Raw genomic sequence first — 144,179 nt, 5'->3', positions numbered from 1 at the left:
TAATCAAGCCTTAAAATCACCAACGAACATTAACGATTTGCAATTCCGCTTCACACAGATCGAGCCAAGAGAACGACGCAAAGAATGCTGCGCCTCTTCCAGAGGGCGCAGCTCTGCTGCGCCTGTTCCTGGTTGACTTCTGTCTCTGAACTCCCATCTTGCTTTGACGTTGTTTTAGCTTACGTATTAATTAACTACTAATCGTATTATCACCCTAATTCCTGTTCGTTATTTGTTTATTTATTTCTTTTCTCAAATTATCTGTTTTAGAAGTATTTCGACATAAATCAATTAACCCAATGTAATTATTGTAATTTTCTTTATTGTATTTATTATTGTAATTTTCTTTATTATATTTCTTTGTATGCCTTCACATGTAATTGAACTTAAATCCCGACTTTGACATTTATTGTATGATAAATTAGTTGTTCACCGACTTAGTATTAATTCTCACATGTTAGGATTAATCTATGGATGTTGCATTGCATGCATATAATCGACAATATATCAAGTATAGACAATTTCCTTAATCATTAGTAGAGGCCGCTATCGAGGCGGGCGGGATTAGGTGTTCGATCAAAAGAGCTTCCTAATACGTACCCTCACCCCTTACTCCAGATCTCTGTGAACATCTGTGTTCATTGGCATCCACGAGAGTCATTCTAGACATAGAATGCTAAGGGTAACGAGTTCTTGGTGTTCATGTCACTACTTTGTGTCTTGACATGGCACGAGGTATTCGAACGGTTTCCAATTTTCCACAATAAATTGGTGGCGACTCCACAAATGCAAACGTTTGTTCTCCCCCAAGCGCCCCCGTGGGCCCGCGTCCACAGGTTGAGATAAATGACCCGTTTATGTAATTGGGTCGGGTTATAGTTGAGATAATAGTGACCCTTTCAAGTTGACACGGACACGAACATGACACGACCTGTTTGCCAGGTTATGATTCAACTACCTACTTTATATGTGTAATTTCTATTTTATATGATTCTACTACCTATTTTGTTTTATTTCCTTTTAATTATTTAAATAACTTTGATTTTGACATACACACCAAAGTAAGACAAGAAAACCATTTTTAGTTTTTATTTTTCGATGATAAGAGGACAATGATTAATATTGTTGATCAAAGTACTTATAACAAAGCTTCCCACTAAAAAAACCAAACAAACAAATGAAACACCCTAAAGTAAAATAGGTAAACAAGTGATCCGGATAAAGAATTATTTACTTATTTTTTTTTTAAGTTATTTTAATTAAAAGTAAACATAATAACTTTTGATCAAATAAACTTCTGATCAAATAAGCTATCCAAAATACTTTATCAAACATAGCCTAAGACTAAGAAATTATTTGCATTCATTGAAAAATGAGCAATTTTAACACATGATTTTAGGGTAGATGGAAGAGTTTAGGGTAAAGGATTTAAGCATATGATCCTTTTGTAAGATGTGAACGCGCACATGTCTCATTTTTTAGTTTGTCCTATATCAGTTATATTAGTTTGTACATAATGAGAAACGGGCCAAAATTCTCATTTGCACGGGTCACAATTTTCATTTTGTTCTATTTCACTAATTTTAATTTATACATAATGAGAAACGGGTTAAAATTCTCATTTTAAACGTGCACTGATACCGTCGTTTCAATACCAAAAATAAATACCTAAGTACAACTAACAGAAGTCAGTGGAAAGTAGGGTCGATCTCCACAGGGAGGCGGTCACTATCTACTTGTCAACTCGGTCTGTCTAAGGTCACAATCGGGGGTTTTTGAGTTGAATAAAACTAATGTAAACAAGATTAAAGGTAAGAGAAATAAGGCTAAGAGAAATTAGCAATAGAGAAGGAAAACTAGGATGTCGGGTCATCAATGAGCGTCAGTTAATCACGGCTAAGGTCACAGATCAGTCGATGTGTCGGTCTAAGGGGCAATGAATATCTCCTTTCGGTCTCAATTCGCCCTAAAATACTATTAGCTTAGCTTCCGCCCTCACTAAAGCATTCTATTGTTCACTGCGGGTCTCACCCCTTCCAACCTTCCGGTCTAGGTCAAGGCTTACCAAGGTTAAAAAGGCTAATTGCATCGATTCAATCAGCAAGATACAATTATAAGCAGTGATTAACAACATAGACATAACAACAACGACAATCTATAAACTAATTAACAATTAACATTCATTCATCGAATCCCCTAATCCTAGCAGAGAGAAATTAGCTAGACATAATAAAGGGAAGAACGGAAATAAAGAGAGAAATAAATATAAACATAAATAAAGGAGAAAAGGGAAAGAGAGAAAGTTACAGTGTAAAATCCGGAAAAATGAGAAGAACAAAGTAGCAGCAGTAACAGGGAAAAAGTATTGTAAAGTAGTATATGAGATGATACAAGTCACGTATGATCCTTCCTATTTATAAGAAATAGGATTTTTACTTGACCTAATAGCGAAATAAAACTAAAAAGCCCGAGCCCAATAGCAAACCACTCGATCGAGTGATTTTAAACCACTCGATCGAGCAAAATTAAGCTCAAACCACTCGATCGAGTGAAATAAATACTCGATCGAGTAAACCATAAAATGCAACTACTCGATCGAGTAGAAAAAGGGGTCGATCGAACACAATTGTACTCGATCGAGTACTTTCCAGCGCACAATTACTGCTTCGCGCACTGAACTTCAAACGGCTGCCATTTTTTCGTTACTTGGGCAAACAGGGCGATTCCGGTGGCGTTGGAAAGCTAAGAGGACAAACTTTCATCTCCAATTAGAATCACCTGAAAATATGTTGTAGAACTCTAGATATGACTCTTCAAAGTAGGCACTAGCAATTTGAAGTTCTTCCATTACTCGCCTAGCTATCTTACTTCTTTGCGCATCTCAAGACAGCTACATTCCCGCTCCAAATTCACTCTTCCTCCAAATGCATGCTAAACGGACGGTAAAAGGCTCGATTTCACTATTTTCTGGTCCATTCCTGCAAATAGAACAAAACAAACCAAAGTAGCATATTCGGGGCATTTCGTAGCATAAAACTACGATAATAGCATAGAAATACGTGCATAAAAAGGCCAAAAAGGACTATATAAAATGCACGTATCAAATCTCCCCAAACCAAACCTTTACTCGTCCTCGAGTAAACTAAATGCAAACTAAGGGAACGGAAAAGATAACTCAGAGCTAGCTACAAATGCCCACTTAAACCAATTTAATGCAAGCAGACTAACATTTATAGCAAAGCAGTCAAATGCAAACGAGTTATAGGATGTTTATAAAAAAGCTGAACCGTCGACCTTGCAAGACCTTTAAAATTGGACTCTCATGGGTCACTCTTCTCTCATGAAGCAAAGGGTGAACATATATATGTAAGAGAGAAAGAAAAATAGTCGCTCACCTAGACTACGACCCACATAAACAAGCATGCAACCAATATGATAGACAATTCTAGCTACCGTACACACATTCCAACCAACAAGGTCCTGTCACAGCCGAGGGCTTACAAAAATATGGTAAAGTGAGGCAATGGGTAAGAAAAGGCAAAACATTTATGGGAATGTGGAGGTATAGGCGGCCAAGCTAGTACCTAAACAGAACCATATGACAACATCCATTTCCAACTCAATTATGAATTAAGCACATATGCCCTTCATTTGGTACAAAACTCACCAAACCGAACTGAAAATACTCCTCAATAAATGTAAATAAAGCATGGGAGCAGAAACCGTCTCATCAAACAACATCTTTTTCTTTCTTTTTTTCATCACGGTTTCTTTTTTTTCTTTTTTTTTTCGATTTCTCTTTTTTTTTTTCTTTTTCACGTTTTTTTTTCTTTTTTTTTTTTCATCCTCCTTTTCTTCATTAAATTACCAACTCCGAATCAATATAAAACAAGCTAAACTTGGCACGATAAATTATATACCGCAAAAACATACACTAAACTAGCTTGGTAAGGCAGGCTAAATTTGGAATGTAGCTAAGGGTCAACAGGCAAATTTGGCTAATGTGGAGTTAAATGGGTAAAAATGAAAGAAAGGGAAATTGTAAGCACCTCCCTGCATGTGACACCAACCACTAACCCGAATGTATGACGGCAAAAAGCAATTGAATTTCATATACGTGCAAATTAATGAACATGTTATGCAAGGAGTAACTACTCACAATCCTACATGAAACCGGTCATAAATGACACCAGTTTATACGGCTCTAAATCTTAGAAACTATAAGTAGCTTGCCAAAATTTCAGGTCAAGTCTATTCGTTCAGCTAAATTTCAACATAAACTCGTAGATATGCAAAAGACAAAGCTAAAAGAATATATAGTTCAATGCAAGGCTTAAGCAAAAAGACAAATGCAGTGCAATTTCATCATTGAAATCTACCGTTCCGACTCAACCTATATGCTAAAATAAACGTGAAAATTTTTAATTTTTCGAGAATTTTTAATTTTTATGAGATTTTTAAATTGTATAAAAATAAACAACAATGCATACAGAAATTAAACGTGACAACATAAATGCAGTAAAAACAACAATGCAGACACAGATATGGATGCATAACCTCCCCAAACCAAACCGTACAATGCCCTCATTGTACCAAAACATGGAAAGGAAATGCAAACTAAAAGAGAAAGAGAGTAAATGCGGAAAACTCACAAGAGTACGCAAATAAGGGACCTCCCCAAACCAGCCAGCAACGTGGGAGGTCGCTAATAGCTTCATCAGTATCACAGGAAGCGAATCCAAGCAAAGGGCATCCAAAGGCACTCGATCAAGAGAGAATGATACTCGATCGAATGAGCTGGGCATACTAAACTGCTCGATCGAAGAAGAATAGTGGTCGATCGAGTTGTTTCTCCTTGGCAGGTACTCTATCGAGTAGCATAAATGCTCGATCGAGTAGATTCAGCAGCAAAAGGGTTCGATCGAGTACAAAAAGTACTCGATCGAGCCATCCTTAATAAATTACTGCAAAGACGCAATAAAAACAGCCCGCAAAACTAACAGAACAGCTTAGCCGAATAGTCTATGGTTTGAAAACCAATTATTACATACAACTGAAAAGAAATGTTTGAAAAATCAACTAAAAATTAAAAATAAACTCCACGTTGCCTCCCGGGTAGTGCTAGTTTCAGACAAGTCCCAGCTCGACCTTCTTTTTCATCCAGCTGCTCCAATCAGTCACAATCAAAACAACTCAAAGCTCTTAGCATGAGATCATATATCTGCACATGTGCTACACAAGAACATAAGTAGCACCATAATATAAAAATAAAATAGGAAATTGAAATGTGCGACCGTTTAAGCCTAACAAATTTCCTATGACAGCTCCTAAATTTGTCAATAAAATAAAGGAGCGTAGGAGCAATTAATAATAATCTAGGGCATTGTTTTAGTTTAACAAATTTAAGATGACAAAAACGGTGAAAAACTGTTAAATTAACTGACCGACTGGGAGGGGGTATAGCATAAAAAGAAAAAACACGAGTCATACGAGGTAGCGTACTATTAATATTAACAATAATAAAATTATCACTAACTACCTCAGGTGGGTTGCTCTCAATGTCGGAATCATTGACAAAAGAATATAATACCTCATCCGTGCTAGGAGCAATTACCGAATCAACTGTCTTCTCGTCGCCCTCCTCAGTGGATTCCGTCCCGTAAATCGCAGCCTCTAGCGCATCCAGCTCGGCTTTGAATAGGGGAGATTCACCGTATCCAATATCTTCATAAAAATCGTCGCCCAAAACGAACCCATGTGATAAATCCTTGCTCTCTCTGGCCAAACTAGTCGATCGAGCAAAAATAGAACTCGATCGAAGGCTAACTTCCTGATTTTCACTCGATCGAGCACATTGAACTGCTCGATCGAACGTTTTCTCTGGAAATTCACTCGATCGAGCACTATTACTAGCTCGATCGAGTGATTTTTGCAGTGCATCGCAGAAATCTTCATAACTCGCTTCATTTTCGGATAGATATTCGTAATCCGAGTCATCCAAATCATTAGTAGCGCTAGGCAACTCGGGTCCTTCATGGGAAAGACCACTCTCGATAAAGTATACCTTCTCTAGTTGCCTACTATTCGACTTAGCAGCTAGCTGAGCTATTTGAGACTCCAGCTCAATTAGTTGAGCTTCTTTACGTCTATCATCTTCTTGCACTCGGAATACAAGTGCCTTCATCAAAGATTTCAGCTCCGCAATCTCTTCTTTCCGCTTATCAGGAGGAGGAGCTTCTTGTCGCGGTGGCCAGATAAATGGAGGCTTTTGATAGCCTTGCTGATAGGGTGGATGTGGCGGCACAACTACAGGAGGTTGACTAGCTCGTCTATGCTGCTTGAACGCGTAGACCTCGTCGTTCTCTGCCATGCAAATAGCTGCATTATGCCTAGCAGCACCACATCTCCCACAGTAAACCACCTGTTGCGCCATAGGATGGAACATAGGTGGAGGTCAAAGGTACTCAAGCCTTCCCTTTGACGATCTTTTACCTAGAACTGTCTAGGTAGGATCTGCAGGACCTATCAAAACAGCACTAAAGAAAACGATTAGAACGGCCTCAAGGGATAAACCCCTTGAGGCTAAAAACAGAAAAAATAAAACAGGTAAATAAAGTAGTTGCCTCCCCGGCAACGGCGCCAAAATTTGATACCGTCGTTTCAGTACCAAAAATAAATACCTAAGTACAACTAACAGAAGTCAGCGGTAAGTAGGGTCGATCTCCACAGGGAGGCGATCACTATCTACTTGTCAACTCGGTCTGTCTAAGGTCATAATCGGGGGTTTTTGAGTTGAATAAAACTAATCTAAACAAGATTAAAGGTAAGAGAAATAAGGCTAAGAGAAATTAGCAATAGAGAAGGAAAACTAGGATGTCGGGTCATCAATGAACGTCAGTTAATCACGGCTAAGGTCACAGATCAGTCGATGTGTCGGTCTAAGGGGCAATGAATATCTCCTTCCGGTCTCAATTCGCCCTAAAATACTATTAGCTTAGCTTCCGCCCTCACTAAAGCATTCTATTGTTCACTGCGGGTCTCACCCCTTCCAACCTTCCGGTCTAGGTCAAGGCTTACCAAGGTTAAAAAGGCTAATTGCATCGATTCAATAAGCAAGATACAATTATAAGCAGTGATTAACAACATAGACATAACAACAACGACAATCTATAAACTAATTAACAATTAACATTCATTCATCGAATCCCCTAATCCTAACAGAGAGAAATTAGCTAGACATAATAAAGGGAAGAACGGAAATAAAGAGAGAAATAAATATAAACATAAATAAAGGAGAAAAGGGAAAGAGAGAAAGTTACTGTGTAAAATCCGGAAAAATGAGAAGAACAAAGTAGCAGCAGTAACAGGGAAAAAGTATTGTAAAGTAGTATATGAGATGATACAAGTCACGTCTGATCATTCCTATTTATAAGAAATAGGATTTTTATTTGACCTAATAGCGAAATAAGACTAAAAAGCCCGAGCCCAATAGCAAACCACTCGATCGAGTGATTTTAAACCACTCGATCGAGCAAAATTAAGCTCAAACCACTCGATCGAGTGAAATAAATACTTGATCGAGTAAACCATAAAATGCAACTACTCGATCGAGTAGAAAAAGGGGTCGATCGAACACAATTGTACTCGATCGAGTACTTTCCAGCGCACAATTCCTGCTTCGCGCACTGAACTTCAAACGGCTTCCATTTCTTCGTTTGTTGGGCAAACAGGGCGATTCCAGTGGCGTTGGAAAGCTAAGAGGACAAAATTTCATTTCCAATTGGAATCACATAAAAATATGTTGTAGAACTCGAGATATGACTCTTGAAAGTAGGCACTAGCAATTTGAAGTTCTTCCTTTACTCGCCTAGCTATCTTAATTTTTTGCGCATCTCAAGACAGCTACATTCCCGCTCCAAATTCACTCTTCCTCCAAATGCATACTAAACGGACGGTAAAAGGCTCGATTTCACTATTTTCTGGTCCATTCCTGCAAATAGAACAAAACAAACCAAAGTAGCATATTCGGGGCATTTCGTAGCATAAAACTACGATAATAGCATAGAAATACGTGCATAAAAAGGCCAAAAAGGACTATATAAAATGCACTTATCATGCACTGGTAAAAAAAATTTAGTTTGTCCCGTGCACGAGTTTTGGCTAAAAGAAAAACATGTACGGGTCTACAAACACAGTAGGTCTCATGAGAGACCGTCTCCCATAATAGAGAAAAAAGAAATTCAGTGGGTCCCTCACCCCATCATGTGAGAAGTCTCTCAATAATGTTATTGAGAAACCGTCTCTCCAGAGTTTTTGTGCTACACATATTTAGACCCATGCATTTTTACTAACTAGGTGTTATTTTTTATCTGAATTATTTTGTTCCACACACAATATATTATTCGGCTTCTATAAAGTCGCTTGGGGAATAAGATAAAGTAGAAACTCAAATTTAGCTAATATGAGAACAAATCGTTCTACTACAACAACTCGACCAATTGACCTTAATGCATCACTAAGCAAATTGTAAACGAAATTTATAATTCAAGTCTAGAAACTTAAACAAGACTTCATAACTCAACTCTTACATTTATAATTTATAATTGTTAGAAGGAGAAGAGATATTTTATTACTTTTTTTCAAAAAGCTAAAGAGAATTTACATTAAAGGAGCTAATAGTTAACTTACAAAGGTGTTGGACCTTTAGTCCTAATTAGTTGTTTTGATAATGACAGTAATGATTTGTATGTGGACTTAATATTATAACAATTGGTCTCCCTTGTGACGGGTCACCATTTGTGGCGGATATTTTGTGAGTTAAAATGGTAACAAAATGGGTTAGTGGAGAAAGGGGGCCACATGAATAGTGTTGCAGAGAGAGAAAAAGTGGGTGCTTTGTAAGGTAAAATGGTATCCGTCACTCCAGAGTGACGGATATGTGCCGTCACAAATGAGATTTTGTGATATTATAAACATATGCGTGTAATTATGTGCTTAAGTCTTAATATAGAAAGGAACAATTATAATGACGCAAGCTTGAAGTTTGGACCAAGGAGGTACAACTTCGAAGACACTTGATCATTGTATTCAAGCAAGATCAAGATCAAAAATCAAACACGAGACTCAAGATGAGAGACTTGTGAAGAGACGATTCGTTTACTGAAGATCTACTGAAGATTAGATAGTATAGGTCGTCATCCGGTAATGGTTTTACTTTGTTTAATTTAAAGGTTAGTAAAGTTATGACCTCATAGCCATAACTTCACTGCTAGACAAAAATGATGCGTTAATTTTTGGAAAATATATTTTTAATGTTTTATAAGAATAAGAGAGTATTTATATAATTGGAATTATTTAATGAGAATTTAAGTTGAATAAATTATTGGTTTGTAACACGATATTTATGTCGTCATGCAACCTAGGGTTTCAACTAAATTCTATCTCGATTTGTGGTGGGCTATGGAGGCCGAATGGACCAAAACCCTAGAGGCTGAAATCTCCAACCCTAGCCTCCTACTTGTTCGTCAAGTCATTTAGGGTTTCACACCTTCCAGAATATTCTAAAATCCTAATTCCCTACAACTATAAATACCTCTCTTCATTCAACATTTATTAGCGACACACATCTACACTTTCAAGAGAAAAATATTTAAGCAAAAGTTATTTGAGCTTTAATTCTTATTTTACAAATTGCTTATACAAAAGTTGCGCATCATATTTGTCAATCACTCAAAGAGAAATCTTTATAGGATACTAAGTACACAAAGATATTATACTCACTCGCATAACGTGAGATTAGTATTTATCGTTGTACTTTTCTTATTGACGTAAGAGCAATCTAGAGTATTTAGCGATACTCAATCTGAGTTATAATCATATAGGTGATTATACGAGTGGATTGATAATTTTTTTAATCCGTAGAAAGGTACTAAAAATTATTAATCGATAATAGTGGACGTAGGTTTCGACTTGTGAAACTGAACCACTTCAAAAACCCTGTGTGTCTCTCTTTCTTTATTTTCGTTATTTTATTTTTGCGCTTATTAGTGAATTAATTAGTTGATTTTAATCAATAAAATCAAATAATTAATTTTACATCATATATTTCGAAAAATTGGGCATCAATTTTAATACTCAATTCACCCCCCCCCCCCTCTTTCGTATTCGATCAATAGACTCCTCAATTGGTATCAGAGCCTCGTGCTCTTGATTGCCTAACAGCTAGAGTCTGATTTTTTTTGAGTCTATTTATCGTTTTTCCGCTGCATTTATTTTTTATCAAATGGATTCCAAACACCTTAAGTGTCCTATATTCAATGGGAAGAACTATGGTTTATGGAAGAATATGATGACCCATTTCATTAAAGGTAACGATTGGGAGTGCTGGTTGATTATCAAGAATGGTCCGAATAAGATCTTACTTGCAACCACTAATGGCACTACCGTCGAAAAGAATGAAGAGGATTATATTGAGGCGGATTATAAAAAGGCTGAGAAGAATTCAAAAGCAATAAGCTTATTGCAAAACGGTATGATTGCAACTGAATTCGATCGTTTCTCAACCAGTTCATCTGCCAAGGAAATATGGGATGGTCTAGAATTAGCCTATGAGGGAACCGTTGTTGTCAAAAAGCAACGTATGGCATTACTAATGCGAAAATACGAGCTGTTTGCCATGGAGCAAAACGAGTCGAGTTTGACAAACATGTCCTCTCGCTTTTCTAGTATCATCAATGAGCTAAAGAATTTAGGAAGAACATTTGACTCCGAGGAAATTTCTAGAAAAATTCTTAGAAGTATGTCTCGCAGATGGAGACATAAAGTGTCTGTCATAGAGGAATGTAAGGACCTAACTTCGTTATCCTATCAGGAGCTACTCGGAACCTTAATGGCTCACGAGATTACTCTGAATCAGGATGAGGAGGAAGCTGGCACAAGCAAAAAGATGGCCTTACAAGCTGAGTCTAGCAAGATTAATGATTCTTCAGATATTGAAGTTGAAACCGTATTGTTTGTTTAACGATTTAAGAAAAAGTCCTTCAATCAAAATTAAAATAAAACAAATAACAAATCAAAGCAAAGCAAACTCCCAGGAAAACTTCTGAGTCAAAATGGTCTTTCTCTAACCGTGGATGCTTCAAGTGTGGTGATAATGATCACATGATCAAAGATTGCCCTACATGGAAGAAAATTAAAGACAAAAATCAACGTGACAAAACAAAGAAGGAATTCAAGCAAGTTATGATGGCATATTGTTGGGGAGACTTGGACTCTGAAGATGGCGAATCCGAAGATGAAGAAGAAACTGCCAATCTTTGCCTAAGCAGCGTCAGTTTTGACCTATTCTCCGACAGCGACAATGAAAGTAATGCTTCAAATGCTGAGATGTGTCTTGTTGGAAATTCAGATTCAGAGGATGAAAAGGTAAGTTTTCTTGAACTCAAAAAGCAAGTTAAGAAACTTTCTAAGAATGATTTAATTAAGTATTTTGAACAATCCCTTGATCATTGTCATGATCAAAGTCTAGAGTTAAAAGATCTTAAGGAACAAATTCTAGACATTGCTGAGGAAAACCAACTTCTAAAAGCCAAAGCCAAAAAGCTCAAATCTAAAGTTATGGCTACCCCAGCTATAACTTCAGACATGACAAATGCTGAGAAAAACGCTCTTGAATCAAAAGTTAAGGCTAGTGATGCCATCACTTCAGAGCTCAAACTCAACATTAAGCATCTTCAAGCCAAAGTTACAGCTAGTGATGTTATAACTTCTGAGTTGAAGAAAGTCAATGAGATTTTACAAGATGAACTTAATGGCAAAGATAGTGTGGTTTCCGAACATAAGAGAGAAATTACATTTCTCTCTAAGCAATTGAAAGAAGCTAGTGATAGTATGTCTGAACTTAAGGAACAACATGAAAATGAGAAACGTGTCTTGAATGAACGTTTTGATAAATTTCGTGAAGATTTTGAGAAAGGTAACTCTTCCAAGGATTCAAGTGTAGATCATTCGAAATGTGAAAAAGAAATTAAGTCCTTGAAAGAATTACTCTTACATGCACAAAAAGTTCATGATAAATGGGAAGGAAGCACAAAAGTTTTAAACTTCCTTACTGAACAATCTGATAATAACATGAAGATGGGACTTGGTCATGAATGCTATAGCCGTAGAGACCATGATAAATGCAAATCTAATCCTTCTGATCATGATTTCAGAAAAAGAAAATATGTTAATCTTCCAGAATACTTGATTTGCAATTACTGTGGCTCTACTGGACATATTCAAGTCAATTGTGTCAAACTTGCTTCGGATAAGAAAAAGAATGTCGAATCTGTTAAGACTTGTGAATTCATAGTGGAAGATGATGTCTCAACTATAGATGAATCTAACGACAACGAAGAACGTAATAATGAGTTTAGATGGACTTATGATATGGCTTTTGATTACTCATATGTTCCTTCAAAATCAAACAAAATAAATGAGAATCGAAAGCATACATTCAAGCCTAAAGTTCATAACACTAAACCTAGAGCGTCTCATGAAGGTACTAGGCCTAGAGCTACTTTTGTTAGAACAAAACCTAGAGTACCTTATGTTCCGATTGTTAGACAAAGACCAAGACAACCCAATGTTAAAGCCAAAAGAATAATAAGACAAGTATGGGTTAGAAAGGATCAAATTTACAGAGTCACTAACCGTAAAGGACCCAACTTAGCTTGGGTACCTAAAGTTGTATTTGATTCATTTGAAGGTAGTAGTGAAAGAAAATAATCTATGGTATCTCGACAGTGGATGCTCGAGACACATGACAGGAGACAGAAATCTTTTTCTTTCACTAGAGCCCTTCTTTGGTGGCAAGGTTACTTTTGGAGATAACAAGAAGGGTAGGATTATTGGAGTAGGAAAAATTGGAATTTCAACCTCTCATTCAATCGATAACGTATATCTGGTAAGTGGTCTTAAACATAACTTACTTAGTATTTCTCAATTATGTGACAAAGGTAACAAAGTTGTTTTTCATGCCAATGTTTGTCGTATCATAATTGAAGGTACTAGTAATGTTTTACTTGAGGGTCACCGTATGAGGAATGTGTATATGATTGACTTAAATGTTGTCAATACAAATTCCTTCTCGTGTATGAAAGCAACCTCAGATGATTCTAGCTTGTGGCACAAGAGGTTTGCACACATAAGTCCAACTATTTTAAAGAAACTTAAGTCCATGGATTTAGTTGAAGGCTTGCCCTCCCTCAATTAAATTTGAGCAAGAGACAATGTGTGACTCATGTGCCCGCTGCAAACATGTTAGATCCTCATTTAAACCTAAAAGAGTAGTTAGCACTAAACGACCACTTGAGTTGGTACACATGGATTTATGTGGACCTATGAAAGTTAGAAGCCGTGGTGGATCAAAGTATATATTTGTTCTAGTCGACGATTACTCAAGGTATGTCTGGCCAATCTTTCTTTCCTCTAAAGATGAAACTTTCGATGAATTTGTGGCATTAATGAAGCTTGCCCAAAATAAATATGATAAAAAGCTTATTTCGATTCGGACGGATCACGGCACGGAATTTGATAATCAATTGTTTATAGAATTTTGTAGGGAAAATGGTGTGGGACATAACTTCTCCGCACCACGAACCCCACAAAAAAATGGTGTCGTGGAACGTATGAATCGAACCCTAGAGAATATGGCCCGTACTATGTTGTTATGTAGTGGCCTCCCTAGAAGTTTTTGGGCAGAAGCTGTTAGTACCGCATGCTATGTGCATAATAGAGCTATGATCCGACCTATTTTGAAAAAGACTCCCTATGAACTTTTAAGAGGGAGAAAACCCAATATATCACATCTCCGTTGCTTCGGGAGCAAATGCTTTGTTCACAATAATGGAAAAGACAATTTAGAAAAATTTGACCCCCGAAGTGACGAAGCCGTTTTTCTGGGATATTCGGATCATAGTAAAGCTTACAAAGTTTTCAATAAAAGAACCTTGTGCATAGAAAAAAGTATTCATGTTCGCTTTGACGAAGATAATGTGTTTGATAAAGTTGAACAGGAAGAAGAGGATCCAGATGAGCCCGATTTCTTCTTAGCAAGAAATGAGCCCTTAAATGAAGATGAAGATATTCAAGGTATCAATGATGAACTAGATAATTCTGCAAACGATCCTAAGAGAAGTGATGAGTCCGTAGTTAATGATACTATTGACCCTTCCTTAGATAAGGAAAAAGATTTTGAAGTTATACCTAATGATGTTGTAACTTCCGATCCAAATCATGATATTTCTAATGAAGTTAGTGATACTTCTGAAGAAAATCCCGAGTCCAACTCAGGGGGAACAAGTCATGATTCTTCGTCTGCAGATGATGCTAGTCCATCAAATGATAATGAGCCTAGAGTTCTTAAAAAGTGGAAACATCAAAGCTCCCACCCTTTAGACAAAATCCTAGGGGATCTAGAACAAGGCATTAAAACTAGAAGGTCCTTGAATAATTTCTGCTCGTTCTTTTCTTTTCTATCAACCATTGAACCTACCAATATCAAAGAAGCTCTTACTGAACCTGATTGGATAACTGCTATGCAAGATGAGCTTCAACAATTCGAACGCAATAAGGTATGGCACTTAGTGCCACGACCTAGTGATCGAACTGTTATTGGTACAAGATGGGTATTCAGAAATAAACTGGACAATGCAGGACTTATTACAAGAAACAAGGCACGACTAGTTGTCCAAGGCTACAATCAACAAGAAGGGATCGATTATGACGAGACCTTTGCACCCGTAGCAAGACTTGAGGCTATTCGTCTCATTATTGCCTTTGCTGCTCATAAAGGAATGAAATTATTCCAAATGGACGTTAAGACTGCATTTCTTAATGGCTATTTGGAAGAAGAAGTTTATGTAGAACAACCTCCTGGATTTTTAGATAGCAAGTTTCAAAACCACGTTTATAAATTAGACAAAGCTTTATATGGTTTGAAACAAGCTCCAAGGGCATGGTATGACAGATTATCCAAGTTTTTATTACAAAATAATTTTATAAGAGGATCTGTCGATAAAACCTTGTTCCTAAAATCTGAGGGTTCTAATTTACTTGTTGTGAAAATTTATGTAGACGATATAATATTCGGTTCTACTAATGAAAAATTGTGCAAGTATTTTTCAGATCTAATGACTTCTGAGTTTGAAATGAACATGATGGGAGAATTGAAGTACTTTCTAGGTTTACAAATTCAACAAACAAAGGATGGTATAAAGATTCACCAACAGAAATATATCAAGGAACTGATTCGAAAATTCGGTATGGAAAATGCAAAATTTTACGATACACCTATGGTACCTGAAAAGAAGATAACTATAGATGAACATGGTAAGTGTGTCGATGAGACTACATATCGAGGTATGATTGGTTCACTTTTATATTTAATTGCAAGTCGTCCTGATATAATGTATAGTGTATGTGTCTGTGCGCGATATCAATCGTGTCCTAAAGAGTCACATATGATTGCAGTTAAACGTATCTTGAGATATTTAATTGGTACATCAAATTTGTACTTATGGTATCCACTTGAGTGTAATTTCGATCTAGTAGGGTATTCAGATGCAAATTATGCAGGATGCTCTTTAGATAGGAAAAGCACTTCTGGGTATGCAACGTTTGTTGGACCTTGTATTACCACATGGGGATCAAAGAAACAAAATTCAGTGGCAATGTCTCTCTTTGAAGCCGAGTATGTATCTCTTTGGATGGTATGTTCTCAATTACTTTGGTTAAAGCAACAACTATGTGATTATGGTATAAATGTAGGTCGTATGCCTATTATGTGTGACAATACGAGTGCTATAGTAATTTCTAAGAACCCTCGCAAAGACTCAAGGACCAAACATATAGATATTCGACACCATTTTCTACGAGATCATGTAGAGAAAGGCAACATTTCACTTGAATTTTGTAGTACCGAAAGGCAATGGGCTGATATCTTGACTAAGCTGTTAGCTAGAAAACGCTTTGAGTTATTGAGACTAGAGATTGGTTTAATTAGCGATAATTAAATCCGTCATAATTATGTCTGGGAACCTGAATGACTGGCTAGGAAGATGAGATTGTACGATTGTGTCCGTATATTTTTGTTGCAAGTTTAATTATGTTAAATAATGTTTATTTTACGTGTTATATCTTGCTTATGTGTATGGTAATATTTAATATTCTGTATAATCACACATTCTTACAAAAATTCGACAAAATCTACAATAAAATGCCTAAATATAATAAAGATATTTCTATCTTATTATATTCCTTCACAATCCTACCTAAACACAAACTAGAGGATTCTTTTCTTATTCTTATCATATAAGAAATAGGAGATAATACCAAAATAATAAAAAAAAGGAAAGTGCCGAGAAAAAAAAAGGAAAGCACGAAAAAAAAAGAAGGAAAGTGTGCCGAAAAAAAAAAGCACGAAAAAAAAAAGGGAAGGCACCGAAAAAATAATAAGAAAATTGGTATTATTTTCTTTCCTTAAGAATTCTATTGTTACCAAAACACAAACTCCTTATGCTATTTAAACCCTTTTAATCTCTCCATAATTCTCATCAATTTAATCATCTTCTTCCCTAATACTTTTGCAAAAACCTTCAAGATTAATAATGGCAAATCAACCTACAACCCGTTTTCAATCCAAGAAACATGTTGTTGTTAGAAAAAAGGTAACCCAATCACCCCCGAGAACCACCCGCTCCGTCACGCCGCCCGAGACCCCTCGGTCCGCCGACCTGCCCGACAACAACAAGAAGAGACGAAAATTGGTTAAGGGTAAGGGAAAATTGGTTTCTTGAGGTAAGTTCGAAAACTGAGAGCTATATACTTCAAGATGGTTCTTCACGTGTTCTTTACGCACAGCATATGGATGATTACACTAACAATGGACTGAATAATCTTCGATTAACTCAAGTAGAACGAAGGAATATCAATCAAGTTGCTCAATACCGTATTCACGCAGGACGAGTATATTCGGTTGATTGGTTAAAACAATATAAAGCACTTGGGTTTTTCAGAAATTTTCTCAAAGATCAAGGTTGGGACAATATTATTGCTGTAAGTGGTCCAGTCTTTCCTATTGAGGTATATCAATTTTATGCTACTGTTCAATTTAAGGAAGGAAATTTACTTGTTGTGGTTAATGAGACATCTATACGTGTCTCCACTGGTGATTTCTGCGACTTGGCTCGAGTTCCTAGAGGAGGAATCGAAATTAATCCAAGCGTAGAATGGGGAAGTATGTCGCCTGATGAGAAGTTAGTAGTGAAACGGTATTTCAAACAAGATGCGACATCGTCTGAAACTATTTTAACAACTAAGTTGTCGCCATCTTTGAGGTTCTTTTTGAACTTTCTTTGGACTACTATTGTTCCTCTCAAAGAAGGTAGAGATAAATTTGGGGTTCATGAGATGATTATTATGAAGGCTTGGCTTGAAGGAGAAAAAGATAGTCTACCTATGCTTGTGTTTCATAAAATTATACAAGCTAGTGTAACGGCTAAGATGGATGATTTAGCTTCTACTTTAAGTTTGCCTTATGGAAATTGGATCTCTCGAATTTTAGAGAAGAAAGGAGTTATTGGGATGCATAGTTATGGAGTTATAACAAATGACGAGATGAGCGATCTTTACTTATCTTATATGAAGCTCGTTATTAATGGCCCGGAATTGTATTTTGAAACAAAAGGAGAAAAAGGAGGAAAAAGCAATATGAGTCTTGAGATGTTGGATTCTAAGATAGAATCTAATTTTACTTCTATTCTTGGAAGGATTAATGAGCAAGACAAGAAATTATGTGAGTTGTTTGATCTTCTTAAAGAGGAAAAGAGAGTTGATACTAGTGGACCGAGTAGTATTAGCTCGGCGCGTCTAAACACCGTGTTGTCACAATTTGACACGAAAATCGACAATGCTCTTAAGGCCGCCGTGCGAACACACTCCGAATCTACTCATATGAAGGAAGGTATGGATAGTTTGGTTATGTTTGGTGATGAGCTTTTACAATCTGGAAAGGAGATGAGGTCTGAGATGCATACGATATATGAAGCAGTTAAAGCTATGACTTTGAGGATTGGTAATTTTGACACTCGATTGACTGCTCAAGCTGCACTCCTAGACCATTGTCACGCACGACTCGAGGACTTGAAATTTCGGACCCGTCCTAGGTCACGACCACCGAGCCCCCACTACCCGTGATCATCTCGCCCTAACCCATCCAAATTTCCAATCTAGCCTTATCTTTTTAATTGCTTTGCTCACAATAAAAGTCCATTCTTATGGATGTTCGCCTTTTCAATTCCGCATTTTATTCCTTGTGTGATTGCAGGTTTATAATATTATTATGCTAATTAAGAATTAGATTGCGTTTAATATAATATGTTTTTCATGATTAATTCTGTAACACTACGGATTTTCCTTGGTGACTACTCGACCGAGTAGCGCCTACTCGGCCGAGTAGTGCTGAGGTTGTGTGTTGTTTTGGTTCTGCCGAGGAACACTCGGCCGAGTATAGTTAACACTCGACCGATTATGGGACACTCGGCCGAGTACACACTTACTCGACCGAGTGTCCGGTTTGGCGGAGTGTTATTTCGACGGTTTGATTAGGGAATGTTTAGGGTATTTTATATTTCCGCGTCAGTTTCTAATATCATTTGAAAGCTTTATCATTCTACGATCTCTCCCTAATCACTCCCTAATCATCCTCATATCTCGTTGTGTGTGCAAATCGTCGTGATCTTTGCGTGTAGTCTCTTATTCTACTGTTGGTAAGTTTCATTCCCTTGTCATTTGTATTCTTTTGGGGTTACTGTATATATGGAATTGGGGAAAATGGGATTGTGCAATGTGTAATTGTAGTATGTGATTATTGTTGTAGGTGACGACGTGATATTTGTTATGCATTTGTATGATTGATTGCAGCGTAGCGGATTGCGAAAAGGTAGGGTTTCTCCTACTCAAGATCTTTGTTAATTGATTGAGATTGCATATGTTTTATAATTGTTGTTATCGCGATCATCGGAGGTTGGGTGTTGTGGTGACGGTATTGGTGTGGCGTGTCTTTGTGACGATTGTGGTGTTGTGCAATTTGTGATGCCGTGTGTGTGATTGTGGTGGAGTCACTTGCGGGAGTGGCTTCACACCCTAGTTCGCCCTCCGTGGAACCCGTCACGGGAGGGGATGTGCACATTAAGGGACAGGGATTGTTAGTCGCTCGTTGATGAGTTGGACTAGGTGGGGATGGGCTGCGGTCACCCACTGGCGGCGAGGATTACCTGTTGCGATGGGTAATCTGGCAGGGCTACACACTTCGGTGTGTAGTCGGTTCATCGTGTGAGATCGATGATCATTTGGTTGTATTGTTGTTGTCTTATATTGATTGAGTAATCGACCCCGTGTTGTTGTTTTGTAAAAACTGCGGTGATCCATTCGGGAATGGTGAGCAGCGGTGTGACAGTGATACATTTATTGAGCTTGGGGCGATCATGGGAGAGTCACCACGCTGGATTAGATGACACCATCACGAGCTTTAGTTGTTGTTTTGGTAGTTGTTGCCATTTGGATAATTCGTCTATTAGATCTTGGAGACTATGTAACCTTTATAATTACCGTACATTAATATATGTGTTTGGACTGTTGCTTTTGATATATACTAACCTCGGGCAACCGAGATGGTAACAACCTTTCATGTGGGGTAGTCCCGGTAAGGTACCTTGGTATGAGGGGGTGTTACAAAGTGGTATCGAAGCCGACGATTCCGGCACCTAAAACAAATGAACCCAATGAACTTAGGGAGTCTAAATAAAATGAACCCGGGGAGAGTTGTTTGGAGCTACCGCAAAGACTTGGGAGACGTCCCGGAGTCTCACTAAGGCCCTTACAATCTCAAGCCGGTCACATGGGGGAAAATTTTGTATGTTGAGTCGTGTGTGTGTAATACTTGTAACTTGAGCCTTGTATTGTTGTTGGATGAAATGAAAGGATCTGACCATGGTGGTATATGATAAAGGAAGTGCGTAGTTGCGTGTGATGTAACCGGAGCATGTTATGTGGTTACTTGCTTGGCTTTTAAAACGGGGTGTGGAGTGTCATATATAGATGGAAAATCTTGTTTAATTGTGTAAACGAAAGGTGAAATAATTGGAGTATATGTAATGTGAGGTAGGATGTATTTATATGATCATGATGATGTTAATGTTTGGTTGTTAGTAGTAGCATGTGATTAAGCTCATGTGTCTATGCATATGAATGTCGTGTTTAATCTTCATGTGAGAATGATAAAAGTTCATCCATGTACTGGTATTTAGAAGTATTAAGTTGTTTTTGTTACCTTATGCATGTTCAAGTTGTTTTGGCATTAGAAAGCTTGATTTATCTGAATACCGATTACGGAAGGGTTGTCTTAAAACTGTTATAAGTCAAGTTCGAGAAATGATATTGCTGTGATTCCAAGTTGAGGTGATAGCTTGTCCTCTTACGACTCTAACGATAGGTCACACGCCCAGAATGACCAAGTAACGAGTGAAATATGACTGTTTTTTTAAAAACTGGACAGTCTTGAGAATCGCACCTATACTCGACCGAGTAGTCCCTACTCGGCCGAGTGTCTTTTATACTCGACCTAGTATTCCATATTCGGCCGAGTAATCTCTCCGTGATAATCTACTGTTTAGCGTGCGGAGTCGTGAACTCGACCGAGTAGTCTCATACTCGACCGAGTAAGGTCTACTCGGCCGAGTATTCCCAATACTCGACCGAGTAATCCTTCTGCGACAATTGAGTTTGCTTCTGGAGTCGAAAACTCGACCGAGTAATATAGTTACTCGACCGAGTACCTTGTACTCGACCTAGTATGTTATGTACCCGACTGAGTACCTCATTGGGCGGTCACTTTGAGTCGGTGGCTATGTTTTTGCATTGTTTTGAGTCGTAGGGTAAATACACATGTATGTTTTGAGTCTTAACGCATTCTTTTATATGTGAGACGGTCTTGATACGTAAGTTACCGGAAGTTATGACATGGAGAATGACGGCTTATGAGGGACATGTGTTGGGTAAGGAAGACATGTGTTAATGTGGTTGTGAAGGATAGTGGAAAAAGAAAAGGGAAGAATGATGAGCTAATCGAGGTAAAGAGCATGTTTTGTGAGATATGATGAGTGAAATAGTCGTGTATTGAGTAGTATAAAAGTAAGTGTATATGGGCAAGGGTGATGTAAGTGTAAAGAAGCATGAGAATGAAAGATTGAGATGAGAGATACGAATAGTGACATTTCGGGATGTGTAAGGACTTATAGAGGGAGACGGTTAGCATTGTGTTGCTTAAGGATATATGTAATGAAAGGTTGCTTTAGATGGATGGAGAAGAGGGGTATATAGTGAACTTAGATAGAGATATGTCGCGACGTGGAATTGAAGATGGTGACCAAGTTTGGGAATTTGGAATTTTCACGATGTGAGCCTAGTGAGTAATTCTTTGGGCAGCTAACGGTATGAGATGAATTTTGGTTTCCTAGTGATGTAAAAAGGGAGATGCAATTGTTTTGAACTTTAAACGTTGATTCTATGGATAGACTAGTGATAATTGGGAGTTATAGTATAATGAGAGAAGACCCATGGTAAGAAAGAGTGAGATGATATCGACATAAAATAATGGGAATTGAGTTTGGAGCAATGTGAAGGTAACCGGAGCACTAGAGAGTTAGATAGAAATAATGAAGAGTTGGATCATTAAGGGAGTTGTCGAGGGTAAAAGAAAAGAATAAGGGGAGTAAAACTAGGAACATGTTCACTGAGGATATGTGATATAAGAGTAAGGAATCGTAGAGATGTATGATACTATCATGAGGATTTGAGTTTCTGATTATGTAGAAGTTCCAGGACAACATGATAATCATGAGTTTCGAGGAATTAAAGAAAGCAAAAGTTGGGTAAAGAATTTGCACGATATGAGATTTGGTGGTGAGTCGGGTGACGATACAATTACGGATGAAATTGGAAATAGTGTTGAGGTGATTTTTGTTGATATATTTGATGTTTGTTGTTTAGGATGAGAACCAAAGGGAGGAAAAGGATTGTTATATTAAGAAGTGATAGTAAGAGAGTAGTCACATGAAAAATGTTGGTGTCATAGTATTGTCACTAGTGGTTGAGGATGATGTTATTTTGGGGAAGTTAGTTGTTCTAATGAGGTTGATTTTGTGAAGGTGATTAATGTTTGGTTATGAGGGATTTTAAGGTATGGATATATGAGGTATTCGTTGGTAGTTAGGTACAGATGATATGGCTACGTTCGCCGGGTGGTGATAATTGTGTGTAAAAGAAGATATGTTATGAAGGGCACCTGAGTTAAGTCTGGATAAGAGATATTCATTGTCAAGTGGTAACTTACGTGATCAAGATTGACTAGTTGGATGTGATTACGGGTCTATGATATGTGTAAATGTTTGTGTGAGGTTCTAACCTCACAAGAAGTGGTATGGTGTGATAATTATAAAGTTGTTATATGAATGTTTTGTAATTTATGTTGGGTACGGTATACTAATGGAATGAGGTTCAAAAGGTAATAATTTGATTGATCTGGCATGGATAGTTAAAAGTGTATGTGTATTGATGATACATGTTTATTCCGTGAAATGGTAAGGATGATGTTCATGAGATTTTGTCAGTTCATTCCGTATAATATGTTGTGTTATAATCTAGTAAAACGGTTTTGAATGAGTTTCTTGTTCGAAATGTCATAATCGAGTCGGTGTTTATGGGAATTATATGTGATTGGGATGGTTATCGATGTGGTTGTGGTGCCTCGGGTGGTGATCCGGGCACGGTACTTAGTGTTGTGATGCGGGTATTTTCATGATCATGCGGTACGGTTGTGGTGGCGGTATTGCGATGCCGTCACCGGTTGTGGGGGAGTAGGTGAGATGTTTACGTTACGAGTTTTCGAAAGTGCTTACCAGTTAAACATATATTGTTGTTTGTTTTTCTTTTGTTCTGGTGAGTTTTGGTTGAACATGCAGATCGTTGTTTTGTTTGTTGATGTTTCTTACCGGTTTCGGTTTGAGAATGAGGGTAGAGTATGATATGAAAGAGAGTTGTATATGTTTTTGTTGTTGTCATGGTATAGTGATATTTTGTTGATAGGATACGATTGTGAGAAGTTGTTACGTAATTTTGACCTTGTTTCAAGATGAGATATCGGTAGTCATAGTCATGACAAGTGATTCGTGGAATATGTGTTATAATGATCTCGAAAACGGCAAGGCGGTTCATAATCTTTTGTTGAGATAGTGAGTGCAGGATATTGGGAATTGGTGTCATGTTAAGTTATGTATGAGTTTTGCGGTAATGAAAGAAAAGAACTTGAGGATCTAGTATGAGTGTACGTAACAAGTGTGGAATGTGAGTTATGCTTTTGGTGATATGAGTTTTATATAGTTTATATAGAGAGGTGTGTCATGTTGCGGTAATGTGGAAGATTTGAAGTTTTGGGTTAAGTTAAAGATTTTGAAATTGAAGGATGAGAGTTGTTTAAGTAAGAGAGCCTAAGATATATGCATGGCGACGGTTCAGATTATAAGTGGTTATCTTTGACACGCGGTGGTGATGGGGATAATGAGAAAATACAGCTAGGATTTAGTATTAGCGAGTTACGAGGACGTAACATTTATCTTAAGAGGAGTAGGATGCGATAAAGGATAAAAGAGATTTTGATGATTGTACATATGGTAGTATAATTGGAAGTAGAGTGTTGGTGTAGCATAAAGGTCGGATATTTGTTTTGATTAAAGGTCATGACCGTGCTTGTAGTAGTTCGATGTTTAGCAATGAGAGAATATTTCAACAGTGTTGATAGTTGAATGACAATGATTATGAGTCCAATAGTTTTGACAGTTGGAAGATGACGTTTATGTGTTTGAGTAAACTTCGAGGACGAAGTTCGTTTTAAGGATGATAGAATGTAACATTCCGTTTTGATGATTGATCTTCTTTTGTGGTTGAGTGCTATTGAGTGTTATGGAAGTGATACAAGGTTGGCAACATTATATTGTGGTTATTGGGTAATGTTATGGAGTCAGTATTGAGAGCCTATGCTATAGTTGAGACGATATCGTGAGCCATGTTGTGGAAGGAAGAGTAGTTTGTGGAGTTGGTGTTAAGTGTCCATGTTTTATAGGTTGGATTGGAACTTCGCGGTCGTGTTTTGTTTTGTTTGTGGTTTTGCTTTGAGTCGGGGTAATGATTTTGTGGTGACTTGTGTAGTTCCTTGGTGTTGTTATATGTGGTTGGTATAGTCTTGTGGCGTAGTGTTGTGCTTTGTTTTATAGTACAGTGTGAACTTCGGGACGAAGTTCTTTTTAAGGGGGGAAGGTTGTAACACTACGGATTTTCCTTGGTGACTACTCGACCGAGTAGCGCCTACTCGGCCGAGTAGTCTTTGAGGTTGTGTGTTGTTTTGGTTCGCCGAGGAACACTCGGCCGAGTATAGTTAACACTCGACCGATTATGGGACACTCGGCCGAGTACACACTTACTCGACCGAGTGTCCGGTTTGGCGGAGTGTTATTTCGACGGTTTGATTAGGGAATGTTTAGGGTATTTTATATTTCCGCGTCAGTTTCTAATATCATTTGAAAGCTTTATCATTCTACGATCTCTCCCTAATCACTCCCTAATCATCCTCATATCTCGTTGTGTGTGCAAATCGTCGTGATCTTTGCGTGTAGTCTCTTATTCTACTGTTGGTAAGTTTCATTCCCTTGTCATTTGTATTCTTTTGGGGTTACTGTATATATGGAATTGGGGAAAATGGGATTGTGCAATGTGTAATTGTAGTATGTGATTATTGTTGTAGGTGACGACGTGATATTTGTTATGCATTTGTATGATTGATTGCAGCGTAGCGGATTGCGAAAAGGTAGGGTTTCTCCTACTCAGTACTGTTAATTGATTGAGATTGCATATGTTTTATAATTGTTGTTATCTGCTGATCATCGGAGGTTGGGTGTTGTGGTGACGGTATTGGTGTGGCTGTGCTGTGACGATTGTGGTGTTGTGACAGCTGTGATGCCGTGTGTGTGATTGTGGTGGAGTCACTTGCGGGAGTGGCTTCACACCCTAGTTCGCACTCCGTGGAACCCGTCACGGGAGGGGATGTGCACATTAAGGGACAGGGATTGTTAGTCGCTCGTTGATGAGCTGGACTAGGTGGGGACGGGGCTGCGGTCACCCATCGGCGCGAGGATTACTGTTGCGATGGGTAATGGCGTGGCTACACACTTCGGTGTGTAGTCGATTCATCGTGTGAGATCGATGATCAGCTGGTTGTATTGTTGTTGTCTTATATTGATTGAGTAGTACTGACCCCGTGTTGTTGTTTTGTAAAACCTGCGGTGATCCATTCGGGGATGGTGAGCAGATTGTGACAGGTGATACATTTATTGAGCTTGGGGGCAGTCATGGGAGAGTCACCACGCTGGATTAGATGACACCATCACGAGCTTTAGTTGTTGTTTTGGTAGTTGTTGCCATTTGGATAATTCGTCTATTAGATCTTGGAGACTATGTAACCTTTATAATTACCGTACATTAATATATGTGTTTGGACTGTTGCTTTTGATATATACTAACCTCGGGCAACCGAGATGGTAACAACCTTTCATGCTGGGGTAGTCCTGGTAAGGTACCTTGGTATGAGGGGGTGTGACAAATTCTTGTCTCATAATATATTATTCTAGTTGTTTTATGTTTGTTCTCATCTTTTCAATGATGCCAAGAGGGGGAATTGTTTTTATGATTTGCGACTGTCTCAAGTTAATTCTCTCAAGGCGTTCTATAGTTATAACTTTGAAAAGATTATTAGTTCCTGCGCTCAACTGTTGTATAATTTGGGAAGTATTATGCAAGTGAGTATAATATCTTTGCGTACTTAGTATCCTATAACGATTTCTCTTTGAGTGATTGACAAATATGATGCGCAACTTTTGTATAAGCAATTTGTAAAATAAGAATTAAAGCTCAAATAATTTTTGCTTAAATATTTTGCTCTTGAAAGTGTAGATGTGTGTCGCTAATAAATGTTGAATGAAGAGAGGTATTTATAGTTGTAGGGAATTAGGGTTTTAGAATATTCTGGAAGGTGTGAAACCCTAAATGACTTGACGAACAAGTAGGAGGCTAGGGTTGGAGATTTCAGCCTCTAGGGTTTCGGCCTCTAGGGTTTCGGTCCATTCGGCCTCCATAGCCCACAACAAATCGAGATAGAATTTAGTTGAAACCCTAGGTTGCATGACGACATAAATATCGTGTTACAAACCAATAGTTTATTCAACTTAAATTCTCATTAAATAATTCCAATTATATAAATACTCTCTTATTCTTATAAAACATTAAAAATATATTTTCCAAAAATTAACGCATCATTTTTGTCTAGCAGTGAAGTTATGGCTATGAGGTCATAACTTTACTAACCTTTAAATCAAACAAAGTAAAACCATTACCGGATGACGACCTATACTATCTAATCTTTAGTAGATCTTCAGTAAACGAATCGTCTCTTCACAAGTCTCTCATCTTGAGTCTCGTGGTTGATTTCTGATCTTGATCTTGCTTGAATACAACGATCAAGTGTCTTCGAAGTTGTACCTCCTTGGTCCAAACTTCAAACTTGCGTCATTGTAATTGTTCCTTTCTATATTAAGACTTAAGCACACAATTACACGCATATGTTTATAATATTAAGTCCACATACAAATCATTACTGTCATTATCAAAACAACTAATTAGGACTAAAGGTCCAACAAATTCCCCCTTTTTGATGATGACAAGTCTCCTATGATTTGTGTCTAGGTCTAGTTCCCCCTCAACATAATACTTCCCAAATTATAGAACAGTTGAGCGTAGAAACTAATAATCTTTTCAAAGTTATAACTATAGAACGCCTTGAGAGAATTAACTTGAGACGGTCGCAAATCATAAAAACAAAAGGGTTGTTTGGCTGCCCTCTTAAATCATGGGAAGTAGAACTTCCCATGAATTATTTAAATGTGATGTTGTTTGGTTGCCCATTTCATGGGGATTAGAACTTCCCAAAGAACTTCAATTCCTCAATAATGTAGGAAGTTGCTTACCTAGACCCCCCCCCCCCCCCCTGATAAGTGCAATGAAGAGTTAAGAACGATTAACACCTAAGAGGGAGAGGGGGTGAATTAGGTGTACCTTTTAAAATTTTTATCCTTAACTTGGTTAATTAATTAACTTAAGTAAGGAATATTGAAGTACAAGACTTGAGAAACTTAATTGAATGTAAGTTCACAAGAAGGTACATCAGTTCTATGTCACAGTATAGGTGACTGTAACACAGAACTTGATTAGGTACATGCGAGAAATAGCAAAGTGGAAGAACGTAAAAGTAAATGAACAAACAAACGACATTTTAAAAATTGGTTCAGCCTCTACTCCGAGGCCTACGTCCAACCGTTATTTTATTGCTTGTTTAGAAATTTACTCAAACTTACTAAACCCCTTACAATGAAAATAACTCGCCAACCTACTCCGGTTGCACTCAAACTTAAAGCTACTCCGCTTCAAGAGTTTATGGGTTTTATCTCAAGGTGTTACAGAATCTTGAATCTCAAGAGTTCACTAAATGAACATGGAGATCACAATGAAGATCTAACACGAGAATCATGTAACAAACTCATTATGTCACAGTACAGCGAACTGATACTTGGAGGTTTTACAGCTTTTTCCGAAAACAATTTTGAAGACTTTAAAATCAGAAAAAAGTTTTGCAAACACTTGAAGAACAAAGCTTTAAATGCACAAATGATTTGCAAGGTTTTTACAATAAATGCTTTGGAAGTCTTGAGAAATAAATGTGACCAAGACACTCTATTTATAGTGGATTTAGTCTTAGGTAAGTACAACTTAGAAAAATTAAATCCAATATTAAAATGGTAGCCTTAAATGATGGTAAGTGTTAGACTATAGGCTTGGGGCTTAAGAAATCAGAAAACTTAAGCTATTACACTCAACATGTGATCTTTAACCAAAATGGCAAAAAACTTTTCTTACTTTAGAAGTTTGACAAGTCTTCTTTGCCATTTAAGTAAAAGTTGTTTGCACAAAACTAGAGGCTTAGTCAAGTGGTTTTGTGACTCCAAAATTTCAGATTGTTTTTCAAGCTTTTGAAAATTCAAATGTTTAAGGTTTGAAATTTGCAAAGTTTTAACACTTAAAACATTTTGGTCGAAAATCTTCCTCCGTACGGTTAGTACCAGAAACCACAGTACAGCGTACTGTTGCATGGTTTTGCCATTACTTGACTTAAATGAGAATGTTGCACTTACTCTTACATTTTTCGACTAAGGCTTAGAAAATATCATTGTCTTGACTTTCTTGATTAGCTTGATCATCTTGCATCATTGTTGAAAGTCCATTTGATTGCTTCAATCACTAATCATTTCAACTAAGAACAAACAATCAAATAACAAAGGGACTTGGCATCATCAACACAATGTGTTCTAACATGCAACTTCCCACATGAATTCACTTCCCACATGACAACCAAACAACATTTTTACAATTCACATGAATTACAAATTCACATGAACTTAATTTCCTAGGAATTTCATCTTCCCATGGTGAACCAAACAACCCCTGAAATTTCTCTTTATAACAAATTTTTTAAAGCAATTTGCATGGGTTTAAGACTAGTCATTGTTAATATTAGCTTGCCCTTATTTTTGGGGCTTTTAAAGGCTTCCTCTTGGACTTTTTTGTGTTGTTTACTTGTCCTGAGAGCTGCATACGGTTTCTGGCAGTACTGAGAGAGGGCGAGGTTGGTTGCGGCAGCGCAACTGACGGTGGCGGTGTTGAAGGTGACTCGCGTCAGAGAGACGGATGCGAGATGTACTAGGTGATGAGGGTGGTGTCAACAAGTCATTAGTTTCAACTCTTGAATCCTAGACAAATCCAGTTAAGGTACTTAATCCCCAACTCCAGTTCATTAGTATCATTTTCATGTGTGTTTTTGGTGTTCACTTGATAAAATCAAGATGAAAAGATTTCGTTTCGATAATCACTAAGTGAGCGAGCTGATAGGTGTTAAACCTGTTTTGCCCTAGAAATCGGTACCACCAATGTTTGTCTTGTATAATCATGTTGAGTTTGGTGAATGATTGATTAAGTGGACGTGCGTACGGGGTTGGGAGTAGCGGTTCAGAATAAAAGAATATTTTTTGCGACTTGTCTTAGAAAATTATAGGGGTCAGCCAATTGTTTTGTGGGAGTAGACACGAAGAGGAGAGCCAAAGGGTGCGATTTTTGTGGGTTTCTATATTTAGGAGTTAGAATTGTCACCTCATAGTTAGTATTACAGATTTGTAGTTAGATCAAGTAAACCATGTCTTTTATATCGGGTTCCAATAATGTTATCATGAAAAATTATTTATGTCCATTTGCGTAATTGATTTCAGTTTAAATCCTTCATTTTGGGTTGTTTAAGTCCATTTACCACACTGATTATTGACATTATCACCTAGCCCCGAACTCATGAAGATCAAAACTGATCTTGTAGCTGTCTTTATACCCACAAAAGAAAGGCTTAAACTCTAATAACAAGTTTATCGAGAGGCCCTAATTTCTTATTTAAAGACTTGGACGCTAAGATAAGCCCTTTTTTTATTCATGTGCAGGCGGCCATCCATAATCGGGAGAGTCTGTTCTATATTATAGAAGTTGTTTTTTGATACTCTTGGTTTCGGAACATGACTATGATTAATATCTGCCGAACAAGTATGTGTGGTAACATAATTGGGCTTTAAACCACGCTTATTATGATAGTAGCTCAACTACCTGCAACATGATAGATAAGAAGCTAACAACACGATTAGATTCTCAGAACACAAAATAGAATTTCCCATCAATAGTAGCAGTAGAATACAACAGTATAGTTTCATCACATTTGCTTTTAATATTAGTGCAAATGTAACTTAGCAAATACTTTACACAATGTCTCCAGCGTACTCTCTTGGCGTATAACAGTCATACAGCAGAAGGACTCAACAGTCTATTGTACATAGTTCAGGCAAACAACTCATATTGTGTGCTGTCTAGAAACAATTAATTAACTTATACTCCCTCTGTCCCGGTTATTTGTTGTCCTTTTTCATTTTGGGGTGTCTCAGTCATTTGTTGTCCTTTCTATTTTAAGAATGAATTTGATGAGTAATTTGATCATTCGCCCTCAATTTGTTCCACTTGTCATTTAGTAATTGGCTCTCTCCACTTTCCTTGGTCTTTGTGCCAAAAAGACAACAAATAATCGGGACGGAAGGAGTAAATGTTTTCAAATAATTTGGGGTATTGTAAGAGGTATTACACAAGTCAGATCACGTATATACAATCCGTAAACAATTGGCACAACGTATATGGCGAGCTACAGTATTTTTTTAGCTAATCACTGAAGGCAGCAGTTGTAAGGGCTATTAGTATTCGCTCCAAAACCCAACTTATAGGACTCCTTTGCATACGAAAGAACTACGTTGTTCACTGCCATCTGTGTTCCGTGTACACGGATATGTCTAATTGATCAGATGCGCATGTTTTTACTATAATACTCATGACGTATTTTACTATTTTACTAATCTGCCTTAGTGCCTTGTGTTGTGTACCCTCTACGATGCTATTAATTCCAATCTTTACATTATGTTCAATGTAGTGTATTTTGCTTACCATCTAATACATAAATTGTACGGACCGTCAATTGTAAAAAGACTGATACGTGCTAATAAGGTTGTTTATACGATTGGTCAAATTGGGGCACCGCGCCCGATAGGACGCGGAGCAACAACTAGTATATAAAAAAGAATGGAAAAAAGTAGTATAACACAGGTAGTACATGGAAAAAGTAATTCTTCAAAAATCCCTATGTATCATCTATATTGCTCAGATTCCGTTTTCTATTTTTACGACTACGACGAGCACCTCATGTAATCAAGTTTAAGTTTTTACAATAGTAAAAAAAAGGTAGGCCTGTAAGCACACAATTACACTGTGATGACTGATGATGGATACTACATTTTGCTTTAATTATATATATTGTACCTTGTGAATTACATTTTGCTTTAGTAATTGCATCAAAATCTTTTTAATACGAGTAATGATTCACCATATAAACACGAAAAAACACCCGCAAATTGCATAAAAATGATACTACTATTTTCAAGGCTCGTGGCCTTTCTACATCATCTTACCAGCTTGTCACTTGGCGTCTCTTTTGTCATGAGACGGTTTTAGTTTTATTAGATTTATGGTTTGTTTTTATCTTAGCTACTGTTCAATGTATTATTAGGATCGCTCATGCTATAGCTATGTCTATAGCCTAAGAAAGCGATCTTTTTCATTCTGACAAAAAAAAAAAATGACGGTGCATTCCAAGTCTCTATAACAAGTTTAAAATCAAATAAAGCCATAAAGGGTTTAATTAGTTATATAGCTTAGCCTCTATTATTCACCATCAAGTTAGTGTCTCAAAAACTATGGAGATCATATATATTTAACTCAGACACGAGCGTAATATTATACAGAGAGTTACACGGTGGAGAGACATGGCATAACAACAATTTCATCATATTCACACAAAGCTCTACATAACTTAGGCTATGGACTGTTGATTGCATGAAGCAAAATCTGGTTCTCGAGAAAGTACGTGGAAAGAATTCTGTAATGTCGGAGAAGTTTGAGTTCCGTATGTTGGGATCACTTGAGTAAATCGAGGAAGTGTATTGGCAACTAACTGCACCCTAAATGAAATTACAACTTTAACATTGTTATTAAAGTTTTAAAGAAACTAACTAGCAAAAACAAGAAAAAATGATACAATCTCTACAGCCGGTGGTGTATGAGAAGGCCGAGAAGGCCATACTCTTAATGTAAGTGTCGCCTTTACGATTCCCAGTTAGGTATGTTGGCTGTTGCTTCATTCACCATTTTAACCAGAGTCACCTGATAGGCACCAATTGATGATAAATGGGCTATATAATCAAGATTATACAAGTATCAGAACATATAATTAACCAAGAACAATAAGGCATATTATACTATAAATGGTCTTTTCCTCGCTATGTTTGACGGTGTTCTCTAAGCTTTTGTTTTCATGGCGAGAGGGAGGCGGCCGACACCATCAAAAACTTGGCAACAGAACCCATATAACCTTTGTGCTTCGATTGATACCATTCCTGAGGAGGGTGCCTCAGAAACTGCTGTTCTCCTAGAAAATCAGGTAATTCCTAATCCTAGATCTCCAGTGTTCCTTACTACTCTGATTGAAGCTAATAATTACAGAATTTTAAATCAGGTAATTCCTAATCCTAAGCCTATTAATTCTTACCATCTAATCACAAATGGGAATGAACCTCTTCTTTAGTAAGGATAGTGCGGGTTTGGAAGACACTCGAATAGGTCAGGAAGATACTGAGGATGAGTTGAGATTATGGGAATATACTTTAGTGGGTAAGGACATTGGATTAAGGCCACAGTTGCAGCAACTGGTTAATTTTGCAGCAAAAAAATTGGAATCATGTTCAACAGCCTATTATCCAATATAATATGAAGGGATGGTTTGTCTTTCGATTTGCGTCTTTGGATGCCATGAATGCAGTTCTTCAGAATGGACCTTGGCTAGTGGGAGGTCATGCTTAAATCTTGAAACAACGGTCCCCTACCCTTGGTCGGGAATTGGAGAGTGTCTCAATTATGGGCCTTATTGCCTGAACTCGAGCCCTATTTCTGGTCTCCTTCTGGTCTTAGCAAAATTGCCAGTGACATTGGCACCCCACCACCGGTTTGTTTGGATGAGGTGGGCTTTAAAAAGATGGGAGGTAGAGGTCACTCAAAATATTCCTACAGTAAGGCATCAGTTAAGTGACTATCAGTATCAGCTATTCATCCAGCCTCTGGATCAAACCCTCATTATCTTGACGCTGTCCTGCATCAGAATTATGTGCATCTCAGGACAGCTGAAATTAGTGCTGTTTCTCAGAGGGGCAAAATTATTCATCTTCAGAAGATGACTGTGGTACGCAATACTTTCACCATAAAATTGCTGAGAGGAGACATCAAAGCTACAATGGTAAAATTCTGGATTATCGTGGAGTAGAGCACATTACTACTGACTCAATTTATAAAGCCTTCCTTGACTATGAGGGCTTATTGGGTTCTGAAGTTCAGGGGTTGCGTTGGGATACTGGGCTTGTGGAGGCTGGGAATTGCTTGGATAATACTAGTACTGCTCCTCTGACCCTCCCTATTACTGAAGAGGAAATTAAGAAATCCCTTTTTAGTATTGACCCTAATAAACATCCCGGGGTTGACGGTTTCTCTTAAGGGTTTTTAAAATCTGCTTGGTCAATTGTTGGTATTGATTTTTGTAAGGCAATTACGGATTTCTTCCACAAAAAGAAGATTCTTAAGCAGGAGAATTCTACCCTTCTCGTTCTCATACCTAAGAAAACTTTGGCTTCTTCTGTTCTTGATTACGACGTATTGCTTGCTGCACTACCATTTACATTTTACAAGATTATTACCAAAATCCTTGCGAATAGGCTTAAATCTGTTTTGCCTTTTGCTTATTGGCCCTGGACAATCTGCTTTTGTACAATCTAGGAGTATCTTTGATAATCTGATGATTTCTCAAACTTTGATCAAGGGGTATGCAACTATGTGTAACAACAATCAGGGATTAATTCCGGAATTGTTGTACACAATTGAAACAATTGCAGGAATCCTTGGGAATAAGAAAAGAATTCGGACAATTGATTATTATTTTGGAATCAAGTTTACAGAGGGAAGTATAGAGGAAAATGTATGTAAAAAATGAGAATGATTATTGTAACTAACTTCTAAGCTATTTATAGCCAACTAACAGCCTAGGATACTCTAACAACTTGCTAACCCAACCTTCTTCTCTCTAAAAAAACCCTCTCTAAAAACCTAGCCTCCATTATTATTCGGGGGCTTCCATCGATCATCCATCGATGGTAAGCCCCACAAAAGCTTTCTTAAACAACTAATATTATGCAGATCTATCTTATTTTCAATAATAGTCTCCCTTTTGGTGAGATCTGTTGTTCCGTCCCTTCTTTCGGGGTTTTTCCATTTTTTCGTGGGATTGTTATCAATATAATAAGTTTTAATCGACGGGGAGATTATCAGATTTGTTTCGTGGATGAATACATCAAGACGGCTACACTGTTTCCCTCCATCAAGAAGGATGCAAAGACATCGATTATTCATAGATTCAAGAAATTTATGATTTTGGAGCGCGACACCATTACCGTATTTAGATAGTTATTTTGAATGTATTTTTACGTTAGCAATCTTGATTTTCCTTTGTCTATTTGTTATCTTCATTGTAACCTACGCTTAGTTGATTATTAATGAGATGACAATTTCAAAAAAAAAAAAAAAAAAAAAAAAAAACAACTTGTGTCCTAACTAACTACTAATGACACCACAAATTCTGATTTTTCAATTCATTACAATTCTTCCTCCTTGAAAACAAGCTTGTCCTCAAGCTTAGTTGATTGGGAACTCAGGAAACTGTTTTATGAAATCTTCAGACCATTCCCACGTTGCATCATCTCTTGTACCATTAGACCAATGTACTAGGAAGTACACTGCTGGATTATTGCCCTTCTTAACCGACTTCCTTTCCAAAGATAGCCACCTTTGGTTCTCGCTCGAGTTAGATTATCATCCAATTGGAATGCGACTTGTGATGGGAGGAGGACCTTGGTGTTTTCGAGTGAGAAACATGGAAAACAGGATGAATTTTTGATTGACTAGCATTTGAAGTTTGTAGGCCACCATTCCAATCCTTGCCAACACCGTGAAAGGACCAAAGTATTTGGGTGCTAATTTTCGACAGACTCCGTACACAACCGAGTCTTTTTACATAGGGTTGGAGTTTGACATACACCGGATCTCCGCTTCAAACTCCACATCGTCCCGTGCCTATCACTCGTGACTTCATCCTATCTCCGTGCTCTTTTGAGATGGAATTTCAAAGCATCGTATGCATTCCTCCCCTGGTCGCCAAACTCCTATCAACCTCGCCCACAAAGACTATCCCCCATAATATAGGGTGTATGTATGTGAGGATCCTGCCCATAGACAATGGCATAAGGTGTTGTGCCAATAGCCGAGTGAAAATTTGTATTGTACCACCATTCAGCTAGTGGTATCCATTTAGCCCAATCTTTTGGTTTCTCCCCGACATGCATCCGAGGTATGTTTCCAAGCATTTATTAACCACTTCGGTTTGGCCATCTGTTTGAGGATGGTAGGCGGTGGACATTAGCAAATCCACTTCTTTGAAGTTTGAAAAGTTCTTGCCAAAACTTGCTCGGGAATACTTTATCTCTATCACTCACAATAGATTTGGGGTTGCCGTACGCAATTTGAATATATTGTCAAAGTACACCTTAGCAACATCTCAAAGATTGAAGGGGTGTGCTAACAAAGAAGAAATGTGCATACTTGCTTAGCCTATCCACCACTACCAAAATGGTATCCTTCCTCAAGTCCATAGAAATATTGACCCATATCGCATCCGGTATGGCGGTGGTTGTAGTAATCTGCGGGGCTCCCGAGTAAGGACTTGTTTTGTTGACAAACAAGACATTGCTTTCACCCAAAGTCTCATGTCCCTCTTCATATTCTTCCAGTAGAAGAGAGCTGACATTCTCTTGTAACTAACATGAGCACCAGAATGCCCACCCATGGGTGAATTATGCATTAAAGCACATATTTCATCCCTTAAATTCTCATCAGAACCTATCACCAGTTTCCCTTTCCTTAATAATTGATCTTTGTGCCAAATTTGAACTTAGTAGTGGTAAGAGAACCATTTTGCGATTCTTTGAATGATTTTTCGCAAATCATGATCATCCCAACTCTTAATTATCCTTTGTAGAAGGTCCGACCCGATTTGGGAAACCAAAAGAGACATTAGCTCGGCCTCATCCACTCTTGACAGAGCATCCGCCACGACATTCTCCTTCCCCGCCCGTAAATCACCTCATAATCCAATCCAAAGAGTTTGGGTAGGCATTTCCCTTGGAAAGCACTAGTGATTTTTCGACCCAACAGTATTTGAGATCGAAATGATCGGTCTTGATGGTAAAATGTCTTCCGATCGGATATGGTCTCCATTTATCCACACCCAATACTACGACCAATAATTCTTTTCATAGGTTGAAAGAGCTTTATGTTTTTCAGAGAGAGCTTTACTAATGAAAGCTATGGGATGCCCTTTTCGAGCCAACACAAAGACCAATGCCCTTGTCGAGGCATCTGTTTCCACCTCAAACCGGGAATTAAAATCGGGTAGTGCAAGTATTGGAGCCTTACACATAGCTTTGTTTGAGTATATCAAAGGCTTCATCGACTTCCGAGCACCATACAAAGGCATTTTTCTTCAACAGATTAGTCAAAGGCTTGCTGATAATACCATAGCTTTTGATGAATTTTCTGTAGTAACCAGTTAACCCTAAAAATCCTCTCAATTGTTTGACATCCTTGGGTTTTGGCCATTCTATCATAGCTTTAATCTTTTGAGGATCGATTCGAACTCCATCAAGCAGAGACTATGTGACCTAAATAGTCCATCTGCTACAAAGAAATGAGCATTTACTCATTTTAGCAAATAATTTGTAATCCCTCAAAACTTGTAGTGTTTGACCCAAGTGCTTAGCATGTGCATCCATGTCAGGACTATACACTAAAATGTCATCAAAGAACACCAAAATAAACTTCCTCAAAAATTGCTTGAAAATGTTATTCATCAAGCTTTGGAAGGTTGAGGGAGCATTAGTGAGTCCAAAGGGCATGACCACGAATTCATAATGACCCTCATGAGTTCTAAAAGTGTCTTATGTATATCTTCGTGGTTCATTTCGATCCGCCAATAGCGACCGAGATCAATCTTGGAGAACACACAAGATCCATGGAGTTCATCTAACAACTCATCTATCACAGGTATAGGAAACTTGTCCTTGATCGTATGTTTATTTAGCTCCCTATAATCCACACAAAACCTCCAACTGCCATCCTTCTTTTTCACCATGACAATAGGTGATGAGAAAGGACTTTGACTAGGTCTTACAACCCCTGACTCCAACATTTCCTTAGTAATCGCTTCAATAGCATTCTTCGAACAATGGGTATCTCGTGTGGCCTCACATTAATGGGAGGAACACCGGATTAAGGTAGATTTTATGGTCGTGGCTCTGTGTGGGGGTAAGCCCTTGGGCTCAATAAAAAGATCATTGTACTCCAGCAGATCGGTGATTTCTCGCCGGGCACAGGAGTCACCTTTGGTGTTTGCTCCTCCTCGTTTCTCCCTCCTTCATTTCAGACAAAGATATAGCCGCCAACTCCTCGCCCATAATAGGTATACGAGAGCCTTCCCCGACATCCATTGTAAGCCTCCCTTTGTGATCCCTCTAAGAACCACCTTCTTTCCCTTATGCATGAACTCCATCCTTAATTTCTCAAAATCCCATATGACTGGTCCTAAAGAAGACAATGAAAGTGTACTCCTAAGACCATTTCACAACCACCCAAAGGAACTATCATCACATCAGTTTGAAATTCTTCACCATGCAATCGCCATTTAAATCCCTTACAGACCTTTCAGAAGTGGTCACTTGTCCCCATTAGCAAAGTAAACCTCTAATGGGTAAGTTTTTGTAATTTCGCATCCCAATTTCCTAGCAAGTATCTTCATCACAAAAGTTATGGGTACTACCAGAATCAATGAGTATGTGCACAACATTCCTTCCCACCTTCCCTTGCACCCTCATGGTTTGGTAAGAATTATGACCAGCTATGGCATTCAAAGAAATTAGAGGTTGTGCCTCACTCATATTCTCCACACATTCTGGCTCATCATTCTCAAATTGAATATCTTCCAATTCTGACCCATCTTCCTCAAGGTCTTGAGGAATTAACACCATAGTATATAACCTTCCTGGACATTTATGACCCACAGTATAGGGTTCATCACACTGAAAACATAGGTTTTTCTTTCTTTTCTCCTCAACTTCAGCAGGTGTTAACCTCTTGTATGCTGGTCTCTGAATGTTATTGGTCTTTTGAAATGGTTGGGCAAACTTGGTATTGCTATTGTTTTGGTAATTTGAGGTTGAAAACCTGTTATTACCAGCATTCTGACCACTGAATCTGACTGGTGGCCTCTCCAGCAGGGGTTTGTTCATGGTTTTGGATGCATTAAGACTCTCCTCTTGACATCTAGCCAATTCTACAGCCCCAGCAATTGTTGTGGGCTTTAAAGCCCTGACAAAGGGTTTAGTTGTAGGTCTCAGACCACCCACAAAACTGTCCAGAAAGTATGAGTCAGGTAATAATTCATTTCTTTGCAGCATTAATCCCCTTAAATGCTCAAATGCATCAAGATAATCTTCCAAAGACCCTGTTTGTTGCAGTTTATTGAACTCCTCTACAATATTACTACCAAGATTTTCTTTAAATCTAGCACACAAATCCAACACAAAATCATCCCAATCCACATTTACCCTCATATTCATATAGCTGTGAACCCAGGATTCAGCTTTCCCAACCATATACAATGAGGCCAAATTGAGTTTCTGATTATCAGCAATTTTACACAATTCAAAGTATTTCTTGCATTTTTTAACCCAAATTCGCGGATTATTCCCATCAAACACAGGAAACTCTACTTTGGGCGAAAAAGTAAGACCTCTAGGAGGTGGTGGATTACCTGAAGTAAGCACATTTTCTCCCATACGATTACCCGGCATTCTACTAAGAAGTTCCTTCATCTGCTCAGCTTGTAAAACCAGCTGCTGCTGTAACTGTTGCTGGAAATCCCTTTGCTGCTGCATTTGTTGTTCCACTGATCCCAACCTCTCCTCCATTTGTGCGGATAATTGAGCAACAGTAACCTTAGCCAGTTTAGGTTGTAGTTTCTTTCCTTCAAGAAGAAGCAGTTCGTACTTGGAACTCGAAGCTTTGCTTTAATGGCGGAAATGAGGTGGTGAAGAACAAGATATTCAGGACCCAAGAAATGGAGTCTCTGATACCAATTGTAACAACAATCAGGGATTAATTCCGGAATTGTTGTACACAATTGAAACAATTGCAAGAATCCTTGGGAATAAGAAAAGAATTCGGACAATTGATTATTATTTTGGAATCAAGTTTATAGAGAGATTTACAGAGGGAAGTATAGAGGAAAATGTATGTAAAAAATGAGAATGATTATTGTAACTAACTTCTAAGCTATTTATAGCCAACTAACAGCCTAGGATACTCTAACAACTTGCTGAGCTGTCCTAACTAACTACTAACAGCCTGTCAAATTCTGTTACAGTTTTTCAATTCTGTTACACTATGCAAGAAAATATGTTTCTCCTAGGTACTTGATTAAAGTCGACATTCGTAAGGCTTTTGACTCTCTGAGTTTGAATTTTATCCAGAAAATGTTACTACCTATAATTTCCTCCGACTTTATTGATTGGAATATGATTTGCTTGACCACTCCTTGGTATTTCCTCAAAATTAATGGGCATTCTAAAAGATTCTTTAAAGGAGCTCGAGCGATTCCGCAAGGGGGTGCTCTTTCTCCTTACATCTTTGTATTGGGAATGGAGGTTATTTCTACGCATCTGAGAGCCACTGTTCATTACCCTCTTTTCTCTTACCGTCCAAAGTGCTCAAAAATTCAGCTTAATCATTTGGTCTTTGCAGATGACCTTATGGTCTTAACTAGAGGTGAAATTCAGCTATTCAAACTTGTCTTCATGATTTTGCTTGTGTTTCTGGTTTGCATGCCAACCCTGCAAAGACTAACATTTATTTTTGGTGGAGTTGCTAACCCTATAAAGACAGCCATCCTTTCTGACACTGATTTTACTGAAAAGACTTTCCCTTTAAAATACTTACGGCTTCCATTAAACACGTCAAAGCTAAAAAAATGAAACGTATCTTCAGCTTCTTCAGAAGATTAAAATATGTGTAGGACTCTGGGGTAGTCAAACCCTTTCAGATGCGGGGAAAATTCAGCTCATAAATTTGGAATTGAAAACTTTTGGTTTACCATAATGCTCCTCCCTAAAGGAGTTTTGAACGCAAAGATTTTCTATGGCAGATTTCGGAGAGGCAAAAGAGGATGATTTTTAAGAGTTGGTCTAGCTCGTCTTCCCGAAATGGAGGGTGGTTTTGGCATAAAAGAACTTTCTTGGAATAAACCGTTGATTGCTAAGGTCCTTTGGCAACTCGAAAGTGATCATTTTTCAATTTGGACTTCTTGGGTGAAAGCTTAAGCTGAGCAATGGGGATCTATGGTCCATTAAGACTACAATTAATGACACTGAATGTTGGAAGAGTGTGCTTAATGTTGGAAGAGTGTGCTTACTATACGAGATTGTTTTTGTGTAAATTTTACTCCAAGAGCTGTTTATGGAGTCCTTTGGCACCCTATCTGTATAGTGTATCCCTAAGCATAGTTTAGTGCTGCTTTGGATGTGCAGGGCAAAATCGCTACTATTGACATTTGACAACATCCAGGCTCAAGGGACTAGCTTGGCCAATCGATGTGTCCTCTGTTCTGCTGCAGTTGAGGACTGTGCCCACCCACCCCTTTTTCTCTTTTCCTTATTCAACTAAGCTCATGACAGGCTTATTCAACTGGATTGGAATTACTCAAAGACCCCGAAGTCTTCTCCATGAGATCAGAAAGATAGCTCGCTGTAGGAAAGCACGGACTTGGAGGATGAAATGGCATATTTGTAAGTATCATCACCGCCATTTCTATGATTTGAGAGGAGAGGAACGTATCTTTGCTGCTAAAGCTACTCCGGTCCAAAGTTTAGAGCTTAGAGTCAAATTCTATGTTAGTGTTTGTCTACTTCGTGGTCATTACTTTGTAAGGTTTGTACTTTTTTTACCCTTCATGGATGAATAAAGTATGCTAATTCTTAAAAAAATAAAAAAAAATAAAGACATATCAATATATCATATAGAATACTGAGCTTACCCCGCTTCAATAACTGAAAATAATTACTGCCTATTTTTTTCACTTTCCTAACTAGACTTTACACACCCTCATCGTCTGTAAACTGGTATTAGTAGTAGTAAGTGTGGTGGTGTGGTGGTGGTGATGATGGTGGTGGTGGTGGAGACTAGTGGTCCTGCTATGTTATTCACTCCGACTGGAGTGCAAGTGTCAAACATGGCAGTGTCGCTGTGTCTGAAAAGGATTAGTTATTTTGTGAAAAAAATATGATTTTTTTTTGCCTAGAATGAAGTGGAAGTGTCGCGTTGGAATGTTCGTATCGGGAAATTCGCCATGCCGACAAATGAGGTGAAGTAACATTTGTCCTCATAAAGACTATCCGTCACAAAGCAATAATAACCTCCAAATGTATCGAGATTCGAACGAAGAGATGCTAATATAATTAGTTCCCTTCAACTTTCATGGTGCATCAAAACTCGTACATTTTTCACATGCCATTTTTTTTCCCCATTCCTTGTATTCTTAAATTCTTTTCAGAATTTTAGGTTGTGACCTGCGACACCTAGTTCTCTAGAAGATATAGTTGCTCTTGTTTGACATTATAGTCAAAATGGGTGTCTATTAAGTATTACCTTAGTTCTGAAGAGATTCAGTTCTAAATCCCTTCAAAATTTAAACGGCCAAATTCTTACTACATTCTATGTACCAAAAAAAAGCATATAATAAAATCCTCTTAATATTACATGGCCGATAACATATATATAAATACTGCAGACGTGAAATGCGATAGTTTAGCAACCAATTATATGCAAGTAGTAAACTTGCATCATAAGTCATAACCAGGCTATTGCAATCAACCAATGTAAGTTGAGAGAACCATACCACACTTTGAGAAACACCGGGTGGTGGCATTGTCAAGTTTCTTGGAGGAGCAACCTTGTCGTAGGACCTCTTGTCAAATCTCCATTCTCCAATCTTTCCATATGTAAGCTCACCCTACATATAAGAATCTCGGAAGTTTAGAGGCACTTCCAGGCGCATAGATAAGCTAAATCAAGCTAATTAAAAAGTGTACAATAGACTAGTCCTTAGCCTCGTGAAGGGTTTCTGACCTTCATATTATAATCGCATCCGTATGTGTAATGAATGATATACTTCTCGCCAACTTCTTTGTCCCATGGGGGCTGATAAAACCGAACGAAGGAGAAAAAGAAAGACAATGTATTAGTAGAAGTCAACAGGAAATTGAATTATCTTTAAGATGATTTCAAGTTTTCATAACTTCATAAAAAGCAATCTAGCCAAGCTAAATGGTACTCACGAGTTGGGTTCAAAATCCTTTGATCAAAACTGCTCTTGTGGCTCCTTTTATACTCAAAAGAAAGGGGAAAACAATTTTTCGTAAAGAGACTGATAATTTGGCAAGTCCTGATGCAGTTGGAATATTTTCAATTGCTTCATGAGGTGCCTTTTTTCCATATTTCCAATGGAGCCAAAGACTCATTGCTCTTTGGTTATGGATTATAATGGAATAAATCAAAATGGCTCACTAAAGGGGCTGCGCTTCTTTCTTTTGTGAAGTAGCGGTCCTTCGATGCAGTTCTCGACGCAATTTCCATCTTGGGTCATTCGGAAACAGCCTCTTTGTATTGCTAACACAAGGGTAAGGCTGCGTACATCCAACCCCCCCTTACCTCGCAATTTGCGGGAGCCATTGAGGCACGGGGGTAATGTTGTTGTTGTTGTTGCTTCATGAGGTGCCTATCCCTGTTCGCTATTGGCTGAATGCCCTTATAAGGTCGTCCAGACTAACACATTTTAGGCGAAGTTGAAATTGTTGATTCATGATAGGCATAAGATACTGTGTTCCTAATCTACCTTTATACCTACATACTTCTTCCATATTTTTCATTTGGGCCCAAATTTCAAAATTTTCCCTCACTAATAATGAGAAATGGAGCTAAATGGAAAAGGTGGAGGGAGTCCATATGTTCCAACAATCTACACTTTTATAAATTTAGAGTGTGATACCGATGAGTACTTAAAACCAGGGTTAATGGATTCGTCCGGATATCCAACGAATCGGGAATCTGTAAGAGTGAATTCTATATTGTCGCTTACTGAAAATACACATAAAAACATACATTCTATAAAAGCTTCGCGAATCGATAAGGACTTATTCATAGTGAATCTGGTAACCGTGCTTAAAACAACTATTAGGAGCCTATGAGGTTCATATAACTTGACCAGATGCGGCAGTATTGCACTTATGATCCTACCTAGTTCATCCAAATTAAACAGATGGGGCAGATCAAACATATTTGGGTGTGTTGCTGCCATCAAATGTCTCCTACCAATATTGGGATGCATACATGCTACAGGCATTATTTAACAGAACTGAACAGCCCAGTTTATTTAACAAGTACAGCTGTACAGTTTAATAGGAATTGTAACCTGGTCTGAAATCAATTAGCTCTACAGACAGTAAAAACGTGATGAAAATGAAAATTTTGATAACTAATTTATCCTCTCATAACAGTTCCCTCTTGAAGCTGACGGAAAATTCTTAAAACTGACCTGAATCATAAAATCCTTGTACAGTATATTCTTTACACCATGCAGAGCAGATGCAACAGCGTAGGCATACCTGAAGATTATAGCAGTAAAATAAGCACAGAGCATAGAAGTCATCCCTTCAAAAGAATAAAATAAACAAATGGAAAGCTTACATCTCAAGAACCCAGCCAAAGGCCTTATCAGTTTCTGGATCCTGTTTCATGGCGACAGACACATTCTTCCACGTGGGGGCTATCTTCTTGAGAGAGTCCTATCTCAAGCAATGACCAGCAAAATTTAAGAATTTCCCAAAAACACATAAGAGTAAACGTAAACAACATGGAGAAATCAAAATTCTTACCTTTGCAACAATTACAGGAGAATTCCCAATAGGATCTACTTGAGTTATTGAACCCTTGTCCTCTGGAAAGAACTTCCGAAGCACAGACTCATACTTCTTAGGTTCAATGTAAAAGAATGGAAACGCGGCTCCAAACCCATTACGAGATAAATTAGGTATAGGCTTCACAATTATGTGATCTGGCTCTGCCATCAGTATGTAACTGTATCACATAAAAAATCCTATTTAGGAAAAAGAATGTCAAGTTTTAAACTTTCTCTTTTCTACGTATGCATGGTTAAAAAATTTGTCAAGCCATTAAGAAGTGACAGATTTCATACTCTTCTTTAATGTCTGCTTGTTCAAGCCACTGTACAAACGCCCAAGGTCTGTTTAAAACAATGTAGCCCTACACGTTCAAAAACTGATATAAGCAACACGAAAAGACAGACTATGTAATCATGTTTACATCGGTTGCATTCCATGTCAGACAAGATTATGTAACTTGGTTAAGGGGTTTCTGATTAGCATCTTAACAGAAGGACTCCTTCAGTCATACATCGTACAGAACAGTACGTTTCACTTGTCCTTACTCAAACTTGGTTGGTTACAAATTTTTGATGATCTTGCTTTCACTGGTAGCATCATGACTGAAACAAATTTAACTTTATCTCCCATTTGAGATTCAAGCAGAGGCTCATCGTCTGGTTAACATAGTTTTCATTCTCGCTCTAAAGAGCAGTTGTGTAGCAATTTTACAGTAAAATCCTCATCAACAAATCAATTCAGCGACCAGTGGAATCACATCAAAAATAAAAAAGATGCCTACTTGCAGACATTACAGCCATTACATTTAATTTTCAGTCTGTAAGAGAAATAAGAGCCTCAAAGCTAACTTTTTTCACAAATTCTCATTCTCACAACCGATTTCAATAACGATAATAAGGGAAGGTAGCTGTGAGATGTCACAAGTACCTTTTCGTCACAAGCAAGAATAGCTGAGCTTTTTTTTAGCGTCCCTGTGTTCTATTGGTCTTAAAAGAGTTGACTTATAGCTACTTCAATATACTGCAGCATTCTCACTTACTACAGAGGCCATTGTCTATATCAAACTAAATTTGATCAACCATCATTGCCTGATTAAGCTAATTCAACAAACAAAGCAAGCTACTCACACCGTGTCAATCATTTGTTTACCTTTGATGAAAATACGGCTCACGAAAAATGAAAAAAAGATAAACATCAAAACTTTCCAACAGAAATGATGAATAAAATTGAACCTGATCCATGCCAGCAGGAAGAGGCTGAGCAACAAAAGTGGGGATCTCATCCATATATTTATCGGGTCGACCCGAATGAAGAATTCGGGTAAAGCCACCCATTTCAGAATTGGGTTCATTCTGAAACTTCTTAAACCAATAATACATAATCCTACATTGCCAAGTATTGTAAACAGCATCTGAAGAAGTAACTGCAGTATGAAAAAGTCTCTTTTTTTCAGCTGAATTAAGCTTTGATTTACGATTATTGGGTAATTTAATTACTGGGTCAATTGAAGAAAAGAAAGAATTATGATCTAAAGGGTTTTTAGGATCTGGGAAATCAAGTTTTAATGGGGCATTTGTAGAAATTATTATGTTGTATGTGATCAGAGCTACTGAAAAGATTATTAATAGGGTTTTTAACAAATTCCCAAAACCCAAACCCATTTTTATTTTTATTTTTTACTCTGATTTTTGAGGAACAAGATGGGTTGTGAGTTAGTTGAGTTTCAAATGAAGATGAACAATAGTTTTCTATCCATAGTTTTTCAATTGGCATGTGCAAAACGATTTACTCACTGGCAATGTGAAAAATAATAAACTGCCGCACTAATAAATACTTCCTCCATTTCATTCAATTTCATACATTTGCTTTATACACTATAGCTCCGTTTGGCAAGGCATTTCAGGTACCTGATTTGGTCGAAGTAGCTTATTTAACCAAAATTTCAGTACCTTATTTTTTTGTAACCGTTTAGCACCTGAAATGAAATGTTACCTAGAGTAGCATTTGAGATTTCAAATTACACTGATTTGGTTTAATTTTAGGTTTACCCTTTAAATCTATATTGTTAAATAATTATCATATCCTTTTACGTCATTTCATCAAAATCAGTTACCTTTTCAGTTAGTTTGCCAAACATCTTTTTGTATAATCAGTTACCTTATCAGTTCCTAATTTTTAGCTACCTTATCAATTACCTTTTTCAGGTTTCAAGTACATTTTCAGTTTTCAGGTACCTTTTCAGATTTCAGCTACCTTTTTAGTTAGTTTTACCAAACAGAGCCTATATCAATGTTCGTTTTCTTTTGTTAATATCTTTAGTTACATCAATCAATCAATCAATACTATATATTAATTCCAGAAACCAAAGGACTTCAATGTAATTAAAGAAAGTTATAAAAATTAATTATACTATATAGTTTTAAATCACTAGCACCGTGTGATAGACCCGATTAAGGGATCTCAATGCAAATATTATATAGTTTGGGTTAAAATTTAATTATATAGAAGTTTGGTAATTTTCCTAAACATGGTCAATTTCCTTAAAATAAAATAATTGATTAAGATAGTCAATTTTCTTAAAATAAAATAATTAATTAAGATGGTCAATTTCCTTAAAATAAGTACAAAAATATAATATAAGTAGGTTATAAATAATTCAAGTTAGATTCCATAATATATAATATTGCACGATTCTTTCGATTTGATTTAATGCATATATGTAATATATTTATATAAATATATAATCCTCTTAAAATTGCATGCCTAAGTAGTAAAAGTAATTTCGTCAGTAAAGAAAAGAATTGTATTAACATTGGATATAGTTATATGATAGTAATCACTCATTTGAATAGTAAAAGTAACAATATTATCCGCGAGATTAGTGAAAGTGGTAGAAATAACGGAAGTAGTGAAATAATCAATATTAATGCGACAATAGTAAAAGTAACAATTATTACGGCCGGAGTAGTGAAATTATCAATATTAACGCGGCAGTAGTGACAGTAACAAACTAACAATAACTACGGCGGGAGTAGTGAAAGTAACAATGATTACGGGCAAGTAGTTAAATGTTATTACTACTGCTTCATTAATAAGAGTAAAATATTAATAGCGGGAGTAGTGAATTTGTCTCAAATTTTATTTAATCGTAATTTTAGGATATGCCATAGAAAAATGTATTAATGATAAATTTACGGGTTATTCAACATTAAGTAATTTTATTTAATGAAAAAAAATAATGCTAACCAAAGGTAGCCCGGGCGAAGCCGGGCACCAATACTAGTATTAGTAAAAAGGGTAAATTATCAATAACCCCTTTTTTAAAATTTACTCCCTTTTAAAAAAAAAGTTTAAAAATTACATCGAGCATAATGCAAAAATTTAAAAATTGCTCCCAAACCCCTATTTTTACATTTTTATGACAAAAATGCCCTTAAGTTTTTATTCTCATATAACGAATATGATGGTGGATTTTGGGCGGAGGATTGTGGTGGTTAACCGTGGAGTCCTTAGGTGGTAGAAAGGTGGATAGAGTTGTAATGGAGGTCGATAAACATATGAAAAATAAAAAAATGAGGGGCATTTTTGTCATAAAAATGCAAAAATATGGGTTAGGGAGCAATTTTAAAATTTTTGCAATATTTTGGGTGTAATTTTTAAACTTTTTTTTTAAAAGGGAGTAAGTTTTAAAATGTGTATTTTAAAAGGGAGTTATTGATAATTTACTCTAGTAAAAATTATAAAAATTTGTTATTTACATTGTACTTGGTAGTTGGTAATACAATTAAAACAAGATCTCACATGACTATATTTTATGTTATATATTAGAAGTTGTATCGAAAATTCTCCCTACTTGTGAATAGTGTTAAAAAAGATAAATGTATGGAATTGAATGAAATGGAGGAAGTAACAAATTCTCATTATAGATATCCTTATATAGTGACCCTCTAATTCACAATAAACCTCCCTATTTCCTTTTTCGGTTATTCACAATAACCTCTCTATTTCCTTTTATGGTAAGTGTTTGTGTGGTCCAAATTTAATTGTACGGTGGGTAGTGTATTTGTGTGGTCCAAATTTAATTATATGGCGGGGTAGTGTGTTTCCTTAATTTTTGTGCCAAAATAAAATGGAAGGTTTATTGTGAATTAGACGTAGTATATAAAATGTCGTCGATAATTACTAAAGGGTCGTCGATGTTTACAAACTGTATCTCAAAACCTAAATATTAAAACCCTATAAATACTCGGTCACATAACCAAAGCACACAAGAGCCGTAAACTACAAAGGAATATTAAAATCAAAAACAAACAAAAACATAAAAGGCTGTTGAAACAACAGAACAGTCACAATCAATAATAGATTACTGTGTACACTGACTTAATTTACATCTAGTTTAGGTTCTTAGATTTTCTTATCTAAAGTCTAGACCCTCAAACATACAGTACAGTTTCTTCAATAACATCTCCAGGTTTGTCCTTTTTTTTTTTTTTTTTTTAAATTATTGATGAATTATTCTTTCTTAGTTTTTATATTAATTTTTTGATAGTAATATATTAGTATTATTATAATAATAATAATAATAATAATAATTATTATTATTATTATTATTATTATTATTAATTGTTAATATGGAGTATTAACTGGTGAGATTAGATCGGATTCCTAGGCTAATATAGGTAGACAGATCGGATGGATCTGTCTAAGAGAGGTCTTTGATTAATTGTGTTTCTTAAATATTTAAGTAAAGATGTTGCTGTTGCTTCACTGTAAAAATTTAGAAAATGCAATTTATTGGTATCAAGTCGAAACATAAATTTAGTATTAAACTATAAGGTAAAAATAGAGAAAACCAAATTGAGAAAGAAGATTTCTGGTTAATGGAAGATATAGTAGATATAAATTTGCAAAACAACACTGAGGTGGAAAGAATTAAAAATAGTTTAAGAGAAAGAAAAGAGGCAAATTTTAGTTGAATCAAAGAATAAGTTGTGGGAAAAATGAGATAAATAAGCACAAATGAAAATAGGGAATTAAAAGTAAGATTGATTGATTAATAAATAAAAGTAACAAAATGAGGTTAAAATGAAGTAAATTAGTGGGGAAAAAATAGAAAAAAAATGTTGAAACAATGAAGGGTAGTGATGAAAAATAGTGTGCGAATTTAACAATTACCTAATTTAATTAATCATGATTTCCTAAGGAAAAGTAGAAATCATAACATAAATTAAGGAAAATAATTTCACCTAAAATCCATATTTCTAGGTACAAGAAATAATAATAATAATAATAATAATAATAATAATGTTATGAATAATAGAGAGTTATAGAGAGAATATAGAGACCGGAAAGAGTGTATTGCTTCATGCATCGGAAAAAGTATATATAGTATAAGAGTACATCGTAATATGGTAAGAGAATATCTCCTAAAGATATGGAAATATATGGACATCCATATAATATCTAAAGATATTTCGTAACACTTCCCCTTGTCCATCATCGGAGAAAATGCCTCATTAAAACCTCTACTAGAAAAACCCTATGGGACAAAAATCTAATAAAGAAAAAAGAGTACAATAATCTCCGTAATACGCACTAGGTGTTGCCTCGTTAAAAACCTTGCCTGGAAAACCCTGTGGGACAAAACCATGGCTAAGGGAAAAAGAGTGCAACGCGTATTTACTCCTCCTCATCAAAACATCGCTTGACATCCTTGAGACGACGTAACCGAAGTAGATTGATTAGCTTCTGAAATGTTTTGCTTGGAAGTGCCTTGGTAAAATGTCCTTGATTAATCCTGCTTTAAGCTGAGCAATGCAAGCTGTATTGTCTTCACGTAAAATAGTTGGTGACTTATTTCTTTGAGGTAGATCGCATGGTGAATAACCATTCACAGTTCAGATCAACTCCGTGAATTGTCAATAATTCTGCATCTGCAAAACCAGCTAACTATGTTCTGCATTTAATAAAATAATATAAACCCATATTATACGTACCTTGAAAATACAGCGGTAAATTCCAATGCCTTTGGGTGGGACAAGAACTATACCCTGTTAAAAGATTAATAGAAATAATATATCGGGTATAATTGTGCAACTAAACGAGCATTATATCTGACTATTTCACCATTTTTATTTTTATTTTCCGCACAAATACCCATTTTTGGCTCAGAGGCTTTACTCCACTAAGTGTGTGTATTAAATACTTGCCTAAACACTTTCCGTTTAGGAATGATTTAAATTCTGCTTCAATAGCATCTTTTTTTTTTTTTTTTTTTTTTTTTGACAATTGTTGTGCGGAAGCGTGAATATCTCGTGTTGGCCTCTGCTGCATATGTGTCCACAACCCATAATAGTACGATATTGTCCGCTTTGGGCCAAGTCCTCACGGATTTACTTTGGGCTCCTTCCCAAAAGGCCTCATGGAATAATAGAGAGTTATAGAGAGAATATAGAGACCGGAAAGAGTGTATTGCTTCATGCATCGGAAGGAGTATATATAGTATAAGAGTACATCGTAATATGGTAAGAGAATATCTCCTAAAGATATGGAAATATATGGACATCCATATAATATCTAAAGATATTTTGTAACAAATAATAATAATAATAATAATAATAATAATAACATAAAAGCTGTGTACTTGACTGAGTTTACTTCTCTAGTTTATTTTTAGATTTTCAAATCTAAACCATCAAAGACACAGTAGAGATTCTTCGATAACATCAATAACATCTTCTAGGCTGTTGTTAGGGTTATTGCTGAATTATTCTTCCTTATTTTTTAGAGTAGTATATCTCGGCTTTTCTAACGTGTGCCCTAATGACGCACACTAATAAATTTATTACGGAGTATGAAATATCTAAAGCATAAGAGAAGGACCTCAACTTCAATGACGAAGCTAAGGTTCGGGCCATGGCCGGGCAGGAATATATAGAATCTTTAGCAATGTAAATAGCATAAACTGAGTTTGTTGGTGGTGTCAAAGTTCGCATGGTAGAAGGGTTAGTCCATGTTACTCTTACTAGTTTCACTTTTGAAGATTCCAGCTTTTTTAGATTATAATTTCATTCATGTTATATAAAAGGATTCAAGTTAGTATCTATTAATCCTTGGGATTGTAAGCATTCTTTTTTATTTTTAATGAAAAAATTTAACTTCTCTATCGTAATGAGTGATGCACAAAGTTACTGTAGTACCGTCTTACAGGCATTATATTGCTATTTAATTTTTTTTATTCTTTTTATCATATATGGTTGTTATAAAATGACTTATGTTTTTTTTTTTTAAAAAAAAAATCATAATTCTATTTGAAAACACTAATAGTAATGTGAGGCTTGCTTAAAATGAAATATTTATTTATATGAAATTGAAAATCGGCCCGTATTACTACTATTCTATCCTAGCTTCGTCCTTTTTTTCCTATTAAGGATTTATACTATAAAACTTTTCTATCCTTACTCCGTTAACTCTCCGTCAAAATTTTTTATGTTCCTTTTTGACAAACTTGATGCAGCCTCTCTTGATATGCACTCATCTCCATCAACAACTTCTTCCACATGTTCTTTTAACCATTATCCTCATAATTTTCTCATCTCCCATTATAATTAAAGCTGTAGTGCGAGATGCAAGCGGTTCTCCCTTTTTTCACAACCACGACACGTATTTAATTCTATACTTTATTTAAATATAATAGGAAATTTGAATTGATCAATTTACATTGGAAATACCGTAAAATTTAACTAATTATCAATGGAGTATAACAAAAATGTTAAGATTGGAATGGCTCGAGTCTAATAAATTTACGTTGTACTCGTTAGACAAGTTTTTATATGGAGTTGTTATAGGTGTTTATTAGGCTCACATTAACGTTGCTTTGCTTATGGAATAAGACTAGTTAGCCAACTGCACGTCTGCACTGTGTGAGTAGTTGACAATTTATTAAAACAGTAAAAGTTGTCGAAGAGAGAACAGTCAACATCAAGTTTGATTACTGTGTACCTCGGTACCTTACATCCCTAGTTTAGTTTAGATTTTTAGTTTTCAAATCTAAACCCTCAAAGACACAGTAGAGATTCTTCCTTATTTTTTTTTAGGGTAAGGGCACAAAAAAACATAAGCTTAATATGGAATATGTCTATCACAAAATCTGAAGACGGCGATATCCATCACAAGCTTGTGACGGATACCATTTTCTCTCACAAAATACCCATGAGGTCTTCAGCTTATATACGGGATTAGCCCGTCACAAGCAAAACTCTTTGGTCTTCTATATGTACTCCATTAATTGAAGTCACTAGTATACTACTCCCTCCATTCAACTCCACTTTACATGTTTGCTTTATCACGTTTGTCAACGCGACTTTTACGTGGTAAATATCTTTAGCTACGTATTTGCAAAAATTATAAAAGTTAGATATTTTTAATGTACTTTTAAAGACAAATCAAATAAGATCCCACATGAATATATTTTAACTTATGTATCGAGAGAAAATTGAAATTGAATGTCCGCTTGTAAATAGTGTGCAAAAGAGAAACATGCAAAGTGGAGTTGAATGAAAGGAGTATATGTTATAGTATTAGATACTACGTAAATTAATAGGTGTACCTAAGATTCGAGAGAACATTTAGAAACTCAAACGGTGAGTGAAATTAAATAGAAAAGGGGCCATTATTCCATACAAAATCTTACACAAATTAGGTAGTCAAAGTACTTAAATTAATACCCTTTCATGGATTGAATTAAAAGTGTTGTTTTGATATTTTAAAGAATATATGCAATTTTAAAAAAACACGCCAATCAGTCTTGTTCTGCTGTTAATTTGTTTTGCCTATTACATTTTGGGGTTTCTCAGTCATTTGTTTACTTTTTAATTTTAGAAATTTCTTTGATGGGTCTACTCGTCATCTAATAAATTGGCCCCTTCCTCTTTCTCCGATTTTTGCGCCAAAGATAAAAGTTGTTCAATTTCCAAACTGCGACATCGGAAACACTTCTTCAAACTTATTTGATTAGAATTTAGGCACACCCCAAGACAAATACTCGTGTCAAATCGCCAAATACACATTTAGTACATAAATTAATTAAAATTGTACAAATATGTTCCACTTTCATATCGTATTTGTAAATTCAAATTCTTTACATATTAATGAATTTGTGTCTACTCGATTTGTTATTTATATCTTAAAATGAAGGAAAAGCTAAACTAAAATTTTAATCGATTCATATAATTAATTAATTTTTTATTTCAAACTATTTTCAATTTCTAACTTAACTAGTGTAGATCCCGCACATTTGCGGTATATATATATAGATGTTTTGTTTTTAGTTACTCCCTCTGTTCCGGTCATTTGTTGTCCTTTTCCATTTTGGGGTGTCTCAATCATTTGTTGTCCTTTCTATTTTAGGATTACATTTGATGAACAATTTGATCATTCACACTCAATTTCATCCACATGTCATTTAGTAATTGGTCATCTCCTCTTTCCTTGGTCTTTGTGCCAAAACCAAAGGACAACAAATGACCGGGACGGAGGGAGTATTATTTTAAATTGATATGTCATTAATTTGTTATATACCTCATTGTATTTCTATATCAGAAAAAAAAAATGAACTATAAACTAATAAAAAAATGAACTATAAACCAAGTTATAAAATGTGTGTAATAATTTTTTTAATTTAACATAAAACTAATGATTACAAAGAATAATTTTTCTCAAATTATGTTTATGATCTTTTTTTTTTTTTTGCGACAAAGCTAAAAATATCAGTTTAATATTTTGTTTTATACAAGATGTGTCAAGTCATTCTCTAATATATAATATTTAACCATTCATAAAAAAAAATAGATATTTACAGTTTATAAAATTATGGCGAATTTATCTTATTTTAATTAAATATTATAATTTAGATTTTAAATAAAATATTAATATTTGATTAAAAGATTATATTTTGATGAAATAATGTTAATTTAAAGAAATATTTTTGTTTCCTTATTTAGCTTGATGTCTTTTAGAGGGAAAATTTGAAAATTTTATTCTCTTAGTATATAGGAGGATTAAGAGTAGAAATTATGATTTCCTAAATAAAAAAAGGAAATCATAATTTGAGTCAAGGAAAAGAAAACCTTAAACACCTATAAATAGTTAATCTCATACAATTGAAAGTTGAACCGTATTAGCTGAAAAAAGGAAAAAAGAAAAAACAAGTGTTGAACAGAAGAATCAACATCAACTCGATAATCATATTTACCCTCAAACGCACAGCATACCTGATACGTTTTGAGATAACATCTTCAGGTTTGCTTTTTTTTTTTTCTTTTTTTTGTCTTCTGATCTGTGTTTTGATACAGTACCTGATACGTTTTGAGATAGATGAGATTGTTGCTATTGACTTTTTTGTGTTGGTAATATTATTAAGCTGTTTAATTGTTCGTCTCTGTTTAATCGTGTCGAAACATTGTGTGTAGTAAATTTGCTTCAATTCATGTTTCCTTTTGTTTATATTCCTTTGTGTTTAGTAGATAGATACCCGCAGATTGCGTAGGACCGTTCCCCTTACCTTGCCAACGTATGTCATATGTCTGTTACCAGGGGCGGATCTAGCCTTGGGCTACTCGGGCTGTAGCCCGAGATGAATTGTCAAATAAAATTCAGTGCATTAAGAGAACATAATCAAAGTGTGGCGCAGATGGTAGTTGAGTAGCTGCTTTAATCAAAGTGTGGCGCAGATGGTAGTTGAGTAGCTGCTTGACTGAGGAGACGGGGGTTCAATCCCCACTACCACAAGTTTTGTCCAATTTTTTTTAATAGCTGTACATTGATTTGATTTTACGCAAATCCAAATTCCAAGACATAATGAATACCTTCCCTAATTTTTAATGTCCATACAAAACTCCATTTTATGAGACAATATTTTAAGATATACTGTATTTAAATTAACTAACTATCGAGTATGTTATATTGTTATTATTATAAAATATTTGATTGCTAAAAAACTGAATATGACCAACTTTCTTTCCAGAGACCTTCCTTTTTGCTAATCTTTAATACCGGTCATGCAAAATTAATTAAAAAAGTTACTACCTCCCTCGATAGAAAATTATGTCACGGTTATAGCGGATCCATAAAATTTTATTTTCGGGATTCCAGTAAAGCGACTTTTGTGTAAAAAGTATAAGTTTTATTTTATTTAGCCTAAACAGTGAACAAAATACACAAAAAACTCATTTTCCGAGTATCCTTGAACTCGAAAACTCATACATGGATGCCAATAGCCACGGTTTGAATTTTTTTAGCCAATAAATTTATATAGTCTAGAAATTTAGCCCTAGATAAATCTCATTCCTGGCTCCACCCCTGCTGTTACCTTAATTTTACCGTCATGTTGTTAGATTGTAGACAAGCTTCTCTGTTACTATTCTTATTTATCATTATTATTTTTGTTATTCATATTACTGTCTTCGTTTTTTTAGATTGTAATCTTGTTGTTTTGTTTGCAAGATCATGGCTGCTAATGATTGGTCGACATTGCCTCTTGATCTTCTTGGTGCCATTGCAATGAAGTTGGAAACTTTAGATGATTTTATTTATTTTTCAGCGGTATGTCACACTTGGAATCGTGTTTCATCCTTAATAAAGCACCAATGGAGGTCGATAGTGCCATGGCTTTTACTAGCTGAAAACACTAGCTATAATCCACATTGTGTACGGAAGATTTTTAATCCTAGTAATAATAAGTGTTACAAACTGAATTTCCCTACTTTTGGAGCAAAGTGTTCGGGTTCAGACTATGGTTGGGTTGCAATGGTTGACCGTAACCTCGCTGTATGCTTGTTCAATCCAATCACTAAGGCTGAAATTCGCTTCCCATCTGCGGAAACCATCCCAGATCGACGCCCATATGATGAAGAGATCGATGAGAATGAAGAAGATTATATTAGTTGGTTTTTGAGGGTGTATATGAGGAAGCTCATTGTGCTCAAAGTGTCTCAAAATGAGTTTATTATTGTAGTAATTTATGATAATTTCGATCACCTAGCTTTTGCTAAACAGGGGGATAAATCGTGGACATCAGTATTCGTCAAGCAAGGTTATGGTTTTAGGATGTTTGATGTCATGGCTATGAACGGTTATGTATTTGCTTTGTGCAGTAATGCATCGCTTGTATATTGGAATATCGAGGACTTCCAGGGTTATGAGCTTGTAAAGCCAATGGAACATTTGTCAAGTGAATTGCAAATGCGTCCGTTCATATGTGGGTTAGGAACACTATATTTGGTGGAATCAGGTTGTGATCTCCTCATGGTGTTACGATTCAAAGAAGAAGTGTTCGATTCAAATAGGAAGCTTATTCCTGACGTTTATGAAACATTACGTTTTTCGGTCTATAGACTGGATCCTAAAGACAAAAGATGGGAGGAAATTAAAGATCATGCGTCATTGTTTGTAGGTGGTAATTCTACCATGTCTGTTTCAGCCAAAGGTTTGCAACCTAACTGTATATATTTCACCGATGATGAATTTGAGCTCAGTAGTTTGGTGACCAAGCTTGGTGGACATGATATGGGTGTTTATGACATCAAATGTAAGAAAAAATGGCGATTTTACGAAGGTGATGATATCCGCTCCGCATATTGTAGACCAACGTGGTTTATTCCTCAACTTTAAATTATTGAAAGTGACTGACCGTCTGGTATGGTGTTTAGGACTTGAAATTTTAGGCCATGAAACCGCATGCTGATCAAGTTTGTTTTGAAGTTTGTTGCATCAGAGTTCAAAGCATATTCGCAAATGGAGGAGTACAGTAATTATTTTGGTATTTTTTTTGTTTTTAAATAGCTATAAATAAACATGGTCTTTCTAAAGGTCTCTGTTTAATAGTGATGAATAATTGAGTTTGTAGATAATCGGATTAAATCGGTTTGATTTTATTGGTGTATAAATATTGGTCTATGTTCCTTATTATATTTTTCAATTTAAATTTAATGATAAAAACTCCCTCTATTTCCTCTATTTCATTTTTATTGTCTAACTTCCCATTTTGAGAGGATTTAATCCCTTTAATAATGAAGAATAAGAGACAAATGTTTTTTTTTTTCCGACAAGGAGAGTGGTAGCTAAAATATTAGGGGCAATATTAGTAATTCACTCATTTACCATGCTAAATTTAGAATTAGGACAATCGATTTTGAAAAAAAAAAGACACTAAAAGTGGAATAGAACAGTATTATTTTGATTACTCATATTGAATGAAAGTAATGTTAGAATGTGAGTTAGTAACCATAACATTTTGATTGGCGTGCATGGTGTCTCCTTTGAGTAGGTTTTGAGTGGTTGGTACTTGGTAGTATGCGTGAACTTGGAGGACGAAATTCATTTTTAAGGAGGGGAGCTTGAACAAATGTGTCATAGTTGGTAATATGATCGCTTGTATAAGGGCCAACTTCATACTGTAATACTAGAGTTATAGAGCTCGGATGAGGATAATTCGAGTTTGAGGTAAAAGTTTATTGTCTTAGTTGTTCAACACATAGTCACAAGGCTCGTTCCGATAAGTAACAAAGAAATGACGGTTGTTCGAAATTCAGTACGCAAAGTTGAACTCCTTGAGGCAGAGGTCCTTCGATCGAGTAGAGCACTTACTCGACCAAGGAGCTCGCGTGGATTGATTAAGTTAAATATCGTAGCTTCGCTTGTATGAAATCAAGGTCGCTCGATCGAGTAGGGCCTTACTCGATCGAGAAGCCCTTGAATAGCAGCACAAGTTATTTTCCTAAAACCAATTTTCCTAATTGATAGTATGTAATACTATTATATTATGTCTTATGAATTGGTGGTAATACATTAAATGTATAATCCACTTAGTGAAGTTAGTACTTTGAGTTTTCTTACGATTGTTATGATTTGCTTATACACCTAACAGGCTTCCATTTTTTATGGTAATATTATTGTATTATAAGGGAGAGTTAAGTGGGAGGCAATGTTGGAAACTTCTCTTAATACTCGATGATAGTAAGTGGACGGTCTTATAAGAGAGTTGCTGAAACAAATTATACCCTCTAAAAATGTAAGTGGACCGTTGGTTGAAGATGACGACCACCTGCAACAAACCACCCCCTTATCATCTTCTTTCGTCACCAATTTCAATTTTCCCGCCAAATTTCAACCGCCGACTATCATTTTTGGCGCCAAATCAACTCTATTACTCAAACCCACTTGCGCAATTCAACCATCTTCTGGTAATTTCTGCTCTACTTATTAAGTTTAATTCTTTAGTACTTCGTAATAGTTAAGTTGTTAATTAGTCTCTCGTAAGGCGGTTTTACTCGATTATTGCGTAAAACCGATTCATCCTCCAAGAAATTATGATGAGTGAGGAAGTAGTTATCAAACTAATCCGTTTTACAATTTACTTGTGTAAGGCCGCCTTACATAGTATTGGAGCAATATTCCGAGAATATTGTGATATTATTTGATTGGCATATAATTAGCATATAGGAATATTGTATTTGATTTAGGTTGAAAAGAATAATCCGCAAGTGGAAGCTATTTTTGTGTGTGTTATAATTTTATGCAAAACACTGGGGAAATTTGTGATGATGTTTTAAGTAATTAAGGTCACGCTCTTTTGGACTTAATTCTAGTTCCGTTCAGCACTTCAGCTTATTTTTATTCTTCACTTATGTGCAATTCCGTTTAGAAAGTTTGAGTCAAAAAATTCGGGTTCAAGTGGGTCTTTGGTTGGTCAATGATTATCTCATAATGGGACCAAAAGAGTGATGATGGTTGAATTTTTTGAGAGGATGGTTCTAGATGTTTAATGATAGGGGTTTAATGGTTGGAGTGGTGTTTGCGAGTGGATTCAATCATCGGTCTAGGAAATTTTAGGGTGGAATTTGTCTAGGAACTGATTCCGGGTGTTTTAATAGACTAAGATGAATGCTTGATGAAATTTCTTAAGCATATGGCTACCGTTGCTAACTTTTTAAGTATAGGGTTATATACTCGTATGCATAAGTTTAGGCCAGCAACAAGTTGTAAAACAAGCCTATCATTGGAGACCGTGACTACAACGTTGGATGGATAGTTGGTCAGCAAGCATCTTGAATGCTTGACAGTATGCGGAAACGTTGGATAGTTTGTAAATTGCTGCTCCAATTGTATGGCACGAGAATTCGGTTCCGCACATCCTTGGCCGTGGCACCACTCTTAAGAACGGTATGGAGCAAATCTTCCGAGATGATACCCTAAAGCCATTGCTTAACAATGGCGTCGATGCAGGGCCATAAGGCTTTGGCGGCATTATCAGTCATATCAACATAGTATATTTATATTATACAAGTACCGCTCAAAGTTAATCTACTGACTTAAAGGAAACCTAATACTTGCAAGAGATACAAAATATATCCTAAAACGAATATTTACATAATTCTATTTTGTTATTATCACTCTGTAGATGAACGAAACCATACAGAGGGCGTTGTTCTTGAATCTGCCCAGCAGAATAACCCTGATGAGAATGCTTCCACTGGCAGTGAATTGGCGAATAAGGAAGCTCCTGGGACAGTGGAGGAAGTACGCCACCAGTAGGTAAGCCGGATGCCAGGTGATACTGTTCTTAAGATACTTCTGCTAAAAGTTCGAACATTGGACATGAGTTAAAATGTTCTGGAAGGGCATATAGACAGATGTTAATGTTAGATATGAAAGCATTTTGAAATTTGAAGGAATTTGGCACTCGGGTAATGTTGTAGTTGTTGTGGTGCTAAGATGATGCCTTTTCTCCTACAGGGCTCCTGATCCTGAGGAATCGCTAGATGCACCAGGACTGAAGCAGTGCTTTAAAAGAAAAAGGCTTCTCATGAGTGCATTACTGCATTATATATCACAGTGGAGTACTGTTGCATTCATCCGACTCCCTTATCTTGTTATATGTGGACCCTTGAGTAATACTTGTGAGTTGTCAAATATTTATTAGTATTGTTACTGTGATGGATGCTTGAACACTACTTGACACACCCAAGTTGATCTAATTTGGATTGATTGAATTGATGTCAAGGCAAAACTCTCTGTAAATGTTAGGCCGTTATGAATGGAAGGTTACTCGGCTCAGATTCAATGACATGTCCTTTTGCATTGCAGCAAGAAGATTTGACTACTATTGGCTTTCCAGTCCTGTGTTAAAAGTTAAAGTTATAGACTTATACTCTGTAGTGGTTAATCCAAGAGACGTCATCGCTGTACTCTGAGTCTCTGATCACATGAATGGAAGCGTATATGGTTACATATCTGAGCATTCTATGAACAGGATTCCCTAGTTTATTGGTGAACTTATTACTGACCTCGAGAACCCTGAATTACCAAGACTCCAAATTCAAAAATCTTAATAACGCTTCAAGGGTTTCTGAAAAATATCTGGTGAATGCTACTAAGACCGGTACTGATGTCGTTATGACTGGGCATTATGTTTTATTCTATGCTTTAGCCAGCACAATGGTGCGGGCCAAACTACCAAATTGGAAAAAAAAAAAGTGGAGGGTTGTTGTCAAATTGGTAAAAAAAGTTTTACATTGGACAAATTGGTAAAAAAACTATGGAATGTGACAAATTGATCAAAAAAGTGTCACTTTAGGGTGTGACCTTACTTGGCTCAAAGGCCTTCTGTCCGACTTGGGTGTATCCCAAGCGTCTCCTATTCCCGTCTTCAGTGATAGTAAATCCGCATTGCATATTGCTCAGAACCCGGTCTTCCACGAACGTACTAAACATATAGAAATAGATTGTCACTATGTTCGGGATGCCATTCAATCCGGCCTCATTGCTCCCTCGTTTGTCTCCACCAAGGTCCAACTCGCTGACGTTCTCACCAAAGCACTCGGCATCTCTCAGTTTGTGTCTCTAGTTAGCAAGTTGGGCATATTGAATCCATATGCTCCGACTTGAGGGGGGTAATAGAGTTATGAAGTGTCGTAGTTACGTATGGCCGAGCCCATGGCCCATAATAAGTTGTATTGAGTCGGAACCCTAATGCGTTATGTACTATATATTGATATCTCGTATAATGGAAGAGGCAAGCTATGATTTACCTATCTTACCTATCTTAACATTAACAAATACTCTATCATTGCAACAAGATTTGACAAAACTACCCTTATCGAATTACTAAACTAAAAAAACTATATATATCCGAGACTCGTAATTAGCAACTATGACCCGAAACTTAAAATTAACAAACTTGCCCAAAATTCGATCTAACGTTGTTAAACATGTTTTTCTCTTATTTGAATAATTCGACCAAAAAAAATGATTAGATCAGAATAGGACTGAGTAATCTCTCTAAAAAAACCCTCTCTAAAAACCTAGCCTCCATTATTATTCGGGGGCTTCCATCGATCATCCATCGATGGTAAGCCCCACAAAAGCTTTCTTAAACAACTAATATTATGCAGATCTATCTTATTTTCAATAATAGTCTCCCTTTTGGTGAGATCTGTTGTTCCGTCCCTTCTTTCGGGGTTTTTCCATTTTTTCGTGGGATTGTTATCAATATAATAAGTTTTAATCGACGGGGAGATTATCAGATTTGTTTCGTGGATGAATACATCAAGACGGCACACTAATTGTTTCCCTCCATCAAGAAGGATGCAAAGACATCGATTATTCATAGATTCAAGAAATTTATGATTTTGGAGTAACGCCATTACGATATTTAGATAGTTATTTTGAATGTATTTTTTACGTTAGCAATCTTGATTTTCCTTTGTCTATTTGTTATCTTCATTGTAACCTACGCCTAGTTGATTATTAATGAGATGACAATTTCAAAAAAAAAAAAAAAATGATTAGATCCATAAATATTTGGACAAAAATTACTCGTAAACATTGATTTTTAACATTTCACCTCAGATAGATATATAAATTAATGAAATATTAAATAAGAAAAATAATCCAATTTTCATTTTCGAGCCGAGTAGGACTTAGTTTCAAGCCAACGGTCTCCGGATCACATGCGGATTTTCTTAGGATGATAGGACAGCCAAACCCCGAAAAAAGTCGAGTTGGTTCCGGTTTACCTTGTAAGTGGACCTGGAAAAACCGACCTGACCCGATTAACTCTACTCGAAAAGGCCGACCCGAGATCCAAAATTTACCAGAACTACAACTCCCAAATTTAACACGAAACCCGATTGACCTCACACAACCCGAACTTTGTTGACTAGGATCTGACGCGATCCGACCTGAAATGAACAGATCCGAAACCCCAACCCGAAAATGACACGAAAAATGTAACACTCTAATTGAATAAATAAATGACTAATTTAAAAACACGCTTAATAGTTAATTTAATTTACGTTAAAATAAAGAATCAGTATCAAAATTAAACTAAAAATAGGTAATAGTATTAAATGTACTTTTTTTTTTCTCTTAATCATTGACCTGAGTATGAGTCTGGACCGAAATAACCTGACCAACATACCAGAAAAATACCCAAAAATACTCGACCCGACCCGAACTAACTCGATAATAGAACAACCCGAAATGACCCGAGCCGAATTGGCCCAACCCAAACCCGACTCAATTGACCCGTTTGCCAGGTTTAGTTGTAAACTTCATCCTGTGATCTATTCTTATTTCTTTGGTTTTCGGTTAGATTTTGTGAGTTGGGTGACTTAGATAAAGGGTATTTTAGTCAAATTTAGTTCTAGGATTAACAAATTAAATAAAGTTTAGTTTTTTGGTCAATTTGTCACATTCTTTCGGTTTTTTTACCAATTTGTCACAAGTGAAACTTTTTTTACCAATTTGGCAACAAGCCTCCACTTTTTTACCAATTTGGTAATTTGGCCCAATGGTGCGATAATACATTGTGAACAGGACGCAAGATCTTGTAGCATTGTCTGGGGCCCATACAATTGGTAGTAAAGGTTTTGGAAGCCCAATTGAATTCGATAATTCATACTACAAAATCCTACTTGAGACTTGAGAGGCCTTGGGCATCAGCAGGTCGGTCATCCTATACATCTTATAAACCATTCTCAGTAAAATTCCATAGTCTAACGGAAGTTGAATGGTAATAAACCATTTTTCAGTAAAATTCCATAGTCTCTAACGGAAGTTGAATGGTTGTGTACTGATCCAAGAACACTTGAACACTAGAACAACATTTACTCATTAACGGTTAGGTGGATTTAAAGAGAAAACCTTGAACAGTTTTCCCCATTATCAGTTAGGTGGATTTAAAGAGAAAACCTTGAACAGCCGGTTAAACATATAATAACCATAACATGCCTGGAAATTTATACTATAGTAAGAATTGATTAGGAGAAAAGAGCAAAATTCCCTTTGAATCTGGACAGTTAACTCAGATGAATGTGACAATAGCATCACAAATTCTTGTTTGTGACGGCACATATCCGTCACTCTTGAGTGACGGATACCATTTTACCTCACAAAGTACCCACTTTTTCTCTCTCTGCAACACTATTCATGTGGTCCCCTTTCTCCACTAACCCATTTTGTTACCATTTTAACTCACAAAATATCCGCCACAAATGGTAACCTGTGGGAGACCAATTGCAATAGCATTACTATCAACTTTACATGACTAGCTTTTACTCCGTATCTATCTATTTGGTTCACTTTAGGTGTAGCACTGCATACTAATATAGCAACATCGTTTGAAACTTCATCTACCATTTTGTGCGGTAAGTAGTGACACTGATCTGTTTACATAAAAGATTGAGTTGGTGCAACAATCATTCAACGCTTGAGTTTGTATTGAAAAAATATGAACTAAAACATCTAGTTCCATTACGAAAACTAACAAGTCCTTACCAATGGCAATTTTGGATCATCACCATTGCAACGCATACTGCTATTTTAAGCATAAAGCACCACTAGCAATATTTTTACATAAACCTTCCAACAAACTAAGAACTTTTAAGATAATATGGACTGGGCTTTAGACCTCATCAAGTAAACTGTGTCAAGGGGACAATACCATAGCAAATTATGCAGAACGATCTTTGCTTCCAAGTACTAATGCATATAAACCGGGGCACCCAACTCTTCATGAACATGGTGTTCCTTCTTACCAGTCGATACGACCTTCGAACAATCTTTGTCAGGGCAGAAATAAAGGTGCTTCTTAAGATTCTTATGACAATCCTGTACAAAGAAAAGGCACAAATTACAAAACTAATAAATTACTACAATTTATGACCATCCTGTACAAAAAAAAAAAAGCACAAGTGATGCGAAATGCTGAATAACAGACAAAAATAAAACAAAAGGGATATTTGCCTTGAATTCATGTGTCGAATTCAAGTCAATGGGATATTTACTCGGTGCTAGACCTATAACACGAGTAATAGTGAGAATACTCAAGACCTATTGAATATTACTCGGGCTAAAGCTTCTCAATACTCTCTTCAATCTCTATTACAAATGTAATTGGTCAACACCATTTTTAGCCTAACCAAAACACTTTTTAATCTGTTGAGCGAAAAGTAGAACTTTCAACAAACTGAAATCAGATACAATGCTACAAAAGAAAATCCTCAACGAAACAAACAAATCAGAAATCAAACAAAAAAAGTAGAAAGAAACACCTTCCCATGAGTCGTAGCAGGTCCATGGTCTTTGAAACGCCGAGGACAAAGTGTGCAACCATATGGCAGATCCATGTCAAGAACTCCTTCCATGCTGAAAGAAAATCAGCAAGATCAATTAGACAAATCAAAAAACATTCATAGTAAACACAATAAATAACACAATCAAGAGAAAGAGAAAAAGAGAAAGAGAAAAAAGAGAAAAAATCGGCGGTGATTATTAGTATAGTGAAAATTCCTCCTGAAACTATAAAATGAATTAAGCGATATAAGATAATCAACCAAAGATAAGAAAGAGATCTAGAGAGAGATCTAGAGAGTATCTCACCGATTAGAGATTAGATCTGGGGAAAAATGGCGGTGATTGATAATGCGAGTGAATCAATCTATATATATTGACAAAAAACCCTAGTTAAAAAAGAAATTAGGGGAAAGGTTATGGATTGATTGTTATTGTAAATATGATTACTTGAGTTAATAAGATATAACTCGAGTTAAATACAATGTAAGCACTAGTTAATAGGATGTAAGAAGTGTTTAAGCAAAATGATAAACGAGTGGTTAATCAAATATAAATATTAAAAATTATTATATCTTTGAAAAGCAATTTTGATTTTCATATTGAAAATATAATTTGATTTTCATATTGATAATATAATATAAATTAGGATAAATTTGAGAAATAGTAATCTAAAATATAAATTATCTACCTTCATCTCACAATTAATCACAAATTATTGGCTTGGCTTTGTGTGTAAATTAACTTTCATCAAATATTACATGCCCCAAATTTGTAGATCTATGATAGCCATATTGGCTATCAAATATTTCCATTCCCCCAAATTTGTAAATCAATGATATTGGCTACTATCATATTTCCATTCCCCAAATTTGTAGATCTATCATATTGGCTATCAAATATAGAGAAGTGTAAATTGTGTAAATTGATACCATCTCCATATCTTCCTTCATACCATTCCCCCAAATTTATCAAATATAGAGATGGTGTGAATTGATACCATCTCCATAAAAACGCTTTATACCATTCCCCCAAATTTGTAGATCTATGATATTGGCTTTCAAATATAGAGATGGTGTAAATTGATGAAACCATCTCCAACATACCATTCCCCCGAATTTGTAGATCTAGAATTTGTAGATCTATGATATTGGCTTTCAAATATAAAGAATAATCTAAATTGACGATCGAGATAATTATCTCAAACGCCAATTTAAATAATTCTTTATATTTTCATCAAAATTAAATTACACCATTAGAGAAGTTTGTAGGAAGAGAGAAAGATGTAAAAAAAAAAATTGAAATAAGAGTTCAGAAAAATTGGTGGAGATAGGGAATGAGGCGTATGAGATATATATGGACACAAAAGTTACGTTTCATGTTGATCTTAGGGATTTTAGGGTAGGAAATAGAAATAAATTGTACTCCGTCCATTGTTATTGCATGGGCCAAGTCCAACCTCAATAAATATGTCGGGCTAGGGTTTAGTACCGCTTGAGAAACCGTTTAAAAATTCACAAATTCTTATTATAGAGGACGCATATCTGTTTATAGTTATAAACGGCTCAAATTTTCAGTCACTTTAAGCAAAATGGGTCAAATCACCACCTTAACGCCAAATGTCACCGGCAAAAAGGGCTAAAGCATCATAATAAGACCAGACGGGATAGAAGACCGGAAAAAAAAAATTCATAGCTCAAAGATGGACCTAAAACTTTCAAATTTGGACCAGATTGCCTGAAATATTCGGTTGGGAGCCGGACCAAAATTTACGAATTTTAAGTCCGCACCAGACCGAAATCTGGAACCTTTAAAACTGAGGATTAAGGATCAGACCTAAAATAAGTCGGTCTGATTTCGGTCCAGACCAAATGGTATTTTTAACGTGTTCACAAATGACACGTATTAAGATGTTAATTAGAACAACTTTTGCAAGAACATCTAATGATATGAACTCATAATTACACTATACTTAGAAATGATTATTGCAAAACCCACTCTAATTAGAATCTTAACATATGCCATTTGAACACACACTAGAAAAATACCATTTTAAGTTTTCTTTTTAATTAAACTAATCTTTTATTTCAAAAATAATATTTTTAGAGATGAAAAAATTACTAGTGGGTCATAATTAAGAACTTAGTAAAAGTTCTTTCATTGCAAGATAAAGTTCTTAAATTTGGTAATTGACAAAAATGATTTATCGTTCTTCCATTGCACTTGCTCTAAATATTTCAAAAAAGAATTAACAGTTACGGATTACTAAGAGCACGCATTAGAAGAATCTTTTTTATAATTTTTAATAATGTTAAATTAAAGATATTCAGGCAAGTGTGATAAATCAAGTATTATATTTGGTTGGATGAGAGGGGTATCATTTTGTAATTCATCAAACCTTTTGTATCAGCACGAATAATTGTTCATTGGCCTAATTTACCTTTTAGCAAATCTTTGTTATTGGCGGTTCTATAGCCATATAGTGTAGAAGTAGAACTATTTCAATCTTAATCGGCTTTATATTATCTTCTTCTTTATTTATTGTTGTGGCATGAGTTATTTTTTGGTGGATTATACATTTGATGTAATATCACCAATTTTATAATTTATGAGCATTGTAATCAAGTTTTTGAGTTTTCTTTTAAAAATTATGAGTTTTACTATAAAGTTTGATAATAAAGGAGTCAATTTTGAGAGGAGAAACATTCAAATTGAGATAAGGTGCAAATTATGTGGAAATGAAGAGCGCAGTACTGAGACAATGGAACACCTTTTCAGGGATTGTGAAATTTCAAAGCGGCTTTGGGCATGCACGGAACTTGGTATTCGAGCCTCACAAACGCATAGTATGGATATTAGGAAATGGGTAATACAGTGGATAAACTACTTAGAGAAACTTGAGGAGGGTACTAGTCGCATCATACGTTTTATGGCTACATTATGGTGTATTTGGTGTGTAAGGAATATGATTGTGTTCAAAGGGAATAACTTTCATCCAAATCTTTTCCTAAACTCATGGATCCAGGAAGTGGGAAAAGCGGATGAAGCAATGCTTGTATGCAATAAGGATAAGGTGAAAAAGACCCAGGAGACAGAGGAAATGGGTGATGAAAGGGGAAAGTGGATAAGGGAGAGTAAGCCTTTCTTCGCGATAGGTGCACAGTACAATTGTGAGTGCACTAGAGTTATGGTTGATGCAGGATGGAAGTCAAAGGAAAAGGCAAGCGTAGGATGGGTGGCATACACTGAAACAGGTCAATTAATGGTGGAGAAGTACAAGGCAATCAAAGCTGAATCAGCCCTGCAAGCGGAAGCTTTAGGATTACGCGAAGTTGTCCTTTGGGCTAAGGAGGAGGGACGGTGGCATGTGGAAGTTTCGACTGACTGTCTACCTCTTATTGCTTTTTTTGCAGGTTCAGAGAAAGCTCGTCACATGACTAAAGAGATACTTGAAGATATTCTTGCTCTTAGTGGATCTTTTCATTGTCTATCTTTTAGTTATATTCCGAGGTCAACCAATAAGGTGGCTCATAGCCTTGCTAAGAAGGCTATGACTAGTTAGTTATGACCTTTCTCTTTACAGCTGTAAAAAAAAAATACTATAAAGTTTATGAATTCATTCACTTGGACAATAAGCTCAAAAAATTACAATAAAACTCAAAAACATTATATGTAAACTAGTTAAATTTGAGTTTTGAAAGGGAAAAAAAATTAACTTATTAACTTTAATAAGCTCAGAAAAAATACACATATGCTCGAAAAACAAATAAAGTTTGAGGTAATAAGCTCAGAAAAAATACACATATACACAAAAAACAAATAATGTATGAGGTAGTACATCCGATGTAAGTTCTTTTCCCCTTATTTTTTGGATGTTAATTTTAAGTATCCTTATTTTAATAAATAATTTACATTTTCTGTGGGTTAATCTCATATGGGGAATGAGAATCATTTCATTGAAAATGGTACAAATGGAAACGTAATTTTTTGGGGGATTTGATTATTTTTTCATAAATTGGAGTATTATTAATGGTACAAATTATAAAAAAAAATGTTGATGGTCCATAGAATTAGCAATAGGTCTCTGTCACAAGCTTGTTACGAGTCTAAGTATTATCCACATGGATAGATAAGATATTGTAAAACAATATATTGACCCCAAATATCTTGTTTCAATATGTTGTTTACCAGACACTAAAATGAGCATATTGATTGGTCAAACATGCTAAAACCCTTGAATATGCTAAAAGTCGGCCAATATACCGTTTACCAAACATGGCCTACGTGTTTGGTAAATGGCATATTGAAATAATAGATTGAGCTCCAATCTACTGTTTTTCAATATGTTGCTCCCACCAGCATATTCACTTTATTAGATTGTATAAAATGAATCTGTCTACAGTTTACACATGTATACAACAATCTATTAACCTAAACCCGCTAATTACCAAAAACTTGTATTAAATATGCTAATCGTAATATACTAGTCAATTCAAACATGGTAATCGAATAGGTCATTTGTAATATGTTTGACCAATCTGTTGAAAGAGATGTGATTTTTTAAATATGCTAAAGAGATGTGATTTTTTAACTACATATTTCGCATCCAAATTATATTCCTCCATACTTATCAGTTGAAATTACGAAAAATAAAATAAAATATTATCACATTGTTATAATTTACAATATATTTGGGAAATTTCTTTGGGCCAATCTTATTTAGTCTATCACATACGCGTTTATCACTATATTAAATAACATATTATCAACTATCATACCGTCAAACTATTGAACCCGTGCAAAATTACGCTGATACTATGTTATAATCAAACTTGTGTAAAGGAGTTTTATTAAAATTTCGGATTTACAATGAGCCTATGAAGATATTATCTTATCTAGACCTATTAAAATTTGCCATGACCGTTTTATCTTAGGCCAAGACAAATAAATCACGACTCGTGACCTGATTAATCCCTTAATTTAGGGTCAAAATTTAAATCCGACGCGATTAATCTGATAGGCAAATATAAGTTTATTTTATAGAAAGAAAAATAAATAAGTGCAAAAAAGATAATCCAAGTGCAAAAAAGATGGTGTAAATATTAATGGAGAGTACTTATCATATTATTAAATTTAAATATAACTATTAAATATAATGAGTAACAATTAACCTTATTCGGTATTCGGGATCTGGTTGAATGTCGAACTAAGTGCAAAAAAGATGGTGTAATTCTGAGTATGTTATTTGTCCCACATTGAAAAACAATGCGGGTTTGATGATATACTACTTATAAATAGTAGAATGGTCCTACATCAGAAAAATAATCCAAGTTTGGTGAATATATTACTTATAAATAGTAGAATTGTACAACATCGAAAGATTAGTATAAGGTGGGGTGATTATATGATTATAAATAAGAGTTAACCCACGTATATATTAATCTTTTATTTTTTTTAAAGTATTTTAATAATATGTAAACAAATCATTAGACATAGAATGTAAACATTAAACCCTTATGTTTTTTTTTTTTGCATTATAAATAAGTTAATTACCCCGTTGCAACGCACGGGCATTCAAACTAGTTAATAAGGTGTTAAAGTAAATTCTATAAGCCATATATTTTCAAAAATGTATTAGTATATATATATATATATATATATCTAAAATGCGAAATAGAGTACATATACTAATAATTTCGTGATTGATATTGTGGAGTATTTTTTACCTCAGTCTATGTCTTGTAAATTTTGAGCCTGCCAATCTCAAATAACTTACCTAATATACATGATTTGCGCGCTATCATATATACCTGTGGGTTTACCCTAGCGTCACAGGGTCCCTTAGTCATCAAACAAAATTGCAAAATAATATTTAGATAGAGAGAGTATACTTTTAAAATTTAATTTATCTAATAAAGTTTTTATTTGCCATTAAAATTTAACTAACAAGGGCTCAAGGAGTAAAACAATATTTTGGAGTATAATTTTTATTTGCCATTAAATTAGTCATATATTTATTTAATTTCTAATATTTCTATACTATGCACCTTTATAAAATATTTATTTCGATGGTTTGTTTATCCATCCAAATTTACAAAAATACATATTAAAAGATTAATAAAATAATGATATTCTTTAACATTAATTATTCGAAAATAAAATAAAATTGGAACGACTTTTGTAAGACTCGGTTAGTTTTTCGTTGGCTTCTATTTATTGAATATATATGTTTGTAACTAATACACAATATTATGTATTTTGCATTATCTCATGCTATTGCATCATACGTTTTTTTCCCTCAAATACTTATACACTTTGCCAAATTATAAAATATTCAATCCCGTACAAATTTGCACGGGCATAAAACTAGTTAGGTAAATAAAGTAGAAGTTATCATAAAATAAATGACAAAAGCATGCTCAATAAATTAGGATGTTCATTGTATGAAAATTGCACAACTATCATCATAAAATAATTCTAAGCAAAATCTCAATTTTTTTTTTAAAATAAAAGAAAATACAATCTCAAATTAACAACTATTACAAACCTAGGAAGTTGAACGCCTCATTTCAGGATAGCAACATCTGAAAAAAAAAAAAAAAAAAAAACGATCTCTAGCATAGTTCAAAGTTGGACTGACGAGAGTGACCTTGATGAAACGCCGGAGTTCCGGTGCCTTGATTTGGGGAAGGAAAATATAGGATTAAAGCAACAAGGCAAATCCTGTCATGTTCACTAAATATGAGTTGTTAATTTATTTATCAGATTAAAGTGTTTTATACTCATTTTTCCTTCTCCCTTCGATTTTGATACAAGTACATGACAAGAACTTTATAAGAACTCATTTTTCCTTCTCCCTTCGGTTTGACTAACTGATATTAAAATCATGTCATGTTCACAAAATATGAGTTGTTAATTTATTTATCAGATTAATTCAATTCTTTTTATAAAAATGTACTTATATAACATATACTCATACTTGCTTGTACTAAATCAAACCCGTTATTAAAACTTATTTTGTATATCGGAACATTGAAGGCAAATTCGTGCATTTTTTGCACGGGACTAAAACTACTATACTCTTATACTCCTATATTCCGTTTTCTATATAATATACTCTCATATTTCGTTTTCATATATATTAGGGCAAAACATAGGCAACCAACAGCCCTCAAATCATCATCATATATATTAGATTTGGTATTGAGTTTGGAAAAAAAATAAGATTTTTGGTATAAGGTTTAATAGAAAGTTATCTTAGATATAATATTTGAAAAAATGACTTATTCAAGGTATAAGTTATCAAATTATTATTATTATTGTTGTTGTTGTTGTTGTTGTTATAATCTTTTTATTTTTATTTCATTTCAGTTCCATTAAGTTAAGTTCAGTTCATTTCAGTTCAGTTCAGTTCAGCTCCATTAAATTTAATTCAGTTCAATTCAAACAATTTCGGTCCAAAAGAACCGACACTTAGTTAACCATGTAAACTATGTAGAGGGAGCGTCTGTTTGAGAATTCTTCCATGTATCTAGAGTGGCTCAGCTTGTTACATCTGACAAAGCCCGCCGTGGAGCATAAAAATCTCTTTCACCTAGACCTGTCAAAACTCGACCCGACCCGACCCACCAGACCCGTTTTTTAGGGTTACAAATCCGGTTTTTTCGACCCGCGACCCGTTTGACCCGAACCCGAAATGACCCGTTATTTTAGGGTCGAGACCCGACCCGAACGGGTCGACCGGTTGAGTCAAGGGAAATCATGAATTTTATTAAAAATATTGATATTTATATATTATATTTGAAAATATAGTTAAAAAATTATTTTTTTATTACTTAAAATTAAAAATTCAACTAAAAAGTCAATTTTATATAACTTTTATAATATTTAATAATACAATAATTATTAAAAAAACTTTATTTTAATAATTATATCAATATAATTATTGTATATGATGAATATGGTTAAAATAATAATTTTAAATATATTTTACTTTTTGTAAAAAATATTTTTTAAATTAAAAAAATCGTTTAAAAAAGACGTTAAAAATTATTTCTTGACCCGTATTTTGACCCTAACCCGAACCGTGACCCGTATGACCCGACCCGTATCTGACCCAACCCGTATTATGTCCCGACCCCTATAACCCGACCCGCCCGACCCGTTTGACAGGTCTACTTTCACCTCATGTAGGGATTTTTGGTATAGACCACACACACAATAATAAATATAAGAATCAGAAAAATAATAAGGACACAATATTTACGAGGTTCATCAAATTGGCTACATCCTCTCTATAGTCCGCGCTAGAAATTTTTTTGATCAGTCAATAACAGGATAAAAATTACATAACATTTGTCATCCTTTTATAGCTAAATACCAAGCTAACTCTCATGTAACTTTAGTATATTCAACTAGTTTAATACCCGTGCAAAAATGCACGGAAATATATAAATTACTTTTATAAAGTATTATGTTCAATTAATTCAAATAAATAACCTATACAAAAATAGTCATTTAAATAAATGGGTTGATTGAATCATTATCGAGTTAACTAAACGAAACTATGAATCATTTAAATAAATGGGTTATTTCGTGTCATGTTCGTTTCGAAAAACATCGTCCCTAACCCGACTTGTATCAGTTTCATGTCATATCGATGACAACCCATCTACGTAGTCTTGTTACCTCTTAACCTTAACCTGCTAATTGTTATCAGTTTTTTTTTTTTTTTTTTTTTTTTTTTTTTTTTTTCAAGTCGGATCAATGACTGGCACCTCTATAAGTAATAAATTGTATTCCTTTTGGTCGCAAACATATGGAGCAAGTTTTGCCTCCTTTGGTCCAAGTAAGTAATGCTTTTAAATTGGCTCGATTTGATATTCCTAAAACTGAACTGTGAAGAAACCCAAAGTTTCACATGTGAGGGTTGTCCCACATTGATAAAAGAGGAGAAGAATTACCACTTTATAAGGCAAAGGGCTACTCCCTCTAGTGCCAATTGGTTTTAGAGTGGAACCCTCTTGGGCCTGTTGTATGTGGACTCTTTCTCCTCGGTTCGGGAACGGCCCAGACCTGTTGTTGAATTTAACATGAACTACTCATTCTATATTTTTTTTATCAATCCATAATCTATCACATGACCCGGGAAGACGCCAAAATAAACTTGCAACATGAATACATGAGACCGATCATACTTATTGCAAGTATATACTCCCTCCAATTCGTTATATTGTTCCCATTTGCTTTTGGCACGATACTTAAGAAATACTATTAAAAATGAATAAAGGACATTGGTGGGGTTGATGTTAGGAGAGAGAGATGAATTAATAGGAGTTAAATAATGAGTTGTGGGGCCAAAACATTAAGAAAAGTAATAAAATAGGAGTAAAAAAGTTGTGTGGGGTTTGATTATAGGAGAGAGAAATGAATAAAATAAGAGAAAAAAGTTACCAAAAAAGGAAAGGGGAACATTACTTGAATAATCCGTTTTTGGAAATAGGGAACATTATAGCGAATTGGAGGGAGTATGATAAACTAACTAAACAATCATTTGTACGACAATAGTATTATGTGCTTGTGTTCGATCTTAGAAATGGGCACATTTTTTTCTATTGAATCAACTTTTCTTAAACGCATGGCAAATTGTTTGCATTTCCATTACAATGTCATCAAGACCAAATTGTTAACCATCAAAAGTTTAATCTAGGCTAGCTGCTTCCTCTAATGACTTACTTCGTAGAAAATAATTGAAATAAAATACTTAATAATACGACTACTCATTCATCCTAACAAAATTAATTAGAAAGTAGAAGGGGAACAAAATATTATTTAGAAAATAAAAAAAATATTTGCATCAGTTGTAAGTTGTGACATCATAAAACATGTTGGATGAAAAACATAAAAAAAATTCTATAATCTACCAATTAATGATTTCAATACTCTGTTAGTAACACCGATTGAAATTACCATAACTCTAAGTAATCAATCTTCTGTTTCAACCTATTTTCATTGAAATCGTTACGTTTTGATGCTAGACTCCAACTTTGGAATTTATTAAAATGTGAAAATAATTGCTTAAAAATCGAAATCTGTAAAAAAAACATAAAACCTAAACATTAAAATGGTACTCTGACACGCCTAAAATGTCGCACTAAAAGACGGCCAAATTAACAATTTATATACCACTAAACACACTAATTAGCACTAATTATAAACTAGTAAAATAGCAAGCAAGGGGTCGAACCCAAGAGAAGATGGGTTTTGCAAAAGTGAAATTAAAAGAGTAATTAGAACAATTGTGACAACAATAACAACAAGTAAATAAAAAGGGGGGAGGGGGGAGGGGGTTTGGGTTGAGTTTTAATTGTAACAAAAGCAAGGCAAATTCAAACAAGAGTGCAAAGCAAGTAAACAATCAAGAGTTTAAGATGGAAATTAATCAATATTAAGAAAAACTTAACCCGACTCAAAGTTTGGCACTTTAGTTGACAAAACCCTTCAATCAATCCTTCAATTATATATTATCACCCTATTGTGAAGATAAATCTTCTAAATCTCCTTAATAATGGCCAAATGACAAGGAAATCACACTTAATCAAATAACCCAACTTATCAATTCTACCAAGTAGAAATCACATACATTGGACAAATTAATAAGAAGATATGAGCACAAGAGATTCAATAGGGGTAATTAGACACAATGAAATCACAATTAATGCCCAATTACAAGTTAATCCTTTACTTGCTAATTAAGCCAAGAAAAAATCACATTCATTAGCATAATAACAAGGTGTTGCAAAGATGAGATTACAAGGAAATCACACTTAATAATCTCAACAACAATAAATTAAGGAACTTGATTAATTAAGCAACAAGGAAATCACACTTAATTACTCAATATAAACAAGGATTCCAAAATTCAAACAATAAACACAAAAGGATTAACAATGATAATTAAGATTAAAGAAAGATTAAAGGATCTTACAACCAAAGTTTAAGCCTTGAGCCGGATTAAGAGAGGAGATTAGTTCTCCATAATTAGATCTAATACCCAATTCAAAAGATGAAAATATTCCCAAATTACAACCTTGATTAATTAAAGTGAACAAAAGATGCTTAACCTAATTGCAAACTTCCTATTTATAACCCCCAAAACCTAGTAATCAATGGGCTTAATAAAGGGGAAGGCCCGTAATACAAAACGGAAACAAAAGCCATCAAACCCAGATTTTTCGCACCGTGCGAGTTCTGGGTCTGGAAAACTCGCACGGTGCGAGTTTGCTCCTGGAGTCCGCCTTTCTTTCGTGATTCCTTTGATCCTTTGGAAGGCTTTCTTGGTGCATTTTTTCAAGTTTGTTCTTGGCTCTTCCTTGGACATTTCTCTTCTATCTATTGGCTTCTTGATCTTCACTTGAACCATGCTAAATGACAAAGCACTCGGAATTGTTTAAACAATGTAAAAATCGTCATAAACCACCCCTAAATGTTACCAAATGAGCTCAAAATAGTACCAAAATGTAGTAGAAATAGGAGCTCATCAAACACCCCACACTTAGCCCTTTGCTCGTCCCGAGCAAACTAGAATAAGTCTAATCACCACCTAGGCCAAGAAGTATGGGCACTCCTAATTCCCCTCTCTTCACCTCACTTCTTCCTTCTTATATCATCCCTCAACTAAGCTCATGGTCACTTTCCTTCATAGCTCCAATAAGTGACTAAGTGACCCAAATTCCACCTATTCGAACCTCTCTTCTCTCACTCCCCCTCCTTATGTCATCCCTCTTCTAAGATGATCCTAAGTCCACCAATTCATCCATTCATCCTTCCCAAAACTCAACACTTCCTCCTTATTACTCCACTTGGCAATACAAGGCTACCATGGTCACTAAAGCCTCTCCTATCTATCAATTTGGCAACCTCAAACACCTCCATTCTTCAACAATTCTCATCATCTCATCATCCAAACACAACTCTCCAACCAATGCATAGAACAAGTCAACACAATTCCAAACTTCAAGTATGCCAAGCACTAGTAACAAAGTAAGCCTCCGAAGCCCCCTCCTAGCCTTGACACACTTCTAACCTACCCTTCCAACCTTCTTTGACACCTCCACTTATGTCACCAACACCATGTAGGAAGTAGTAAAAATATGTGACAAGACTTGAGAGTTTCAATCATTTTTCATTTTGCCTAAATCTCTCATTTTGCCTAAACCGCCTGCCCTTGCGGGTTTTCGGTTTAGCATTTTCCTCACTTCTACTCTCGTGGCTCGCACTCATTTTTTCATTTTGCCCGGAATGCTCTTTCCGGTTTTCACTCCGACCTCGGCCACTTTCCCATTTTTGCCTAGGATGCCCTTTCGGGTTTTCATCCTAGCCGGGTTTTTCCTCTTTTTTTTTTTTTTTTTTTTTTTTTTCTTTCGTTTTTTTTTTTTTTTTTTGAATGAAGAACAATGCATGGAATTGAAATATATTACAAAATATACATGATACCAACTCATGTCCACCCCACACTTACATCTTCACTTTGTCCCCAAAGTGTGAGGCAAACACCACACCTAAACTCACTCAAGAGTGTGAGCTTGAGGCACCTCCAAAGTCCGGAGGTCCTCCTCTTCTCCTTGCTTCTCTTCTTCTTCTCATCCTAGCCCTTTCGGCGTTTGTTTCCTCAACCTTAGCCGCATTGTACCCTTCGTATTGGGTGGGGAATTGTTGCATGAATTGAGCATTCATCGCGGCCACCATATCAAAAGTTGCGTTTGAAGTATAACGCATCTCTTCCAAGTCTTCTTGATAATGGTGGTAGCGGTTTTCGGTGATTCTCCACCGAGCATTCTCCGTTAGTTGCATTTGGGAGAGGGTAGATTCAATGTTTGAGACACGGTTGGTAATGTTGGTTTGCCATGTGTTGAAGGCCGGGTAGTCGAATTGAGGACCCGAAAAAGGATATTGTGGTTGTTGTTGTGGCATATGGGGAGGAGTGAAATGTGGCTCATCAAAGGGGGCATTAGGCATGGGTTCATCAAATGGTGCATCATGAAGCATGTCACCAAAAGTCAAAGCCCCCCCACTTGCGGTTGCTCTCCTCCCTCATCCTCTTCCGGCTCAACTACTTGGGCTCTATCAACCCAAAGGTACACAAAAGCATCATCGGGGGGCATGTAGAAATCTTTCGCACTCCCCCAACCCAAGGGTGGTAAGTCGGAGAAACGGGGTAAATACATATAATGCTTGGAATTTTGCCCACCCATGCACCAAATGACTAAGGGGGTTACTTTGTCAACCACCTCAATCACTTTTGAGTGCTTCAAGTAATGGTAGTCTATGAGACCACTACCATCAAGAGGGTAAGCATTGGGTGGAAATGGCACACCCGTCTTTTGCACGATTAATTCGATCATACCCCCAATAAAAATGGTCCCTTTGGGGTTCTTTTGCAATTCAAGACACCCACTCACAAACAATTCCACCCAATCCGGCACTCCCCTCCCTTCCGGAGTCATTGACCAAAGACATTGAATTTGTTGGTATTGCATTTTGGTTGGTTCGGTCATGACCAAGAAATTTGTGTTTATGTGACGGCTAAGGAGGCGTAAGACCGGGTTGGGGATGGTGGTGTTCTTTGAGTTCCCGTGACGTGCATCACCCGTAATATCGCTCCAAAAAGCACTCATCAATGGTTTATCAAGTTTTTCTTTGACGGAGGCTTTGGTGATATGGAGGGCCTCGCGCACCTCATCATAAGTCAAAGTATGGGTGAGGCGGCATGCCCGGAATTTGATTCCCGGAACCTTGTCCCTCCCCAATTTAATCTTTTCCAACGATGACAAAAACTCATAGGTAACACCCCTTCGGGTGGGTGCGGCAACACGAATATAGGCCTCAAGTCCGACCTTTTCTAATAGCATACGAGTTATGGGAAGCATTCCCAACTCGATAAGAAGGTTTTCATCAAGGAATTTGGTTTGTGCCACGGTAGACACCGAGGCAAACTTTTTCCAATTTGAGAGGGCCGTGTCTCGGAGGCCCTCCTTACCCGAATACTCATTTGCATCATGATCCACGGCTCCCTTGGATCCTTTCGAGGAGGAAGCCGCGGTTTCTTCGCCTTTTCCCATTATAGAACAATTAGAATCTCAGAAAAACACAATTTTTGAACAAAATTTTGGGTGAGGCAATTGATCAAACACCTAATATGCACTACAAGAAATGTTGTGCTAATTAGCTATTTGCTAGAAAAGAAACACCTCACTAGATAAAGGGTTGTTTTAAGGACGATATCAACACAAATAGACAACTAAATTTTGAATTTGAAGAACACAAATTCGAATTTTAGTAAACTAGAAATGACAAGGAGAAGAATAAGGTGTTATACCTCCCTTTGATCCTTGCTTGTGTTGTTTGGTGAAGAATGCTAACCCAAATTGCTCAAAGTCGTCCCTTAAAACCGATTTGCAACCCCAAATCTTCAACTTCTTCAATTGACCCGAAACCCTAGCTCGAAATGATGATGATTCCTCGGATTTTATGCAATTTACCTTACCCAAATCGATGTTGGGAGATGAAAGTTGATGAATCTTGAAGGTAAATTGATTGATTTGTATGATTTGAGAAGGATTTTGGTTGGTGATTTTGGGTGTTTAGGGTTATGGTGAAGGTAGAGGTAGAATGTGAGAAGAATTGGGGAAGAACAAGTGAGCTATCGTGGGTTTAGAAGGCTGCAATTCACGGTTTATACAAAAACTCGCACGGTGCGAGAAAGCCACTCAGAAAAGTCGCACCGTGCGAGTTCTCTGCTGGAAGTGACATTTTCGTTGCTTAATTCTTCACTCTAGCCAATCCTTTTACCCATCATTTTTCCTTCCTTTCTTCACATATGCCCTTGAGTTGATATCCTATTGCTAAAGCACACATTAAAACATCCTAATATGCTAAAAACATCAATGAAAATGCAAATGATTTAATTTATTATGCAAGAGTTAAAGGATGCAATGAATTTAAACATGAGAAATGCAATATGAACAATGCAACATGACAAATGCAATATAAACAATGCAATGCGGAATTTAAATATGCAAGGGAAAGAAATATTTACAAACTTTTGCCGTTTATTTAACGTCGATGGCTCGACAAAGTTGCACTTTCATCAATTTGAGTAGATTGGATCAACAAGATGGAGTGTTTCCACTTCACCCACTTCAATTCCTTCATGATAATGCTTTAGTCTTTGCCCATTCACTTTCAAGACTTTCTCGGTCTTCAAACACTTGATTTCTATTACTCCATGTTGAAAAACATTCACCACTTCATACGGTCCCATCCATCGAGACCTCAATTTCCCGGAGAAAAGTCTAAGCCTATTTTGAAAAAGCAAGACTTTCTCTCCCAATTGAAAAACTCTTCTTGCAATCATATTATCATGCCATGCCCTTGTCCTAGCCTTGTAGATTGATGCATTCTCATAAGCCTCATTCCTAATCTCTTCCAATTCATGAAGTTGAAGCTTCCTATGGAGTCCCGCTTCATCCAATTGCAAATTGAAGGATTTAACCGCCCAATAGGCCCTATGTTCAATCTCCACGGGTAGATGACATGGCTTCCCAAAAACTAGTCAGTACGGTGACATCCCAATCGGTATCTTGTAAGCCGTGCGATAGGCCCACAAGGCATCATCCAATCTCGAACTCCAATCTTTGCGATCGGGATTTACCGTTTTCTCAAGGATGGCCTTTATCTCCCTATTGGAAACCTCGGCTTGGCCGTTGGTTTGAGGGTGATAGGCCGTTGAGACTTTGTGAATCACCCCATACTTTTTGAGAAGGGCACCAATAGCTTTGTTACAAAAGTGCGTGCCGCGGTCACTTATCAATGCTTTGGGAAACCCAAACCGAGAGAAAATATTAGTCTTGAGGAACTCTCCAACCACCTTGGCATCGTCGGTCTTGGTGGCTTTGGCCTCCACCCATTTGGAGACATAATCCACCGCCAAGAGTATGTAGATGTTGCCATAAGATGCGGGAAATGGCCCCATAAAGTCAATACCCCACACATCAAAGATTTCGCAATAGAGCATTGGGGTTTGGGGCATTTCTCCTTTCCTTGAGATATTGCCAAGTTTTTGGCATCTATCACAAGTCTTGACTATGGCATGGGCATCACGGAAGAGTGTGGGCCAAAAGAAACCGCTTTCCAACAACTTTCTAGCCGTTTTCTTGGCTCCAAAATGACCCCCACAAGCATACTCGTGGCTAAACCGAAGAATTGACATGATTTCGGTGTCCGACACACACCTCCTTATCACTTGATCGGCACAAAATTTCCACAAATAAGGATCATCCCACACATAGTATTTGGAATCACTCTTGATTTTGTCTCTTTGATGTCGAGTCAAACCCGGTGGAAATTTGCCCAAGACCAAGTAATTCACGATATGTGCATACCAAGGTTCGGTAGACATCAAGGCAAGAAGGGCTTCATCCGGGAAGGTCTCCTTTATTGAACTTTGTGGTATCAAGGAGTCTTCTTGGATGATTCTACTAAGATGATCCGCCACCGTGTTGGTGGAGCCTTTCTTGTCCTTGAGTTCAACGTCAAACTCACTCAAGAGTAGTACCCATCTCATCAAACGGGGCTTGGATTCTTTCTTAGAGACAAGGTGCCTCAAAGCGGCATGATCCGTGAAGATGATGACCTTGGCTCCAAGGATATAAGATCGGAATTTCTCTAAGGCAAACACCACCGCAAGAAATTCTTTCTCGGTAGTTGTATAATTCCTTTGAGCCTCATTCATCATTGTCGATGCATATTGAATAACATGAGGTGCTCTTCCTACCCTTTGGCCAAGTACCGCGCCAAGGGCATAATTGCTTGCATCCGACATTATCTCAAACGGTTCATTCCAATTGGGAGGTTGAATTATAGGTGCCGAAATAAGTGCCGAAATAAGCTTCTCCTTGAGCATATCAAAAGCTCCCTTGCATTCTTCACTCATGACAAATTCACAATCCTTTTGAAGTAGCTTGCATAGAGGAGCGACAATCTTGGAGAAATCCTTAATGAAACGCCGGTAGAACCCGGCATGACCTAGGAAAGACCTCACTTCACGCACATTAGTAGGATAAGGCAAGGTGCGAATGGTATCGACCTTTGCCTTATCAACCTCAATTCCCCTAGAGGAAACAACATGTCCCAACACTATTCCTTCCTCAACCATAAAATGACACTTTTCATGGTTGAGTACAAGGTTGGTTTCAATACATCTTTGCAAGACCCAAGTGAGATGACTCAAACAATCCTCAAAAGATTGGCCATGAACGGTGAAATCGTCCATGAATACCTCAATAAAGTCCTCAACATGATCCGAAAAGATACTCATCATGCACCTTTGGAACGTTCCCGGAGCATTACAAAGACCAAAAGCCATCTTTCTATAGGCGAACGTTCCAAAGGGACATGTAAAAGTTGTTTTTGTTTGGTCCTCGGGTGCGATTGGGATTTGAAAATACCCCGAGTAGCCATCCAAAAAGCAATAAAAAGCCTTTCCCGCTAACCTCTCCAACATTTGATCCATCAAGGGAAGCGGGAAATGATCTTTTCGGGTCACGACATTTATCCTACGGTAGTCGATACATACCCTCCACCCATTTTGAACTCGAGTGGGGGTCAAAACACCTTCATGATTCTCAACTACCGTTAGCCCGGATTTCTTTGGGACAACTTGGGTTGGACTAACCCATTGACTATCGGAGATAGAATAGATCATACCTACATAAAGGAGTTTGAGTGCCTCTTTCTTCACACCATCCATCATTGGAGGGTTCAAACGCCTTTGTGGTTGTCGGACGGGCTTTGCTTCATCTTCAAGAAGAATTCGGTGCATGCATAAGGTGGGACTAATGCCTTTGATGTCGGCCATTGTCCACCCAATTTCTTCCTTGTGTTGCTTAAGAACCCGGATGAGAGCCTCTTCTTGCTCCTTAGTAAGCTTGCTTGAAATAATCACCGGTAAAGTTTCTTCGTTTCCTAGAAATGCATACTTCAAGTGGCTTGGTAAGGGCTTCAATTCAACAGTAGGAGGCTTGACAATAGAGGGAACGGGTTTCTCCTTTGGTAGCTCTTCTAACAATTTGGAAGAAAGGAAGAAAAGTTCCTGGACAGGACCAAACTCGCACGGTGCGAGTTTCTCATCCCCAAAACTCGCACGGTGCGAGTTTTCGCTACTGTCTTCCGGATTTCTTCCTTTTCTTCCCATTCTTCCATTGGGGGATTTTCCTCTAAGTCCTTGATTTTTTCCTGCAAATCACAAGACAAAGCATATCCCGTATCCTCTCCAACCAATCCATTAGTCAAAACAACATTTAATGGATCAACTTTGCACAATTCATACACGGTTTGCACAATTGGCTCAAAAATTTCAAGAAAACACAAAGATGAAGTCTCGGATGGGTATTTCATAGCCTCATGTATGCTATACTCAATCTTTTCCCCCTCAAATTCCATTGTGAGGCGTCCACTAGATACATCAATCTTGGTGTTAGAAGTTCTCATGAAAGGCCTTCCCAACAAAATGGGAGTGGAACCTTTCTCGGGTTCCATTTCAATCACATAGAAGTCGGCGGGGAAAAGCATTCCCCCCACATTCACTAAGACATCCTCCACAACCCCTTTAGGATAGATATTGGACCTATCGGCCAAAGAAATGACCGTCCGAGTCGGTTTCAAAGGTCCTAACTTAAGTGACTCATAAAGGTAATTGGGCAAGACATTAATGGATGCACCTAAATCAAGCATAGCATGTTGACAATCCAAATCACCAATTTTACAAGGGATGGTGAACATGCCCGGGTCACTACATTTTTGTGGCAACCGTTTTTGAAACATTGCCGACACATGTTCACTAGCCATTACCTTTTTCATGCTCTTAGCCTTGTTGGTCTTCTTAGTAGTGCACAACTCTTTCAAAAATTTTGCATGCTTGGGCACACTACTAAGAAGATCAAGGAGAGGAATGTTTACCTCCACTTTACGAAAGATATCATAAAGGCTTGAAGTCTTCTTGTCAACTATCCTTGTATCATTCAAAGCACTTGGAAATGGAGCTTGTGGCTCATATTCCGGAAGCGGTTCATTCACCCTCACGTGTTGAGGTGTAGATGCTTCCCCTTGTTCCACTACCACCTCAATTTCATCTTCAATCACATCCTCCACTTCATGAACAATAGGAAGTGGTCTTGTCTTCTTAGGAGCCTTGGGTGCCTCTTCCAACTCTCTACCATTCCTCAAAGAGACCGCTTTTGCTTGTTCCTTGTTGGGTGGAGGAATGGTGTGAGAAGGGAGACTCCCTCCTTGATTGGGTTGAGAATTGAGTGTAGTGAGGATTTGACCAACTTGGGTCTCAAGGTTAACAAACCTAGAGTCGGTGAGTCGGTTTTGTTGAAGCACGACATTTTGAATTTCCTTGGTATTTTGTAGCAAGGCTTGGCTTTCTTTTTGCATTGTCATTTGACTCATAGCAAGTGTTTTCATCATTTATTCCAAGGAATTTTGAGATTGGTTTTGGCTTTGATTTGGCTTTTGAAATGAAGAGTTTGAAGCCTCTTTTTGATTTTGATTTTGGTTTTGATTTTGGTTTCCACCCCACCCCATATTTGGATGAGATTTCCAACCTTCATTGTAAGTGTTAGAATAGGGGTCAAACTTCCTAAAACCAATAGCCTTCACCGCTTCAATTGCTTCCTCCGTTTGCAAAGATGGACACCCATCGGTGGGATGAGTTGGGTCATTACAAAGACCACAAAATTTCACATGAGAAGTACTCCCACCACCTTTTGTAAGTTCCTTCACCAAATTAGTGAGAAAGTCAACTTTCTCCTCCATATGGTTGGAACCTTGCCTTGAAGAGAATGTTCCACTTGACTTCTTAATTCTCCTCCCAAAATTCCTAGAGCTTCCTACCAACCTTTCAATCAACTCATTTGCTTCTTGGACCGACATGTATTCAATTCCACCTTGGGTGGCGGCTTTAATCATCCTAGCATCATCCTCAAGTAAACCACCACAAAAGTTCAAGAGAAGGTCGTGGTCGGTATACCCATGGTATGGGCAACTAGCAAGAAGTTGTTTAAACCTCTCCCAATACTCATACAAGTTCTCCCCATCCAATTGTTCAACATTACTTATTTCTTTCTTCAATTGAGATGAGAGACTAGCGGGAAAATACTTTTCTAAGAAAGCCCTCTTCATTTGATTCCAAGTGGTGATGCTCCCGGTAGGGAGATAATAAAGCCAATCATTGGCCGCGTCCTTGAGTGAGAAAGGAAAAGCCCTTAGTTGAAGTTGCTCATCGGTAACCCCATTTGGCTTCATGCTTGAGCAAACAACATGAAATTTGTTGAGATGCTTGTTGGGATCTTCCGTGCTAAGCCCATGGAATTGGGGCAATTGGTGAATGAGCCCGGACTTCAACTCAAAGGTAGCATTTTCCGCCAAGGCCGGAAAGGAGATACACAAGGGTACTTGTGTGAGATTCGGGGCGGTAAGTTCCTTAATAGTTATACCACGTCGTGGGTTCTCTCTTTCACCATGCCCAAGTGGTTGGTCGTCCTCACGATCACCCATGATGATTTGAATGGGTATGGGTTGTTCAAAAGGGATGTTGTTATCTTCTCTTTGGTCTTGTTGAAAACCGGGATCAATTTCTTCAATAATCGGGTTGTCTCTTCTAATACCTCCTCCTATCCAAGCAAGTGATCTTTGAATCTCCGGGTCGGAAGGAAAAAGTGGTTCTCTTGAGTTCCTAGTATTGACCATAAACAATACTACACAAGAGCACACAATCAAAAAGTTCACACAAGTGATGAAAAAGACACTAACAACAAGAAACAAAGACTAACTAACACAACTATCCTAAAAACACAAATAACAATCACTAGCAAAACCGTTACCTTCCCCGGCAACGGCGCCAAAATTTGACACGCCTAAAATGTCGCACTAAAAGACGGCCAAATTAACAATTTATATACCACTAAACACACTAATTAGCACTAATTATAAACTAGTAAAATAGCAAGCAAGGGGTCGAACCCAAGAGAAGATGGGTTTTGCAAAAGTGAAATTAAAAGAGTAATTAGAACAATTGTGACAACAATAACAACAAGTAAATAAAAAGGGGGGGGGGGGGGGGGTTTGGGTTGAGTTTTAATTGTAACAAAAGCAAGGCAAATTCAAACAAGAGTGCAAAGCAAGTAAACAATCAAGAGTTTAAGATGGAAATTAATCAATATTAAGAAAGACTTAACCCGACTCAAAGTTTGGCACTTTAGTTGACAAAACCCTTCAATCAATCCTTCAATTATATATTATCACCCTATTGTGAAGATAAATCTTCTAAATCTCCTTAATAATGGCCAAATGACAAGGAAATCACACTTAATCAAATAACCCAACTTATCAATTCTACCAAGTAGAAATCACATACATTGGACAAATTAATAAGAAGATATGAGCACAAGAGATTCAATAGGGGTAATTAGACACAATGAAATCACAATTAATGCCCAATTATAAGTTAATCCTTTACTTGCTAATTAAGCCAAGAAGAAATCACATTCATTAGCATAATAACAAGGTGTTGCAAAGATGAGATTACAAGGAAATCACACTTAATAATCTCAACAACAATAAATTAAGGAACTTGATTAATTAAGCAACAAGGAAATCACACTTAATTACTCAATATAAACAAGGATTCCAAAATTCAAACAATAAACACAAAAGGATTAACAATGATAATTAAGATTAAAGAAAGATTAAAAGATCTTACAACCAAAGTTTAAGCCTTGAGCCGGATTAAGAGAGGAGATTAGTTCTCCATAATTAGATCTAATACCCAATTCAAAAGATGAAAATATTCCCAAATTACAACCTTGATTAATTAAAGTGAACAAAATATGCTTAACCTAATTGCAAACTTCCTATTTATAACCCCCAAAACCTAGTAATCAATGGGCTTAATAAAGGGGAAGACCCGTAATACAAAACGGAAACAAAAGCCATCAAACCCAGATTTTTCGCACCGTGCGAGTTCTGGGTCTGGAAAACTCGCACGGTGCGAGTTTGCTCCTGGATTCCGCCTTTCTTTCGTGATTCCTTTGATCCTTTGGAAGGCTTTCTTGGTGCATTTTTTCAAGCTTGTTCTTGGCTCTTCCTTGGACATTTCTCTTCTATCTATTGGCTTCTTGATCTTCACTTGAACCATGCTAAATGGCAAAGCACTCGGAATTGTTTAAACAATGTAAAAATCGTCATAAACCACCCCTAAATGTTACCAATTGAGCTCAAAATAGTGCCAAAATGTAGTAGAAATAGGAGCTCATCAAACTCCGTAAATCTTACATTATTTATGAATGATTTGATTGGGAGAGAACAACAATTGATGTTATTGGAATCAGCAATTATTGCATTAACAAATAAATACTCCGTAATGAAAGAAATTATTTATCGAGGAATATGGGTTGACTTTTATCTTTGTATAGGAAATGCACAAATTCTCATTGAAAACATGACATATCCACCACAAGTTGAAGATGGATACCATTTCACCTCACAATGTACCCACTTTTTCTCTCTCTGCAACACTATTTATGTGGTCCCCTTTCTCCATTAACCCATTTTGTTACAATTTTATCTCACAAAATATCCGTCACAAATGGTAACCCGTCACAAGGGAGACCAATGGTAGGAAATGACGGCGAAGTTAAAAAGTACCATTAGGTTTTGGATTAGTGTTATACAGTGTAATGCATAGGCGGGAAAAAATTCATTGTGAGCTTGACACGTGTACAATTTATGTTTAGTGGTTTCTGGATTATACTTTTACTAGGTTTGGTGCCCGGCTACGCCCGGGCTACCTTTATTTAACATTTAAATTTTATTTTCTATGAAATATAATTTCTATAAATTTGGTTAACACATATATTTACAATTTATATATTAAAATTATGATGAGAGGTAAAATTAATCAACAAATTATGAGACACGTTCACATCTCCCGCTGTTAAATATTATTACTTTCACTACATCCCCTGTTAATACTATTACGTTCACTACTTCTTCGGTTACTGTTGTTTGTTTTAATATTCCTGCTATTTTTACGGTTAACCCGTTAGTTTTGTCAAGCTCGTATATTTAAATAAATTAATATTTTCTTAAAATCGAATTGTTAGTTAATTTTTCATACTCTTTCTGTTGTTCTTACTGTTACTTTCATTAAATGTGTTAGGACTACTATTACTTTCACTTCTCCCGCCATCATTATTTTTTCTATCACTTATTGTTAATTTCACTACTCCCGTTGCTGTAGTATGACTTTCACTACTCCCGTTGCTATATATAATTGTTGCTTTTACTACTCACATGGAACGTTACTATCATAATAGTTGATTATCTAGTTGTATTAGAATTATATATTTAAATAAATCTGAAATATTAAATTAGAATATTATTTAAGAGCAATCATTATTATTTATTAATTAAATTACAAATCTAATGAATTATGGAATATTATATTTTTTGGAAATCTGAATTGATTTACTTACCTTTAAATAGTTTCCAAAATATAACATATACTTATATTATATTTATGTATGTTAAATAATTAACATATTTATATACGGAGTACTAATTAATACCATAAGTGGGACCCGTTTATTTAAGGAAACTCGCCATATTCTAATATTCTCTAAATTTATACTTTTAACCAAAAATATATAATATTTACATTGAAGTCCCTTGTTGGTCCATCCATCACACGGTCTTTAGTGAATTTAAAACTATATAGTATAATTAATGTGTATAGATTTATTTAATTACATGGAAGTCCCTTGGTTTCTGAAATTAATATATAGTATTGATATAGAATATAGAATAGATAGATACCTTATCAATGTAAAGTAAGTTATGGGTAAGTTAGTAACTCATCCGATTATGTTTCAACAAGAAACATCTACTCCATAATGGAGGAACTTAATTCTAACACCTCAATATCCTTTCCGAACTCCAATTAGCCAATTCACCTTCTTTCTGCTCATAAATCGCTGGTTTGAGTGTTTTCAAATATCTTCCGAATGGTGATTCACAGCTTAACGTAATAGAATTGACCATCCTAATTGAGTATATCTGCTGGATACTCCATATCTCCATATTCAGATGTTTGTCAGCTTCAAATGGCTTTGACCCCTGATATGCGGTTATGGGATCGTCGCTTGCTTTATTGTGTCCCTGTAAGTTTCAGTTTTTTTTTTGAGCTTCATCTTAGTTATAGGATGCACATTTGTGGTGGCAAGATTTGAAATTGTCGAACTTTACCTATAATTTGTTTGAATTTTGAAACTAGAATGTGCTGGTTATGTTTGTATAATAAAGAAAGGCTGAAAATATGATTGAGGTGATTGTGTCAAGTGAAGTTTTGTATGAAGATGATGACCATATTGAAAATGGTTGTGTATTGCTATACGTATGACATACCTTACCATATACGAGATGAATATGATCAAAATTGTTATGTTCTGTTGTTATTTGTCCCGAGTAATAGTAATAGAATTGCATGTTGCATACACAATGTGATCGATAGGGTGCTATATGTTTCTCTGAAATTTTAAACTTATTTAAGGCATTGGGTTTTCGACAATTAAACTCTTGTTGCTTTGTTATGTATTGTGAGTCTGAGGGATGTCGATGAAGCTGGTGCTCCTGTAGAGCTTGCTAGGCTTTGATGTTTCTGTAATGATGGGTGATGGGAAAAACAGTAAAGAGCATATGTTTTGATTCCTGAATATTAGGGGTTCTAATAAATTTCGAGCTCTATATTAGCTTTGTGTGCCTTGATGAGCTTGGGATGGGTACTAGGATTCTACTACTGTTCCGGATATATGGTCTCTTTTACAGACGTCTATAATCTACAAGGAAACTACTTAGTTTTTATGGTTTGAGGATGTATATAGCTACTATGCTCTTTCTTGTTCTGTATTAGACTAACCTAAGGTTCTTGTCTCTTTGAGGTTTCTCCCTGTACAAGATGGTGAGTGAACCCCATCTTATTTTTTTTATGAAGTACTCACTATTACAATCGAATCACGACGTTTTATGTGATCCGGTGTATCATGTTTGGTAAATTTGTTGAGGCTCTTTAGTTGAGGAGAGTAATGAGTCAAAAAGTCAATGTTCAGAAAAGTCGTTTGTGATTTCTATATTTTCAATTGCGATCTTAGCTTTGATTTCTTAAAATGGACACTCTTTAGTTTTCAACTCCTTATGCAACCCTGATTTTTACAGTATTGCAACCTAGGGACCGCTTGGTCGAAGAACTTAGGTACTTTCCCTCCCTGTGTTTCCAAGTAAATAGTGTGTGAATATTTCTCGCCTCTTCAAGTATTTCTTATTATCCACAGAGAGAAGAGGGGTGTCCTTCCTCATCTGAAGTGCAGCTAAACTTGGTAAATGGAGATAACCTCTGCTGCCTTTTCTCCGCGATTTGATCTTGACGCATCATGTTTTCCTTGTCTGGTTAAGGTAGGCTTCACAATCACTAAGCAGTTTACAGTTTGTGGTCGATGTAGAAAAATTTCACTTGAAAATGTTCTTGTATATTGCTATAGCTTAATATTGAACACGTATTTGCACCTTTCTCTGTGCAGGTGTAAAACTCACCTGAGTCTGATATAAAACTGAATGAAATCTTTGAGTTTATTGGAGTCCTCAGTTTTGATTCAGAGCTAAGTGTAAACCAGAAAGAGGCTGATCAGCTGTCCAGCAGCCTTTATGAAGATGAATTGGCACAATAACCCCCAGTGAAGGTTTGCAAGCTGCATCTTGGATTCTGATTTGAAAGTTCTTATGTCTCATATAGCTACGTTCCATGACATCTGTTGGAGTCGTAGAACCTGTGGATTCATTGGTAACCCTACAAGGATCTAATACCCGGAAAATAATTTTTTTTTCCACAGATGTCAACTTATTACTCAACCTTTGCTTCATGCTTTGATGACTTTGAGTTTGAAAACCTCCCGTATTTGCACAAAGGATGTTTCTAAATGCTTTGTTGGTAGCCAAGTCAATTTAACTAGTTCATCTTGCAGGTACCACGTATCCACTGTATTGCGCACAGGAAGCTTGATGTGAACGACTTTGTTTAGGGCTCACCCTTGAGTGAAGTAATTATACACCTTTGTATTCTGGCTTGTGTTTTCTTTTTGCAGTCTCATTCTTATTGGATTACATGTTAACTTCGATGTGGTTACTTGTAGCCTAATCCTTCACTGATCAAAAGCATAAGGGACAGCTTGCTTACTCACCTCACGACAGTTCTTGGAAATGATGGAGTAGCTGCTCAGTTTCTGTTGTTGCACTTATTTTCTCGGGTTAGTTTTTATGCTCATAGTTATAATGATTGTCTCTAGAGTTGCATGATCTACAAGAGTACAAGCATTGGAAAGGGACAGTCTTAAACATGAAACGAACCACTGAACTGTATAATTAAATGAGAACTATACAAGTATTTATCGTTTGTACAAGGCTTTCTAATTATGACAAGTGTTTAGGGCTTGTGTGTTGGTAAGACTTGAAACTTGAAGATATTGCTGTCAAATCCCATTTTTAACTTTTGCAACAAGATCTGCAATCTTGTTAAACCAAGGAGTGTAAATGGTCACTCCTTGAATTTATTGTAGCTCTATGTCATGAACTCATGATATATATATTTTTTTCTAAAATTTTTGTATTCTAAATTGCTCCTACATGGTAGCTTAAGCTTGTTCATGCGTCCGTATTTCCAGGTTCATGATAGAGTTGATGCTGTAGCTGTGGGAAAGCTTTCACTTAACCTAACTGGCTTTAGCAAGGAAACTGCATCAATATTTGCGAGCCCTCTCACTCTTACTATGAAGAAACTACTCCCTTTCACACAGCACATACCTCTCACAATTGAGTATCTTAATACTGCTTGCCTTGCCCCCAAAAAGGATTATCAGGCAAACAGGTATGTAGTTTAATACTTTTTCATCCTTATATTCGTTTAGCAATCTTCCGTTCTTTACACTTCTATTGCTGGACAACAGATTAGTTCCTGGAGTTCTGCAGTTGGCTGAAGGTTCTCACGTTATCATAGGCGAGACACAATTGCGGGCAGGAACCCTCAACACTATAGGAGTTGAAAATGCGAGATCATTGAAGAACTTGATGGAATTGCAGAAGGTAGTGTTCAAAAAACTACAGTACAGAAATGCTTTCTGGACGTAATTTTTATTTTGGGTCATCTAAAACACAGGAGTAGGGCTGTGTACATCTTTCTCCTATACTTGCAACTTGGGGGACCCCTTTAGGCAGTGTCGTAATGCTGGATGGGACTTTATCTAGCTGACATTTGCACAATGCGTTGAATGGTATCATCTTGAAGTTTATAACCTATCGTTTAATCAACTCAAGGGTTTTTTCAGGTTTAATATGATTTTCATTATTACAAAATACAATTGCCAGCAGATGTCCAGTTGCTCATTCTATCAGAGGGAAAGTCCAATTTACTGCCAGCAGATATAGTTCTTCCTTTTCAGCCTTCATTAACAATGTCCTCGGAAACTCTAGATGAAAAAGTAATTCAGGCTTGGAGATGGTACTTGACAATCTTAGATCGCTGGATCATACAATTAGCCCAGAAATGCAGCTGGCTAAATTGAGGGAATATATAAGTATGTTGGAAGCTCCAATGATTATTGTAGGTTGAAAGGAGTAGAGTATATATAAGGTTTTTTTGTTGATTTTCAATGTCTTGTTTGACTTGTGTAGCGTTTTGAATTGGTGTTTTCAGCTCAAGAAAGAAGTTCCCTCAGAGAGTGAGAGGAGTCAGCTTTGGGAAGTATTCTATCGAGGGGTTGCATTTCCTACGTTAGCTCGGTTTTGATTTACGGTATAACTTTTTTTTTTAACTCATCAGTCGAGAATAAAAATTCCTTACACATCTGACTTAATGTTTTTGGTTTGATTGTATGGGTTGATGATAGAGTTTCTAATGACAAGATAAATTTATATAATAGAAAGTAAGAAAGGTAATGTAGCTAATAAATGTGCTATTGGGAATGGATGCAATAAGTGAACATCGTTGATGCAGGAAATTATATGCATAAGCTTTACATTTGGGTTGTCATTAATGGATTGCTCCCTAGGGAGGGTTGGAGAAAACCATAGAAGGTTCGGGTTCATGGTATTAAACCATGAACCTAACACCACATTTCAACTACAAAGTAATTTCTAAGGGGGTGTTTGGCTCACGAAGGGGTAAGGGAATGAAGTGAAGAAAATGAAGGGGTAAGGGACACAAGGGAAAGAAAATGAATACCCCTTGATTCCCCTATGGGTTGGTGTGTGTTGATTACGAGTGTTGATGGTTGAAGTGGAGGATGTTGGTGGTAATGTAGAGGATAGGGTAAGTGTACGGGATATCTTGGAGAGGGGGAGGGGGTGCAGGGAATGAGGGGTAATACCAATCTAAAGAAGGGTAAGGGAAAATGGGGTGAATAAACACTGTATTAGGGAATGAGATTATTTGATTCCCTTTCCTGTAACCCCTGAACCAAACGCCCTCTAAATGTTAGATGGTTATTGCGACCGTTTTTCACATAGCGTTGGCTGTATTTATGGTGCAGCGACGAGGATCGATTTGTGATGACCTATTTTGGGACAGGCACTAAACGATACTAACACCAAGTCGGACTATAGAATATTGCATCTGAAACTGAATATAAGCTAGCTTCGTTTCGTCCCAATTTTCTCTTTTGTTTTTTGGGAAGGGCGTGGAATGTTGTGTGTGTGTGCAATATGCTAATATAGCATTTGTAGTATCTCTTTTGGGTGGCGAGTCTTCTGTTGCTTTGATTTCTTGCGTTAACTGTAGTAATGGTATAATGTTTAAAGCATGGTTGAGTTCATTTATATTATTAGCTGCCAACACAGTTAACCTATATCAATGATAGAATTATCATCTGTTTTTCCTTTCCTGCAGATGTTGCTTCCAATTGGCTGCCTCGCTTACCAATTACAGCACAGAATCTTGTTTATAATGTATTTTTAGTGAAGGGTCTTTCTACTGAGGTTGTTCAGGCTGTGATCCCCTGTCTAGATCACAATCCAAAATAGTTAGATCATATGCTGAAAGGTGATTTTTAGTCTTATTTTCACTTGGTTTGATTTCTAATTATGTTCGCAGAAGGTAATTTCTGTTCTGTGTTTACAACTTTGTTTCTGATAAATGCAGATTAATTAATGGTAATCTGCTTGTTAGAAAACGAAGGTGTTATTCAGATTGCCAGAGATCTTAGTTTAACTTTAGCACATACCTCTCACAATTGAGTATCTTAATACTGCTTGCCTTTCCCCCAAAAAAGAATTATCTGGCAAATAGGTATGTAGTTTATCACTTTTTCATCCTTATATTCGTTTAGCAATCTACCGTTCTTTACACTTCTATTGTTGGACAACAGATTAGTTCCTGGAGTTCTGCAGCTGGCTGAAGGGTCTCACGTTATCATAGACGAGACACAATTGGGGGCAGGAACCCTCAACACTATAGGAGTTGAAAATGTGAGATCATTGAAGAACTTGACGGAATTGCAGAAGGTAGTGTTCAAAACTACAGTACATAAATGCTTTCTGGACGTAATTTTTATTTTGGGTCATCTAAAACACAGGAGTAGGGTTGTGTACATCTTTCTCCTATACCCGCAACTTGGGGGAGCCCTTTAGGCAGTGTCGTAATGCTGGATGGGACTTTATCTAGCTGACATTCGCACAATGCGTTGAATGGTATCTTCTTGAAGTTTATAACCTATCGTTTAATCAACTCAAACTACTTTTCAGGTTGAATATGATTTTCAGTATTACAATATGGAGATGCCAGCAGAAGTCCAGTTGCTCATTCTATCAGAGGGAAAGTCCAATTTCCTGCCAGCAGATATAGTACTTCCTTTTCAGCCTGCATCAACAATGTCATCGGGAACTGTAGATGAAACAGTAGTGCAGGCTTGGAGATGGTACTTGCCACTTGGCCAATCTTTGATCGCTGGATCTTACAATTAGCCCAGAAATGCAGCTGGTACCACTCTCAAATTTGGCTTCTTAAAACTGTCATTTTTCAGCACAAAATAGTATGTGGAAAGGTCTTACGTGTGATACCAACGCGCTAAATTGAGGGATACTCCCTCTGTCCCGGTGCATTGGCGTTGTAACTTCAATAATTTGGGTTATTTTTGGGGCAGAAATATTGTTTTGGGCTGATTACAAAGTCCGTTTCTCATTTATGAAATTGTGGTCTTCAGATTGCTGTTGCCTTTGACTCGGTGTAGTTTAATTAGTTATGTTTTGCACTTTTGAAGGTGTGCATATTTGGTCATTAATAGTATAATGACAGACTTGACTTGATAACATTTTTAGGAGATAGTGGAAGTGAATAAGAGACTTGCAGTTGTCCTGTCCTGTTTCTATGTGTCTAGATATTTGTTTACCCTTCTTCATACTCTTTCTTCTGCAACTTCTCTTTTGCTGACCATATCATTGAAAATAGGCAGGTGGGTTGGTTATATCCTTTTAAGTTTGTATCACGAATACATTTTCCCCATATTTGCAATGGAAAGGGAATGGAGGTCATTGCTTGATTGGAGACAGCTGTCTGCTTGTAAGAAACAGACCATTGCTCTAATCTTGGCCTGCCTCATGTACTACTTATGGCAGAGTAGAAATCAGTGCAGAATAGAGGCCTTATTGTTGAGTCCTGAAGTTCTGGTAAAACATGTTCAAGGTGATGTGAGAATGAGGTTAGGACAATGTGCTATCAAATGTAGAAACAGACGAGTCCTAGATTGGTTAGAAAGTATTAAGAGAAGTTAGTATATCTCTTGGGGATTATGCCTGGTATGAGTTTGTATGGGATACTTTTAGATTGCTCTGACTCTGAATCTGGGTATAAAAAAAATGATCACAGTATTTAGTGTTAGTGTTTTCCATATTTCAGCAGAGGTCATATGGTAGAATGTCATAGGTAGCGCCTCTTTCAGATTTTAATATGTGACATGCTACTTCTGTAACAGATTATGTAATATTTGCCAGGGGCTTGAAGCTTCTTCGAGGCCATATTTTTAGACCAAAGAACTGAAAGCGGGTTCAAACACAGTAAATGGAGGTGAAACCCTTTTTCTTTACAACTGTGCAATAATTTGTAATGTTAACTTCAGATAGATATGTGATTGTGGGTGGATAGAAGGCTCACAACTTATCAAGTTCTCAGTAAGCTCTTAAAAATTATATTGTGCTATTCATTACAGTTTTTAGAACTCATGTGAATGATTATCTCAAAGGGAATCATCATATTTTACATTTGTGGAATATACACATAAAGTTGTATCGAGAAATCGTTTACAATCTAAACTTCTAATTGAACTTTAGTTTGTACATATGAATCTGTGAAGAAAAGGGAAGGAGATAGAGATAGAAAGTGAGATCAGAAAGAGGAACAACGAGGAGAGGAAAAAAGAGAGAGGGGAATAGTATGAATTTGTGGACAAAGGCGAAGAAAGTCTCATCCCAATCCATTAACTTCATTTTAGGGGATAAATCCTTAGAAAGGGTACAAAATCAATTATCTTTTGGATTTGGATTTGTATGCGTGTCTGAGTTGTGCTTTTGGTAGATATAGGTATGATTTAAAAAATTGGTATGATGATCCACAAGTGTTCTTTTAATTAATTGGTTTTATTTTACTTGTGGTATAGTATTGCAAATTAACTAGATATCCAGGATGGCAAATTAACTAGAGCTGGGCTTGTAGTAGAAGGCATATTTTTCCATATGTTAGGCTCTTTTGGACCGAGAGTAATTTGTTACAGGATTATGGAGCCCGAAACTTAGGATACCATGGGGAACATAGGGAGTGGTGAAGGGGGATGAAGAGGTAGTAGAGGAACTATTATTCCCGCCTAAGATATTTCATGACCTGTAAGGTTAAGCGATCGAAAGCTGGGTATCTATTTTCCCTTTTATAGGGTAGTTACATTACTAACTCTTACTTTCCTTTGCGTTTGGTTTTGAAACCTCTTGTTTTCCCTCACTATAGCTCTTTCGTTCTTTTTTCTATCCTCTTGTAAAACTCATTATAAAATATTTGTTATCCGTGTCATACTCTCTCGAACCAAGATGTAATGAAAAGTGGAGTTGAAATGGATGCTACACACAAAACCTTGAAAAAAACGAGTGAAGAGGAGAGTTGATAAAAAGTAGATTTTGTTGCTTTGAATTTAACATGAGATTGAAATTGTTGATTACAAATTCATTGGGACAAGCTAACACATGGGACGCAGGCTTTAGGGCATGAGGGCAGTGGAATATGCTCCGGCCGGCGATTAAGAAATAGGTTTGCTTTCTGACGAAATCGCAAAGAGAAAAGGAAATTACGGCTTTAAAAATTCCATATTTTCTCAGAATTTAAATTGGCGTTAAGAACGTCTTAGATGTAATCGAGAGACTATCTTTTGTGAATAGATTGTTGTGTAATACATCTTGCAATTAGAAATGTGTGTTTTTAGCCTATTAGGATGTTGTATATCTTCTCAAAGAATTTAAATTACCGACTCAATGCTTAATTGCTTAATAGCTCTCTCTACATATGATTATGGAGTACTGTTGTTTTTAGCCTATTAGGATGTTGTATTCCGATTTATTTATTCCGATTTTACACCTTATCAGCTCTCTGAGGAATTGCTCCTTCATTTTCAAGTGGATCTATCACTGACAATTGCTCCTCCATTTTCAGTCGACTTTTTCAATTTTATTTCTTCATCTATTACATGACAATGACATATTAAAGAAAACAAAAGGAAGATGAAGAAGACGGTAGAGAATGAAGAAAGTAATATAAGAGAATAGTCTGATGGGGAAGAGGTGGGATTTCATAACAACAACAACAACAACAACATTACCCCAGTGCCTCAATGGCTCCCACAAATTGCGGGGTAAGGGGGGGTCGGATGTACGCAGCCTTACCCTTGTGTTAGCAAACAAAGAGGCTGTTTCCGAATGACCCAAGATGAAAATTGCGTCGAGAATTGCAAAGTAAATAAAGTAACAAAGATTTGAAAAAAAGTTAGTATAACAAAGTTCACTGACCAGTTTTAAGTCCATTATCAATGATTCGGTCAATAATACCTCCTCTGGTTGATAAAGGTGTAAATTCAGAAGAGATGATGTATAGTTGAGATTATTTTGGGGAGATGGCAAGTGAGTATAAACTCAGAGAGTCCGAGTCTTTGAAAAAATAAGCAGTCTTTAATGCATAACCTCTTACCTAACCAGCATTATGTTTTAGGATTGTAGTAGTTAATAAATCACCCTAAAATGCCATGCAGGTTGAAAGAGCTCTTGATGTTGCTGAAAAATTCATGCGAGCATCGCCTGATGAACTAAGGCAGGTAGCCAGTGATCTATTAAATTCATATCGAGCAGGGATGTGATGGAGCATCAGTAGTAGAGAGTAGAGAGAGACTATTTATGCCATTCCATAACATGTTTTTCGATGAAAAGTGAAACTCTGGCACTGATATCTGAAATAATATTTAATAATGAGATGTCATATGTTCAGCAACATATCTCCCATAATGAGATGTCATGTTCAGCAACATACCTTTTGTTAGAGTGGCAATCCTGTTGTACTTGGCAATCTTTGAACCCAGATTTTAAATGTTTATTTCTTATTTATTTAAACTAACTTACTGGAAACTGTTTGCAGGACATTTCTTCACTGTTTGCACCATCACAGCTTCCATCAACCAGGGTCTATATGCATCTCTCCTTATATATATATATATATATATATATATATATATGTGTGTGTGTCCATGTTCACCCTCCACCGAATAGCTGAACCGAGCAAGGAGATTACAGAGAGGAAGTACAACTAACTCCCACCATTAATCATCAACAAATTCCTTCCCCAACATTTCAGAGGTATGGCTTCCCTTTTTTAAGAATGGTAGACTATTTGTAGTTACTTTCATGCCTTATATATATTCTGTTATATCTTACATGACGTGTTAGTGACATTACGCTGCTTAATTACTTTTATATGCATTAGCAATTTCCGTGAACCCTATATGTAACTACGTATGGTCAATTGCACTGAAAAATGTAAATACATTGTTGGCGTATCTGCAGCAAATGTTTTATTCTACGTTTCTTGAATTCTTGTACAACTGAATTTTGTTAGGAAAAAAAGGGAGGTGGCACATATCAAATCCAGGGAACTAAAAACCGAAATCTGTTTAAAGCCTTTAGACTCAAAAAATATGTTAATTAATATGACATCACTCTATGGAGTTAGCAAAATATCCATTATACTGTATAAATCCAACCTACACAGTTGGTGAAAAATTATGTGGTGCGTTTTTACATAAAGCATTCTGTAAGGGCCAGTTAGGCAGTAGTACAAATCTTCATCATTCTGTATAAGGGCCTATCTATGCTGGCCTTTTGTTATACCTGTATTCCCTAAAGAAAATCACATAAAGCCCTGAGATGCTACAGGTACGAGAGATGGCGCCACCACTTACGCAGGTTGTTCTCCCCTTCCACCCATTGTTGCAAAAGATTGCCGCCTTCCTGGAATTCCCTGAGCCTATTTACCAGATGTTGGACATCAGTTCAAACAATGCTTATGTCACAGTCAGGACCAAATTCTTGTCCGGTTATGTATACATATGTTGGTAGCAGTGCCTCAAGTATTCAGGCTTCCTGTGAACAGGCAGCTAAATGTGCTGTGCGGGACTTAATGAGGAAGTTTAGTTTAGTGATAGAGGATATTATGCTTGCTAAAAAAAGGGTGGCCAAGAGATGTGTTAGGCTCTATAGCCTAAAGCGTATGGAATATGAACGAATCGAAAGAGGAAAGGAAAGAGTGCCTTTGGAAGAACTACTTGTGAGCCCCCTAGGCTTTAGGCACATTTATATCGACTACATGTCGACACTTTATGAGATCTTCGCCAAAGTTCCAATTAACCATACTAAAATAGAAACCATCAAGCATTTTCCAGGGAGCTATACCTCTTGGATGAGTGTAATGCCTCTGGGAATAAATGCATAAATGCTCCTGAAAAGTTTCTGATGGCCCCTGCTGTGATGAGGTAGAACATGCCCACAACAGCTTCGCTAGGAAAGTGATAGACTACCTAATACCTGTTTACAACCTTCAAATAATTGACGTCAACCACAGCCCTGCCAATACTAATCATGTGCACTTGTAAGAGAGAGCTACTTGACTGATAGGGAAAGGGTTGAGGGTATTCTTGAAGTGGTAGAACCCTCTAGCCTCCGTCTTGAACAAGATCCCATCACCCCACAAGGCGAAGACTTCTAGATACCTATTATTAGTTCCCCTCCTCTCCCACCCAAGAAACGTAGATATAAACCAATGTCCCCTCCCAAAACTGTGGTGGTTTGTTCAGGAAGTGAGAACCTGGTTTTCTTAAGGTCCCATCAGAGCTCGAATCGTTTTTTAAGGTCACTTTTGCTAATGGTGGATTGTGGTGATGTAATGGTGGTTGTTACCTATATCGTTATGTTGGCAAGTTGCCACTAGCCAAGTATTATATCGTTATGTAGTTGGTCCTGATCGGAGGCTGTATTTCTTTGGTTTACGCTATGTACTTAGGCCTGATCAGAGGTTGTAATTCTAAATAAGGTGTGTATGTACTTGATGGTTCATGTGTAATATTTAGTGCTCGTTATGGCTTACTTTTGCGTGCCAATTCAAATGTAATTGGTGTTTGTCTTTTAAATTGTTTGTATTGAACGGTTTTATATTAGTAGCATTGGCGCTAAGTGCAAGTGTAAACCTTCATTGTGACAACTAGTCCGGCCATCATCCCGTGTATTTACAACACCTTCTCTACCACGCCCTACGACAGTTCTGCGCGCATTGAATACTTTACACTCGTTGCTACTGGCTATGCGATTAAACCCTTGCTCTTATCTTGATGTAGGTGTGCTCTGAGTTGGCTCCCAGTTGGTTTGCAAGCTGCTGATAGTGCTGTTGTTGGTGTTGGAGTTTGTTGGCCTAATTTCCCTAAAAGTGGTGAGCTGAACACATTTTCAAACACAAGCGTTTGTTACTCAATTAATCTGCCTTCTGGATACTACAGACCTTTGTGAGGGGGGGGGGGGGGGTGGTTGGGAGGAGTGCCATAGTCAAGGCGACACATAAACCATCGACCACAAAATAGTTTATTGTAATGGCTCACCAGTCACCACTGCGACTATTACAGCCTGAATTGAGTTCACGCTACATGCTACAGGTCAGATACCCCATCGTAACTGAGCATATAGTTTTACCGCGTTCTGCCACCATAGTGAGCTGATTATAGCAGAGTTCTTACCTTGTTAGTTACCTCCCAAAAAATGCAATTATCAGTTAGTGTACCACTCTCCAACACGCTCCTTAAGGGGTCACGATGCATCGTATGACCACTGTCCTGACAGCACAAATCAGGCTTGATAAATGTTGTCGATTGGAACTGCTGCTGTTTAGGCTTCTTGAGATAGGCTGGGTCGTCACACATGAAGGGAAAAACGTAATGTTGCCCTTAGCCTGTTCATATGGCCCAAGACCCAATTTGTATGTTCGCGCACATAACCCACAGTGTTTCCTTTACAGGTTTTCGAAGGAGCTTCCGAAGCAGGAACAACAATATAGCGTTGCCTTTACAACACTTCCGATTATTATGGACAACAATATAGCCATATAGGTATACATGCCCTTTAGCCTACTTTGGAAATGTGTTGCCCAGTCTTTTTCTTACTACAATTTAAGCATATTGCTTGCTAACCATATATGTACAGAAAACTAACGCCGCCCACATCAAACGCATAGAGAACTTCCCTATCTATCCGCCGACAGCTACGCCTGGCCTTGGAAAACGCAAGCGTCGAATGCGAAGCCAGATTAACGCTGCCATGGCCGGGTACCCTTTAGTCCTTTACCGCTATACTGAAATGCCAAAACGATAGATTGAAACGTTATCTTTAGACTGAACTGTTGCCATTTATTTGTGAAAAACGCAGTGTAGCCGGGGGCCCAAGCAAGAGGAACTCGCCCCCCAAAAAGGGCAACCTACGAGCTTGGACGGCCTAGAGGGTGCGTCCCTTACTAGATTGTTAATATTTCTGTTATATTGAAGACGAAACAACATACTGACAGAATTGGTTGTTTGTATAAATGCTGTGATAGTCCCACCAGCATCCACAATGATACAACAGTGTGACAAATGTTTTGCATTTAAGTTCGCGTACGAATCTAAAATAATTTGTTTAGGGGACGGGGCTATCATGTTACCCCGAAACGGTTATCCAAGAGAATTTGTGAGGCTATTTACTTCTGAGGACGAGGATGCCGTTCATTTCCAGAAATATGCCCGACTGTACAGTAACTTATTTGCCTTCAGCTCACTTAAGGGACTTCGAATCCAAAACACAAAAGGGGATTTCTGTCTTCAAGTTGCTCGGCCAAATATATCATCATGTCCCAAATTTAATACCGAATGACGGGAGCCTAAGTACCCGCAACTATATTCTTATGATGGTGAACATGAAAATGAAAACCGCAAGAATTGTTTTCCAGAGTTGCGACAAGATGTGATTGACATCTTAATAGATGTGACAAGGGCTAACCCCTATACCACTTTATTTCGATTGCTCAAAGAAATTGTGGTTACAGAAGAAACACAAATCATTGTAAATAAAAACACATCATCTGACCAGTGTGTGTACAATGCTCCTACATCTGACGCGGTTGCTGGGATTTGGTCAGAAAGTTCTCCGTCAAGTGCATCAAGCAGCCCACATATTATAGTGGCTGGTAGAAATAGTGTTTCACATAGGATTCTACACTACTATGGCTGCTACGACCTGCTGCAGTACCCTCTCCTATTTCCACCTGGTGAATGTGGCTGGACCCAAAACATGAAGAAAGATATGGTCCCAGCTCAGGCCATTGCACCACACCTACAACCCCACACATACTGATAAACCCATTTGCTTTCCCCTTTGTTTAGGTGCAGCTCGTACTTTCCCTCACTCCATTTCCCCCTTCATCTACTTCCCATTCCCCACCCTTTTCTACCTACTAACCATTCCCCTTTTTGTAAGCCAAATTTTACCAGAGACATCGGCTTTTGCGTGCCAAGGTAGCATTCAACAGAGCATTTGGCCTCAACTGTCTTCTGCCGCTTCCAAACTTGCTTATTTCGATATTATCAGGTTTTCATCCCTTTCTTAAATCATGTCCATTTCGCTTATTGTACAGTGTTAATTTATGTAATAAATCTGCCAGGATTGCAATCTTTGTGCTTGAGGATTGATTCATAGATTAGATAGTTAGGCCGTCGTTGTAGACTTCTTAGCTCTGCTTTTTGATGATTTTAGCCTAACAATAGTTGCTTCACTTGCTTGATGATATCTATGCATTGATTGTTTTTCGAAATGGTGTAGGCAGAGAGCGGTTGGTTTATAGATATAGAATATAGATAACTAGCTTTTTTCAAGTCGCATTTATTTGAATGATCTTATGTTGTATTGTTGATATTTATTTGTTTACCTTTTTGTTCTGTGTGAGGGGTATTTTTATTAAAAGTAAACGAATGACTTGGTCAAAATCACATATAAACATACGCTTAGTCGTATCCTATACATTTGTAGAAGAACCTAAAACACTCATTGTGCTTAATATCTTGAGCTGGGATGAACGGAGGCCAGAAAGCAATGCACCCTTGATTCTGCAGGAAAAGCTCTGTTTCCCTCATTTAATTTGACAACCGACATCTAACAAACACTTGTAGTAATGTGACCATTGCTGCGGTTGAAAGTATCAATTTAGTCGAACCAGTTAATGAGCAGCCAATTAAGTTAGAGGGAGAAAGCTCAAGTTTAACCTAAATTCAACAATGGCTAGATCTAGGAAGTTTTCGTGTAATAGTAGTACTCCTAATAAAATAGAAATAATAATTCGTCAAATAATAAACACAAAAAACTAGTATTAGTAGAGAATTGAGTGAATTAGTGGTAACTGTTTGAGAAGGCAAGAGTTTGAAGGCTGCGGAACTACACGCATTCAATCTCAACAAGGAACTAAACGTCATCTCAGAAGATAAATCTACAGATGATGAAGGCTGCTTAAAATAGCTGCTGATGATGTGAAAGGGGAAGTTGATTATTGGGCTGCCTCTGTTAGTTGCTTTGTTTTGGGTGCAAATCCACCAAGTCGCATTATTGGGGGATTTGTACACCGAATTTGGAAGAAATTTTCAGTTGCTAATGTGGCTTTCAAACCGAATGGGATCTGTATTGTTCGATTTACCAAAATGGAGGATAAGGATACGGTGCTGAAAGATGGACTCCTCTCTTTGACAATAAACCATTTATTGTCCCGGAACCTTACTGAGACTATAGTAAAAGGCAATGTTGATGTTGTACCAATTTGGGTTAGGTTCTACAATCTTGACCTGAAATTTTGGGGGTCTGCACTTCCTACGATAGAGAAAGAGTTCCTGGGGTTTGCCAGGTTCATGGTGGAGGTTAAGATGGGGCAACACTTACCTGACTCTGTGGAGTTCTTTGATGAGAACGAGGTGCTGCAAAAACAACCTGTACACTATGAATGGAAACCTGTTGCGTGTACCAGCTCCAAAGCCATGGGACATGAGGCTGGTATATGCAAGAAGCATGAACAAAAGAGAAAGGCTGAGCCAGTGAAGAAGGTTTGGAAACCTAAACCAGTAGCGCAGAAGGTTCAGGTTCAGCAAGTTAAACATGTGGAACAGGTTCAGTTGCCACAGATTGATCCTAGGTGCTGCCGGATCGACCCAGCCTTACGCCCTTTACCTCTGATTATTGGGTACAAACTTTCAATAACAATATAAATGTGGTTTTCTTGTGAGGCCCTCATTGTAATTAAGGCCATAGTTCATCCACTAAATTGGTTTTTAATGCGGAATCCGTTCTGTAAACCAGAACATAACAATAAAAATAGAATGATAGAGTTGGGACATTTGAGTGTTACAATTGTTTTAATATGCGTGTACTTTTCTCTTCAGCTTGATGTTTTGTAGTTTGTTTAATTCCGTGACTTGAGATTCTGATATAATAGCAGCTGCAGGCCTTATGCTTGAAACCATGTCAAGAGAAGAGCTGGACTCAACAAAGGATGTTATGCGCTCCAAAATATGACTGTAATAATACACTCATTTTTTCAACAGGTAGACTGCAAAACCCTGATGATTTAGTCAGGAAAATGGCTTGCAGTATTCCACTAGTTTTTCCAAAGGCAATTGACCCAAAAAATCCTCTTTTCCTTGACAATTGCTTGCAGTTTGGACTGGCCACCACAAAGGTCACAAATCAAAATTCCGAGAGTAAAGAGATTGCCACTCCGTCTTCTATTTTGGAGCAAAAATTAGAACCAGGCCTTGGTGTTACTGGAACAAGAGGAAGCAAAGATCTTCGAATTACAAATCTCTTGATTCTGAAGGATCGAGTGAGTCATCTTTACAGCCTTATGACTTGACCGATGATGACACTGATCTCAAGAAAAAATTATCGCAGTTGGTGGATATTGTTGGAGCACTTCGTAAAACAGATGACCTTGATGAAGTAAGTGTATCTGTCTTGAAATATATTTTTATTTTGAGCATGTACTAAAAAGTACTGTAAGGTGTGAGAGAATGTAGACCATTGTCTAGATCGCACGTCACAACTCACAAATTACTCACCTTTGACTTTTTTGAATCTTTCTTTTTTTCCTATGAAGTGAGTCACAAATGTATTTTTGTACTTTTTTTTAATCCTATTACTCCTATTTTACAAACCTATTTTGCCCTTTAATTTCGGTTTTCACATTTTTCTTGGTTTGTTTTATTTTTTTGTAATGCACTTGTTTTGTTTATCTTTATTCTATTTTCTTTTACTTTGTTTATTTACTCATGAGTCATGACCAAATTACTAAATTCAAGCCTAGACGGATTTGGATGATGATCTATGCTAGCCAACCCCAAACGATGTTGGGATTAAGGCTTTGTTGTTGTTCAAGTGTGTCAGTCTGATGTGGGAATAGACTTCATTTAGTTTTTACCTCCCTAGATCTCGGGTGGGGATGTAAGTTTATAGCATTTAGAGATTCAAAGGGACACATCACAAGCAAAGCAACTAGCGCCTTCTGCCTCTTTTCTTCAGCCGACTCCTCTCCTTCCACTGCTATATCGGCACATCGAGCTTGTATGAGCGTTCTTACTAGATCACTGGCTACATGCCTTAGTTCAACAGGCAACGCTCGTATGAATTTTTCAGCAACATCAATATCTCTTTCAACCTGCATGACATTTTAGGGTGATTTATTCACTTCTACAATCCTAAAACATAATTTATATTTCACAGTAAAAGATTTTGCAACAGGCACTAGCTCTGAGAGTTGCAATAGAAATGCTTTATCACAAGAGAGCGAGATGTATTTATATCTTAAAAGGCCTCTTTTGCAGGAACAACATCAAAAGAAAAAAGTCAGGTTTCTAAGTACCATATGTAAAGGAAAAGTCTTAGGTCCCTGTTAATATCAGGCTATGAATGACATTTATTTTAACAAAATCTAGGTTAAATTACACTGGCTTTCGCCCTTCCTTCTTTCTCCATAAACTACTCATCGCCCCCTTAGCTCTCATTGAGGTTTTTTCCCTAGATTTAATTGATGAACAGTGATGATATTGTATTCACTTGCAGGGGTGTGTGCGACCACAAGGAAGCATATGTTAAAAGAGCAGCCCTCTTTGCAGCATCATGCATTGTGAATGCACTTCACCCATCATTTATAGCGTCCGCCTTACTTGAAGGAAATGAGGAGCCCTCTTTGCAGCATCATGTATTTTTGTTATACACATGTGAAATTGCCTATTTTCATTCCACAAAGTAACGAACTACCAACTGAGCGAGGTTACCTTTCTCCCTTCTATGATGATAATATAAAAGTAGACGTCAGGATAAATTAAACATAATTTTAACATCTTACTGAGATTCCCTGCAAAACCCTTGTTGCAATTAAAGTGTGTTTGCAAATCATGGTTTCAATTAGTTGGTCCATCTCAAACCCTAGCTCAACCAACTTGATTTGCCGCTTTTTGTTTTCTTCCCCTCATCTTTCTTCTGCTGAATTTGACACCTTGAAACCTCGAAAACCAGTTTGGAACAGGTTTTGCCCATGTGGTGGGTTGTTGTGCCTATGCAATTATGATGTGCACCTCACCATCTTGTTGTATAACCCGACAACCCGAACTCAGAAAAGGTTACCCTTTTTGGCTAAGCCCTCGACGCTACCTCACCGGTATTGTATTGTTTTGGGTTTGGGTATGATGGGGTATCTAAGGATTATAAGTTTATGAGGATTCTCCAGTCGGATTAAGGAACGAGTCCTTTTCGTAGCTAGCCAAGTTATTATGGTTTATAGCTTGAGAGCTGATTCTTGGGTGGAGCCTGCGGAGGGTCCAAGTGTCCCCCAACCCTTTTTCTCCGACCGTGATAATGGTGTTTTTGCTGATGGGACTTTGCATTGGGCTCATGAAGTTTATGATCATAGTTTCGGTGAGGTGCCACAACTTGAGTATGGAGAAGAGTTCATTAATTTGCGGGTTGGGGTGCTAGATGGGTGTTTCTGCCTTCTAGTCATTGATTAGGATTATTACTCGGATACTTGCCTGCAACTGTTTTCAAGTCGCGATTTGAGGGGTCAGTTTTTGACGGATTTTGGAGTTCTTGGATGTGGTGGAATTGTGGGAGTGGAACTTTCCGGTTATGGTAAGAGTTGAAGGCAAAGGTGGTCGGTGGTGGTGGTAAAAGTGGTGAGAAGGAGGGCTGTTCGCTTGAAAAGACGCGAAAACAGTGTTTGTGCACTATGTTTTTCGTGAGATTTCAAGCTCTGATTAGGGTTGTTTGTGAGGTGTTATTGCAGGAAAGGATGTAGAGAGGTTTGGGGATAAAGAAAGGGTAAAGGGAATCATACTCTTGCTCAAACAAACACAAACAAAAGGTATCATTTCTCATGATTCCCTTTCCCTTTCTTGGATACCCCGAACCAAACAGCCCCTTAGGTTTAAAACGAAACGGAAATGATTAATAATTAGAAATTCAAAGTCGATTTATAAAATAACAAAGATAAAAGTTGTTCAATTTTCAAATTGCGAAATCAGAATCACTTATTCAAACTTTATTTGATTATAATTAGGCACACCCCCACACAATACTCGTGTAAAATCGTCAAATAGGTTACGCAATTATTTGAAATTGTACAAATATGTTCCACTTTCATATTGTATTTGTAAATTTAAATTCTTTGCATAATTGCATATTAATGATTTCCGTCTACATGATTCGTTATATATTTATGAAAATGAAGAAAAAACTAAACTAAAATTTTTGATCGATTCATATAATTAATTTATTTTATTTTATTTTAAGTTAGGATTTTTTACTCTGTATATGACAAACCCAATGATTTCAATTTATAAATTTTCTCAATTTTTTTTTTCACAATTACAGTTTACAGTTTTATTTTATGCCGAGTATTTATCAGAACATTTTCTAATAATAGTATCAATAAAGGATTTAACAATAATTTATCAATTTTATTTTATTTTAATTAGAAGATTATAATTCTGTGAAAATAATATAACTTAATGCAAAATTAATTTTCATATCCTTTTTGCGTCATTTTACCAATGGTTTCCTAAAAAAAATAGGAAATCATAATTTGAGCACATAGGTTAATTTAGCCGTCCGTATTAGCTGAAAAAAGAACAAGGTTATTAAACAAACAACAATCAACAGTCAACAATCAACATCAACTCGATTGCCGTACCTGACAGTCTATACTTTAGATTTTGTTATACTCCTTCTTTAATAACATCTTCAGGTTTGATAAAGTACCTGATACGTTTTGAGATACATGAGATTGTTGCTATTGTATTTTTGCGTTGCTAGATTGATCCGTTTCTGTTTAATTGTTTTAAATTAGCTAACCGCCCTTAGTTCAACCACTGAATGCTTGTTGTACATATTTGCTGTCCCAATTGATCGACTTAATATGAAACAAAGCTTTGCTTAGATATGTCTGTCTACAGGCTTAGTTCTTAGATCCTTAGCTCTTCTTCCCCCTGTCCCCTTTCTCTGTTATCCTTCCTATTTATCAGTATTATTGTTATTGTTAATTACTGATGTTGCTGTAATCGTTTTTTTTTAGATTGGCAAGAGATCATGGCTGCTGATTGGTCGACCTTGCCTCTCGATCTTCTTGGTGACATTGCAATGAAGTTGGAAACTTTAGAAGATTTTAAATATTTTTCAGCGGTATGTCCCTCTTGGAATCGTGTTTCGTACTTAATAAAGCGCCAGTGGAGGCCGACAGTGCCATGGCTTTTGCTATCTGAAAACATTAGCAATAATCTGCATTGTGTTCGGAAGATCTTTAATCTTAGTAAGGTTACAAACTGAACCTCCCTGAGACTTTTGGAACAGGGTGTTGGGGTTCAGACTATGGTTGGGTTGCAATGGTCGACCGTGACCTCAATGTACGTTTGTTCAATCCAATCACTAAGGCTGAAATTCGCTTTCCATCTGTTGAAACCATCCCAGATCGACCCCCATATGTTGAAAAGAGAGATGGGAGTGAAGAAGATTCCATCTGTTTTTGATCAGGCTCGTTGTGGTCAAAGTGTCTGATACTTTATGGTGATTTATTCCAACTAGTTTTTGCTAAGCACGGGGATCAATTATGGACATCAGTATTTGTCAGGCAAGAGCTTTGTGTTAAGATGCGTGATGTGGTGGTGATGGATGGTTATGTATTTGCTTTGTACAATGATGCAACGCTTGTATATTGGAATATCGAGGACTTCCAAGGTCATGAGCTTGTAAAGCCTACGGATTATTCTTTTAAGTAAATTTGAAATGTTCGAGGAGTTCACAAGTGAATATGAAATGTTCGAGCAGTTCATAACTATAACTGGGATAGGAGCACAATCTTTGGTACAATCAGGTTCTGATCTTCTCATGGTATTACGTTTCAAGGAAGAAGTACTAAATTCAGGAGGAAAAAGTTACGATGTTGACTGACGTTATGAAACAATTGGTTTTGTGGTCTATAGACTTGATCCTAAAGATAGAAGATGGAAGGAAATTGAAGATCTTGCGGCATTGTTTGTAGGTGTTAATTCTACCATGTCTGTTTCGGCCAAATCTTTGCAACCTAACTGTATATATTTCACCGATGATTTATTTGACCTCTTTGGTGTGGTGGAAGGGCTTGGTGTACATGATATGGGTGTTTATGACATCAAACGTGAGAAAACATGACGATTTTATAAAGGAGATGATATCGGCGCCGGCATCATATTTAATCCACCAACCTGGTTTATTCCTCAACTTTAAATAACACCATACGACTTGTACAAGAATGCAATAATTGGTTTCAATGCTAGACTGAAGCCGAGATGGAATGTATGATGTTTAATTATGGAACCTGTGAGATTGTATCTAGTGATTTTTTTTATCGGTTAAATTATGTAGTTGTTGGATTTATCTATCACATGTTTGTTTAATTTTGTTGGATAATTGTTTTCGATTCGAATTGAGTTAAATCGGTTTAATTTTATTCGGGCTTAAGTTTCAGTTTTTGTGACAGTATACTCATTTTCATTTTCAAACCAAAACTCAACTTATAATCAATCTCTTTCAACATCTCATTACTCGTGTAAAGAACGTCATTTACTCCCCGTTCAACTTATTATCCCACCAAATTCCACCATAAAACAACCTACATCATTCACCTTAAAATTAAGACGGACACATTTTTATTTAAGACGGATACTTTTTTGTCTTTTAAGTTTAAAACAGGTCAAATAATTATAACTTTTATAGATAAGACAAAAAAAAATAACAAAATTTGACCAATTTTAATCTTAAGACGGGGATATCTTAGGATGAATATAGCCATCTTAGGAGAGAGACTTATGGTAAATTTGAGTTAAACATCCTATTTAGTAAATCCGACACAAAAAAAAAAAAAAAAACATAAAAAAGGTTGTTGAACAGACGGACAAACACACAGCAATACAGCATAGCATCTCCAATAACATCTTCAGGTTTTGATCTTTCTCTTCTTCAGTTCTTTTTTTTAAAATTATTACAACTAGTTTTTGAACCCGTGCCCACACGGGTTATCATCAAAAATCGCATTTTAAAATTACATATATTATTGTAATGTAATTGTAATATACTTAATTTATAAAAGGACATGCTATTTGCTACACATAATGCAAATCCCACACAATTCTTCCGACTTTACCCTGTCATTTGTTATACACAATAACACAAATGACCAAAAAAAAAAAAAAAACGTTTACCATCACCCTTCTTAACCCCGACCATCCCTCCCCGCCCCCTCCCAGCGCCGACCACCCCATCCGCCCTCAAAAACCTCAACCCACGACCATACTTCCCCTCCCCTTCGCATCCACCGTCCTACACCCATCGCAACATCTACCTTCCCCTTAAATACGCCGCCACACGCGCCCTCCCCATGCGACATGCTACTTTTTCGACCACCCTACCCATGTCACTTCAACGGTCACCTACAACCACCATAACTACTCCCATCAAGTCTATGTAATAATATATATCTGATCAGTAGTAGAATTTGGGGGTCCAAAAACAATGATTAGTGAGGAGTAAAATATATCTTTCATGATAGAAATGGGCAAATACACAAATTGGATAAAGTAGGGTTTTAGTGTATTTTTTTTTAAAATTACTAAATATGCTTTAATATTACATATGGTTTCGCAAACTAAATTATGCGTTAATAGGATGTGTTAATGACTCACCATTTTTTCTCACCTAATAATTGACCTAATACATTCTTTTTTTCTCCCCAATCATTGACCTAAAAATAATCCGACCGAAATAATTCAGTCCGCTTGACCCGAAAATGACCCGACTGACATACTCGAAAGAGATCTTAAACCTGAAAATGACTTACCCGACCCGAACTAACCCGTTTGCCAAGTCTATGCCTAATCCACTTATTCCAAAAGTGTTGTCTTCTTTCTAAATTTAAGGAAAAAAATATTTGTGTTTTTTAACAGCAAGTCTCCTTTGTGACAGGTATATTCATCACAAGTTTGCGACGGGTCAAGTATTACCCATGTGGGTATATTAGACAAAACAAATTGCTACTCTCTAGGCATTTTTCTTTTGTCTTATCTACCCCACATGAGTAGTACTTGATCTGTCGCAAGCTTGCGACGAATCTTTTGTCTTATTGTGTTTTTTTAAATCCACCCAATATAGAAGAACAGACAATAAATTCAAATGGAGAGATTAATATGAGTATTACCCCTATGTTAAATCTCATTGCTTTTATGTACTTCACCCAGGGGCGGCCCAATGGTAGTTCAATGCGGTTCTTCGCACAGGGGCCCAAGAGTGGAAGGGCCTCAAATTTTGTCTAGTAATTTTTTTACACATTAAAAAAAAAAAAAAAAAAGAATAGAAAACGAAAAAAGCAAACCTATGGCTGTCATCCATACTCTCCACTACGGCACTTCTCTTCCCAAATTCCTTACTTTAATTAAAAAATAAAAAGTAACCCTAATAAAAAATTAAAAATCAAGCTTTCTTTGCTAATTAAGTAATTAATTCTTCATTGTCTGAAGTCGACATCATCACATCGTCTGATCATCATAGTAAGTTCTTTTTTAATCAAATTTTTTTGTTTTTTGTTTCTCAATTCTCAAGTGCGGTACTGTTTTCTTTCTCTTTTAATTGTAAATACTTGTTTTTTTTTAAAATTAATAATTGTTTATCTTCTAATTACAGGTTAAACTTATTGAAGATTGAAGGTGTGTGATTGTGCCTCAAGATATTTCTCAATTTCTGGTGAATAATTCTTGCCTTCTTTGAAGAGTTTCTTAATTCTTATTTGATTGCCTGTTTTGGCCTTTAGAATTTTGGTATTTGTTAATCTTCAATACAATCATGTCTTCTAGTTTTAGAAAACACGAATCCGGGTATGAAAAGCGAAAAAAAAAGAAAAAGAATTGAAGAATTGAATCAATCTCAAAAGGGGCTCTTGATAAATTTTTTTTAAAACCATCTCATAGTAACCCTACAAATGAGACGATGGATTGTGATGAAAATTTTGATGATCCGACACCCTTTGTTGAGCAAGATTTAAACAGTGTTGCATTTTATATTTAATGTTGCCAAAAAACAATAAATTTATATTGGTTTTATAAGAGAATATGATTTTTTTATATTATATTTATAAGTCTTGGCCTTTTGGGGCCTCCGTCATACATTTTGAACAGGGCCACCGAAAGTAACGGGCCGCCCCTGACTTCACCCACTATTGTTGATTAAGATTATTATCTTTTTTTTTTCCTACTCCCTCTATTTTTTTATATATGACTTTCTCACATTTCGAGACACTCCCTTCTCTCTTCAATATCTCTTAAAATATAAGACTAAATATTATGATATGTATACTCATATGAAAGGGTTTTTCGTAAGGAATTTAATGGTACCATTTTTATATTTTTTGAACAAATATATTTTTGTAAATACTAAAGTCAAAGGCTTACCTCGTAAATGCAAAACGTCATATATAAAAAAGTGGAGGGAGTATTAATTTAATTTTAAACAGTTATAAAATTAACTTACAAATTGGCGTTTGAATTAACTTGTTTCCTACTTTCCTTGAGTTCGTAAATCACAATTTCATTCAAGTGTAAAGCATTTATTCGTCTGCAAACAAACTTCTCTAATATGAACGATTGAGCTTGAAGAGTTCAATCGAAACAAAAAAAATTGAAACGCCAACTAAACTCTTAGCTAGATAGAATAATTACGATAATATGTTATCAAGATTTTTCGTTTCTCCACCAAACGATAATCTAATGTGATCATGTCCTATTATTAAACCTAATATAGACCCTTTAAGAACTCGATATCATATAAGAGTATGCTCTTGTACATTTCAAGAGATATTTGAATAGTGCAATACAAAAAAATAATAATACTATGCGAAACCAACTAATTTAATCAATATTAATTATCTGGTTATATGGGTACGTCTTATGATAATTTTTTTCAAAAGACGGTTTTGTTTGAAAATCTGACTATGGTTTATTGTTATATAACAATCTATTTCACAACATTAGAAATTGTTTCATGAAATTTTCTCACCTTCATATTAGTTTCTAATTTTAACAAATACCAAATAATGTATTCTAATCGTATTTGTCTATTTGATCAAATGTTACCTTACAAAATGAATAGCTTATAATAAGTGCACATTGCAAGCTAAGCAAGCACGATAATTGCTATGCTCTGATCTATCGCTTAGTGGATATGCTCGCTAAAAATTTACTCTCTCTGTTGCGGAGATATGTTTACAGTTTACACTTTCTTTATTTTGCGAAGGAGAAATAAAGCAAGTAATATATTACTGGGACAGAGGAAGTAGGTGATAGAAAGTCTAAAAGCATTAAAACTGGAACATTGATTACCGTTATTTTCCAAGGAAACTAAATACTGTAATTGAGCAAAAATTACGGGAAATTTTGTTAAAACTTGCCATAAATTTAATTGATTTACTGCTCAAATTCAGAAGAATAAAAAATCACGGGATTTTGAAATATAGTGGTCAAAACCTAATTGAAGGTTGTTTCCATTTTTACGCAAGGATGGTCAATTGATCATTTCATGATCTTTTGAAATCTTTGATTTGGCAGCCCATACATAATAAGATGACACGTGGCCATTACTACGGAGTTATTGCTGTATTATTCTTTCCTATTATAGTATCATCGTTTTTATGTACATCCGACCGCTTACTTTGCCAACTTGCGGGAGCCTTTGAATTGTATTCCCTCCGTTGTGGTCATTTGTTTACTTGTTTCATTTTTGGGAAATCGTCAATTGTTTACCTTTCTATTTTAGGGATGTGTTTAATGGGCAATTTGATAATCCACCATCAATTTGATCCCTTCCACTTTCCAATTTCCAATGGTCTTTGTGCCAAAACCAACTAGAGGTAAACAAATGACCTGGACGGAAGGAGTAATGCTTATTAAAGTATCATCTTTTTTGGAATTGATGTTATTATTGTTATTTTTATGATGATAGTCGTCGTCATCCAGATGAGATTTGTTACTAGAGAATTGAAGTTATAAGAGCAAGAGAAATAACTTGAAAATTGAAAATTGAAATATAACTAACTTGAAAATTGGAAGGGATCAAATTGAGAGTGCTTGTCGTAGAGATTTGCTGGAACGGCTCATTTAGCAATGAAAACTGACAACCGTTGCTAAACTTCCAGCTGCACCCTTGATATTTATAGGGAATGTCTGAAATAATGCACAATACTCTTCACTTTAATTAAGTTCAGATAAAAAGTTGGACGAGTTTCCATTGGTGTTACGGTGTTAGTGTATATGTGCGTTACTAACCTCTGACATTATAACAAATGGTACGCCTCCCATTCCTACTGGATATGTTGCGGCAAACAACTGTGGTTGAATCATTGAGAAACATGATCATATCAAACAAATGCATAAGAATTGTTCAAAATAGTATGTTGAATGTGTTGAAATATGACATGAATGAAATAAATCATGATATTCAGGTTCAAACCTTTGCATAAATTATTATCATTGTATGTTTCTCCGTATCTGTCTAGATTAAATGCTGTTAGTTCTTAGATTCCTTTCTCTATTACTATTCCTATTTATCAATATTATTTTTGTTATTCATAGTACTGTCTTCGTTTTTTTAGATTGTAATCTTGTTTTTTTTTTTTGTTTGCAAGATCATGGCTGCTAATGATTGGTCGACATTGCCTCTTGATCTTCTTGGTGACATTGCAATGCAGTTGGAAACTTTAGATGATTTTATTTATTTTTCAGCGGTATGTCGCTCTTGGAATCGTGTTTCATCCTTAATAAAGCACCAATGGAGGCCGACAGTGCCATGGCTTTTACTATCTGAAAACACTAGCAATAATCCGCATTGTGTTCGGAAGATTTTTAATCCTAGTAATAACAAGTGTTACAAACTGAATCTCCCTGAGACTTTTGGAGCAAAGTGTTGGGGTTCAGACTATGGTTGGGTTGCAATGGTTGACCGTAAGCTTGATGTACGCTTGTTCAATCCGATCACTAAGGCTGAAATTCATTTCCCATCTGTGACAACCATCCCAGATCAAAATCCATATGATGAAGAGATCGATGAGAATGAAGAAGAATATATTAGTTGGTATTTGAGGTTGTTTATGAGGAGGCTCGTCGTGCTTAAAGTGTCTCAAAATGAGTTTGTTATTGTAGCAATTACTATCGATCACCTAGCTTTTGCTAAACAGGGGGATAAATCGTGGACATCAGTGATGCATCGCTTGTATATTGGAATATCGAGGACTTTCAGGGTCATGAGCTTATAAGGCCAATGGAATATTCGTTACTAGAATTTAAAATGTTTGAGGAGTTCATAAGTGGGTTAGGAACACTATATTTGGTGGAATCAGGTTGTGATCTTCTCATGGTGTTACGATTCAAGGAAGAAATGTTGGATTCAGATGGGAATGGTTACCATCCTGATGTTTATGAAACATTTCGTTTTTTGGTCTATAGACTCGATACTAAAGACAGAAGATGGGAGGAAATTACAGATCATGCGACATTGTTTGTTGGTAGTAATTCTACAATGTCCGTTTCGGCCAAATGTTTGCAACCTAACTGTATATATTTCACCGATGATGAATTTCAGCTCAGTAATTTGGCGACCGAGCTTGGTGGACATGATATGGGTGTTTATGATATCAAATGTAAGAAAAAATGGCGATTTTACGAAGGTGATGACATCTGCTCCGCATATTGTAGACCAACATGGTTTATTCCTCAACTTTAAATTATTGAAAGTGACTTAAATTTTAGGCCATGATACCACACGACTGGCTTTGAATTTAGGCGGCCATGAAACCGCATGCTGATCAAGTTATAAGACGTTTTGAAGTTTGCTGCATCAGAGCATATTCACATAGGACAATGTGACTTATACAAGAATGCAATAGCTGGTTTCATTGCAAGGAGTGAAACTGAGATGGAATGTCTATGATGTTTAAGTATTTAACTTGTGAGATTATATACGGTTGCTATTTGAATCTTGTATCGATTAAATTATGAAGTTTTTAGATTGATCTGTCTAACAGAGGTCTCGATTTAATTGTGATTGAATCGGATTAAATCGGTTCGAATTTTCTCTGATTGACCAAAGTTCGGTTTGAGTTCGATTTCGATCGGATACATTTCGGTTGGTCTCTTTACTTGTTTTGAACTATTTCAAGTCGGAATCGGATCGGGTCCATATCTGCTTAGGTGAGTTTCTGGTTATCGTTTTCTTGGTCTCGGGGTGTGTAAAAATTGGCTTAGTATTCCTTATATTTTTCAATTTAAATTTTGATACAAAATATTGTTAATAATGAATAGTGATAAAAACTCTTAAAATAACTATTTTTGTTACTCATATTGAATGTTCTATCCGTTATCAATCAAATAACTTCGATCGTTTTATCGGTTGTGAGTTTATTTTGCCATGTCCAGTACCTAGTATATTTATAGTATTGTTGGATCATTAATGCATAACTCGGTTGTGCATAACTGAAGTGTAGGTGAATTTATCGAGTTAATTTTTTTCCAGTTAAAAGACTTCATTTAAAATTTTCCAGTCAAGGACTTGGCACATTCATTCCGTTAATTTGTTAATTTTTCGTGAACATCTACAATCACCAGCATTTTGTATACTAATATACTGACTACTAATCATCAATCATCTATAATTAATTAATGAATGAGTTCATATAAATCTGATTTCTATGACTTCTGATCTGAACATCCATACTACCGTCTCACTCTTTGGCGGCGTTCTTTCAGAAATACTAGAATGAAATACCATTCACCACCAGGAAATAAATATTTAGGTTGTGATATATATCGGTTACATTGAATTCAATCAATCTTGGTTTGATTCAGATTGAATTGCTAATTAGATTGTTTATATGGGGTGTTCAATCAGTTAGTAATTCAGATATTTGCGACCGGTTTTTGAAGCTTGATAATTATCATCATCATCACGTCATGAATATAATGTTGCCTTACACAATACAACCACATCATGTCAACAACTTGAATCAACATAATATAGTACGTGTAATAACAACACCACCCTCATCTGCACATCAACATCACCAATCCACCATTGATGCATTGCACGGGATTACTGTGTTGCAGTGGTACAAGAACAAAACTTTCAATCAAGGGGAGGGGTGATGAACAATAGAATCATGAGTGAAAGAATCGTGATCGTGCAATTTATGATGCTCTTGGACTTGGTAGGGTGGGTTTCAATGTTTTACGGCAGGTTTTGCTAGGAGTTCAATCATCTTTTCAATTAGTTGTGATTATTGCGGGCAAATTATATCCTACTCCCAGGAGTAGGGAGTAATATACACCCATGGTAGTTATGGGCAAAAAAAAATAAAAAATAAAAAGAAAAAAAAATAAACTACCCACTACTTCTCTCACAGTACCTTTTTTTTTCTTTTCTAAATTACTCAATTTATCAAATTTAAAATCCTATTGAATTTATTAAATTCGTAGTTTTCTTTCATCTATTTGTATTCGAGTTTTATCAAATTTACAGTTCATAGTCATCAAATTAGACCGATATTCGCTAAACTCAAAGTGAATATAACAGTGTCATAAAATGAATATCACATTACATAACACACGTTCATCAAATTACACTATCATATTCATTTAACTCAACGTGAATATAATTGTATCATAAGGTGAATATCACACTAAATACTACATATTCATCAAATTATATTATCATATTCACTAAAATCAAAATGAATATAATAGTGACTTATGATGAATATCACACTTGATAAGACATATTCATCAAATTAAATTATCATATTCACTAAATTCTGAGTGAATATGATAGTGTCATATGATGAATATCACACTCGAAACCACAAATTTAATCATAAATAATGAGAGATAAAACATAAAAACTCAATTTAATTTACGGTATTATACAACTTTTAGGGTTTATGTAATTTCAACGCAAACCCGATAAATTAGAATTTAATTAATCAAAACACGAAGTAATTTTAACACATACCTGATAAGTTAGAATTTAATTAATCAAAACTCGAATCAAGATTACAAAACCACTGTGTTGGATGGAAAATTAAATTTTATGGACGATTTTTTTTGATAGAAACGGAAGACGTAGTTTGAAACAGGAGAAAGAAAGAGTTTATGGAAAGTGATAACTATTAAGTAGTGGGGGACTTTTGTTATTTAATTTTTTTTTATTTTTTTTTTAATAGTGGGAGTAGAAAGTACCATACACCTGGGTGTATGGTATAAGAATTGACTTGAACCAATGATTTTAATGGGAAGTTAACAGAGTAATGTTTGAGGTCCTTACCTGGAAAATCTATAAGTTGAGGTCCTTATCTGGAAAAAAAAATTCAAAATTCAGTCCTCTATCTTAGCCTTAGAGCATCTCCAATGGTTACCTAAAAGGACTTGCTTGCAAATAAAAAAGATTTCAAGCTACTTGCTTAACCATTGGAGCACTCCACATCAACTAGCTTAAATTGAGCTAGTAGCTCAAATGGTCCCACAAGAAAATATAACCAATAAAAAAATAGTTGTCTCATTTATTTTTTATTTAGTAATTAAGAATTAAATAAATTAATAAAAAAGTGTGTTAATTAGGTCTCATCAAGCTAATACTAAATAAGATTCACCATTGGAGTAACTTGTAGCTTGAAATTGTTGTTGCTCAAAAAAATGATGTGGCAAAGGTAAACGAATGATATTGTGAGATCACAAATTCTCATTGAAGCGTCACAAGTAGGGGCGAACCCAATATTTGATATAACGGGCAGCGAAAACACAATCCCTATAATTGTCAAATAATTTGAATGTCCCAAAATATTTTGCATATCAATAATTCAATACATAACATGTATTCAAATCATAACACAATCGACATTTAAAAATTAGAAATTTGATAAAGGATGCAAATTGCATGATTATACCGTGCATTTTTTTATTCATATTCAATAACAATGTTAATAATTCGGTAACTTACAATGATTCTACAATATACTTTTTACTTATCACCGATTTTTACGCATTACCATTCAAAAACGTACCTTTCTCATATAATACAGAAAAATAATACAAGTAAGATTTTTGTAATATGAAATGGAATTTACATCCAGTGCAAAGTATTTTTTGGTAGATATACTTACGATTTATTTTTATAATTTGCAAATATGTTGCACCATTATAAATAACTCATAATTATGGAAAAATATGCTAAAAATAACTCTCAATGAATCCCAGCAACAACTCACAACATCCACCAAAACATCTGAAAAGAGTTACTGATCACCATTTGTCGGCAATATCAAATGAATCACCGCAGACAAGTAAAGGAAAATAAGAAAACACCACATCACCACACAAGGTCAATAAGATCCTCCTACTACTAAGGTCCTGTTCTTTTGGACTTAAAGTCACTTAATTTAAGTTCACTTCAGATCCTATAAGTTCAGTTCAGTTCTGATCAGATCTTATAAGTTCAGTTCAAATCCTATAAGTTCAGTTCAGTTTAGATCCTATAAGACCAGTTCAGTTCAGATCCTATAAGTTCAGATCAGATCCTATAAGTTCAGTTCAGATCCTATAAGTTCAGTTCAGTTCAGATCCTATAAATTCAGTTTAGAAAAGTAATATACGGAGTATTATTTTTAAAAACCGACGCAAAAATATTTGACATTATTAATTATTGATACATTTATACATTATTATTTTCAAAACAAAATTATCACTCTTCTCGTTATTTTTTTATCGTAATGTAACCGTAGTATAATGTATGAACAAACCAATGTATATAAAGCGAAAATATGTTATTATTTTACCTTGTGTTTTAGACTATATTTTCTTATCAGTGTTCTCTCTTGGCTGCCCACTAATTTCATGTAAATTTTTTGTTTAATCTCACTAAAAGTTTGCGTTTTTATAATAATAATAATAACAATAATAATAATAATAATAATAATAATAATAATCCGGTCTCTCTATCTCTTCTTTTTCTCTCTAAAAATCTCTGAAAATTAAGCGATAGAGTGGTACACTCCGCCTTCACATTTGAGGGTTTCGCCGCAGCTATGCCGAGGGGCCGGCCGCCCAAATATCCGGCCGTTGGTCGCAATACCAGATCTAACGAAAAGGTTTCCACATGGCAAGGGGATTCTGTTACTCGTTCTCCTAAATCTGCGAATTTAGGGGATTTCATGGTTACTTCTTCGGTTAATTCAGGGTCTCCTCCGGTGAAGGGAGCGTCGTCTTCTTCGACACAGGTAAATCCTACTCCTCCTATTACCCCAGTGGCCTCTGATGAGGTTCCTCCTGTGGTTAATGCCCCTGTTGTTAACCCCCCTCCAAAGAAACCCTATGCCCAAACCCTAAAATCATCCAGTAAGGGTATGTCTTTGTCCTTTGTTAAAGGTAATGAGTCTGAGGTTATTATTAATGAGGCTGACATTGCTGATGAAGTTAAGTATTGGAGCACTACTCTAGTTGGTACGGTTATGGGTAAGCAAACTTCGATTGTGGAGCTTAACTCGCTGGTTTCTAAAAATTGGAATCATATCACTACACCTGAAATCCTTTATTTTTCTCGTGGGTGGTATTACTTTCGATTTCTGACAAAGAAGGATATGACTGCTGTCCAGGCAGATTCTTGGAATGTTAATGGTTATCCTTTGGTCTTTAAGTCATGGTCCCCTACTGTTGCAGAGGAATTAGCTGAGATTACTACTGTCCCAATATGGGTTTTGTTTCCTAACCTTGACCCATGTTTCTGGTCTCAAACTGCATTGAGCAAAGTGGCTAGTTTTGTAGGAAAGCCAATTTGTGCTGATGAACCAACCACCACTAAGAGTAAGATTGCCTTTGCTCGAATTTTGGTGGAGGTTGATCTCTCTAAATAATTGCCTAGAGGTATGACTCTCCAAACACCATACCGTGGTACTGTTTTACAAAAGATTGACTATGAATGGGTGCCTCATTTTTGTCATTCTTGTAAGAAAATTGGGCATACCCAGGATAGATGTAATAATAACAAACCCAGGCAAGTCTACAAGCCCAAATAGCCTATTATTGAGCCCGTTGTGACTGAAACTAGGCAGGATAAAGAGGGTTTTACTAAAACCCCTCTCAAGAAGAGTACTCCAAAGAAAAGATCTCTTACTGCAACTGATTCAGTGGTTACTGATTTAGGCAATCAATATGCTGCACTTGCTACTGAAGGCCCAGTTTTAGTCTGTCTTGAGGTGGATCAGGATCAAGTTCATTTAGCTTTAAATCAGGGTATAGTTGTGGAGATTGATCCTGGTGGTCAGCCACCCCCTCTATCACCTCAATGATCATTTCCTCCTGGAATGTGAGAGGGATGACTGACCCCTAAAAACAGCAGGAGGTTTTAGGCTTCTTGTGAGCTAAAAAGGTTGATTGTGGAGTAATTATAGAAACTCATGTTAAGCAGCAGCTCTCTGGATTTATTCATAGGAAAAAATTTCCAAGTTATCAGCTAATTACTAATTATGATATGCATTCTGGGGGTAGGCTTTGGGTTTTGTGGAACTCTGTCTCAGTACAAGCTCATGTGCTGGCACGTGGGGCCCAATTTCTTCATTGCTCTTTGCTCCATCATGCTAGTCAGAAAAAAATTGAGGCTACCTTTATTTATGCGTTTAATAGAGCTTCTGAGAGATGTGACTTATGGGATAGTTTAAGGATTATTTCTCATGGGATTCACTCCCCCTGGGTTTGTTTGGGTGATTTTAATGTTTCTCTAAGTGCTGATGAAAGGGCTGGGTGTGTTATTCATGATAGAGAAATGGAGGATTTTAGAGATTGTCTTCAAGATTGTGCCTTGTCTGATCACCCTTATACCGGAGGGCTTTTACATGGCACAATAAGCAGGAGAATTCTCCAAGATGGGCAAAGCTGGACATGCTCTTGGTTAATCCTCAATGGTACATTAATATTCCTTCTTCTGTGGTAACTTTTCTCCCTGCTGGAATCTCTGACAATGCTGCCATTGTTCTCAACACTGCCACCACCTTCTCTCCTATAAGATCTTTCAAATACCTTAACTGTTGGTCCCTTTCTCCTTGCTTTAGCCAACTTATAGCTGATCAATGGAGCCTCCCTATTACTGGATCAAAATTTTTTGGATTGTTTTCTAAATTGAAAAGGCTCAGAAGTCATCTCAAGGTTATCCACAAGAATGAGTTTTCTTGCATTACTCAAAGAGTGATTGCAGCAAAAGCTGCTTTGACTCAATGTCAGTTTCTTCTTCAATCCTCTCTTCTGAATCCACTTCTTCTTGGGGAGGAAAAGCAACTTTCTGCAAACTATATGAAAATGAAGAAAGCAGAAATGAGGGTTTTGGTCCAGAAGGCTAAAGTGTAACATCTTCAACTTAGTGATGCTAATACTAAGTATTTTTATGCTAGTATTGTTGCAAGAAAGAGTAGGAACACTATTGGATTGATTAAGGACACTCATGGGTCAGTTTGTACTGGCCATGCTGAAGTTGCTTTGGCTTTTCTGGACTTCTATAAATCTCTTCTTGGCTCTGAGGAAACTATTCAGCCTATCCCTGCTGAGTTGTTTACCCATAATACTCTCCAGAATCCTACACATTTGGATAATATGGTCACTTCCATGGAAATCAAAGATGCTCTCTTCTCTATTGATAGAAATAAAAGTCCTGGTGTGGACGGCTACTCTTATGGTTTCTTTAAGGATACTTGGGAGGTTACGGGCCCTGATTTCAATGCTGCTGTGATGGAGTTTTTCAACACTGGAAAAATGCCAAGAGCTGCTAACTCCACTCTTATAGCTTTGATCCCTAAGAAAGATGCCCCTCAATCTGTCTTTGATTTTAGGCCAATATCTTGTTGCACAGTATTTTATAAGACTGTAAGTAAGATTTTGGCTAACAGAATGAAGTCAGTGTTGGGAGACATTGTTGGATTGGAACAAGCTGCCTTTATTGAAGGAAGGGACCTTTTTGATAACTCTATGCTTGCTCATGAGCTGGCTTTTAAGTACAATAGAAGCCTGCTGACCCTAAGATGTATTCTAAAAGTTGACATTCAAAAAGCTTTTGATTCTGTCAATTGGAAATTTTTGACTCATTGCCTGCAAAGGTTTGGCTTCCCTCCAAAATTTTCTCACTGGGTCCTTGGCTGCATTTCCACCTCTTATTTTTCTATTAATGTTAATGGCTCTACTGAGGGTTACTTTCCTGGCAAAAGGGGTTTTAGGCAGGGGGATCCATTGTCCCCCTATCTTTTTACTTTGTGTATGGAGGTCTTGTCTAGGCTGTTGAGGCAGCTTCCTTCTTACCCTAGCTTTTCTTACCACCCAAAATGTGTTAAGGTTCAGCTTACCCACTTGGTATTTGTTGATGATCTTTTGATTTTCACTAGGGGGATCTTCCCTCAATTCAAGCTGTTAATAAGTGTTTATCTTTGTTTGCTGGTTATTCTGGGCTCAGGGTTAACCCCATGAAATCTAACTTGTATTTTGGAGGTGTCAATCCACAGTTAAAACAGCTTATTCTTGACTCCACTGGTTATGTTGAGGGTGAGCTTCCTGTGAGTATTTAGGCATTCCTTTATTTGGGGCTCGACTAACTCACAGGATGTTTATACCTATGCTGGATAAAGTTAGAAGCCACATTACTCACTGGGCTAATACCACTCTGAGTTATGCTGGAAAAGTGGCTCTCATTAATTCAGTCATTTTTGGGATTCATAATTTTTGGGGAGCCAGTGTCCTTTTACCAAAAGGGATAGTTAAGAAGATTCATAAAATGTGTAAAGACTTCCTCTGGGGTATTGAAGATGGGCAAAGAAGGATGGTTTTTAAAAGTTGGGAGAGTTTATGTAGGCCAAGAAAGGAAGGAGGGGTTGACATTAAAGAGATTCTGAGTTGTAATAAAGAACAGATGATGGGGTGGATAAAGAAGATTGAAACTGATGCTCCTAATATTTGGGTCAAATGGGTTAATGCTTACATTCTTAAAAGTGTTAGCTTTTGGAACTTCCAAATTACTACTGTCCACTCTTGGTTTTGGGGAAATATCATCACTTGCAGGGATAATCTGGTTTTGTACACTGGTGGTATTCAGCAAGCTAAGCAGCTCTTACTTACTCCTGAATACAAAAGTTTGATTTATGAATGCTTGAGGAGCAAAGGGCCTGTTCAATCCTATCATAGGACTCTGGGTGAACCCCTTAACATCCCTAAGCATTCTTTTATTGGTCTTCTGGCTGCTGAGAATAGACTACCTACTGTGGACAATCTTTGCCAGAGAGGGATGGTGCTTGTCAACAGGTGTGTGCTGTGTGAGAGTGCTGCCGAAACGGCTGCCCATCTTTTCTTTGAATGCCCCTATTCTGCTGAGGTTTGGTTTCAAGTATCCCGCTGGATGCAGGTGCCTATTCAGGCTAGCTTATCTCAGACCCTCCGTTGGTACAAGCTGCATAACAGAGGTTCTGCACTGGTAAAGAGACAGCGGAGATGCCTTCTGTTGTGTGCTATCTATCTCCTCTGGAAGGAACGCAATAGAAGGATCTTCAAAGGGCTTAGCTCCACTCCAGCTGCTTTAATTTGGCAAATCTAGTACTTAGTTATTATTAGACTACAAACTCATGCTAGCTTTTGATGATTTTTATCTGGTTTTTGTTAGGCGTTTGTTATTTTATTTAGGTGGCCACACTGGCTCCCTTGTAGATTGACGGACTTTGGATCTGTATTCCTTGATTATCTTTAATGAGAATAGATCCTAATCTTTCTACAAAAAAAAAGTTGCGGTTTTAAAAAAAAAAAAAAAAAAAAGAAACAACAACAACAATAATAATAATAGTAATAATAATAGTAATAATAATAATAATAATAATAATAATAATAATAATATTTAAGTTAAATTAATTTAAGTTAATTTAAATTCGGATCGTGTAAGTTCAGTTCAGATCCTATAAGTTGATTCGATTTTATAAGTTCGATTCGATTCGAGATCCTATAAGTTCAGTTCAGTCCAGATCCTATAAGTTCAGTTCAGATCCAATAAGTTCAGTTCAGTTCCGATCCTATAAGTTCGGTTCAGTTCAGATCCTATAAGTTCAGTTCAGATCCTATAAGTTCAGTTCAGATCCTATAAGTTCAGTTCAGATCAGATCCGTTTCAGTCCAAAAGAACATGGCCTAAGAGAATAAAAACTAGTTTTATTCCCGTGCAAAAAATGCACGAGTCGTAATAGCAGGTGCTATCATTAGATATATATGAACATATAATTGAGCGTGATTGAGTGTTCAATACCGTGACAATATAAATAGTTCATATTTGAAGATTCGAATATTTGATAAATATTATATTTGAATATCAGATAATATACAACCGTATTTTATTAGAATTATATTAAAGGTATTTGACATGTTAGACCCGTTGAATGTATGTAAAATTGTAAATTGAAATATTTATGTAAATTGTGACATTTTAACTTATGTTTTAACATAAGCAATTAAAATAGGAATAAGAGATAGAAATAAGAGGAATTTGCTTGAGGAGAGAAGGTAATTGAATAGTCTAGGAGACATGGCGGGACCCACACGTAAAAACTCACCAGCCAAGAAAAAACTTGGCTTTTATACTATGTAGAATCTTTTAGTTTTCCCTCCAAAAGCATCTAGCTAAATAAGGTAACAAATAAAATTTTCTTTCATTACATTATTATATCTTTAATGAATATATTCTTATAAATAAACTCTCATTTTTTAGATAAATTTATAGTTATGATTTTTTCATTAAAATAAAATAAAATTGATATTAAACTATAAAGTATAAGTTGCTAAATTTTTCAGTAATGTAATAATTATTATTGTAGAGAATAACTTGACATGTGTTACTCCGACTCTCCGACACGGTGTCATGTCTGACACGTGTCAGAGTGTCGGACATGGCTAATTTGGGTGAATGTTTCTATTTTGTGGTCTAAATTGAAGTGTCAAAGTATCGTGTCGTGTCGGACACCGAAACGTGTCCGACACGCGACACGGCAGTTAAGTGAAATGTCGGAGTAACAAAGAACTTGACACATTTTAACTATTAGCTTCGTGACAAATATTCACTAAAATAAATTCACAACTTAAATAATTTTTTTTATTAGTTCTTAATTTCAATTTTTTGTTTCATATCAAAATACAATGGAGTGAACTGATAAATATTAATGAGGTACAAATTTAAAAAATATAAATCCTGCTATATACTAAGAGAATACAACTTCTCTAAAGTTTTCTCTCCAAAGTGCTCAAACTTATACTTATATGGAAATAAATTAGATTTTCATTTATTAAGTTAATTTTCCATTTAAAATAATTTATACATAACAACTGTATTCCTATTATTAATTTCGGGACGAAAAAAGATTTTTTTTTAAAAATAATTTGATGTAGCTAAAATACAACAACAACATCAGACCCTTAATCCCAAAATGATTTGGGGTCGGCTGACATGAATCATCCTTTCGAACCGTCCATGGGTGAACGCACGCCTCAAAATGCGAATAAAAAAAGGGAAGATGAAAAACAAAAAGGAAGAACGAAAATGTAATGGAAAGTCAAGGTAAACTTAGGGGTTTTAAAATCGAATTCCGGCTTTCTTTTATAAAAACTTAAAATTTAAAATCGAGAGAAAAGATTAAAACGATTTTTAAAAACCGAAATAGAATTAAGGATCCGAAATGAACCAGGTAAAATCTATAAGAAAGTGGTTGGTAAAAAAGTGTAATAAAGGAGAGAAGAATAAATAATTTAATTTCTTTAAATTAAATAAAAAAAACACTAAATATGTCAAAAAACATCAAATACTAAAAATCCACATGTATCCTTTCCCTCCATTGTGCCCTCTCCGTCACCATACTCTCCTCAAGCACCAGAACTCTCATATCGTGCTCTATCACTCTTAACCATGGCTGTCTCGGTCTTCCTCTACCTCTAGGGACCTTTTCAGTTCTCCAAGTATCCAGCCTCCTAACTGGTGCGTCCATAGGTCTCCTTCTCACATGGCCAAACCATCTTAGTCGGTTTTCCATCATCTTGTCCTCTATTGGCGCCACTTTTACCTTTTCCCTAATCACCTCATTCCTTAACCGATCTTTCCTTGTATGTCCGCACATCCATCTCAACATGCGCATCTCCGCCACACTCATCTTTTGAATGTGACAATGCTTCACGGCCCAACACTCGGAGCCGTAAAGTAAGGCAGGCCTAATTGCCGTGCAATAAAATTTTCCCTTTAATCTTTGGGGCATATCTTTATCGCATAGAAACCCTGAAACACTCTTCCATTTCAACCATCCCGCTTTAATTCTGTGAGCCACATCTCCGTCTAACTCTCCATCTTTTTGAATAATAGATCCTAGATATCTGAATAAATCCGAACCCTCAACAACATTCCCATCGAAAATAATACTCCCCGCCTCTGTCGATCTCAACCCCGCCACCTTAGTGAACTGACACCTCAAATAATCAGTCTTACTCCTGCTCAGCCTGAACCCACGAGTCTCAAAAGTCTGCCTCCACAATTCCAACTTTCTCTCCACCCCCTCTTTTGTCTCATCAATCAACACAATATCATCAGCAAACATCATACACCAAGGGATGTCGTCCTGAATATCCCTTTTCAACTCATCCATAACTATAGCAAAGAGAAAAGGATTAAGTGCGGAACCTTGACGCACCCCGATGGTAATAGGAAATTCTTCCGTTCTCCCAACATTAGTGCGAACACTTGCACTAGCCCCTTCATACATGTCTTTTATGAGGTCAATATATTTTTGCGACACACCCTTTCTCGCCAAAGCCCACTAAAGTACTTCTCTTGGTACCCTATCATATGCCTTTTCCAAGTCAATAAAAACCATATGTAAGTCCTTCTTCTTGTCCCGATGGTATTCCATCAATTGTCTCATGATAAAAATCGCATCCATAGTCGATCTCCCGGGCATAAATCCAAATTGGTTATCCGAGATGTCTACACATCTCCTAAGCCTTTGCTCGATTACCCACTCCCATAACTTCATCGTATGACTCATAAGTTTAATTCCCCGATAATTGGAACACTCTTGAAAATCACTTTTGTTCTTGTACAAAGGGACAAGAGTGCTTCTCCTCCAAGCCGATGACATCTTGTTGCTCCTCCAAATCTTGTTGATGTAACTAAAATATTTTAATAAAAAACACAATTCGTGTAATTATTCAATTCTTTTGATTTATTTTAATATTAGTTATTCTTTTATAAAAAATCGTGAGATATAAATCTAAAATCTATAACTAATGCACTAAAAATGAAAAGGCCTATATTTACCGCGTATTTGCGCGGGATCTACACTAGTTTATATAACAATCACAAAGATTCAACATACAACACAATAAGCAATCCACACAGACAATCACAATCTTCCATCACCCTATACTCCATAGTGACCAATGGGCTCTCATCTAAACGAGTAGCCGGGTTCCCACCGCAACAGGTAACCCACCCCTACCGATGTCAAACCGCAACGTGGACGTCAAATTCCCGCTCATCGTAACAAGCGAACCCAAGCTCATTAATGTGCACATCCCTCTTGTGACATGAGTCACAAGAGGCAAAATAAGGGAGTGAAACAATCTTCCGACATGGCTCACAACATCCATCTCATCATCTCCAACAACCACAATCACTGATACCGTCATTTTAGTACCAAAAATAAATGCCTAAGACTACTAACAGAAGTTAACAGAAGTAGGGCCGATCTCCACAGGGAGGCTATTATATCTATCTGTAATTCTAAGTCTGTCTAGTAACGATCGAGAGTTTTTAATTGATTTCTAAACTACTGATTATTAAGGCAAGAGAAATAGAGAAAAGAGCAGTGAAAGCAAGAATAAGCAAGGTGTGTGATCAGATAAAGAGGGGTATGCTAGGATTTCGGTTCACCATGGCAACTAATCAACTCAGTCGTAAATAGTTCAGACGATATACTATGAAAAGGGCAAGGGAAAGGTCCTTCCGGCCCGCTATCCACCCTAGATTACAACTAACTTAACTTCCTTCCTCATTAGGGTAGTCTACTGTTCATAACAGGTCCGTTCATTCCAATCTTCCGATCCAGGATTGAGTTTAACCGAATTAATGGGTTAAGAAGCGTGCACTCAACTAAACGGTTACAGTTATATTGTTAATGAGGCAGTTCTCACAATTAATCATATAACCTATTTACAACATCATCAACTCATTACCATGGCTCCCCTAATCCTAACATAAGAGAATTTAGCTACTCATGCTATTAATGACATAAACAAAAACAACGATGAATATACTAAAGAGAGACATAATAAAGGAATGATTAGGATGAAGCATAAACTAATAAATAAGAACAATAGAGCGAGAGAACAATAATTAAGAGAAAAAAAAGAATTAAATTAAGATTAAAGAGTAGAGAAAGATTACAAAGTTTAGATCCGGAATAAAGAGGCAAAGAAAAAGTTCTAGCCGTCTTTAAGAGAAAAAGTAATTAAGCATAGAGTAAGTGTGTATGTGTGTATCTTAACCTAATGACGTCTTCCTTATATAGGGAAGATATTATTAGCTAAAACATAAAAAAAACACGGAATAAAATCCCGTGTAACTAAGTAAATCACTCGATCGATGCATTTCATTCCTCTCGATCGAGGTAATCTTCAGCCAATCCCTTCGATCGAACAACTATGGCTCTCGATCGAAGACCTCTAAATCCGCACACTTCGATCGAGTACACCAGGGGCTCGATCGAACACCAGCAACCATCAAAACCACTCGATCCACCAAGAAATGACTCGATCGAGCAGTTAGCCACTGAAAACAGCCTACACTTCGATTGGTCAGCTCCCAAGGACTCCTTCACGCTTCCCGAGGCACATCATTTTCGATCTAAATCTTCCATCTCCTTAAATGCATGCTAAAAGGAGCAAATAAGGCGCGATTTCACCACTTTGAAGTCCGTTCTTGCAAATAAGACAAAACAAACCAAAGTAGCCTATTCGGGGTTTTGCAATAAAAAACTATAGAAATGACATAGAAATACGTGCAATAAGAGGCTAAAAAGACTATATAAATTGCACGTATCAAATCTCCCCAAACCGACCCTTTACTCGTCCTCGAGTAAACTAAATTCAAACTAATGGAATAGAAAAGAAAACTCAGAGCTAGCTATAACTTGTCCACTTAAACCATTTAATGGAAATAAAATCGACATTTATAGCTACAACAGTCAAGCGCAAACGAGTTGTATGATGTCTATAAATAAGCTGAACTGTCAGCTTTGCAAGACCCTTAAAATCGGACTCTCACGGGTCACTCTTATTCTCATGAAGCAAAGGGTAAGTACAAAAGTGCAAGAGTAGAAGAGAAAATAGTCACTCACCTAGACTACGACCCACATAAACATGCTTGCAACAAAAATGATAGACAATTCTAATCACCATACATACATTCCAACCAAACAGTGTCTGTCACAGCCGAGGGCTTACAAAAGTTATGGGAAATTGAGGCTACGGGTAAGAAAAGGCATAACAGTTATGGGAAATGTGGAGGTAAAGCTGTTGGAGTATGTGTCCTCAACAATAGTGAGATCACATGGTTTAAAATCATAATTAAATATCATATTAAGAATACGAAAGGGTTGATAAATTGAATAGTCAACTGATCAACATTAATCGGTAACGATTAGCTTGCTAGAGTTTGACGTTACTGTCGTAGGACGGTGGTGGTCAATTGATCCCTTAAGGTCACACCTATAGGATGATGCCCTTATTAGTAAAGTTAATTAGTTGTATTTTGATACAAGTTAATTAATTCCTTAAATAAGAACAATTTATATTTTTGAAAGAAAATGTGTATCTTATTGTAATTCGATTAAATAAGATTCGATTTAGTGGATTAATGTATTAATATATTAATTTACTAAATTATGTTGAGGTTTTATAAATATTTCGAGGTAGAGGTAATTAGTTATTTACATTTACAAGAGATTGTAAATTTAACTAACTAGCTATTATGGGACCCATTATATATTGATATAATGATAAAATATTACTCAATAAGTTGAGTGAATATATGTTTATTAATTTGTCACATACTTGTTGTTTGATCAAATTAATATTTATTATGTAAGATAATTAAACATAAGACTTATAAGCATTTGTGGGACAAATATTATAAGACAAAAATGGACCCATACACTCTCAAGTGTACCGTCCAAATTGACGAGTATGCTTGATTTTTGGTTTTTGTCATTTAGTTGTTGGAAAGATGCTCCAACAACTTATGACAATACTTTACTAAAGCCTACTACCTACATATAATTAGATGATTGCATATGAGATTTGACAAGACAATAAAATGCTCTACTAATAGGCATTTTTGGACGGCACATGCCCTGTATGAGAACAATCTTGTTCTTCTCATTTTTCCACTCAATCTCACATGCAAAAATCCCCCTCTCATATTCATTTCTATTTCTCTAAAACTTGAGAAGTTTTGATCTAAATTATTCCATGATACTACTAATATTATTAATGTAATATATGAGTATTAGTAGTCATTTTTAAGGTAGACTACTAAATAAATATCTAGCAAATATTATTTAGTAGTGATAAGGGCTTATCTTGGGTGCAACTAAAACGAGGCATTCTACATTTGAATGCATGAAGATTCATGGAGGATCATCCTATTATTCATAGCTCAATAATAAGTGAAGGTAGGAGACCTTACTTGTGTCCATTTCGAGCCATATAACAATGCAAGTAACATTGTTTTTTTTCCTCATTTAATTACTTATTTTGTTATGCATGCACTAGATCTAATGAACTCATATTAATATGTTAATTAGTTCACCATTATAAGAGTCTAATAATAGGTTAATAAACCTAAAAATTGGTATCAGAGCATAGGATGTTGCATGCATAATCGATTTATAGTTTTTTCGAGTTATTAGTAACTTAATTAAAACTAAAAATTTGTGATTTATTAGATAAAATCACGAAATATTGATTCATATTGTATATTCTGGTCCGAAAATGTTTTTAGGTCATTTTTACGATTTATGGTATTTTATTGCTCATTTTACTGATTTTTAGTTATTTTATTACATTTTTATGACTAAAATGGGAATTAAAATGCTAAAAATAGTTAAACTAAGTCTCTAATCTTGAAATTTTTATATGACCTCACATACATATTTTACATATTGTATGTAAAATTTCGTATTAATGTGATTAATATTGCATGATTTATGATTTTTATGAGATAAAAATGGATTAAATGGAGGTAAAATGGTTAAATATAGTTAAACTTCGAAAGTTGCCATGAAATTTTAATATGTTGTCACATGCATTTTTTACTCACTGTGTGTAAAATTTGAAATGAACTTTATTCATTTTGCATGATTTATGAGTTTTTAGTGTAAAAATGGCATAAATAGTGACTATTTTAGCATAAATGGCTAAAACGAATTACATGGCATGAGAAAATTATTTTGGGTTGAATTAATATCTTAATTATCAGATATAAAATTTTAAAATTGATTGGATTAATTTTTGTATACTTTAGATGTTTTATTTGATAAAACCGATGAATTGCAACTATATTTTTCTCGAAATAAATTCGAAATTTTTAACCCTGATTTTTTACATAATGAGTGTCATGGATATATTCCAGAATGTTCAAAAATTTAAAATTCAAAATTCAAAATTATTGTAATTTAATTTGGATTTATTTCATAAATGTTATGATTTTAAGGTCTAATATGAGCATAAAATTAAATCAAGTTGAATTATTGTCAAAAATTGAGTTATGACTAATTTTTGAGACCTAAGAGTGAAATTGTGGATATAAAGCATAGTAGTTATCCACATTGGCCTCGAATTGGCGGAGGTTCATATATTGAAGGATCCCCGTCACGAAATCATCCCTAGGAAGGATGAAGGGATTTGGGTGGTTATAGGGTTGGTATTGGAAAAGGTAGGGTAGTATCACAATCTTCTCATTTTCATTTCTTGGTTGCTCATGTTGTTGTTGTGTTGGAGGTGGTACTTGATTGACTTGATTTGGGTTTGTGGGGACGAGATATGATGGGATTGGAGAAAGAGGGCCTCTTCTTGGGGAAATTCTTGGCAAACCATTCATTGGTAGGTAAATGGGGTTTCTCCTCTTGGTGATCCATTTGATCCTCTTCTCATAACCCTCATGGGTTATCCAATGATGTTGTACAAGAATTAGCTCCTCATTGATTCTTGTATTTACCGGAAGTGGAGTATACTCATTGTTTTCATTAAACTTGGGATTCAAGTGCTTTGCAAGTCTTGTGATGAGTCCTCCATTTACAATATGCTTCATACCATCATCGTCCCCGTTTCGAAATTTTGCCCAATTCTCTAGGAGAACAAGCGGTGCATTGAAATTATATCCACTTCTCCCTTGGATCTCAAGATATGATTCCATAAAAACAAGATCGAGCTCGTTCACTATCGCCGGATCTCGGCGAGCAAGAATAGTTCCGGATAAGAATCGGTAAGTGAGCCTTAGGATGGGGTTTTGGATGTGAAAGGCCAAACATTCCTTGATATATAAAAAGTCTCGACCGGTCATGGCTTTCCACAATGGTGCTACACTATACTTCTTTGGTCTTGATGTTCGGGTAGGCGAAACATCTAAACCGAGCACATTTGCAAACTCGACAAGAGTCATCATCCTTGTTACATTTTCCAATCTAAACTCTACACAAATTGTCTTGTTCAAAGTGGTAATCTTTAAGAAACTTAAGAACTCAAGGACAAGAGACCGATAGGTTCGTTCATGCATATGGAACAAAGTAGAAAGACCAAATAACTCGAAGAGGGCTTCCATTTGGTGATATATTCCAAGCTTTCTCAAGGTTTTGTGGCACATAAATTTGGTAGGAAGAATATTCTTACCAAGTAATCAGTGGAATACAAGCCTTTGAACATCGTTGACAAATTCAATGCTGGAAAAATCGTCGAGCTTGGTGAGGTCAACTATCTCCTCATGTTCTCTTCTTAGAGTGTTGATGTGAGAAGTAGATGAGCTTCCTCTTACCCTTGGTCTTCTTCTTTCCCTAAATAAAGATCCTCTTGGTCCCATTCTTAGATGTAGATTTGGAAATTGACTTGTGGAAATATGGGGATGCTCTTTGTGAATTAGATCTTCTCTTGAATCTTTTTGAAACCTTAGAATTTGGGGGTTTTTGTTTTTGTTGGGTGAATGAGTGCTTGAGATATGATTTGGGTCATAAGAGAGGGGGGGTTTATATTATAAGTGGAAGGAAGGATGATGTGTCACAAATTGTGTGGTGGGGGAGATTTTAATTGGCGAAAATCTGGAAAATAAGACGCAGGGAGACGAGCGGATTCTGCACCGGGACGCTCGAATTTCAGACCACGGGGACGAGCGGATTCCATGCGGGACGCTCGGATTGTCATCCAGGACAGATCTCAGATTCTGAAGTAGCCAGGACGTGCGTATGCTGGTCTGGACGAGCGTCTTGCTGTAGTAGGATGAGCGGATTTCATAGAGGACGCTCGTATTCTCTTCTAGGGAAGAATGCCAGAAAATGATACTGTCGGGACGAACGTATTCTTGATGAGACGACCGTCCAGATCCAGACGAGCGGATGGTCACTGAGGACGCTTGGATCTCGAGTCAGAACAAAACAGCTGCTCCTCAGCTCTCTTAGAACGAGCGGCTTGCTAGTGGGACGCTCGGGTTGTTTGCCTGGACGAGCGGCTTCCTCACGGGACGCTCAGACTGGTCCTGTTTTTCCTCTATTCCGGTGTAAGCGCTTCCCCGCACTTGAATTCTAAATCCTTCATTCATCAAAGTGATTAGCGACCCTCCCTCACTTACTCTCATGGCAAGAATTATGTTTATGATAAAAATGCAATAAAGTTAAAAATACAAGTTAAAGGGGTTAGTATATTTACAAGAGGACTCCACCAAACTCTCCTTTTGATGATCTCTTCAAGGAGGGGGAGGCCCGAGGTAGGTGACCTTGACCTCTCCAATGAATGCTTCCTCATAATATGGTTTCAATCTTTGGCCATTGACCTTGAATTTGCTTCCATCTTCCTACTTGATCTCGAAGTCTCCATACTTCCCTACCTCGGTGATCACATAAGGACCCATCCATCTAGAGTTTAACTTCCCGGGAAAGAGTCGGTATCGGGAATTGAATAGAAGGACTTTGTCTCCCTTATGCAAGGCTTTTTGCTTGATTCTCTTGTCATGAAGTAACTTTGTCCTCTCTTTGTAGATCTTGGCATTCTCATAAGATTGTAGTCGGAATTCTTCCAACTCTTGAATTTGTATCATCCTCTTTTGACCACTTAGTTTGAGATCAAGGTTGAGAGCTTTGATTGCCCAAAAAGCTTTGTACTCTAACTCAATTGGCAAGTGGCATGCCTTCCCATAGACAAGTTTGTAGGGGGAAGCTCCAATGGGAGTCTTATAGGCGGTCCTATAGGCCCAAAGAGCGTCATCAAGCTTCATGCTCCAATCCTTACGAGTCTTGTTGACAACTTTCTCAAGAATTTGCTTGATCTCTCTATTTGAAACTTCAACTTGACCGCTTGTTTGAGGATGGTATCCCAAGCCGGTTCTATGTTGAACACCATATTTGGTCAAAAGGGATGTGAGCTTCTTTTCATGAAAATGCATCCCTCCATCACTTATGATTGCTCTAGGGACTCCGAATCTTGGGAAGATTATTTTCTTGAAGAGTTTAGTGACCGTTTTCGCATCATCGGTTGGGGTGGCAATTGCCTCCACCCATTTTGAGACGTAGTCTACGGCCACAAGGATGTATCTGTTCCCTTTGGATGTCACAAACGGGTCTTGGTAGTCGATCCCCCAAATGTCGAAGATCTCTACCTCTAGTATGCCCTTTTGTGGCATCTCATTCCTCCAAGAGATATTCCCCGTTCTTTGATACGCATCATAATGAAGGATGAACTCCCTAGCATCTTGGAACATTGTAGACCAAAAGAAGCCCGATTGAAGAATTTTCGCAATGGTTCTTCTTGCTCCATGGTGTCCACCATATGGGGATGAGTGACATCCTTCCAAAATTCCTTGATTTTCCCATTGAGGGATGCACCTTCGGTAGAGCCCATCACTACACTCCTTGTAAAGATTTGGGTCATCCCAAAAGTACCTCTTTACTTCGAACAAAAACCTCTTCCTTTGGTTGTAGTTTAAGTTTGGAGGGAGTACTCTTTCAACAATATAGTTGGCATAATCGGGAAACCATGGGGTGATATGCCTCTCAAGTTGTGTTTGAATGGCCATTAAGATATCATCGGGGAAAGAGTCATTGATCGGTGTTTCTCCTTCTTCATCATGAAACCGGATCCTTGACAAATGATCCGCCACTACATTCTCGGCCCCTTTATTATCTCTTATTTCCAAGTCGAATTCTTGAAGAAGCAAAATCCATCTTAACAACCTTGGTTTTGCCTCTTTCTTTATCAAGAGATGTCGAAGAGCACGGTGATCCGAAAAAACAATCACCTTGGATCCAAGCAAATAGGAACGGAATTTGTCTAATGCATAGACAATGGCAAGGAGCTCTTTCTCGATGGTATCATTGTTCACTTGGGAAGAATCAAGAGTCTTGCTTATATAGTAGATAGCATATAAAGCCCTTACTACCCGTTGGCCAAGAACCGCTCCAACGGCGTAGTTACTAGCATCACACATAATCTAGAACCGTAGTTCCCAATTTGGTGGTTGAATGATCGGTGCCGAGATTAGTGCTTCCTTAATTTTATTAAATGCTTCAACACACTCATTAGTGAAATGAAATTGGGCATCTTTAAGTAAGAGTTGAGTGAGGGGTTTCGCGATTTTTGAGAAATCTTTTATAAAACGGCGATAGAAACCCGCGTGACCGAGAAAACTTCTCACCCCTCTAAAATTCACGGGAGGTGGGAGTTTCTCTATCACCTCAACCTTAGCTTTATCGACCTCGATGCCCTTTTCCGTGATTAAATGACCGAAAACAATTCCTTCATTGACCATAAAGTGACACTTTTCCCAATTCAAAACGAGACTAACATCTTCACATTTTTGCAATACAAGAGAAAGGTTATGCAAGCATGAGTCAAAGTCTTTTCCATAAACGCTAAAATCATCCATAAAAACTTCCATTATGGTCTCTAGGTAGTCGAAGAAGACACTCATCATGCATCTTTGGAAAGTAGCGGGGGCATTACATAAGCCAAAAGGCATTCTACTTTATGCAAAAGTACCATAAGGACATGTGAAGGTGGTCTTGTGTTGGTCATCCGGGTGTATGGGGATTTGAAAGAATCCCGAATACCCGTCAAGGTAGCAAAAGAACTTGTTGGAGGCTAGCCTCTCAAGCATTTAGTCAATGAATGGTAGGGGGAAATGATCCTTTCTTGTTGCGGAATTCAATTTTCGATAGTCAATACACATACGCCAACCGGTGATCTTCCTTGTGGGTATTAGCTCATTCTTTTCATTTTTCACCACCGTGGTACCTCCTTTCTTAGGTACCACTTGAACGGGGCTAACCCACAAAGAGTCCGATATGGGATATATGATTCTCGCATCAAGTAATTTTATAACCTCTCCTTTAACAACTTCTTGCATGTGGGGGTTTAATCTCCTTTGAGATTGGATGGTAGGTCTATGGTCCTCTTCTAGATGAATTCTATGCATGCAAAAATTGGGACTTAGACCCTTAAGGTCATCTAGACTATAACCTATAGCCTTTTCATGTTGTTTCAACACATCAAGCAATTTTCACAATTGGTTCTCATCAAGTTTGTCATTAACAATTACGGGTTTGGTCTTAGATTTATCAAGATAAGCATATTTCAAATTTGGGGGAAGGGGTTTTAGAGTTGGAACTTGTACCTCACTTTCCTCCATTGAAGGTTCATTAAGAACTTGCTCCATTTCCATTAGACATTCCATTTTCATGGCATATTCAACTTGTTATTCAAACTCACTAATCTCATCATACTCAAATTCCATGACAAATTCTTCTTGCTTTTCGGTTTGTATGATGTCCTCTACGATTGCTTGCTCTTGTTCCATGGGTTGATATGCTTCCACAAGAATGTTATGTACTAATTTGGATTGCGCATGAGTAAGTTCTTTGTTGGCTAGAGCGGCCTCAAGAAGATCTACCTCCAACTCCCAATGCATATTTTTGGCCTCACTTGCTTCTAAGGCTTCTAATGCTTGCATGGGGTCTTTGAAGAAAGGTATACTCAAGTGGTCCTCAACAAAACAATCTATAATATCCATCTTGCAAAATATCAAACAACTTGAAAACAATTAGAATAAACCTTGAGGAGTTTTACTTCCCCAAGGCAAAGAAAGACACAACTAATAACAATCAAAAAAATCAAATAAAGTTAACACCGTCCCCGACAACGGCGCCATTTTTGGTCGGAACTATTTTTCGGTTACGTGTCGTTAGGAGCACCTAGACCAAAACAATATTTATAACTTCACAAACTACTCTACTATTAGTAAAGAGGTAAGTAAAGGTTGGATCCCAAGAGACGGGTATTGATGTAGGATTTTCGATTGCAAGTAGTGGTGTCTAAGAGTGTCACAATTTGGGTTGAGATAAGAAGATCACTAAACTAAATAACAATGTAAATAAACAATCAAGATGAATAAAATGAGAGATGTAAGCAAATGATTAAAAGCACTAGGGTGTCATGGGTTCATAGGGGATTCATGGGATTTGATCATACAAACATGTTCTCAATTAGATGCAAGCAATTATTGTTCTGATGGGATCGAGTTAGTGTATATCTTACAATCCCTAGGAAGGTTTGGGTCCTGGAGCCGAATCGATTAGATTGTACAACACCTACAAGTCGACTTAATCCTCCCTATCCAACTATATGCATGGTCTAATGAGACTCGAGTTGGTTTATGTCTTACAAGTCTCATTAAAAAGATAAGTGATGGGTAAAAAATGCAAGGATTTATAGGCTCGCATTTCATCAAACATAACATGTGCATAAGTTGAAATCTCAACAAGAAAGCAAATTAATTATGAAAGCATATTAGATTAAGCATGCATCAATCCCCATGTTGGTTTCCCCTAATTCCCCATTAACCCTAGTTAAGGAAACTACTCACTCATTATCAAGTTTAACATGCTAACAAGGTTGTCAATCATACTAGCAAGACAAAACATGATGAATAAATGAAGAAGATTAACAATAATTAAAAAGGGATTAAGGGAATTATACCTAATGATGATTCCAAAATAATAAGCAAAGAATAATAGAAGTACTTGATGAATGATTGGAAGGTTGTCAATCCTCCAAATAAACCCCAAATAATCTTCAATTACCCAAAATAAATGATGAACAATAGAGAAATTAAGGAAATGAGATTTTTATTAATGCTTAATTAAAAGTTGATTACAAGATTAAAATGATATTAAGATTTCATAAGAAGAACATAAATAATATTTAGGATTGATGATAATATAATTAGTACAATGGGGTATTTATAGTAAGGATCTAGGTTGCACCAAAACGGACACGGACACGGACACGTGACACGACATCCCATGAAATTTAGGACACGAGACACGTCATTTAAATTAAAAAATATATATATTTTATACTTATATATGTGTGATTTTATTTTTGAAAAAGTATTGAATATTAAATTTAAATAAGTGAAAGTAAAACTTACGTTAATTATAACTCATTCTCATTTCCAAAACCAAAAACCAACTTATAATCAATCTATTTCGACATCTCATTACTAGTCTAAAGAACATTATTTGTCTCCAATTCAACTTATTTCCCCACCAAATTCAACCATATAACAATTCTCACTATTTACCTTAAATTCAACTTGATTTCATTTGGAGGTGTGTCCAAATACCATGGACACGGCTCAAAATACCATGGACACGTGTCAGACACATGCCCAAATAAAAGATGAAAGTTAGACACGGCTTTACAAGTGTCCGACACGTTTTGACGTGTGTCCGACGAGTGTCGTGTCCGACACGGGTGTTCGACATGGGTACGCCGATTAGGAGGAGTGTCCGTGCAACCTAGGTAAGGATTAGGTATATAAATTAGGGTTACTAAGGGCTTAAATGACGATTAAGACCCTTAAGAAAAGTTGAGGAAATGCTCATATCATCATCATCTTGCACCACACATCTCGTATCCTCCAGATGCATTCATCCACCAATTCATACAACACATTACTATATAGATACACAACACACCAGATAAACACATAACGATCCCGACACACACTCCATGGATAACCGGTTCAAAGTTATAGGGCGAGATCGCGACTTTAGGACGTCTACGAAGTCTTTGCATTAGCTCCTAACAACTCCTACCCGGGTTCATTTTATTTTGACTCCCTAGGTTCATTAGGTTCATTAGTTACAGGTTTCAAGATCGTCGCTCTGATACCGCTTTGTAATACCCCCATACTCCAAGTGCCTTACCAGGACCAGTTAAGGTATGAAAATGCTACCATCTCGGTCCCTCATGGCAATGATAATCAAATAGACCATAAAGAAACTTACTTTAATAAGAAAGTTTGAAGTGTTACAAACCAAATTCCAAACTGCTAAAAGAAATACAACTGTTCTCAAAATGTTAAACTAACTAAACAAAATGAAGATTGTTCGACACAGCGGAAGAGTTCTAAACTGCTCGTGATGACTCAACCCAGTTATCCCATGCGCATTAATCATACCTGCTCAATAACTGCTCAACATCCCCAAATGGATCACCACAGTTTTTAAAACATTTAAACGAGGTCAGTACTGATTACATAAAACAAACAGCTGCAATAAAACGATACTACAAACAACTCAATCAGCACAACTCAATCATCACAACTCCACCTCATCTCCACACCTGACAACTTACTGAAGTGTGTAATCCTGCCAGAGTACCCATCGCAACAAAGTACTCCTCACTTCCAGTGGGGGACCGCAGTCGTTCCCACCTAAGCCCCGCTCATCTCATCCGAGCAATAAACCCATGTTCTTTAATGTGCACATCCCTTCTGTGGCGAGTTCCACAAAAGGCGAATCAAGGGCGTGAAGCCACTCCCGCAAGTGACTCCACTCAGCCAGGGACACACCCCGAAGATCACAGACAGATATACAACAATCACCTTACACAATCAACAATTACCAAAAACCAATTTCAATATGATAATTAATCAACAGCAATAACAATCACCAACAACATTATGTAACCAATACTGAGTAGGGAAACCCTACCTGGAATAGCAATCACCACAGACAATCTAGCAGCTAATCAGAATCTCTCCTCTACGAATCCTCCTCCTATAAAACGTATACATACAATTACTACCAACACTACACAAAACACCCAAAACCCCTAACATTACCCAATTAGGAATTTAAAGAAACTCAACCAATGTAATACTACGGTCTTATGTGTCTAAGGATACTCTATCGAGTGGGGCTTACTCTATCGAGTAAGTAGCTTTTTTACGCAAAAAAGTAGTCTGCCTGTAGGGTACTCGATCGAGTAAGTTGGGCACTCGATCGAGTAAGGGGCACTCGATCGAGTAAGTCACTTACTCGATCGAGTAAGTGTGTTTTACGGGCTGAGTTTGACGGGTTTTGTTAATGACGCGAGATTAGTATTAAAAGATGACCGTCACTTTTGTTAATCTCTTTTAACAATTCTAAAACCTATTTGGGAAGAAGAGGAGTTATGTAAGTTGCTTTCATCGCGTTGTTATCAAATCCCCAAGGCTAGGAGTGTCGGATCATCTTGTTCCTTACGCCGTTGTGATCCTTGTGTCGAGGGTAAGCTTTTTATATATTTTTTATCATGTTTTGTTAAGGTTGGTTAAACCCTAGTTGGGTGATATTGGGGGTTTTGGGTGATTTATATGAATGTGGTAGTAATTGCATGTATGTATGTTATAGGAGGAGGTTTCGTTGAAGAAAGATTCTGATTTAGCTGTGATGCGTGTCTTTTATATGATGTTTTACATCCCATTTTACACGCATTTCAGAGCTCATTCTTGTAGTTTATGCTACATTTCTCCCTATTTCCGTCTACTTCCGTATTTTGTACGTTATTGCAGAAATGTGAAGAATTCAACGGGAAATCAAGCCAAATCCGTCCCCGAGTAATCTGCATTGGAAATGACGTAAAGGAATCACTTAAGGAACGAGCTTGGTGCGCAATCCAAGGCCCAAAAGACAAGTCCACGAGTTTAAAGAAGTCATGTAGCAGCTCAAGCAGTCGATCGACCATACCCATCAGTCGATCGACCAACTATCGGAATCCAGAAGCTACTGTTTGCTGAGGACCAGTCGATCGACCACCATGTTCAGTCGATCGACCAGGATGCTATTCCAGACGTGAATTAAAAGACCGTGAATCTTGAAGCCCGTGAAGTTTAGGTTTTGGAATAATTGTTACGCTTATTTTCTATATAACGTAACACAAACTTTCAGTTGAGAAATCTGAGTTTTTATTGGAAGTTTTATTATCAGAAATTACATTAAGTTTTAGTTTACTAATTAGGGTTTGGAATATTGTGAGCATCGGAATTTTGTTCTTGTTCTTAATCGTTCCTCTGCAATCTTGGTATTACTCTGCCCTATTTCAATTTACCTTTATTTTCAGTTCATCTTTATTGCATTCGTAGAGATAGATTTGCTAGTTAGTTTCCCGAAAGCCGTAATTATCATCTTATGCAATTTCTTTATATCGTCAATTCAAGCATGAATTCCTTAGTCTTAATCTTTAATGTTGTTATAGTTTTCATCATTGCCATGAGTATCTAAATAGTTTGTGCTAGGATGTAGGCGAGTTGTAGCATAGGCGGCATTAGATTATATACGGCCTGAACCCGCGTGTTGGTCGATCGACTGACATTGTTGGTCGATCGACTGACCTCGTGAGGTTTTCCTTCGTTTTAATTGATTTTAATTTTGTATTTAACGAATCGAATGCATGCGACCAGTTAGATACCCCTTTTATGACTGACCCATTAGATCGAAAGATAGGGAAAGTTATTTGACCATCAATTAAAT

General features: G+C 36.5%; 6 protein-coding genes, 2 long non-coding RNA genes and 1 pseudogene across 12 annotated transcripts; 6 read left to right on the top strand and 3 right to left on the bottom strand.

The window, feature by feature from the left end:
* Positions 1-31,569: 31,569 nt before the first annotated feature.
* LOC141612258 (hydroxyproline O-arabinosyltransferase 1-like) lies at positions 31,570-45,829 on the bottom strand. 4 transcript variants are annotated; one of them, XM_074430989.1, is made up of 9 exons: positions 45,281-45,805; positions 44,342-44,409; positions 44,022-44,223; positions 43,834-43,931; positions 43,682-43,751; positions 42,217-42,288; positions 41,987-42,100; positions 31,970-32,049; positions 31,570-31,847 (listed from the first exon to the last, which is right to left on the bottom strand). In XM_074430989.1, the coding sequence occupies exons 1-8, from the start codon at positions 45,707-45,709 to the stop codon at positions 31,990-31,992; spliced, it is 1,113 nt and encodes a 370-aa protein (XP_074287090.1). In that variant the 5' UTR covers positions 45,710-45,805; the 3' UTR covers positions 31,570-31,847; positions 31,970-31,989. The 4 variants fall into 4 exon arrangements, 3 of the variants coding, with proteins under 3 accessions (XP_074287090.1, XP_074287091.1, XP_074287089.1); XM_074430990.1 differs by having other exon boundaries at positions 31,570-31,840; XR_012529061.1 differs by having other exon boundaries at positions 31,639-31,847; positions 31,934-32,049; positions 45,281-45,829.
* A 2,476-nt stretch (positions 45,830-48,305) lies between these two features.
* Positions 48,306-60,337, top strand: LOC141612257 (F-box protein At2g17036-like). Of its 2 annotated transcripts, XM_074430987.1 has the most exons (4): positions 48,306-48,519; positions 55,551-58,288; positions 59,506-59,639; positions 59,841-60,337. In XM_074430987.1, exons 2-4 carry the CDS (start codon positions 58,139-58,141, stop codon positions 60,025-60,027), a joined length of 471 nt encoding a protein of 156 aa, XP_074287088.1. In that variant the 5' UTR covers positions 48,306-48,519; positions 55,551-58,138; the 3' UTR covers positions 60,028-60,337. The 2 variants fall into 2 exon arrangements, with proteins under 2 accessions (XP_074287088.1, XP_074287087.1); XM_074430986.1 differs by lacking the exons at positions 59,506-59,639; positions 59,841-60,337 and having other exon boundaries at positions 48,307-48,519; positions 55,551-57,044.
* A 3,388-nt stretch (positions 60,338-63,725) lies between these two features.
* LOC141612256 (uncharacterized) lies at positions 63,726-66,004 on the bottom strand. Its single transcript, XR_012529060.1, has 4 exons — positions 65,371-66,004; positions 64,989-65,046; positions 64,661-64,754; positions 63,726-64,217 (listed from the first exon to the last, which is right to left on the bottom strand). It is a non-coding gene; the product is annotated as an uncharacterized LOC141612256 (long non-coding RNA).
* A 1,325-nt stretch (positions 66,005-67,329) lies between these two features.
* LOC141614604 (uncharacterized) lies at positions 67,330-68,241 on the top strand. Its single transcript, XM_074433350.1, has one exon. The coding sequence runs from the start codon at positions 67,330-67,332 to the stop codon at positions 68,239-68,241; it is 912 nt and encodes a 303-aa protein (XP_074289451.1).
* An 11,586-nt stretch (positions 68,242-79,827) lies between these two features.
* Positions 79,828-88,880, bottom strand: LOC141614603 (uncharacterized). The gene is made up of 7 exons (XM_074433349.1): positions 88,754-88,880; positions 84,901-85,498; positions 84,467-84,786; positions 82,878-83,701; positions 82,232-82,830; positions 80,392-81,547; positions 79,828-80,277 (listed from the first exon to the last, which is right to left on the bottom strand). Exons 1-7 carry the CDS (start codon positions 88,878-88,880, stop codon positions 79,828-79,830), a joined length of 4,074 nt encoding a protein of 1,357 aa, XP_074289450.1.
* A 23-nt stretch (positions 88,881-88,903) lies between these two features.
* Positions 88,904-110,445, top strand: LOC141614602 (mini-chromosome maintenance complex-binding protein-like; annotated as a pseudogene).
* Positions 110,446-112,228: 1,783 nt separating this feature from the next.
* LOC141612254 (uncharacterized) lies at positions 112,229-117,077 on the top strand. Its single transcript, XR_012529058.1, has 3 exons — positions 112,229-112,537; positions 112,671-112,730; positions 115,663-117,077. It is a non-coding gene; the product is annotated as an uncharacterized LOC141612254 (long non-coding RNA).
* Positions 117,078-121,230: 4,153 nt separating this feature from the next.
* On the top strand, positions 121,231-124,620 carry LOC141614601 (uncharacterized). Its single transcript, XM_074433348.1, has 6 exons — positions 121,231-121,911; positions 122,128-122,335; positions 122,467-123,001; positions 123,124-123,411; positions 123,460-124,321; positions 124,441-124,620. Exons 1-6 carry the CDS (start codon positions 121,231-121,233, stop codon positions 124,618-124,620), a joined length of 2,754 nt encoding a protein of 917 aa, XP_074289449.1.
* A 47-nt stretch (positions 124,621-124,667) lies between these two features.
* Positions 124,668-125,639, top strand: LOC141614600 (uncharacterized). The gene has a single exon (XM_074433347.1). It carries the CDS (start codon positions 124,668-124,670, stop codon positions 125,637-125,639), a length of 972 nt encoding a protein of 323 aa, XP_074289448.1.
* Positions 125,640-144,179: the final 18,540 nt, after the last annotated feature.

This window comes from Silene latifolia, chromosome 11 (assembly GCF_048544455.1).
Source record: "Silene latifolia isolate original U9 population chromosome 11, ASM4854445v1, whole genome shotgun sequence".
NCBI classification, from domain to species: Eukaryota; Viridiplantae; Streptophyta; class Magnoliopsida; order Caryophyllales; family Caryophyllaceae; genus Silene; species Silene latifolia.
The sequence above is the reverse complement of the archived record's forward strand: the minus strand, read 5'-3'. Positions and strand labels throughout refer to the sequence as shown.

Excerpts from the sequence above, each read along its gene's own strand:
- LOC141612258 (XM_074430989.1), bottom strand. The coding sequence starts at position 45,709 with ATGGGTTTGGGTTTTGGGAATTTGTTAAAAACCCTATTAATAATCTTT. Across the intron at positions 44,410-45,280 it reads TTCCTGCTGGCATGGATCAG|GGCTACATTGTTTTAAACAG; the intron begins GTTCAATTTTAT and ends TTGAACGTGTAG. Across the intron at positions 44,224-44,341 it reads CAAGCAGACATTAAAGAAGA|TTACATACTGATGGCAGAGC; the intron begins GTATGAAATCTG and ends TATGTGATACAG.
- LOC141612257 (XM_074430986.1), top strand. The coding sequence starts at position 55,554 with ATGGCTGCTAATGATTGGTCGACATTGCCTCTTGATCTTCTTGGTGCC.
- LOC141614604 (XM_074433350.1), top strand. The coding sequence starts at position 67,330 with ATGAGTTTTACTATAAAGTTTGATAATAAAGGAGTCAATTTTGAGAGG.
- LOC141614603 (XM_074433349.1), bottom strand. The coding sequence starts at position 88,880 with ATGGAGATATGGAGTATCCAGCAGATATACTCAATTAGGATGGTCAAT. Across the intron at positions 82,831-82,877 it reads CGAAAACTCGCACCGTGCGA|GAACTTTTCTTCCTTTCTTC; the intron begins GTTTTGGGGATG and ends GGTCCTGTCCAG. Across the intron at positions 81,548-82,231 it reads ATGGATCAAATGTTGGAGAG|CAATTATGCCCTTGGCGCGG; the intron begins GTTAGCGGGAAA and ends GTCGGATGCAAG.
- LOC141614601 (XM_074433348.1), top strand. The coding sequence starts at position 121,231 with ATGGTTACTTCTTCGGTTAATTCAGGGTCTCCTCCGGTGAAGGGAGCG. Across the intron at positions 121,912-122,127 it reads TTGCTCGAATTTTGGTGGAG|GATAAAGAGGGTTTTACTAA; the intron begins GTTGATCTCTCT and ends GAAACTAGGCAG. Across the intron at positions 123,002-123,123 it reads TTAATATTCCTTCTTCTGTG|CCAACTTATAGCTGATCAAT; the intron begins GTAACTTTTCTC and ends TCCTTGCTTTAG.
- LOC141614600 (XM_074433347.1), top strand. The coding sequence starts at position 124,668 with ATGCTGGATAAAGTTAGAAGCCACATTACTCACTGGGCTAATACCACT.